At 41.9% G+C, this 144179-nt stretch overlaps 3 long non-coding RNA genes across 3 annotated transcripts; 2 read left to right on the forward strand and 1 right to left on the reverse strand.

Annotated features, from left to right (window-relative positions):
- Nucleotides 1–10852: 10852 nt before the first annotated feature.
- Nucleotides 10853–109968, reverse strand: LOC109286496 (uncharacterized). Its single transcript, XR_002094564.2, has 3 exons — nt 109885–109968; nt 13365–13508; nt 10853–11115 (listed from the first exon to the last, which is right to left on the reverse strand). It is a non-coding gene; the product is annotated as an uncharacterized LOC109286496 (long non-coding RNA).
- On the forward strand, nt 61551–63315 carry LOC109286493 (uncharacterized). Its single transcript, XR_002094560.2, has 2 exons — nt 61551–61663; nt 62712–63315. It is a non-coding gene; the product is annotated as an uncharacterized LOC109286493 (long non-coding RNA).
- On the forward strand, nt 90950–92609 carry LOC109286495 (uncharacterized). The gene is made up of 3 exons (XR_009461664.1): nt 90950–91111; nt 91312–91399; nt 92384–92609. It is a non-coding gene; the product is annotated as an uncharacterized LOC109286495 (long non-coding RNA).
- Nucleotides 109969–144179: the final 34211 nt, after the last annotated feature.

The raw sequence follows: 144179 nt of genomic DNA on the forward strand, positions 1-144179 counted from the left end.
TAATAATTTTGTCTAATGGGCTGGCACCTTGTTTGTAAACATTGTTTGGCTCTCTAATAATAATAATTGTTTCCAAAATGCTGTATGATTCTGATACCCTTGTCATGTAAAACAAATACTGGGTTTCCTGTGTTTAGTTCCTGTGTTTGAATTGTAGATGTTTGGGACCTCATAAGCACTATGCTTTCCATTACCCAATTCCATTGGGGCAAAGGTTTTTCCCTTCCAGAGGGGTCAATACAAAAGTCAAGACCAGGAAAAAATGCTTGAGAATGGCCACATCTAAGTTCTCAATACTGTGTTCTATACCTATCCATAGGAGCCTGACTGTGCCTTTAGACTGTGTACAGCGTTAAGCAAGGGATGGTACCTGAGCTTCACCACAACAGAGTAGTCCTGGAAAGCATTCAACACCTCTGAGTCATGAATCCCTCTCTGCTATGTCCATATGCACCATGTGCTAATAATTACTGATGCTCTCTGCCTGCTCTTTGCAGTGACTCAGCCTATGACCTATCCTGGTCACTGAAAAAGGGAATGAAATCGCAGTTTTACTAGTTCCCTGGTGCTACCTACAACCTTCTCTGGGGAAGGAATAAATAGGTATGCTGTTCCACTTATCTTCTACATAAATTAATGCTACCAGGAAAAAGATGTAGCTGGGAGGCCAGGGATAGGAAGCAACCATACTCTCCCCATGGGTTCTTTCAGGGGGCTGTCACACCTCTGCAAAGCTGATTCCAGTAACTTTTTGGAACTAGGTTCACCTTCTTATTCCAGGTTTGTGGAATGTCAGTATAATGCAGTGCTAGCCTGTGAATAAGGCTCCTAGATGGAAGATGGTGATGATGATGATGATGATAACTCCTTTTTCGCAAGGGTGTGGATTCATGAGGAAATGGAATATTTATGGGAAAAAACTTCTGTTTCAGTGTGTATTGGTGCTTTGAGCATGTCTAAAATCTTCCTTGTTCATAGGGATGCAAAGTGCATAAGTCACAGTTCTAACACGTGGCATGTTGTCAGTGAGAATTTTGACATCACATAGATCATCTTTCTCTATACTATGGAAGATCCTTATGTAATATATTTAAAGACTGGATAGTATGAGAGGATCCTTAGAAATGAACATAACCAATAGATTTGCCTGAAATCAGTGATGGTTATTCTACCGAACGCTCATAGGTTTGGATTTTAAGAGGAGTTGTTAGACCAATGGCTTCTTTCAGAACCCAACTTTAAACTATTATTAGTTTCAGTGAGGAAGTCGGAAGTAATGCCTGATAATGCATGACAGTAGGGCTGTGCAAAGCTTCAGCTGGTGATTCAATTCAGAGGAGATTCGGCCCGATTCGGCTGCCAAATCTCAAATCCAAATCAAATTGGGGGACCAATTTAAAGGTCCAAATTGATTGAAAGCTCTCCGAATCTTCAGAAAAGGTTTGGAGAGCTTCAATGATTTGGGCAGTCCCTGGTGGCTGCAGCAGGGAGCTGCACCTGACTCCAAATTGGTAAATAGGGGACAAGGGAGAGGGGTGGGGACCACAGGGGGACCCCTGTCAACCCCCTGGCTCCCCCCTGCTGCCTTGGCCCCCCCCACAGGTGCCCCGCCTGAGCCAGCTCCGGCCCTTTAAGAAAAAAAAAAACCCAAGAAAAGCCCAGGGGGACTCACCATTCCTGGTGCAGCCTCAGGGCTTCAGAGGCTCATACAGAGCCACCCCTGACGCAGCATGGGACAGCGGGGGCTAGTCGGGATTGCCCCTGCTGGCAGGAGCAGTGAGTCTGGGGGGTTTTGCGGGCGATTTTTTTCTTAAATGACCGGAGCTGGCCCAAGCAGGACACCTGTGGTGGGGCTGGAGGAGCAAGGCGGGTCAGGGGGCTCATGCAGAGCCCCCCACACAGCATGGGGCAGTGGGGGGCAGTGAGTATCGCTCCCGCCTGGCAGCACCCACTGAGTCAGAGCTTTTTTTTTTTTTTTAACAAGTGCCAGGAGCTGGGGCAGGCAGGGCAGCCATTGCTGGGCTGGGGGGGGGGGGGGCCTGGCTGATTCAGAGATTCAGCAGCAGCTGAATCTCTGAATCAGATTTGGCCAAATCGAATCGGGACAGTGATCTGAATCACCGAATTGTATCTCTGTCCCCCGAATCAGCCAAATCCAAATCTGAAGCAAATACTAGCCACTTTGCACAGCCCTACATGACAGATCTCATCAATGTGAAGAAGCAGGCTTGCAGAGAAATTAATCACAGTATATCATCTAAGGAGGAACCATCCTGAAATGTAGTAAAGGAATGCTGGTGAATGAGGAGCACCTTCATCTTCACCTTCCACACTTAAATCAATGGGAGTTGTGGGCTCTTATAGGACCAGACCTGAGATTTGGAGCATAATAGATAAGGATCAGATTAGATATTCAAGTTGCAATATGTGGGGAAGGAAAGAGACAGCTTCTAAATCTTTATCTTGTGCCAGTTGTAACACACATCTAAAACAAACTGACGACTAATGCAACCACATAAAATATTTGGGTAGAATTTATGCCTATTAAAATATACTGCTTCATTTATCCAATAAAATTTAATTATAAAAACAACAAATTTACCCAACGTATGAAATCTTTACGTCTCATTTAGGATGAAACCCAAATATCATTAATAACTATAAAAACACAGGGAAGGAAACCACCAGTGCTTTGCCAAAATTTAGTTTGTTGACAGTGGTTTTGCTTAATTTGGACATATGTCATATTTGGAAGAGTGGGTTCTTTTTAGATTACAGATAGGAATGGTGGAAATAGTTCACAGTAACCAACACAAGAATCCCCTCCACCTTCCAGACCTAAACCTATTTTGATTGGAAATGGGAAAAGGAAGTAGCACTTAGATTCAGATTCAAATTAGGGTTAGGCAGTGGTTTGGGGTTTCAGTTCAAGGTTGAATCAGAGCTAGGTTTCTGGTACCGATTTGATGACACTGAAGTCTTACAACTGGTTGCCCTGAGATTTGATGGGATTCTGATAGTAAAGATTCTTGTCAGAAAAATGTAGACATCTTCAAGATAGATGTAGACCAAGTGGAAAGAGTCCAGCAGAGAGCAACACATGTTATTAAAATCTGGTAAACATGATTTATAAGGAAAGGTGGTAAGAACTGGAATTATTTAGTCTGGAGAAAGAAAGACTAAGGGGATTTGATAACAGTCTTCAGATACCTGACGGATGCTTATAAAGAGGAGATAGATAATCCCTTGTGGCCTTAAAGGACAGCACTAGGAACAATGGTATCATATTGAAGTAAGGGAAATTTAGGTTGGAAGAACTTTCTAACTTAGAGGGTGCTTAAACATTGGAACAGACTACCCAGAAAGTTTGTGAGATTTCCATCCTTCAAACTTTCTTACACCAATTAGACAGCCGCTTGGATGGGATGATTTAGACAGAGGCAAGGATTTCTTAGGGTGATATCTTTTTTTGGACCAACTATGTAATTGGGATAAAGTTAGACAAGCTTTTGAATGCAAAACATTCTGCATCTGGTCTCTGATCATGGGAACAAGGCACAGCATAGTGAAAAACACCAGGGGAGAAGGGATAAGAGAATTCTCTGGGGTAGCAGACACAATTAGCAGAAGAAAAGAAGTTGATTACTGGGATGATATCAAGACCTAACAAATGGGTGGAGGTTTATTCTCACTTCTTATGTATGGAAAGAATTCAGAAGTTGAGTAAAATATAACATGCCATGAAGCTGATATCAATGTTTAGTCTCTGTGTTTTTATCCAGACTATGAATTTTTGTTCCCAAATTTGCTTTTTAAAGGTGTTAGGTAGATTTCCCTTGAGCATAAGGATAATGAGGCCACAGAGGGAAAAGCTGTTTAAAAACCATGCTCCTAATGGTATTTTTATGCCTCTGTCCTTTTTTTTCCCCTGAGAGTTCATTCTGGTGCTCAGTTGCTATTTAGTTTTGCCCACATAGTTGCCATGAGGACACTTGATGCATTGAAATGGGTAAATCATATTTTGGGAAATGCAGGTATAGGAACCATGGATTTAGACAGGATTGATTCTGTCTTGAGCAGAGGGTTAGACTAGATGGCGTTCTGGGATCCCTTCCAGCCCTATTTTCTATGAGTCTGTGATTATTTTCTATCTTCCAACTGATCTAAATTCTTGACATCGGTTACAGGTGTCATAACCCAATGATTTTTAGTGCCTCGGCACATTGTAATTTTCCCGCCACATGGAGATTTCTTTGCACGGTGGATTTCTCAGCTGCAGAGAGAAAACCCCGGTGCAAAGAGTTCCCGCCACACATATGCAAATTAGTGTCCCACTATTGGTCAATTCTAAATTATTCCTACGTGGAGACTAGCAATTGGCTCGCTAGCCGTATAAAAGGTTAGAGCAGTTTCCGCCCAAGGTGGAGGACTCCACAACCATCTCGTGGGGAACTCTAAGCATGTTGTGGAGCCTAGCAAACTCCGCATGTGTCTTGGAGGAGGATATAGGGGCCTGACCAGCTTCTAACCACTCCCCGTCATAGTGGAAAATTTGACGTATCCCCCGTGTTGAGCGTGCGGAGTCATACATCGATGACTCATCTCGGTTCGGTGCGAGAAGAGATCTCACTTCTGTTTGTTTGTGTGCAACTGTAACTCAAGCAAGTTTCCTTCCTGCACTGCGACTATCGGCAGTGTAAGAAAAGCTTTCTTTATACAACCAATACGCTTCCGTGCATAACTCTACTCCGTCGTGGAAAAAACCCCACCTGACGGGCCGGGCTACTGGCCATAGCCTTAGACCACCCTCAGCTCCTACATGGCGTCACGAACAGGATACGGGGAAGACACGATGGAGTTAGAGTTAGTGAAAAACTGCCCTTGGCGCAGTGGAAAACGGCACGTAACAGACGCTGAAGAACTAGAGGCGAATATTGCTTATCATCAGGCGGGCGGAACGGGTGAAAGGCTCATCAGCGGCTACTTTTTGCTGAAGGGAGAAGAGAAGGAAGCACATCTTCACCCCGGAGCTTTCGGGTGTGTGACGGGTGGAGAGCAGGTCCTATTTAGATCCCGAGAGGAAGGGGGCACCGTATCCTCAGTCCGAGTGAAACCGGTGGGCGCAGTAGACCCGACCCTCGACCCAAAGTATACCCACTGCCTGCGATAAGTGCAGGAGACGAAGGACCAATTCAGTTCCCAAGCAGTGTTGTCTAGATTGAGGAGCCGCGAGCTCCCGTCCGATCTCCGTGAGAGTTTGGAGACAGAGGGACGTGCCGCAGCTGAAGGGGCAGCCCCAAAGTGCGACAGGGGGAAAATGTTAAGTGCAATATTCCATACTATGACAACTCTAATGCGGGAAAATGCAAGTTTAAAAGCCCAGCTGCTTGCAGCCGTTCAGGCAGCTAAAGTTGCGGCTGTGAGAAAGGATCCTGAGACGCCATTTCAAGATGGCGCCGAGCAAGAAGGGAGCCACACGGAGGAGCCGGAAAAGACGGGCGGAGCTTCAAAAGAACGAGCGAGAATCCGTCCAGCGGTCCCGCCCACTGAAGTGACGTCGCCTCTGGCGGCCCCGCCTTCTTGCCACGGAGAGGGAGTATCGAGCAGACGAGAGCATCTGCCCCTCCTACCAGAATCAATAATGGCTCTAGCAGCAGTTCGCCCTGTGACAACGACCTCCCAGGCAACTGATCCATCGAGTGCAGCTTGTACTACCACCTATCGTGCTCGTACTCGAACTGAGTTGCAGGAACTGTACGAGGAGTCAAAGATCAAGCCTGAAGAGACCCTAGCCGTGTGGATGGGACGCCTAGTTGTGGAGTTTGGGTCCAGCTTGCTGGACTTGGAAGAAGCAAGTTTCCTGATCCGGCGGGCCTCGCAGAGTAGAGGGCATGCTATCGACATCAACACAGTGACATTCAATGTTCATTGGCCCATTCTGCTTCCGGCACTTGCCGCAGGACAAATCGGTCAGGAATCTCACGTATGGCATGACGGCCGGCTGGAAAGAGCCAGCGCGGAGCAACTTTTGCTGGCCATAGATGGGATCTCATACTGCTCCTGGAACCCCAGAGCATGTGTACTGGGACTAACATCATCCCAGCAGAGAGGGCCATGGCCTCACTGCTATCTGCAAAATCCTGGAACGGTTTCAATAAAGCTGGACAGCGTAAGAGCCTGTGTTGAGGTCTATGGAGGAAAGAACATCGTCGTCCTCCGGGTTTTCCTCAACCCAATGGTTGGTCAACCTACAAGCAACCTTTTGCGTCAGCTTTCGCGACTGCGCATCCTTATGAAGTTGAGAACACCTAGCGACTGGGAGCATCGATCTACTATATACCCGATCGAAGCTCAGGGGGCAAGCCATAGCGAATCTGATTATCAACTGTTGCCGCAGAGAACACCCGAAGAGCGAATCATGTTTGGATTCCTCATAAACCATTGTGGGCTCACTAAACGACAACTCCTAGTCCTGGGAGACGCAGGCCAATGGCAACTGGCTTATGAACTAGGTTTTCAGTATCCAGATAAGCTAGACGACGACTCCTCGACGTTGTCATCGACGTTTTCATCTTGCTGAACGTCGATAAAACCCCGACGTGTTTGCCATCTACTTCCATGTCGGTTGTGTCCATGAGCGTGCGAGGGAAAAATCGTCCAGAGCGGAGCCGTGCCTGAGCACCTCTATTGTGTGCTGTGGGAAAAGCGGGAAGCAGCGACAAATCTCGCTGACTGCCCTACCGCGTGCGGTTCCACGTAAATATTGTAATATAGGTTAATTTATCATTTTCAGGATTTTTCTTTTCACAGGTTCAGGACTCAAAGTGCGTGGTGGAGGGAAGTCCTGAGAGAGAGAAAGAGAACATCATTGAAGAAACGAGGGCTTGACCTGTGACTTCGCCATGACGCCTACTGAAGTCCTGATAATTGAGTTTCTTGTTTTGAATATAATTATGTGTCTGTGTGTTAGTGCTGGCTATTATTTGATTCGATCCTTAGAGGACGAACTTATTTTGTTGTCTGAATTTGTGTTTAATCGTTTAACTTATGAACCAGCTGAGAGAGCTTGTAACGACCCAAACGACGCGCATGTGGTTTAAATTCCAGCTGTGCCATCGGCAAGGGGGCATGTCATAACCCAATGATTTTTAGTGCCTTGGCACATTGGAATTTTCCCGCCACATAGAGCTTTCTTTGCACGGTGGATTTCTCAGCAGCAGAGAGAAAACCCCGGTGCAAAGAGTTCCCGCCACACACATGCAAATTAGTGTCCCACTATTGGTCAATTCTAAATTATTCCTACGTGGAGACTAGCAATTGGCTCGCTAGCCGTATAAAAGGTTAGAGCAGTTTCCGCCCAAGGTGGAGGACTCCGCAACCATCTCGTGGGGAACTCTAAGCACGCTGTGGAGCCTAGCAAACTCCACGTGTGTCTTGGAGGAGGATATAGGGGCCTGACCAGCTTCTAACCACTCCCCGTCATAGTGGAAAATTTGACGTATCCCCCGTGTTGAGCGTGCGGAGTCATACATCGATGACTCATCTTGGTTCGGTGCAAGAAGAGATCTCACTTCTGTTTGTTTGTGTGCAACTGTAACTCAAGCAAGTTTCCTTCCTGCACTGCGACCATCGGCAGTGTAAGTAAAGCTTTCTTTATACAACCAATACGCTTCCGTGCCTAACTCTACTCCGTCGTGGAAAAAACCCCACCTGACGGTCCGGGCTGCTGGCCATAGCCTTAGACCACCCTCGGCTCCTACACCAGGGAAAGACATACATTTAAAATCCAAGTGTTCTGTCTTATTTCACTCACAGAAACTGTTTTTTATTGAATTTTACCCATGCCATTCCCCCAAAAAAACAAACCAAAACAACACTTCAAATGTATTTTGTTTCAAACACAATTCTTCAGTCCATCCTTATACAGCAAACCACTTAGATTTCAGTTCAGGAAGATGCACAAATACATGCTTGAATACAACACTATTGAGGAAAGCACTGGTGTTTTACTTTGTTTGTGCATGAATACTGTTGAAATTATTGGGTCTCAAGCCCTGTTTTATGTAAGAACCTGCTTCAGTAGTTTGCTTATTTGCAATCTGTGAACTGACTGAACTGGTGTAAGGCCTACAAATTTGGAAATGGAGGTTATCAGAATTCAGTTCTACTTATCAGATTTTATCCAAGATCATTTCTGTAAATTAAATGAACCTGTAGAAGACAAGGAACAGAACTATGATTAGGGAAAGGGCTGCAGTATCAGTTCTCCTACTCCATGAAGAAAATCACCATACAAAGAGACATGGATACAAACAGATGTCTCATTTCACCCAAGACTGATTGTTCTGGAGCTTTACCCAGATCAAAACAGGAGCAGCACTATCATTTACCCATGTCACCCTTAGAAGTTGCATTGCTGCTCCAGTGCCAGTAGGTGGCCAGCAAGAGCACACAGGTTGATCAGCTTGTGTCTAGAAGAACGATCCTCAGTAACTGCACAGGCCTACAATTGGATGTCTGGGGAGAAAGTGTTACTGTATTTCATTTGGCAGAGGGACTTGAAACAGGACAGTGGATGTGGACAGCTGTACAATCCCAGGACAAAAGGCTTTCTTTCTGGACAAACATGATGTCTCTTCATAGCCATAAAGACTACCAGTCTGAATCATCCCAGTCATCCAGCAATCCAGTATCCTGTCTTCCTCTTTGGCCAGTACCAGCTACTTCAGAGGAAAGTACAAGATACTCTACAGATGTGGAATCATCTGCCTCCTATGAAAGTCTCATTCTAACCTTAGATGACTGGAGATAGGCTTAACTCCTCAAACACAAGAAGAGCTGCATCCTTTAGCAAAACTATTCATACTTATAATTTTACTTTTCTCTCCTCCATTCTGCAGGTCTCTCCTAGAGGCATAGATTAATAACAGCGGAAATTCCACAGTTAAAATGGATGTAGAAAGTGCAAGAAAAGCCAACAGTGTGGATGAAGGAAAAGAATTTGCTCCATATTAGGAGAAATGAGATCAAACTATGTCTTCAACTATGCATGAGCTACTCCCATTGGCTTGTCTTTGTGTTCTCATACCCCAGGATCCAGTTTATTCCAGAGATCTATATTGCTGCTTTAGAATTACAAATGTAGGCAGTCATTTGGGCATTTTCTGTCATTGGGTCAAAACTAATATGCGAAAAAATGTGCCTAATGTACATTTTTCCTCTTGATAAAAGAAGTTCCCATTTGCAATGAATCCACCCCTTTTTCCCCTGTGTGCACACAGTGCTTCGCCATATAAGGTGTGGGTAAATATGAAGTGGGTTCAAGTTGGAAGAGAAAGAGACAGTTTAATTTTAATAGGCAAAACACACATATTAGTAGACAAAATGAATGACATTAAAAAAATATGTCCCAAACTAAGACCATGTAAGGTATGTATCAACCAGTACATAAAAAGGTTCCCACTGGAATTATTCCAGACTAAAACAATGAGTCATTGCCTCAGGAATCTTGTCCTCCCATGAAATATATAAATCATTGTCCAGTCTGAAATATCACGCTAATAGCACATATCATTCAAATGTATTTCTCTAAAAAGTGCTAAAGAAAACTCAGCTTTTCACTCTATTAGGTCCTGAAGTCAATCAGAGCTTTACTATTGAACTGAACGTGAACAGGAAAGGGGGCCTTGTCTTTTACAAACTAAGTAAGAGGAAACACTCTGTGTGAGACAGTAGTTAGCTGTGGTAGAAAGAAATAAGATCTTATTTGTTAGTGTCCTCTAGGACTCATTAATCTCATTGTTCCAAATCTTCGCAGAATTCATTAATCACATGGGTGCCAATAAAGATTAGATTTTTGGGGGTGGGGAGGGGTTGTAACATTTTTTGTTTTAATTAAACCCTTTCTGGAAATTAATCTGTTCTCCAATGTTCACCACCTATTTGTGGAGGATGGCAACTTGCAAACTAAGGGCTTCCATACCCTCTCATTAACAGGGAGAGGATTTACGAGCAAGAGTAGTCACAGGATCAACTCTTTCATGTTGTTTTCCCAAATGATAACTTGCACTTTTCAGTTATATTTTCCACCATCAGTAGGTCTAGAAATGACTGTTGTCATTTTACATTTTTTTTTTTAATTTGAACTAGATTCATAGTTGACACAATGGGAATTTTCAGATCAAAGGACTGAACATTTTACTTACAATTTTTTTTATGAAAAAGTCTGAAGCACTCAGTGAAGACAAAGGTTTGCAATGCAAGGCACTCTACATAAACATAATAAGGGATAATCTCTCTTTTGGAGACCTTGCACTGTAAATAGACACATCAGACACAGGATGGGGGAGAAGAAGCACTCTTATCCCCACCTTACAGGAGGGGCTCAGGCAGGAAAAATGCAGGCTATGTCTACACCACATCCCCAATGTGCTCTGGGCTAGCACATGCTATTCACCCACTCCCACATGCTAAACCTAAAAATAAGTCAGTGAAACAACATCCAAGACATTTCCCCAGCATCATTGTCAAGACCTTTGGCTTCAGCATGTTTAGTTTTGGCTATAGTGACACCCCCAGCATGGCTTCACTATTCCATTTCCAGACTTGATGCATGCAAGTGGGATTTTGCTGGTGGAGTGTGTTCAGGACCATCCCTCTCAAGGCTCATTGGGCATACACCATGGATGCACCCTCAGTGGTGCACTGAGGAACATAAGAGAAGGCTGACCACAGAAAAGAACTAACTCCAGTGGCTAAATGGTAAGACCCTCCTTCACCTACTAAATAAAATGGATCTCTCTTTCTTTTACATTTCTAAAGACAGTGAGGCAGATGTTGTGGAATAAAAAAGTATTCTCCAAACACCAAGGAAAGAATTATTAATAATGTATATGACCAATTTAGAGCTGTTGTAACAATAGAAGAGTATAATAATTATTCCTTGACATCCTTTGGGATTAATAATTTTTACAATGAATTATTTTAACAGCAGTTTCTCAGTACTGCACTATAACAGCTGTTCTTCCTTCTGCTGGGAAAAGGAAGTGTCAGTGAGTATCTCCTTGAAGACCCACAGCTGCGTTGATATGCTTCATGTCTCTTAGCATACCAGTTCTGTGTATGAAAAGAAGAGAATAAAAATAAGAAGATAGTTCAGTGCCTGGTTTTTTCAATCAGCACAGGCCTAAGGCAGTAAAATATTTGAATGACGGTACTTGGGGGAAGCCAACAACAGTGCTTCAGACTGTCATCTCTAAGAGATAAATGCCTTTCCAAACCTCCCATGGTACAGGTGTCTCTGAACAACACTTGCCCTCTGAGCCTTGTGGTGACTCAAATTGGGGGCAGGTGGTCCATAGCTTATTTTTCAAGTATTTACCGTAGGGCACATCCATCATGACTGAGGACTGAAAACAGTACTCTCAGTGTCCCAAACCCTGAAAATGAAGATGGACTACCCTGCATATTTCCTCCCTAAAGCGGGCATTGCTAAAGTTTCGTACTTCAAGATTTTTTTCTTTGAAATACTTTCTTTTACAAGCTTCCCAGATTCTTATTTCATTTGTCAGGATACAATCACAAAGGACTTCTTATCTCATTGCACATTAGTCAGAGTCAGAAACAGGTCTCTACAGTTTGTAGGCATCTAAAATATGAGGGAAAGGAATTGAGCAATAAAAATGAGAGGAAACTAGAAAACAATTAGATACAGAACTTCACTCATGCACAATATTGCCTAGTCACTGTTCTGACCTACTCTTACTCAGATATAATATTTTGACATGCATGTCTTTATAATACAGAAGTCACTGAATTAGAAAGGTCCTACCATTTTCAATAAAAAGCAAAAGTATCTAACATTCTCCTTTCAAAATGTTACTGCATAATGCTAAATGTACATCCCTCAATATTGCAATGCAGTGGAGGACTTCATCCTTTTCTTATAAGTAAGCACAAATGAAAGACAGTAAAAGTAAACGTGATGTAAGCATGATATGTATATACTAGAGCACATAAAGAATTATTTCTACCTCGTAAATTCATTTTACTATCCAAAGTTAAGTACTTAATCTGTGGCGTGCCAGTAATATTATACAAACCATAGAAGCTAGAGAAGGAAGAGATTTAGTGATTAGATCATCAAATATACCACTTCTGCCCTCCCCCACCTTGCCAACAGCAGAGCTAGCTCCCTACAGTGTACTCCTGAGTACTTTCCTTAGCTTGGTTTTAAATAACTTAATACATAGGTCTCCTACCACTTTCCTGGGGAGAATATACCACAGTCTACTCTAATAATTCTCACCATTAAGAAGTTTTTCCTGATGTACAGCCTAAATATGTCCTTTTGCTCAATTTCATCCCATTCATTCTTAGTTATACCCTTTTGTATCACAGTAACTACTTCCTCTCCCTCTGTGGGATTTACACCCTTCCATTACTTGTAGACAGCTCTCCTATCCACCACTTAATAGTATTTGCATTATGGTCATTTCTTGGCAATAGTTCCGAGACGCTGTAAAATTTAGTAATACAGGCAAAATGTTTAATTGTTACAGCCTAGGTTGAGAGACTGCAATTTGGCCTTCTGTTTGCAGTGTAAATAGTATCAAAAGCATAACATTTTGTAAAGTAAACTATTTCAGTTTCCACCCTTGGCAAAAAAATATCTTCTTGCATCATATTCATATTCATGTCTCCATGGACTATTTACTGTTATGAAACTACCATAGCAAATCCACTGCATTGAAAGTCAGTCAAGTACTGCCAAAAACATTCAAAATGTAAGTGCTTTTTTTTATTATTTTACCAAGGGATACCTCAATACAGACTGGTTAAATGCACAAAAAAATCTTTATAGACTATTGTGATAAAGTTCATCAAAACTTTCCAGCATTTTTATTGAGCATCTGTACCATAGCTCACTGTGAAATAATGTTGCATGTTAACATCTCATTGTATAGTGATGGCTAAAGTAGATGCAACATGACTTTTTTCTTAATATGTACATTTAAATCATGGTGTATGCATATATAATAAAATGGTGGGAAATACTTTTAGACTGAATATAGGCCAGATTATCAGCTCTACTGGGCGTGTCACTTTGGGATATGATTCAATTACCACTGAAATAAAAGGAAAGATTCTTACTGATGTCATAGAGCTACAGATGAAGGTTTGGATTCTCAGAAATAGCAGTGTAACAAGAACAAATTAATCAGAGACTATGAGGTGCTCAAGCATTGCAGTAATAGATGCCTTTTACCTAACAGATTAGACAAACATACTATTGAAAATCATACTTAACTTAGTTCCAGCTTAAAGAGGCGCTACCAATCCAAAGGTGAGTTGTGATGACTTACACTGATCTCCAGGGGAGAGGCATGTATTTGTGTCTCATTTCACATCATATCTGGATTCTGCACTTTTGACTTGCTTCCATCTTATGTTCTTAAGCTAACTTTTTTTTTTCTTAACAAGGAACATTGGCAAGAGATGAGGTGCATCTGGAATAGAAATGACAGCTGGTGGGTGAGACAAATAATCAAGTTCTTTACTGGCCTCTTCTCTTGCCTTTTGGGAATGAACCATAATGAGACTGCTTCCTAATATCCTCCTGATCTTTGCTCTTTGAATAAATTCCAGAAGCGATCAGGAGCCAAGTCTTCTATGGGCAATCAGAGGAGGTTTTTCATTGCTCATTAGTCGGGCTGATTTGAAAACAGGATTTCTGCCCCGCGGGAAATTCTGACATTCCAAAATGTATTATTGTTCTGAATCAGAACAAAACGTCAAACTTCAAAAAATTCCTGCAGAACAGAAATTCCAAGAAAAATTTGATTTGGAAACCTTAAACCCCAAAACAGAATTTCACTTGGCAATGTTGTAATATATTAAGTATAAATATTAAATATAACATAATATAGCATGTCAAACCAAATAAGAAAGTCAAAATAAAACAAAATTTCCTTACCAGAAAAAGTCCAAACAAATTATTTTCCCATTTAAAAAGTTGTCAAAAAATCATGGACTAAATATAGACTAAAAAATTGGATTTATGACATATTACAACCAGCCTGCCATCTGATAACCCCAGGTAACCATCCTGTAGCTAACCACTTGCATTCCTTCACATATTTTGCTCCCTTTCCCTCCCCTCCCCTCCTATCTCTACCTATTGTCATTCAAACTACCATTTATTTGCATTTTCACAGGCCTGCATGTTATAAATTAGCTCCTTTTCTACCTTGGAGAACACATAACACCAGCAGATACAAATCGTGCTTTTGAAACAGCCATCCAGGTAGCACATGAATAATTGCTGCAGTACAGAAAGAAATCCCCCACTGGTTGCACACCACAAAAGAAAATCCCCCGCTGGTTGCATACCACTGGTTATGACATATCATTCCTCCCTGGAACCTGTATGGAAAATCCTCAAACAATTGCAACCCATACTAGAAAACCCAATTCTTAAAGAGATCTTCCCAGAACCACCCATTGTAGCCTTCAAACAGGCACCGAACCTCGCTAACCTTATCACCAGAAGCAAACTTCCTACAGCCCAAAACACACTGAATGGATCCAGACCATGCCAGGACAAGAAATGTAAAACCTGCCAACATTTCTCCACCGCCCCCACAATTACTACACCCCACAACAGAGCCATCAGCATTCCTGGATTCCTGGAACAGCTGCACCTCCAGAAATGTAATATATCTCATCCAATGCACTAAATGCCCTGACGGAAAATATGTAGAAGAGACCAAACAACAACTGCGCACCAGAATGAAAACGCACCGGAAATCTATTAAAAACAAAAATACCTGATTACCTGTGGGAGCACATCTCTCACAAGAAAGCCACCCTCTCTCCAATCTCTCAGTTCCAATCCTCAAAGGGAATTTACAAAACACCTTTCACAGTCAAGTCCATGAACTTCACTTCATCAACCTACTGGATACAAAAATCCATGGACTAAATATAGACATTGGATTTGTGACACATTATAGCCTGCCTAACATCTGATTCCCCAGGTACCTCTCCACTATTTAACAGCTACATTCATCCCACCCCCACCCCCCACCTGTCTCTCACCCACTGACCCCTCAATTGACATTTTCACTGACTGCTTTTCTTGCATGCATACCAGCCTCTGGCTTCTTTACTATTCATTCCACCCAGGAAGAGCACACCAACTGCAGATGCTTCCTCAGCCTGACAAAAGGTATTTATACCTGAAAGCTTGCGAAGACTATTTTTCCAGCTATTTAGTTGGTCTAATAAAAGATACCAAGTCTACCCAAAGAACCTAGCCTGCCTTGTCAAAATTGACACGTTTACATAAATCATATCAAATTTGATAAAAATAATGGAAAATTGTTCTATCAAAAATATTTTGACCAGTGCTATTCATTACTAAGTCCCTTCAGAGAAGTACTTTATTACATACACTTTGCTTCACTGCTCCAAAGTCTTGCGGATTTCCAATATTTGCATTTAGGCATATGTACATCATGCAAGTTGTGATCTAAATATGCACCAAGCACATCAGAAAATCATGCAAGTACTGCACATAAATCTGTGTGCATGCATATACTAGTAGAGTTAGGATACGTCTACACTACATAGTGAGATACTCTGTAGAGCTATCCTAGTGAGCTTGATTACAAGAAGCAGAACAGCTGTCAGCACAGTGCTCCACCAGGACTAATTTACCCTGCTGAACTAACAAGCCTGTACCATTTTATGTACCCAAACTAGTGTGCTTAGAGCTAGCTTGAGTATCTGTAAAGTGCTGTGTCACATGTCCTTAGGGTCACTGTGCTGTGGTCACATGTCCTTAGGGTCATTGAACAACCTTGCTCTCTCAGCTAGTATAAATCCATGTAGCTCCATTTATAGTAGCGAGGGGTCAGGAGGGACCTGAACAGATCATCTAGCCTGACCCCCTGACACTAGATTTTAGTTTGCATTCTGGTAGTAAAATTAATCAATGTATTGCTACTGTAAGTAAACAGTACTGTGTGGGAGATTTGCTTTATTATATTGATGGGAAATACCTCCCACACCTGTATTAAAACTCCACACCTTGTTCCTTTGTTGTTGTCAATCTAAAGACAATGAGTTCTCCATTGTGAGAAATTTGCATAATCTCCAGTTTGGTCAACCTTTCTGGTGCAACCATAAAAATGTCAAAGACAAGCAAGAAACAACTGAAGCTGTAGAAACCAAATCCCTTTCAAAGACACTGGACTAATCTGATGATGATTCCATCATGCTATGCACACCAGAACAATGAACTTGCCTATACAAGCAGTAACCTTTTGCCTGTTGCTAGGATTTATCTAAAGGGAAGGTAAAATCATCAGTTTTGCATAAGAGTGTTTCACACTGAAGATAAACATCCTCTAAAGGCAAACCATGTGGATCCCCGTGTAAAAGGAGAGAGAGAGAGAGATTTGCATACGCAAAGGACCTGATTGTCTTGTCTCACATGCAGTGTTGGAGGGAGGAGAAAATAAAAGATAGACCCAAACACTTTAGAAGCAGTACACTATAAACATATTGGAGGGATAACGCTAGTACACTCCTGACCTGGTCAGTGCAGCAGGGTCCCTACTGTGCAGGTGCTACATACCAGCAAGCATCAACCACTGAAAAACAAATTTAATGAATAGAAAGTGAGGGCTGGACACAGTGAGTGAGAAGAAACATGCACATTAAAGCTACCGGAGGAGCAAAGTGCTCCTTCAGGCTCTTGCAAGAATGCTGGCAGGCTGAAATGTATGATGGACAAGTTCTCTGAGCATTTTGAGGTCAATGAAATAGCTCCCTCTGAAGTCAAAAGATTTTGGATTGAGTCCTATGGGAAATATAAATATTTTTTCTTGTGCTGGTTTGAGACAAGAACAACAGCTTTGCTGCCAGACTGTCTGCGGGATCTATGATAGTGCATCAACACTTACTGTTGCAACCTGGGTCGGTGTCATGCATATTCTTTCTGCTGGATGAAGGGCAGATATTTTGGGGGGGAGGGGGGTTGGAGGCTCTTTACTCTGTGTCCCATTAATTCCGTCTCCTAAGGTCCTCTCTGGCACTTGAGCTGCTAGGTGACTGCAGTTGCTTTCTCATACTATCCAAAAATGATTTGAATTATTTGCTGCACTATATACATACTTATTTCCCCACCCTCTGCCATGCTTTGCAGCTTCTCTGTATCTCAAATACTTATCCTATAACAATAAAGCGTATGATCCAGGGACTGAGCTGTGGAAACCATGAGCATGTCAAGCCTTACAGCTGTTTACTATTATTATTACTTTCCAGGCATTTCAGCCAATGGTTTTGTTTGCTGTTCAACTCTTTGCTGGGACATTAGATAACAGCAGCCTATGTCCCTGAAATTGCTGTTGCTTGCCCTTTAAGTTCACAGTACACTTTACCCTTTGCCAGGATGTAAAGTATTTCGATTGTGAACTAACAAACTGATTTCACTGCTTTGCTAGTGCTGAAGGGGAGCATATAGGCAGTGGAAACAAGGAGAGATTACCAAAGAGGAGTATACCTCCCCAGCTCGTAATTGTAGGGAGGCAGCTAGAAAGGCCAAAGCTACCATGGAGCTGAGAATGGCATCCCAAGTTAAGGATAACAAAAAATTGTTTTTCAGATATATAGGGAGTAAAAGGAAGGCCCAGGGCAGTATAGGACCACTACTGAACGGGCAAAAGCAATTGGTGACAGACAGGGGGGACAAGGCTGAACTCCTCAATGAGTTCTTTGCCTCAGTGTTCCTTAACAAGGGGCAAGACAAGTCTCACAATGGGATTGTAGAGAGGCAACAGCAAAGTGCCAGACCACCAAGCATTGACCCTGAGATGTTGCAGAGTCACTTGGAAGGACTGGATGCATTTAAGTCGGCAGGCCCGGATGAGCTCCATCCAAGGGTACTGAAGGCACTGGCTGATGTCATTGCACAGCCACTGGCAAGAATATTTGAGCACTCATAGCACGCAGGCCACGCCCCGGAGGACTGGAAAAGTCCCTGTTTTCAAGAAGGGGAGAAAGGAAGATCCAGGCAACTATAGGCCAGTCAGTCTCACCTCCATCCTTGGCAAAGTCTTTGAAAAGATTATTAAGGCTCATATATGTGAGAGCCCAGCAGGAAAAATTATGCTGAAGGGAAACCAGCATGGGTTCATAGCAGGTAGATCATGCCTGACTAATCTACTCTCTTTTTATGACCAGGTTACAAAACACCTGGACGCAGAAGTAGTGGTTGATGTTGTTTACCTAGACTTCAGGAAGGCTTTCGATACGGTATCCCACCCCATACTAGTGAACAAGTTAAGAGGCTGTGACTTGGATGATTACATAGTCCGGTGGATGACAAATTGGCTAGAGGGTCATACCCAGAGAGTGATGGTAGATGGGTTGGTATCGACCTGGAAGGACGTGGGCAGCAGGGTCCTGCAAGGCTCGGTCCTTGGACTGATACTTTTCAATGTCTTCATCAGTGACTTGGACGAGGGAGTGAAGTGTACTCTGTTCAAGTTTGCGGATGATACAAAACTGTGGGGAGAAGTGGACACACCGGCAGGCAGGGAACAACTACAGGCATACCTGGACAGGTTGGACAAATGGGCAGAAAACAATAGAATGCGATTTAACAAGGAGAAATGCAAAGTGTTGCACCTAGGGAGGAGAAATGTCCATCACACCTGCTGCCTAAGAAATTACCTGCTCAGTAGCACGGAAGCAGAAAGGGATCTTGGAGTCCTAGTGGACACCAAGATGAACATGAGTCGTCAGTGTGACAAAGTCATCAGCAAAGCTAACTGCACTTTATCATGAATCAGCAGATGCATGACAAACAGATCCAAGGAGGTGATACTTCCCCTCTATTGGGCGCTGGTCAGACTGCAGTTGGAGTACTGCATGTAATTTTAGGCGCCGCACTTCAAGAGGGATGTGGATAACCTGGAGAGGGTCCAGAGAAGGGCCACTCATATGGTTAAGGGCTTGCAGGCCAAGCCCTACAAGGAGAGACTGGGACACCTGGACCTCTTCAGCCTCCGCAAGAGAAGGTTGAGAGGCAACCTTGTGGCTGCCTATAAATTCATCATGGGGGCGCAGAAGGGAATTGGTGAGGCTCTACTCACCAAGGCACCCCTGGGGGGGTCACAAGAAATAATGGACATGAGCTAGCAGAGAGCAGATTTAGACTGGACATTAGGAGGAGCTTCTTCACAGGGAGGTGGTGCTCTCCCCTACCCTGGGGGTCTTCAAGAGAAGGCTAGATGGGCATCTGGCTGGGGTCATCTGAACCCAGCACTCTTTCCTGCCTATGCAGGGGGTCAGACTCGATGATCTATTGAGGTCCCTTCTAAACCTAACATCTATGAATCTATGAATCTATGAAATGTTAGTTTTCCTGCCAATGGGACACTGCAGGCTTTACAAATTAATCACAAACATGTCCTGATTATCAAATGACAACACTTCAGCACTGAGGCCTATTGGCATGAAGCATGCTTTTACAGCATAGGTTGTTTCTATCCTTCATGACCAGAGGTGCTTTTTACCATGGGATGGGCAGGTAGATTTGGTTCCATTGCTACTTGATTCCACATCTTAGCATAATTTTTGTCCAGGCATGATTTCCTGTAGACTGTAAACTGAAGCTACAGCTTAGACCTTCATGTTGTCAAGACAGAAGAAAGGCCCACCTCAGGCTAACAGGCAAAACTTTAGCCTTACAGTATGTGCATATAACTTCCATGGAAGTCAGTGGACTCTGACCCAAACCACTGTCCTGCAGCCCAAAGAGGCAGAGTTTAGTTCATAGATTCATAGATGATAGGTTTGGAAGGGACCTCAAACGATCGAGTCTGACCCCTTGCTAGTGGCAGGAAAAAGTGCTGGGATCAAGTGGCCCCAGCCAGGTGCTTGTCCAGTCTCCTCTTGAAGACCCCCAAGTTAGGGGATAGCACCACCACCCTTGGAAGCCCATTCCAGATTCTGGTGACCCTTACCATGAAGAAGTTCTTTCTGATGTCCAACCTGAATTTATTCTCCATCAGCTTGTAGCTGTTTTTTCTGGTTATTCCAAGGGGTGCTCTGGTAAACAGAGCATCTCCTATTCCCTGCTGCCCCCCCCCCCCCGATAAATTTGTATACTGCCACAAGATTCCCCCCTTAGCCTTCTCTTGCAGAGGCTGAAAAGGTCCGGGTCCCTCAGCCTTTCCTTATAAGGCCTTCCTTGCAGGCCTCTAACCATATGAGTGGTCTTCTTCTGGACCTTCTCAAGGTTTTCCACATCCTTTTTGAATTGCGGCACCCAGAATTGGACACAGTACTCTAGCTGTGGCCTGACCAGTGCCACAAAGAGGGGGAGCATCACCTCCTTGGACCTGTTCATGATGCACCTACTAATGCATGACAAAGTGCGATTAGCTCTTCTTGCTTCATCACATTGACAACACATGTTCATCTTGGAGTTGACAGTGACTCTGAGATCTCTTTCTGCCACTGTGCTGCTGAGAAGGTCATCTCCCAGCCTATGGGTATGCTGATGATTCCCTCTCCCTAGGTGCAGCACCTTGCACTTGTCCTTGTTGAACTGCATCCTATTGTTCTCTACCCACTTCTCTAACCTGTCCAGGTCCACCTGGATTTGGTTTCTTCCCATCAGTGTGTTTGCTTTGCCCCATAGTTTGGTGTCATCTGTGAATTTGGACAGAGTGCTTTCCAGGTCCTCATCCAGGTGCTGATGAAGATGTTGAACAGCACTGGCCCAAGGACTGAGCCTTGGGGGACTCCACTGCCCACATCTTTCGAGCTCAATACTGACCCATCCACCACCACTCTCTGGGTGTGACCCCTAAGCCAATTTGCCACCCACATGGCTGTGTAGTCGTCTGTGGCACACCTGTTCAATTTGTTTATAAAAATTGGATGGGATATTGTGTCGAAGGCCTTCTTAAAGTCCAAGTAAATTACATCTACCATGACTCCTGCATCTAAGCTCTTAGTGACCTGGTCATAGAAAGAAACAAGGTTAGTCAGGCAGGATCAACCTGCTATGAACCTGTGCTGATTGCCCTTCAGCATATTAGCCGCAGGACGCCTACAAATGTGATCCTTGATAATTTTTTCAAGAATATCTCAAGGATAGAGGTGAGACTAACCGGCCTATAGTTACCCAGATCCTCCTTCCTCCCCTTCTTGAAAATAGGGACCACATTGGCCCTTTTCCAGTCCTCTGGGACTATCTGAGCACCATGAGTGCTCAAACAAACATGCCAGTGGCTCTGCTAAGACATTGGCCAACTCTTTCAGCACCCTTGGATGAAGCTCATCCAGTCCCACTGATTTAAACACATCCAGTGTGTCTCTTAACTAGGTCAGCACTGACAGCTGGTGGGCTGGTGTTTCTCCTGCTTCTGTCAGTAATGCATTTGGGAGATTTGTCAAGTTTGATCCAAGTTAAAGAATACAGAGGCAAAGAATTCATTGAAGAGCTCTGCTTTGTCCCCGCTATCCGTCACCAACTGTCCTTGTCTATCCTGTAGGGGTCCTATGCTGCCCTGAGCCTTCTTTTTACTCCCTAATGTACCTGAAGGACTTTTTGTTGGGCTTAATTTTTGTTGCTAGCCTGAGTTCTAATACTGCTTTGGCCTTCCTAATTGATTCCCTGCAAGTGCGAGCCAGGGAGGTATACTCCTCCTTGGTAGCTATCCCCTGCTTCCACAGTTTTTTGCCTATAGGCTTTCCTGAATTTCCCTGTTTAGCCAGGAGGGTTTCTTGGCCCCTTTACCTCCTTTTCTATGCAGTGGGATTGCCTCCTTCTGCACCCAAAGGATCACTTCCTTGTGGAATTACCACCCTTCCTGTACCCCCATTTTGTCAATGCTCTTGAGCTTTAATGCCCCACTAACTAATATCCTAAGCACAATGAAGTCAGCCTTTCTGAAGTCTAACACTTCAGCCCTGCTCGTTATTTTTCCCCACCTTTTGTCAGATAGTGATTTCAATCAATTGATGGTCACTATCCCCTAAGTTGCTTTGTACCTGCAGATCCCCCACCAGGTTGTCCCCCGTAGCCAGTACCAAGTCCAGCAAGGCATTCCCCCTAGTGGTATCATATACTTCTTGTGTTAGATGGAGGTCCTGTATGCAGATTAAGAACCTACATGAGTGATTAATTCTTGACTAATCCTACCAGCAGATGTCAAGGTAGTTTAGGTCACCCATGACAACCGTATCTCTTGACCAGATGGCCTCTGAGAGCTACCTGAAGAATTCCAGGTCAAGCTCTTTCTCCTGGTGTGGCAGTCTATAGTAGATCCCCCTCTACCAAGTCCCTTTCCCCTCTACCTCCTTGTATCCTAATCCACAATACCTCAGTTTGGTCTTACTTTGATCCTATCTTGATTATAGAAGATATATATTGCTCCTTAACAGAGTTCTTTCTTCCTAGTTCTTTCTTTCTGGAAATGCCTCAAGAACAGGAAGCCCTCAGTGAGCAAAAAATTGGCATAACTACCATATTTCATAGTGTATAGGCTGATATGGTGTATAAGTCAACCCCATTTTTCTCATCCAAAAAGTTAGGATTTTCGTAGATCTGGTCTATAAGTCGACCTAACCTTTTGGATAAAAAATATGTGGTCAACTTATATTGGCCCCTGCATGCCCTCAATTCAGGCAGAGCACCCCGGGGGGGGGGGGGGCAGATATGTGTGAAACCAGCACTGCCAGAGGAGCCAGGGCTGGGCTCAGCAATCAGCTGGCATGGTCCAGCAGAGTTTCAGGAACCTGCTCCCAATTCTTCTGAGCCACTGTCAGTGGAAGACAAGAACAGATGAAACTTTAGCTCAGTAACAGTAATGTGCCATTGGTAGGATTTGTATCAGGATCCTGCAATATTTCTATAGGTTCAAGCAAGGATCCACATTTGTTTGACTCTCCTAACGCCTCATAAAGGAAGAGCAGAATGTTGACCTATAAAACAGCCTAAAAGAGTTAGGAAGGAAACACATGTTTCATTTTAAATATTGTTTTTATGGAAGAAACACCGTTTTATTTTGTTTTTACTGTGGGAAAATTCCTGTTGTAATCATAACTTTTATTTTTATGGATCCCTCATGCTTAACAAATTGACAGCCTATTTATTTAGGGATCTCTTCACCACGGAAATGGAACCACCAGTGGTGTAAAATGCAATATCTGCCATATTGCACTCCTTAAAAACTAAACAAAAGAAGCAAAGGTCTACTTATAAACCAAAAGAAAAAGTGGCTGTATTTTCTTAGGTGTGTAGGCACACCTATGGTTGAAGATAATTGTGTAAATGGATTTTCACAAGCTTGTAAGCAGGGTAGGCCAGATCCATATTGATCCCAGAAATGCCCAGTTGGGTGGAATTTAGTTGCCTAAATTCTAAAGAACAGTCCAGATTTGTTCTGCTCCAGCAGTCGGTTCAAGGCCCCACTTTGAACCGCAAAGTTCTTTAAGGTGCCTACAGGTTGGGAATCTGAGAATTCTCAGTAGTGATCCAGTTTGATCACCAGATACCTAATTTGCCTAAGGTCTATTGTGATCCAGATTGTTGCAGAAGAGGTGTTTAAACTCCACATAAGTCCCCAGAGGGCTCCACATCTAACTAATGGGGACAACACTGAGCTCAGATGAAAAGCCTGTCTGCTGTTGCCGCTGGTGCGTAGGCACCTAACCCTATTTGGATTGTCCTCATGGCACCAAATGTCTACTTTTTTAGGTGTTTCAATCCCTATGACAAGGCACCTCTGGGACCAAACTGGATCTGACCCTTAATTCCTGCTAATACGAGGGGCACTTTTGAAAAATGTATAGGGGCCTATATGCATCTTTAGGGCACTAATGGTTAACTTAGTTGTAGAGAGGCAGTAACCATCAGCAACATTTGGAAAGCCTAACAATGCCAGCATTCCTATTTTTTGAAAAGGTGCTTGGGAGACTTTATTTCCCTCAAAAAATCAGCTCTTTTCTCCACAGCTCAGCAAAAATACAGAACCTCCATCATCAAGATATACCCAATATTATTGTATTGCTGCTTTGCTTTCCCTGCAGGAAGAGTGGCACCTGTTAAAATGCTACCATTCCCTGCCATACCTGAGAGACATGGTGCCACAACAGAGGTGCTCATCCTGACTTCTATTGGTATTATTAGTAAAAGGCTTCTGGCAGGGTAATGTCTGCAAGGGTAATCACATATTTGGAATTTGTTCCCTTATGTAGCCCAAATATGATGAGCCATTTTGCAAGACGGATTTTTTTTCCTCTTGCATTTGGAAGTAGGTTGGGGCAGGGGGGTTGAGTAAAGGGATTTGAGTCTGCAAGTTGCAGAGGCATAACTATCAATTTTGGAGCCCAGGGAAAATCTTTGATGGTGGTGGCAGAGGGTCAGGGGAGGGTGCTCTTTGGTTGCATCTGGAGCATCCCCGAGCCTCCCAGCCATAGAAGCCAAGTTAGAGAATCCCCATGGTGCCTGGCTGTAGGAGCTGTGGGGGCAAGACACAGCAGGAGCAGTGCTGTACCACCCACCTATAGTAGAGTCTTACCATCCCCACTGCTTCTGCCATGTTCCCACACCCATCTCCTGTGACTGGATGGCACAGGGCAGCTCCAGCTGGGCTTCTATAGCCTGGCAGTGAAGGGCTCTTCTTGTGTCCTGGCACCCAGCTCTAGAAACATAATTTTTCTTTAATGAAAGCTGAGAGTCTTACATGATCACATGACTCCAGGAACTGGAGTCTTAAGAGCAACTTTCAATATTGTGAGAGTCAATAAAACTATGAACATTTGGAATGTCATTGTACTGCTGCACTTGGGTATTATTTGTGATATATTTCCAAGATATATCACAGGGCCAAAAATGCACAGCTAAATCCCTTTCTTAAGTGTGTCTACAAATGGAAATAAAATATAAGACAGAAAATATAATGATAGAATAATTGGAACAACTTCTCTAACTTATACTTTTGCAATCCTCTGGCATAAGAGAATCACAGAGCATAGAGTGAGCACTGAGGCTGCCTATACATGTGCTGATTTACGTTCTAATTAGAATGCATCAGATTAATCAAGTCTGCTCTGCATTCTAATTAAAATGCTCTAGCTTGGCCTCATCATCACATGTATATGCCCCCACAGGTTTAAAAATGGCCGCTGGGGTACTTTATCTAAACCTTGTTAAATGAAGTTTAGATAAGGCATCCTGTGGCCATTTTTAAACCCACAGGGGCTTAATACACATGTCAGTGAAGCGTTTTAAGAGTGGCTCTCCGAGAACCACTCTAATTAAAATGCATCCCCCTCCACCACCATGTATAGGCAGCCTCTAATTACAAAATGAATTGTCTGCAGGATCTCTCACAGGTTGGATGCAGTCTGACACGATGTGACACGTCAAGTACAAGTGATAGTCAGACCCTGAATCCCTAACCTATCCAGGCTTGTGCATTGTTTTGAAACAGCTCTGAAATATTTATTATAAGATGAAAAGTATGAAAAACAGAGTCAAATGCTTTGATTTCCAAATGAAACACAGAGCATACCCCACCCTTCATTTCTATATTGGAAAGCAAATCTCAGCCCAAGTCCAGCATGTAATTTTCCATCTCCTAGACAAGTGAATGTAAGAGCAACCTCAAGGGGTACCACTGAGAGGGGTGGGAGATTTCCAGGGACAAATCTCCTGATGTATATTATTGGATCCTGCTGAGAAGAGAAAGGATCCAGCCAACTCAAACTGAAACTGAAGTTTTCCAACAGCCAACTTTAAGTTCACGAGGGCCTAGCTCACTACTATCATGTGTTCCATTACTGGAGAAGACAACCAAAGTTGGAAAATAAATGAACTATCTTGGTTTTCCAAAGTTTTCTGTGTGGGAGAGGGACCTGTTTTGGAGAAAAGGCTGCAGACAGCTGGCTGTCTGGCAAAAGAGTGTCTGAGCTAGAGGAAAAAGTAATAAAAAATTCTGAGATGGATAGATCTGGTGGGGTTTTCTGGCTGTGTTAATGCTAATTCACATACAATAAAACCCCAGCAGCGATTGCAGTCTTGTATCTGTACTTTTGTTAAATAAGAGAACCAAATTGTTTATAAACTTGCTCCATCAATGCAGTAGTCAGCTGCCTCAATAAGAAAAGTCATTCTATGTAGCTTTTTAAAGGTCCAGAATCAGTATTATACAAGCAATTCTAAAAAAATAAAGACATTCACAGAGTTTTAAAAAATGTAAGTTCAGAGGTGTTTAGTTTTGTTGTTCTAGTTCAAGGACATCTCTACCCCCAAATAATGGAATGATTCTTATTTATGAATCATAAACAGTGTCTGAATAACCATCACACACGGTTCAATATCAACTGAACTGATTTATACTGCGTTAAATCTAACTATACTAGTACTAGTGTTTTCATAGCAAGTGAAGAAGGGGAAGGAAAATGAGAACAGAAAAGGCCCCAAAGAAAACAAAATAAGATATTGGAAACACGAGGCACAAGCAAAATATGTGACAAGATATTTGTTTTTATGGACACTCATTGAGGAAAACTTGTTTTACTTTATGTAGTCATAGCTGTGCCATTCATGAACAATATGTTCATCATTGACATGTGACAATATAATTTGTTGCCAAACATTCATATTCCTGATTTAGATTTGTTATGGCCTAAGCTCATGGCATGTGCCTATGGTGTATGCAAAACATAAAATGGCAAGCCTTGAACAGACAAACAGACATGCCTACTTGCTCAAAGAAAGAGAACTTAATAGGTAATCTTCATTGCCTATAAAAGTGTGACTGTTGAATGAGTGTCAGGGTTCAGTCCACTTCCAGTGTTCTTAAGGCCTTCACAACAAACTTTATTATACAGCAAAAGCTGTGTTGTCTTAACCGGCACTTTATTAGCCAGAAAACTCTATTAACTGGCATCCAAGGGACACGGCAAAAGTGAAACCGGAAGTACCACTTCCGGGTTTCACCGCCGCGAGCAGAATTTTTCTTTGATACTTCTTTGGCCCATGGCCCAGGGCAAAGCAGCCTACATGGGGAAAAGCAGCCTGCTCAGGGCCCTGCTCCCTATCCCCTGGCACACTGATGCTGGGGAGTGCACCAGACGGTGCACATTTCATTAACCAGAATATTTGATTAACTGGCACCCCCTATTCCTGGGGGATGCCAGATAACAGAGCTTTTACTGTAACTCCATTCAGGACAAGATTACTAGTACTAAGGTCACCTTTTCTAGATGCTTTCACATCTGTGAACAGATTGTGGTACCTTCTCACTTTCTCTCTGGTGGTGCAGCGCACATTGCTGTCCAGAGGGAGAGCAATGGTGATTATGAAGGAGAACTGACATCCTTATCTACAACTACAATATGTGGTAAAAAGTATGGCACAGTCCATTCAATCCATTTTAGTTTGTTCATCTTCTGGCACTACTGGCAGCCAGTATTTGTACTGATGGGTGATGGCACTGTTTAGCTCTTTATCACCTTTACATCAGTAATAACTGATGAACCACCTTGGCCATGGCAATATGCTGCTTGGTATACCCTCAACTAGCAGAGATCTATCACTAACCCATGATATGCTGTGTCTATTACTTTATTGTTGAGGCTGCATAGCCTGAAAATGTCTCACATGTTTTCTTTCACAATACATGGCCTGTTGTTATTATAGTGGTTCTTCCAAGAATATTGTGAGGCATGAGTGAGGCAGTTTGAGAAGCTTGCGCTGCTAGTACCTTTTCTACCTGTTCTGTGGACAAAGAAAAGAACTCACTAGTGTGCTCTCAATACATTTAATGAACACTGGGCACATCTACCCAAGATGCTTAAATGTGCAGTAGCATAGTTTACTGGACAGTAAGCATGTGCATCTACACATGCTTATGCTTACTACACGGTAAACCACACTAATCATAAGTAAAGTAGTAAATTTACTTTCAATTAGTAATGGCACGGTAAGGATCTCCTAGTGCTGGCCTGCTGGGAGATAAGTGTCTTCAAGTACTGGCCCAGTGACTGGGGAGCTGGCACTGGGAGATAAGGATCTCCCAGAGCTGGCCCTGCAGTGCAGAGCTGGCACTGGGAGCTCCCTTGTGGCAGAGGCTGAGGTGGCCCAGGGGCTGGCAAGGAGCATTGGGCCAGGAGCCAGCTATTTCCTACAGATCTTTCCAAGTCCTCAGCCCCTGATCAAGGAGTCAAGGCCAGAAGCTCCCTGCTGCTGGGGTGGGGGGACATTGTCCCCACATGGCTGCCCCTGGGGGCAGGGTGCCATGTCCCAGCCCCAGCCAGGGGACAGGCTGCCAGGAGACAGTGCTCCCTGCTAGCCCCTGCTCTAGTACTCAGGGGAAGCCTAGAACTCCCCCTGGTGGTGGCAGGGGCCCAATGCAAGGCCCGAGGAAATGGGACCAGTTTGCTGCCGTTAGCAGCAAATATGGTTCCCCTTCCCTGCATGGGTAGACACCTGTCTGGGAGCACTTAGTCATGAGTACATGCATAGATGTGCCCACTAAGGACTAAGATTCTTTTCAAAAGAAGTTTATGTGATTGCATTGTGAATGTCCTCTTGAGTAATCATAATTATCCAGATTGCAGATAGTGATAAATCAAAGAAACAATGCAGTTATACATACGTTGACCTAAACAAAGCTCCGGTAGCAGCTAGTTGAGATACATTTCAAGAGTCTTAACAGGTAATTATTTTAGTCAAGACAAAAGGGGTGGATCAGTGACAAATCAGTTTGTCACCTTGCTAGCTTTTGAAAATGTTGCTCAAAAGTCATGTTACACCCCTGTGAACAATTTTATTTTACTTTGGGTTCGTGATGTAAAATAGCTTTTGTCTAAATAGAAATCAGGTTGAAATCTTGGTTTTATTGAACTCAATGTGCATTTTTCCAATTCATTTTTGCCAGTGGGGCCCGATTTCACCGCATGCCCTTAATATTTAGTTATCAGTGGAAAGAAAGCACCTGGATTCATGTGCTGTGCTGGCAATGGAACTGGGTCTTGAAGCAAGCCCTATATTACATTTAGACATTACCAAAGCAACGTAACAAGCCTTGATGTAAATGAAAAGCTTAAAAGCCAAAGAATTTTGTGGCCCGATTTCTCATTTTTCCTCACTCTTTACATTATAAATGTAATATCTATTAACTTCATGAGTACTTTACATTACCAAACTAGCCATAGCGAAAATAAGGTTCTATGTTCACATTTCTTATGCTAATATATCGCCTTTCTGATTAAAGAAGAGAGGCCCTTTCATAAAACTGGCAACTATGGCAATGCTGTGGGAATGTTTCCAGTTTTATTTTATTAAAGCCCTTCTGTGAACATTTTCTTAGTTGGGGGGGGGTAGGAAGAGGGGAAATCCTTGACTATGCACATATTTCTTTTTCTCTATGAAATCTAGCATATGTGTAGAAAGATGAGTGTCTGAAAACATAACACAAGCAGGTAAATTGTTTCAAATGTGTCTCCCTCTTTTTTTCTCTAGTTCATTGCATAGTTAATAAAAAATGTAATGTTAATGCCTATTAGAAGGCAACAGATCTGTGTAACATTACAGCCTTGTAACACACATCTGAAGGGCTGGAGTTGTAGCATAAAAGAGAAGCACATGCAAACTTCACTGGCAAAGCATGCATTTTAAATAAAGCTTCAGTACTCAAAAACAGACAGTCTCCGTTCTCATTCTGAGTAATGTCTGTCTTCTATTCAGCAGAACAGCCCACGATGAAAGTAACAGACAAAGACATGCCAGATGAAAAACATCACACTACAAAATCCTTGTATGCTAGAGAAAATCCTGTAATTGCTTACTGGGGATATTTGCCTCTGAAAATATGTGGTGGGGGAAGAGGGGACATTTCTTGAAAAAAACAAAAAGAAAAAGTAAGAAAGAAAGGAAAATACTTTATATCTGGATCGTTCCCTTTCAAAGTTTTATTCTGATCAAAATCTGATTTCTGTGGTTTTGGCTGTGGAGCTAGAATGGGGCTTCCCTAAATAGTCTCCTGTAGAGCTTAATCCAGGCTCACACAACAAAATTTGCTTGGCACTAGTCCTGCTACACTCAGACTAGGGGCCTTGCCAGAACCCCCTGACTAGGAGTAAAACTTGTCCACATGTCGTGGATGGAACGTGGCCCACAGTGATGATGTCAGACTGACTCAAGCCTTCTGTGCTCAGACAGACTGGGGATGCTGATTTATACAGCTAATCAAGTGGCACACTAAAAGATATGCAAACATGTCAGTTAAAGGGGTGGTTAATCGTTCGTGAGTACTCTAAAGGAACAGACAGATAGCAGCTACCCATTTTAACTCATGGCACTTCACAGGAAGCACCATCAGTTACAATGAGTCCCCGGACCCAGCAGATGTTCACTGTTGGGTCCCAGGGGTTGGGGAATCCAGATGCTGTTTAGAGTGGCTATAAGTATGAAGCCACTATCCCCTAGCAATGGCCCCTCCCAGCCCCAGTGTTGTTTTCAGAATGGAAGGGAAGAAAGGGAGTGGAGAGAGTTCATTCTGGTGGTTCCCCAGTCAGCACTATGGAGTGGGGTGGATGGAGTGGAGGCCCCCCTGAGATGGGGGCCTCCAATCCACCCATCCCACTCTCCAGTGCCAGCTGAGAAAACCCCAAACCAAACTCCCTCCACTCCCTTTCTCCCTTCCCATTTTGAAAACAGTGCTGGGGCTGGGAAGCAGCACAGAGAAAAGTTACTGAGGATGCTCCGTTTTGGAGCATCTTCATCTTATTTGGGGTTTAGAATGAAAGTAGTAGACAAAAAGATGGGATATTGTGGCTTTCTTTAGCCTCTTGCTGGGCAGAAGATCCTCATGCAAGGCACTTTGCTGGTATTTGTGCTGGGGCAAATGCACACCCCTGCATGTGGGAATGCACTCAAAGTGTGCAAAGTACTTGGTAGCCTCACAGGGCCCTAGACCTGCTACTTTCCTGCCAACTAGGACACTCTCAGGTACCATTAGATGGTGTTTTACCAAGAGCCACAGCTCCAGGTGAGATCCTTATAACTAAAGGTGATGTTTGTGATGCCAAATGTAATTTTTTTTAAATGGGGTTGTTTAATGGAAGCATAAGACTTTTTATGACCTTGACGTGGCTATTCATTAGAAATCAACAAAGTAAACCAGCAGGCTCTTTATGAGTATAAATAGCAAGGAGACAATATTGAACCTATACATCTAATCTTGTCACAGAGGACTTCACTTCAGCAAAGAATACAAGGACATTAATTATTACTCTGATGTTTTGTCTTATGGCTGCACCTTCAAGCACTCTCTGAGATCAGAGCCCCATTGTGCTGACCACAGGACAGACACACAGAGGCAGTCCCTGCCCAGAATTCCTGTCTAATGTAAATCTATAAGGCAGAAAAAGAAGGACACAAAGTGAATTGCCCAAAGCCATAGAAGAAACAGTTAAAGAGTCAGAAACAGACTCTACACCCAGGACTGATGTCCTATTCTGTTCACCATATCATCTGTCCACACACAGTTGCTTGTCCTAAACTTAGCCACCTGTAGCTAATGGGTATATGCAATTGCTCATCCCTGCCAGCTGTAGAATGGATTTACTCTTAAGAATGAAAAGTTACTGTGAAATGGAAGTTGGATAAGGTAAAGTAATGGGTAGAAAGAAAGATTATATAATGGGATCTTGTGGGACACCTCCATGGTGCAAGATCAGAGACTGGTGGTGGATGGGTCGGTTTCTACCTGGAGAGATGTGGGCAGTAGTGTCCAAGGACAGAACCCCAAGGTTCTGTCCTTGGACCAGTATTGTTCAATATCTTCATTGGTGATTTGGATGAGTGTGTAGAAAGCACTCTGTCCAAATTCACAGACGACACCAAACTATGGGGTATAGTAAACAGAGTAGAGGGTAGGGAGTAAATTCAGGTGGATTTAGATAGACTGCAGAAGTGGGCAGATTAGAATAGGATGCACCTTAAAAAAGATAAGTGCAAAGTGCTGCACCTGGGGAGAAAGAATCACCAATACACCTATAGACTGGGAAGCACCATTCTAAGTAGCACAGCAGCAGAAAGGGATCTCGGAGTCATAGTCAACACAAAAATGAACATGAGTCGCCAAAGTGACAAGGTAATAAGTAAAGCTAACCACACTCTTTCCTGCAATAGTAGGTGCACCATGAGCAGGTCTAGGGAGGTGATACTTCCCTTTTATGTGGCATTGGTGAGGCTGCAGCTGGAGTACTGCATCCAGTTTTGGGCACCGCACTCCAAGGAGGATGTAGATATCCTGGAAAGGGTTCAGAGGGGGGATACACGTATGGTTGAGGGCCTGCAGGTAAGATCCTATGAAGACAGATTGAGGGACCTGAATCTGTTCAGCATCAGCAAGAGAAGGCTGAGAGGTGACCTTGTGGCTGTCTACAAATTCTTGGGGGGGGGGGGGGGGGGGGTCAACAGGGAATAGGGGATACTCTGTTTACTAGGGCGCCCCTAGGGGTTACTAGAAACAATGGTCATAAACTGAAGGAGAGTAGACTTAGATTGGACATCAGGAAGACTTTTTTTATGGTGAGGGTTGCCAAAATATGGAGCAGGCTCCCAAGGGAGGTGGTGCTTTCCCCTACGTTGGAAGTGTTCAAAAGGAGATTAGACAAGCAGCTGGCTGGGGTTACTTGATCCCAGCACTTTTTCATGCCCAGACCAGGGGGTCAGACTCAAGTGATTTAATAGGTCCCTTCCAACCCTAGAAATCTGTGAAATCTATTAAATCAATACCACCTCTTTTACATTCCTGGCTGAGTTTTTATTGATATTATTATGGTGGAATTTAAGAATCCATCATAGATCAGTGGCCCATTGTGCAAGGTGCCATTGCTGTACAAACACCTGGCACAGATGTAGACCTTGCCTGGTATGAAAAAGAAGTATGGCATTTAACCATTCCAATATGTGATGATTAACTGCATTTAACTATAAATCCAGAATGCACAGGTAGATAAAATATTTGTTCCAGATTAGCACCATGGTCCTCAAGATTCTTCTGGAGGGGTGAGAAGAGGCACACACATATGGGAAATCCTTTATGTTGTTTTTAATACAGAGAGCTGAGATGCAGAACAAAAAAATGGCTGCCTATATATAGCTTGTGCTTTAGCTGTGTGAAAAAGAAATAAACCTGCATGTAGCAATCAAAGGACAGAAGATAAATATCTCTGTCCTAAGTCTTCAGTTTAAAAAGAAATAAATAACACAAATCCTTTGAAGATAAAAAATTGCTGTACATGAAGTGCTAAGTACAGTCTGAAAGAGTAACTTCTTTGGGGTAGTAACTGTCTCTTACTTTATGTTGGTTCAACAGGAGCCCTTAGACATAATAATAATATTAATACTGCTAATGATTATGATGATGTTGAAACTTTTTGGAACTGCGACAGCATTAAAAAAAAAAAAGCAATACACTCCTTGCTTCAAGTTTCAATACAAACCTGATGCCAAGGCCAAGTTTTCATGAGATTTACAAATGCATTATTGGATGTTAGCCAAGATTTTAAGCACACCAAGAATTAGTTCTGAGCAAATACAAAATACGTACTGCTTTATGGTTACAGGTAGAAACCAGGCAACATTTATCTCATTTTATTTTATTTCAATTCAAACTGAAAGTAAATGAAAGAGGGTGAAGCCATACACAAGCTATAACTGAGGGGAACTTAGCGCAATCCTTGACTAAGCAGAAATGTTTCTTTTCAGATAAATATGACTGCCTGCCCCTTCCAATATACTTCATCCATAGTCCTCTGAAAACAAAAGGAAGACATCCATTGACTGTTGTGGGCTTTGGATCAGGCTCAATATGAAGCAAGATCTGGAGGTACAACCTCCAACTATTTAATATCACCTTTCTGGACACATGACCATATTAAAAAACATTTTATCACTGGCAGTCAGTCACATTGTAAGTGCAAACAGATGTTTTAACGTGTTTCTGACATTTGGCTTCAGGCAGAGTAAATTGAACATATTCAATTTTCATACAGTTTAGTTTCTGTGAAGTTAAAGTAAACCCAGTGACTTCTCCCACAGAGTTTTTATTCAGTGTCACCACTCTGATGTTTACTTTGTTACACATGATAAAAGGCGAGTTTACATGATGCCACCAGACCTGAGCAGACTGAAAAATGAAGAGGAAAGGGGGTGTGCAGGGAGAAGAGTCACTTTTAATTCTCCCTCTTTGCAAGCTGAGGTTTTTTAGGGTTGCGCCCACCCATATGACTGTGTTATAACTGGAGCCCAACTGTCAAAAACACAGTCAATATGTTGTGCTGTCTTGGGCTGCTTCCACTTTGCATGATAACAGTGTTATGCTAAGTCATTTTAAAATGCACTTTGATATACTATACACATGAGCTAATGCACATATGTATTTATACACTGCAAGCTTTGGAATGAAAAGGACAAGAGGCAGTGTGGGAAAAAAATAGGCTAAAGGTGGGGGGAAAGGACTCTACAATTCCCATAACTCAATAGAGCATATTGTTAGGTTAACACACAGCCCAGTGCCTCTCAGGACCCAATCACTGGTTGACAGAATTAGACTCTGATTCATGCTTTGTAACTCACTCTTATGCCAGCCAGGGATGAGAACATACCCTGGGAACATTTTAGCTGGTCCCTTTCTTATCAGTTCCAAACCAGCTGCCAGACTTTAAGGTTGTTTGATACAGAATTTAATTCTCAAGATTATAGCTTAATTTCTAATTTTTTCTTATCCATGTGCTGTGATTTAAGGCTGCATTTACTGCAGCTCAGCACAGGATAGCTTTTCCATCCACACCCCTCCTTCCTGTCTGCAGACTTCCTTCCTATAGATTTACCCAGACATCTTCGTGCTAAATTAACTCCCTGTGTATTTTTTTGGACACAGTATTAATAAGCAGGAGACCTGAGTCTGATCATATTATTTACCCCAGTTTTAATCAGGCATTAAGGATTTTATAAATGATTCTGCCTGTACAAAAACCTTACTGTATTTGCTTTGTCTTCACACACAGAATAATAACTTTAGGTAGTGAACAGTCACCTGAAGATATTCTCCTTTACAACAGTGCTTCACCGCCAAATAGAGGTGTTGTAAAGCGTTACTCATTAAGACTTGTAAAATGGGTTGAGATCACTGAATGTCAGGTGCTGTTATGACTCACACAGTCCTATGATTTTGTATTTTTATATTTTTTAAAGTTCATCCTGGTTATCACAAGGAGCCCCATGGAATGGGTATACTCAGTCTATGGGCTGGTGACTGAGGATTCTGGTGTGTAGAACTGGAATTATTTTACAGTGGAAAATACAAGTAGCCAAGCTTAATGTGACTAGATCTCCTAGTTCGCCCAGGACGGTTCCAGTTTCCACAACCATTTCCTGGATCAATGAAGAGAATTTATCCAGTAAAATGAGCTTCATACAGCAAAGAGAAAGTAGAAACCCTCCCTTCCCCCATTCTCTTGGCCTGCTTGCTATAATATGAAGCTATATAAGAAGATCCTATGAAGAAAGGTTGGTCAGCTTGGGTCTTGCCTTTTTCCTCTCCCTAGAACTCCCTAATGAGCATCAGTTATGAACAAGCCCAATAGATTAATATAGATTAGACAGACAGAGCAGATTAAATTACTTGCAATCCTTATTCTGAAACCAAAGAAATAAGCTTTGCAATAAACTGTTTAAATTAAAGCTAAAACTGTATGGTGGTTCTTGTGGATGGAGATAGAGGGATAGAGGAATCAGGTTGGACCAATGCTTTGTAGAACATAGCACCCGGTGTCCAACAGTGGCTGGCACATATTCTTCAGAGGAAAGTGCAAGAAATCCCACAATGGACAGCCATTGAATAAGATTATATAAAAGACCATTTCTTCCTCACCTATGCCAATAAATGTTTTGGTTATGTCCCTTCTCAACCCACCATTTGTTTTACCCTGTCTGTTGGCTAAGGGGCAACATCTTCCTTTGAAGCTATGGATGTTCTCTTTATTCAGAGGTGATGACCACACTTAACATCAGAAAAATAAAGCAGAGCTTCACAACTGGCTTAGTTAGACAGGGAGGTTTAAGGAGTGGGATATGATTATGGAGAGGATCCAGAAAGGGGAGTGTTTCTCCCCTGTAAGAGGGTGTGATATACACAGTTATGTTTGCTGTCTCCAGGTTGCAGAGTGGAATGGAAGATGTTTAGCATTTCCTATGCCTCTGGGCTTCCTATTTGCCAGATGGAGCCAGGAAGAGATCCTCCCCACCTCCCGTTGCTACATGTGTTGGATAGGAAGGCAGAGTAGGGAAGCACAGGAGGCTTGCCTTTCTCAGATGCATTGGGTGTTGGTTGCAACCAAAGCTGGGGCTTTTGACTAGGGTGTGCCAATGCTCCTGATGGGACTAAAATCCATAGGCTCCTAGCTAGAAGGTCATATCCCTCCACTCAAGTCTGACTGATAGCTATGTTTAGGGTCAGGAACAAATTTTACCCCATGGTCAGATCGCCAGAGTTTTTGCCTTTCTCTGTAGCAGGCAGTACTGTATAAAAATCATTTCTCTTTTTTCCGGCTGTCAGTTGGGTGCTGTCAATTACACTGGGTGTCTCCTTATTCTTGTATCACATGATAGTGTAGGTAGATTTTCTTTCTCTGTAGCATTCATTATTCTTGGGGCAAAAGCAGCCAACAGACAATCAAGAGGTAGTTTAGCAGACAGAAGAGGGAGAACGAAGGCCAAGAATGGTGGAATGAACTCTAATTCTGGGAGGGTTGGCTCCTGCATTGATTGAAGTCACCTGTAGATCACAAAATGGGGGTCAGGAGGAGCTTGCTAGGGCTGTGGTCTTGGGGAGCACAAGGCTGAACACACCACATCTACCCAAATCTTTAGGCGAGCTCCAGAACCAGGTATTCATTAATGAGCCCTTGGTCTCCAGGAGGCCTGAGAGCAGCTTCAGAGGTCAAGTCTGGAGCAGCCATGCTGGTAAACTGCAGAGACTACAGCATGTCAGGAAACTGGGCAGGGATGTGCTCAGACTTGTGTTCTTCAAGATTCACCATGAATGCAGTATAAACAAACTTGAGGAGTGTCCTAGGATTGTTAATATCTAGGCTTGGGAGGTAAGATCTCAGGGGGAGAGAAGTTGGTGTTTCCAGTAAAGGTCTCCCAATAGATACCTGCACAGAGTTCACCTTCTCCATTTTCAAAGGATAAAGGGCTGACAGAAACCTTCATCCTATCTAAGCCACCTTCTGCTCCTCATATTAAGACCTACCTACAGGAGCTATGGGCCAGCAAGTGGTAGTCCCACCATTCCCCTCCTTTCAGCATTATTTTATGGCTGGAGTTTTTGGAGACCTGCTATACTCAGTCCCCTGACTGGCTTGCTCCCACCTGTACTTAAATTTGTTGTCTACTTCTGATAACTCTTGGACCCTTGATGTAGTACCCCACAGCACGTCCACTCCTGTAGCCAGTGGAGACCCTGTATCTAGATCCTGTTGGTTTTTACTAAAACAACCTAAGGAAGAAACTAGATGAAAAAATATTGGCATTTCCTTAGTTATCAGAAGGAAGAGTTTTATTCACATATTCTGGGCTAAAACACAGCCAGTTACATTTAAGAGGAATGGTTTATGCTGGTCTCTCGCAATGTTTTCCATGTTCCTACAGAAATGCCATGCTTTGTGTTACATGCTGAAGTAACAAAAGGTTATGACTTAGAGTCCCCATCAACAGCTTTGGTGTTATTAGCCACAGAACTAAATATGCTTAGTAAAGGCTGTGTCAGGAATCAGAGTTAGCTTTAGAAGCCATTTCCTCTCAAGCTGCCACTCCCAGCTATGTTTTCTTTTTGGCAAGACATGCAAAATTTGGAATGCTTTCCTTTTTTTTTTTTTTTTTTCCAATTCTGTTTGACCATTTGAAATTTATAGGGAAGCAATAAAAACTGACCAGGCCCCAAACATTTCACTTCACACTAGCACACAAAAATATGACTGTGTCACTATAATGAGAGGTGATTTTTTTTAATTGTTAAATTTTGCTTGTTAACAATTGAAAACTGGTTGCAGTGGGTCTGATTCTTATCTGCATTAACAAAAGAGACAAAGGAGAGGTACAGTATAGTAGGTGTAACCTACTTTTGCATTCAGCCAAACAGACACCAAAGGGAATATATTCCAATTTGGTATAAACATATTACTATAATTACTAGATTTAGAAGATCTTATCCTGGGTATGAACCCAAACACTGCATCTGACACTGAATATTCCTCTAGGATGGCCTATGGAACTGACCACTGATGCTGTTGTGAATGGGACAGCATAGATACTGATGGCAATGTCCCAAAGAGACTGCATGCATAATCAAAGGATAGAGCTAAGGATGTGAGAGTGGCCAGGGATCAACTTGGTAGCATTTTATTCAAAGAATGGAAGCAGTGGTTGGAAAGAGTTGGCTCACAATATCAGCGTGTTGCCACCTGCTGCTGTTATAAAGGTTCTCTAGTATTTGCGTCTCTTAGGTGCTTCTTCAGGGCCCCATGGTCACTGGCAAGTAATATTATATAACTAACCTGTTCTGATATGCACACAGTGGAGATTATACTAGGTTACAGCCAGAGACACAGGGCCAGAATTTGATCTCAGTTCTACCATATTGATCTCAATTTGATCTCAATTCTATTGCAAAATGACTCTGCTGTAATTTATGCCAGTGTAGCCCAAGTCACAATCTGGTCCATCAAGTCTAACATATTAGAGAGCTCCTTTTTGCCAGACTCCTGCCATACCCTAAATCTTTAGCACAACAGGACTCCTCCCTGACACCTGGCTAATAAAGACTATCCCTCCACTCAAACTATCATCTTGATCCTTTTTACCACAAAGCTACCATAGCCTGTACTCGGGCTTTGGTAACTGTAGTGCAAAAGAGCCACAGATTGAATGTGCTTGTTTAGTGAAACCAAAGAAATATCCCAGGCCTGTGAGGCACTAGGACATGTTGATGCATATCCCTTAATCTTTGCTAGTTCTCAGGACTTGGTGCTGTAAGAATGCTAAGACTTTTTCTTTCCGCAAATAGATGTTGCAGGAATATTTGTTTAAACCCTTGAGGTTGATAATCAGCCATCACTCTTCCCAGCTCCACAACTGCTTGGGAACTGCCAAAGATTGGAAACAGAGTCCTTGAACCATCTCACAAAGATTATGTGCACTGCTATGTTGAGAAGTGGGTATTGAATCACCAGTACTGAACTGGCTGTCCCTGATCTTTCCCAATTAGGGAAGTACAACACAAGGGAGTTAGGTTCTGAAAAATCTTGGCATAGCCTGCCTTAGTTGTTTGGGAAAACCCAAGTGTTTTCTCAATTTTGCCTCTGGCAGAGTTTAACAAGGCTGCTTACAATCAAGGAGGAAGTGTAAGTAGCAAGGTAAAGCTAGCTCCTTGAAAAGGGCTAAAGACTAAATTCTAGTCCTTTGTCCTTTTCACTAGAGAAGACCAAGGGTCTTTCTGGATTCAAGGCTGAGTTCATAGGGACATCCTTCCTTCTATTTTAAATTGCTATGAGGAGTTCAGTATAGAAACAACTTCTTCCCAGAGGCAGCCTGAGAGAATGGGGATTTCCATGATGTTGTCATGTCCTACCAGTAGCTTTCCAGGCCCATAAACAAACATGGCAGCTAGCCATGGTGGGTGAAGCCAAGGAATACACGGCTGGTTTTTACGCTGTCAAATGTCATGACACAGAAATTCATGAGAAAATGCCTTACAGTTCCCAGGAAGCCTAAGAGAAGGAAAGCTTCTCTGTTGCTGCAGACATCTGCTCTAGGGCACAGTAGAGCGCTCGAGACATAAAACAGAAACAAGTGTCTTTGGAAAACCAAGGAGGCGTCACAGTGTTTAAAAAGGAAGGGAAAGAAAATACTCTTTCTACACACTGTGTAATTATACAACATGTATTTAAGCAACTTATACTTAGCCTGTGGGACTCTGCCACAAATTATGGCAGTGGCAAATAGTCTAATAAGATTCATAGCTCTATCAGAATAAAGGTCAGATCTTCAGCTGCAGTTCAGGAACAGTTGGCTCAGCTGAAGGAAAAGAACAAACATGTCTTTACGCTCCTGGAACCTGAGGCCACTCAATACATAAGGTCATGGCTCAGTCAGAGGAGCCTTGAGCTTGTTCTCACCACTGCCTACTGTCAGTGGCTCTAGCATGCTGCCTCAGCAGTCTTCAATTACTGGGAAGGAAGAGAGCTGCAGCTCCCACCTTATGCTCTAGCTGCCCCATGATATTCAGTGAGTCACTTTGCGGGGAGACCCATCAAAGGCCAGCAGTTTACAACTGCTCCACACCAGTAGGGCAGGGCAAAGTGGACAAGTGTCAGTCGTTCCAGAACCCCACCTTTCCTCCCAGAATGCAATGCTGCCAAATAAGTCTGGTACATTAGGTGCGTACGCAGGATGGGAGGGAATGAGGTCCACTGCCTTCTGAAGCTGCTATATATGCCACTGACTGAGTCATGCTAGACTAGATTGAGGAAAATGGTGGGCTTTTCCATACAGGAACTACTCCCATAGAGAAAACAGCAATCTCTCCTTGTTCCTGCCGACTGGAACCAAGTTGCCAACCTGGAAGATTTGCTCTGTCCCGGATGAGCTAAAAATGGATGTACAAAAAGTTCTAGTTTTCCCACTTTGCTCAGAAATGCACTTCCTTGTGGGGAGTAATATATTTTCCACTTGTTTGGAAACCTATTACCTTGTCCCCTTCTCATCTGAATTTCTTAGGAACCCTGAAAAGTGGGAATATAAACCTTCAGCACTGGATGAGTATTTGCTTCTAGTAAGGTACATACTTTTAATTTTTTTTTTTCTGAGCTCAACTGAGATCAATTTAAATGAAAATCTTGTATTTTAAGAGGGACTTTAAATTGTATAAGCAAGATTACCCTGACTTCCCATCCAGTAGCAGAAAGGCTAGTTCTAGTAGGGCAAGTTCAGAAAAGCCTGTTCAATAAGGAAAAACAGAATTTATTATACTATTAGGAACATACAACTGCAATATCATATTGCAAACTAACTTCTGGCTAACACTGCAGAGAACTGACAATGGAACTAATCTCTATCAGACATTAACTGATAGGGGCATTTAAAATTAGATTTAAAATTGAAGTCCTGACTTGAACAAGTGAGTGACACAGAAGATGTCTGATAAGGAACTTGAAGAAAAATCACAGCTCAGTAAAGTCTCCTTTAAAGTCAAATCCTATTGACTTCTAAAGGATTTAATCTCTCGTCTTTACTTCTGGTCACCAATAACATGTCTGGGAGATCCAAATAAGGATCACTACCTCTGTCACTTGACAAAAGTTTGTAATGACTGATTCCAACTTCTATTATCACACTGGTCACTCATGTTCACTGCAAATCTTGAAGCACTTTTGGCAATGGAAGGGACTGGTAGGTAATGTGTGCTATCTAATTCTGGGCCAAATTTCTAAATTCTTCTTCCTAAATTTCCTTTATATTTCACTTAGAAAATCTGCCTGAAATTCAGCTGAGCTAACAGTCACTTAGAGTTGGAATGTTGTGGACTTGAGGAAGGCACTTTATGCCTAGAAACTCATCTAACATCTCTTCCAACTATACAGTCGGTCCAATACAATATATCACCAAAAACCTCTCACTATTCACTTACAAGGCACTCATGAGGTGAGGAATGTCAGATTCCAGAAAAGGCCACATGGAGCTACTGAAATAAAATGACCCTCTTCTCCCATCCCAGAAGTAACTGAATTTCCAATAACAACTGCTATCGTACTTACATGCTTAGCGCCGAACTTGGCCCTTGGTAGCATGTTCATAATTGGCACTGTACTAAATATGAGACTAATGCATTGATGAATAGATCTTAGTCCATTATCTGCAAAGATTAGAATTCAAAATCTGGAACTATTGCAAATATGAAAGTGTATTATGCAGAACTGGCCTTTATCCTATATTTGTTACTGCACCGTCTTCTCTCTTGCTCTGTATAGAGATAATTCGGTGGGCTTAACTACTATTATAGTTAATAGAGATATTCCAAGGATCTCTGAGCCATTAATGATTCCACATAATTAATAACCCCAGAACAAGGACTTAGCAGTGCTGTCTGTCTGTTTTCAGTTTTCTAATTGGGTCTGTGGATCATTTCTGATACATGAAACATCTGGAAAATACCTGTCAAAATGTTTAAATCTTCAGGGGACTTTTGGCAAATGCAGGCCAACAACATATTGTTTGTTACATTCATCAAAGAGAAAACCATGCCTTTCTGAATGTGTAAACAACATGCCTATTTTGACCTTCAACCCTGCATAGTCATTTTCATCAGTACAAACTTAGTGTAAAAAAGCTACCAAACCAAAACTCTCCACTCCTACTGAGGCAGCCATTGTCCAAGACTGTCCTTTTTTGAAGTTCGAAGCTTTTTAATTTTGAAATCTCTCTTTCCACATCCTCTCTCTTTTCGGGACCCATTTGAACTTAATGCATGGCCATAAACGAATTATGTGCAACTGCTAAAAGCTAGTCTTAAAAACTCACAATCATGAAAATAAACCCATACCAACTGCAGTTATCTGGAAACAAAAAAAAAAAATCACTTGATTCTTGTTTTTCCTCTTGAGAGACCTATTTAGGTCGAGAGGATTGTATTGCAGCATTGTTAAAAATTAGACTGAAGGTCTTTCTACAATATAGGTTATAGCTCAACCACAGTCTGTTGGGCCCCACGTAGGAATTGCTAGGTGAAATTCTATGGCCTTTGGGAGGTCAGACTGCAAGATTGTAATGGCCCTTCTGACCTTAAAATCTGTGAATCTGTGAAAGTTCCTTGGCTTTCTTACTGTGGGTTATTCATCAGCATGAAAAGCAATTAATTTGTCTCTGCATCATTTCCAGGGCATTACTCACACACTCACTAGCAGGCTGCATGCAGATCCAGTATGTCAAAGATTGTGAAGCTGCAATATCTAGTCTGTTCCCACAAGGGAAGAAGCAGAATTGAGCTACAGTGTCAAAAACAGATTCACTTTACATGAGAAATAAGCAAGAACCATTGCAAAAAAGCCTAATTTTAACCAGTTTCTAGAGGATTTACAGGATATTTGATATCCCCAAAACAATCTATTTTACAGGTAGAGTTCTTCCAGCAAAAAGGCTGGAAGGCATGTAGGACTTCTTTAAAAGGTAGCACTAGAGCAAAGGGGAGCTTATTTTTGTGGTCATTCATGCAATAAGGGAGTTGTGAAACACCTTTCTTGCCACAGCAAAGTGCTGTAGAGATTTTATTAAATGATTATGCTGTTCTGCAAATAGAAAGTGCTTACTTTTGTCTGTCAAACACCACCGGAGCTATTTGGTATGCACTGTAAGTACATGATAAGCTAATAATCATGCTACCTGGTATGGTTTTATTGGTCCCTTGAACTCCCCTCTGTATTTGCTGTGTCCACCTGTCATGCATAGCTTTATACTAAGAGGATAAGCTCTGATGCATGGGAGCTATATCTTGGTTCTATGTTTGTGCAGTGCCTAATGCAGTGGAGCCATCACCCATGACAGTGACTCTTAGGACCTATCATAATCTAAATAATAATTAGTTTATCATTACTAATCCATGAGCATAGTTAATTGTCTTTGTGGCAAGTTGTCCTTGTCTGGAAGTTCTAATTCCTCTTAATGTTCTGCTAAAGTAATTATTATTATTCTAGCAGATGATCCAAAACCAATAAGTCATAATTGAATGTATCACATTTTGGATGTAGACTTTTGGTATCTCTACATTAGGGCTGTGCGAAGCTTCGGGAGGTCATTTGATTCAGAGGCGATTCGACCCGATTTGGTGGTCGAATCTCCGAATCAAACCAGGGGACCAATTTAAAGGTCCAATCGATTCAAAGCTCTCCAAATCTTCAGAAAATATTCAGAGAGCTTTAATGATTCAGGCAGTCCCTGGTGGCTGCAGAAAGGAACTGCAGACACTCTAAGCTGGTAAGTACTAGGAGCAGGGACAGGGGAGGGGGAGCTGGGAGAGGGGACCATGGAGGGACCCCTGCCAGCCCCCTTGACCCCGGCCCACTCCCCCAGCCCCTGCGGGGCTGCTCCCGCCCACCCCAGCTAGGTACTTTTAAAAAAAGCCCTGGTGCTCACTGGGTGCTTGCAGGTGAAGGGGGCGATCCCTGCTGCCCCCACTGCCCCACACTTCATGGGGGGCTCTGCATGAGCCCCCTTGATCCCCCCTCCCCCCACAGCTGCCCCACCTGCTGGGGCTCTGGTCCCTTAAGAAAAAACAAAGCCAAGAAAAGACCCAGGACTCACCACTCCTGATGCAACCTTGGGGCTTCAGGGGCTCCTGCAGAGCCCCCATGTGATGGGGGGAAGCAGGGATCACCCCCCACTGGCAGGAGCAGTGCACCCTGGGGTTTCTCCAGGATTTGTTTTTTTCTTAAAGGGCCGGAGCTAGCCTGTGCAGGGAACCCCATGAGGGGACTGGAGGAGCGGGGTTGGGGGGGCTCGGGCTCATGCAGAGGTCCCCATGCAGCATTGGGTAGTGGGGATTTCCCCCCACCCAGGAGCACCTGCTGAGCTGGGGCTCTTTTTCCCCCCAAGTCCTGGGAGCTGGGGCAGGCAGGGCAGCCATTGCTGGACTGGCAGAGGGATGGGGGATGGGCCTGGCCTAGCTGATTCCAAGATTCAGAGATTCAGCTGCTGCCGAATCTCCAAATCAGATTTGGCTGAATCAAATCAAGACAGTGCTTCAAATCACTGAATTGAATCACTGTCCCCCAATCAGCTGAATCCAAAGCAAATACTAGCCAATTCACACAGGCCTAGTCTACATTGCATCTCCTGCAAGCCCTGGTACAGATTCTCCTGAACATACTCAGTATGCCTCGCCTGTCCACTCACAGCAAACTCGGAAATGTGCTCGTGAAGTCACTCAAGGGACATTCCCCCTCAGTGACCAGAATGCCTGGGAGTGGTCACTAGGAACACCCAGAAAGTGACATCACTAGTACATTGCCAGGTTTGAAGCATAAAAAGAAGGGGTGTTCAAAGTAGGCTGTATTCGATTCAGATTTGGCCCAATTCGGGGGACAGTGATTCGATTCACTGATTCAGCTCACTGTACCGATTCAATTCAGCCAAATCTGAAGATTTGATTCTGATTTGGAGAATCAGTGATTTGGCCATAGACACAGCTTTATATGTTTTTTCTACATGCCTCAAGGTACCAGGTGTGGCTTGTGAATGCTGAGATGTTGGGGTGGATGGCACATTTCACAGGAGCATGGGGGGGCCTCTGCATGCTCAGCGGTGGACCCAGAAGTGGACCAGAATTACTTCTGGTCCACTTCTGGGTCCACCGCTGAGCATGCAAGGGACCCCCCCCACCATGTCCCCCTGGCTCAGCAATCGGCCGTGGGGGCACCCCAGGTACCCTGCCCCCACAGACCCAGGAGGCACCAGGAGGCTCCGCAGCAGACCCGGAAGTGGGCCAGAAGTGCTTCTGATCCACTTCTGGGTCCATCGTTGAGCATGCTTGAGTGGAGTGGAGACCGTTGAGTGGAGACCACACACATACACACACACACACACACACACACACACACTTCCGTGGGTCTCTCCATCTGCCCCACCATCTCAGCCTTCATGAGTCACCTAGTACCTTGAGGTATGTAGAAAAGACTTATAAAGCTGTGTCTATGGTCAAATTGTCAAATCTCTGAATTGATTCAGGGGTTTCCGATTTGATTCAGATAAATTAATGGGTCTCCTGATTCAATTTGGATTCGGAGATTTGGCCACCAAATCAGGCCAAATCTCCAAATTGAATCAGTGACTGATGCTTTGCACAGCCCTAATAAATAGATGTGGGGTCTGCTTAGGAGCGTTCCTGCTGAAATGCAGTGGAGACGCAGCGTAGACATGCCCTGCACTTATGCCATGCCTTTGGGATGAGGGCTGCAGCTTCAGATATTCATCCCCTGCAGTCTTCCACACAATCCAAAGAAGGATCCATACCATGGGAGCTCCTTGAACCCACTGAAATGGATCTCTACCCTCTGGTGGCTTAGGAGTCTCAAAATAGCATAGGTTCTCATCTGCTCCTGCTACTTTCTCTCTAATTCTCCCATATTGATGCTCATGCCCTGCTGACTTTGATTTCCTCTTGGCTCTCCTGGTTAGGAGATGTGCAAAAATGGAAGGCAGATGCCTTGCAAAGTTCCCCAGCTCAAAAGAACTGCTGTATAATTCAGAAGGTCCCTGCTGTGCAAAGGAGGCTGTGAGCAGTGCCACAGGTATGACTGGTGCCGGCTCTTAGGATTAGAAAGCTTGACCTTCAATGTGTCCCGCTAACCAGAACAGACCCTCCTTTCTCCTGCCATACCTTGTTCTTGGATATTGTTGGGCGGGTTCCTGGTGGTCAGGAGGAGTTGCTCTGGTCACATGCAAGGGCGCTCTGTGGGGTTCCACCTCCCCTAACACCCCTTCCACATGCAAACTGAGTACAACAATGCTGTCCAACTCCCCACCCACAAAGGGATGCAACCATGGCATTGCCTCACTAGATGTTATCAGTAGGGTTTTAGAGGGAATGTCATCAATGTGAACCAACATTCAGCCTACCAAAGTTTCCATCTAATGATCCAGACAACTATAAATAAATGATGATCAGGAAAATCAAAACTGTGAGCAATTCATTGGTCATTAAGGAAATTCAACCATCCAATTAATTCCACTAGATGATCACAGTACAATAATCAACAAAATCACAAACTATCTATGATTAATTAATCCATAAGAAAATCAATCTGTCCAATTAATTCTACTAGATGATTCAATAACAAAAATTAATTAACTCAAAAACTGTATAAAATTCATTAGTCCTTAAGGGAATCAGTCCATCCAATTATTTCCATTGACTTAGCAAGTTGCTTTTAATTCATTATGCACCAGGTCCACTCGCCAAGCAAAGTTCTTGCTCTTCTAAAGGTTCAAGGTGCATGACCTAATACTTTCTCAATGTCCAACCAGTTGTTCTCTGCTCATCTGACTTTATGCACTGGAACTACAAGCTTCCCACTCCTTGTCCACTCTTTCTTATGGCAAACACATGCTCATTTCCTCAGGCCCTGATCAGGAATGAGAGATCCTCCACTCTCAACCCAGCTCAGCAGGGGCTTTCCAGGGCCTTCTCTCCCCACCAATTCTCCCAGGGCTCAGGTACCTGCTGCTGCTGGGTGTTCCTCTGAACTCCTGGGTCAAAGAGACTCTCCCCTCATCAATTTCAGCAGTGTCTGCATTACACTCATGGATGTGTGGCTCCGTGCACCGTCCTCCTGTCACTTTTTCCTTCTTCCACTCACACTGGACATCCAATTATATGGCCACTTCACAGGTGTCCTCCAATATGGAAGGAGCAGGAGCTTACAAATCAGGGCCCCTACTTCCCCTGCCATTAAGCCACTGCTACCACACCTATAAGAACATAGAACTCTCCAGCCCTTACCAGGCTATCATGCTCCATCCAGGTATCAAAAGGAGGATTTCTAGGGGCCCCTATTCTCAGGTTCCCCTTTGGGGGGTACCTCCTGCTTCCACACAGGCCATTGCTGAATAAACTAGCTTGTATAACTTTGCAACTCTTAATTGCTTTAGCAGTGAAGGAGTTAATGGCTTGATTCTGCACCTGTTGAAGCCAAAGGGTGTTTTGCTTTTGACTTTAATGAAACCTGGGCTGGGCCTGAAAAGTCTGATTCAAAGCTGGCTGAGATCAATAGAAAAACTGCCATTTGGATGAGGCTCAAAGTGAGCATCCTTGTCAAAGCTGTCCAAGTTTCCTGTGAGGATCCTAGATATAGTTCAAACAATCAGGGAAGTTGATCGGAATTTTGCATGAACAAAGACAAAAGAATTCATGATTTGGCTTCTTCAAAGAACAGGTCTGTAAGCACTCCCAGGAGTATAATAAAAAATCAGAGATACAATGATTACATGTATTCTTTCTTTCCCCTGCAGCACATATAATATGAATGAGTTCTATTTTGTTACAGGCAAAGAATGCTGATAAACTTAAGGGCATTGATTTTGCAAAATGTAAAAAAAAGATAGTAAAAGCACTGATGTTCTGAAATTTAGGGGAAAGGATGCAACTTTTGGAATACATATGTAGCACAATCCAAAGGATTTCAGCACAAGTGCCAAGAGAGATCTGGACCAAAATTGGAACCATATAAGTATTCAAGTCTATGTGGTAGATCTCCATCCAAGAAATATGATCAAATATTCTCTATTGTTTTTCTGTCTGGAAAGAGAGTTTCTAGATATGTCAAGCTAATACATTTTACACTAAAGAAAAAATAATAATAAAAAAATTCAGCACAAAATGTGTTGAGGTATTGCTTTAGTTCCTTGTGCATAATACAACATTATTTTATGTTTTGAAATGAACTTAACATAAGGTAAGCCTCTGCTGAAATAGTTAAAAAATAAGATGTGTCACTGTTGCTACATGCCTTCTGATGTACATGGAAAATGCAGGGAAACATCCTATTTCCATGTAGTTCAGCCCTAATGTCATGCTGGTCAGGGGAAGTTGTTTTTGGGTTGGTGGTTTGTTTGTTTTTTGGGTTGGTTTTGTTTTTTGGTTGGGGGGGGCTTGAGGGGGGGGAGGGAGCTGCAGGTTGGATCTGAATATGCAACTTGATGTGCCAGTCTGACAAGGTTGGTCTGCAACATTCTACCTTTTTCAACAAAGATTGATATGACTAGGAAAATGTGAAGAGGATTTATTGACTCAGAGATCCATCTTGGCTCATGTGGGCACAAAAACAAGTGGCTCTTCTGTGATGAGTATGTAAGAGGATGCCTGAGTCATGTTGAGGGAGAAGCTGAAGATGGCTAGGAGCAACCAAACCAGTAAGGGGGGGGGGGTTGAGCTGATTTTTCTACTTTGTATATGTCCAGTAAGTCAAACACCAGAAGCAATGTGAATTTGGACTTTGTGCAATTTAGTTGAGTAGATCTGGCTGAAAAATAAACCACACCATGGACCTTCAGTTTTAAACTGGCACTGACCCTGCTGTTTATTCTGAACCTGAGCTCAAAATGATCTGTAACAAGACAACAGTGTCTAAGAAGATATTTATTATGGCCTCAACTTGCACATGATAATGTTGATAGAAATATCTGTCCTCAGTCCAGGATGTTTCATCACGAAGAATCAGTCTTTATAAAGCATGTCTTATGCATATGGCAGGACAAAGTGCAGCTTTCACTAGCACATATCCTCAGAAAAGGCAACCAGCATGTGAAGAAAAAGTTCCCCACAGCACAAAAAAAGAGGGGAAAATTGCCAATCTAAAAGGGACTTAAAGAAACTGCTAGAAGTGACACAGAGAACTCTTGCTTTTTTTCTGAAAAGAAGTAAGCAAGCTATGGAAGAAAGCAACATATAAAGAGAAATTATTACACAGCATATTTTTCAGTGGCTTTTGGTTTGACAGGCGCACCTCAATGCTCCCATTTGGAATGTGTGAGGGAAAGGGTCTCCAGCTAATGTGGGCAAAGGTACTTGGAGATGTGCAGTCAGGTTAAGTTGGCTCAGCAAAAATGAAGTGCAAAGAAGTTTCCAATTGAACCCAATTTTTCTTGGTCTGCAAGAGTGATATGACTTGTCCTATTCTTTAAGGAGCTGGTCTCCACTCCAAATGCACCTCAAACCTCAGCTAATATGTGAAGAGACAACTATAGCAATGCTTCTCACATAACTCCCTACTAAGAAACACAGCGAAGGAAACAAGTGATGAATTTGGCAAGTGGGAGCTGCCGCATCCTCCCCTCTAGACAAACAGCCCTATCACGTTGCGTCAAGCAAAAGAAACAGGAAAGGAGAGATCATGCAGCTCAAGTTCCTTGGCTCCAATGGGGCAGGAGCACTGCCTCTGAGGAGGATGGAAATCCTCCCTTCTTCCTGTGGGGCAGGAAGTACCTGTAAACATCTCGGAATATTGAGCTTTGATACACTGTAAACAAGCCTACATCACATCCACTCCCTCAAGCCATGTAGGGGAAAGAAAGGCAGCAACCTTGGACTCAGTATAGGGAAGGCAATGGCAAGGGAACTGAGTCATAGCTAGAAAAAGAAAATTAAAAATTACATTTGGGAAGGGACAGGAATTGCAGTCATTAAGTAGGGTCATTTCTAAGGAAGGAAGGACACCTACTACCTAGCCCAATAATGTTTTGCACTTAACCTAACTATAGCAGCTGCCATCCAAGGCAAATCTGAAAGAAGTGTGGAGACTCCATGGGGATGGGATGCAGATTTTCTTCCAAAGCTCAGAAAGGTTGTGTGCACCAGGTTTCATAAAAAAATCCTTACACAATGCACAAGCCTCGACACCATCCTTTTCTAATGGCATATCCAACTGTGATCCAGAAGAGGCGCCCATGCCCATTATCTCTGAGTATACATCAGCTACCCAAGAATAGTTTTGTCCTACCTCAGTGCTTTACAGCTACAGGTAGGAGGATAGTACTGCAGTGCTACACATGGCCAGATGGATTTTGGCACTTCGCATATCAAAGCTTCAGCTTTTAAAGAAACATGTTGCACACAGGGCTATGTTGCAACCTGCCCCAAGGCTGGGATAGGGAGCAGTGTGCTCATATGCAAAGGATAAGCCTGGGATACCTCTTACCTCAAAGAGTCACTACTTGCCTCTCAGTTCTTCCATTGTTGGACATACCCTATGCCAGTTATATGCCTGTTTCGGAGTGCATGCATCGTGTCCATATCCACCCACCTATCTGGGAGAGGAAGCAGTGGTTCTGCAAAGCCTGGACCTGCCTCCAGGAATGCAGGTAGCCAGTGCAAGGCAGGAAAGGGGGAATTTGCAAACCTTGGGCGCTCTATGTGGACATTCAAGATAAACCATCATTTTCTGGCCCATCACATGACCCCTCAGATTGGCCCTGGACAAGTCATTTAATTACTTTATCTTCAATTTCCATAAATGTACATTGGAGATAATGCCTGCCCTGTGAGGAACAGTAGGAGAGTTAAACAGCACTTGCACATTTACAATATTAGTTATTGTCAACCAGTATCTTAGTGTCTGCTAATTGTAGTATGAAATAAAAGCTGTTCTTATATTCACAAAACTATCCCCTACCGGAAAGCAGTGACACATGACTGCTACAGATAATCCTGCGTAATCTGAACTAGGTTTTTTTAAATCTGAAAATAGACTGAAATATAAATTATAAAAAATGTTTTCAGTTCTAACATCAGTGCACTGAAGTATAAAGTTCAGATATCGAGGTAACTGATAAATTCTGAGTTAAGAATTAAAGGAAACCATGTGAGGTATTTCTCCCCTCTCACCTCATTTTTTTTTTTATTGAAAGAACCTGCTTATATGTGTACCTGTATATATTTTACATATGTAAGATCAAGACAAAGACATACTTGTTACAATTTAAGAACTTTGGGTCTCTGCAAATAGGACACTTACTGTCATAGAGAATAAGAAAATTAACTCTGTCAAGATACCACAGATAAGCCCGTCTGAAACAACCCAGCCTCCAGGGTATCTTAAAAGCAGACCCTGGATCTATAAAGGAATTTTGCAAATCTCGTCTCTATAAAGGATGGACCCACGAATCCACACACCACAAATTGTAAAACCAAAATTTTCAGGAATTCATCTTTCTCAAGTCCATACAGTTATACCATTACATGTTATATTTGTGCACTGAGCATTAGCAGATAAGTATACCTTTACAAAATTCCTGAATTTCTCATGGGATTTGAAATGAAAATATAAATGTTAATGCTAATAGACTAAAAGGGTGAGTTTCCTTTATTCAGTGGTGTTCAGAGGGATGAGGAAATAGAGTATTTATTATTATTAACCTAATACAATTAAATAACATATCTTTATTATGCTTGCATGAAAATACTAATGTCTGGCCAATGCATAAAAAAAGAGAACATTAATAGAATTCCCTGTAAAATGACTGAAAGGCAAGCAGCCCAATTTGCCTGTGCCATCAATCAACCAAACAGACATTATTTTAGCTGTGGAGCCACTGGATTTCTGACAAATGTAACAATCAAATCAGAAGAGTGATAAATTGCTTAGAAAGTAAGAATATTCTTTAAAGATACAGGATCTAATTCTCATTTTCAGTAAGACTCTTTACACTGCTCTCAGGATTTAAAGGGGCCTTCAATTAAGTGTAATTTTCTACCGGATTGATTTAAAGGAGCTTTAGTATAACGCTCACTGGAGAATTAACCCAGGTTCAGCAGCATTCAGGTCCAAACACCTTGGTTATGATAACTCAGGTATAAGCATCCCATTTTTTGTGTCCTCAGAAATGATGCATTCACTTTTGTGTGTTGCTAGGACTTTTGAGGTATACCCCAGAGTTCCTTGCAGGAAGATATGTCTCTTTATGATTATTTTTCAGTGGACTGGGGAGGCATTTGTCTGTCTTCTGGATGTAAAAATGTGATGGGTAGGGGGGGAATTTTGGGAAAGCACTACCAACTTTTGAATGGTTTAGCCATTATCTTCACTGTAAAGCAAGGCTGGACATGTTTTGGGCTGGAAACCACAACACCTAACTGAGACTAAATCTGAAAACATATTCTGAGAATCCAGCCTATCCATAACCACCATAACGTTATCCCTATCCCACATTATACTAAACATGTGGATGGGAAAATGAACTACTGTCTTTAGAAAAGAAAAGCAAGCTGCAATTTAATCAGAGAAACATGACATGTTAATGGATGATTTCAGATTTATTAAAACCATTGCTAACAAAAAGTTATGGGCTTACGTGGTAATATCATCCAAAAGGTTTCAAAATATTTGTGATAATTAAGCATCAGAGTAATGTGACATGTACTGAATATTCAGATTTCTAGACACGTCACTTGACTGACACTTCAGAAAAGCCTGTATTGGGGAAAACTCAGTTGAGCTCAGCAGTCAAGCAATCAGCTTGTAGACCATGACACTGTGTATTTCTCACCATTTGGAAAAGATAATTTCTTGCTGACTGACAATCCCCTGCACCAGAAGAAATTGAAATAAATATCTCCAAAGGTGATTAAAAGGAGTTTATTTTTTCATGTCTGTCACGGCGGAGTCCTCACGGAGGGCCGTGATCTCCTTGAGGTCCCTCGCTCCGTGTCAGGCCAGCCCAAGACACCCTCTAACTCTCGCCCGCCACGTCTTTGATGGTAAATATAATGATGGGAGGCTGCCTTGTGTTTTCCCTGGGCACGGCTACTCGGGACCTCTGTCCCCACGGTTCTTCCGGACCCCCTGGGGGTCTCCCGATATGGTGGGTGTTCCTCGGACACCCTAGCCTTGTGGGCTATGCGTGGCTCCTACCAACCCCTAATACCACGCCCCAAGCCTCGCAGATGTAATAGACGTTGTCCGGTCTGTACGCCTGCTTCCCGGGCCTCCTCTCTAATGTGGCCCACTCTGGGCTCCCTCTCTTATGCCCAGCCTCTTGCTGGAACTCTCGTCTGGCCCACTCTGGGCCTCCCCTGCTGGTGTGGTTCTGCTCAGGGACTCTCTAGCGGGCCTCCGGTCCTATGGGCCAACCGCACGGGCACCCTCTCTGACCCTGGCTCACCGCGCTGCTACTCCCTGTCTTCTCGGGGCAACCGCAGCGCCCTGCCTCAGTCTGAGGGGTGTTGCCGCACTAGCCTACGGCCAGGCTCGCTATGCCCGTCTCGGGCTCCTCGATATGGCCCCTCTAGGGCTCCTCAGTAATGGCGCTCCCCCCTCTTCGGGGTTCACCATGCCCACACTGGGCTACTCAATAACGTACAATAGCGCTCCCCCTCTTTGGGGTTCACCATGCCCACAATGGGCTACTCAATAATACTGCCCCTTTCCTGGGGCCGGGGTCTATGTTCCCCCACACGCAATCCGGGGTCTAGGTCCCCGTCCGCAACCTACGGGTTGCGCCCGCGACCCACTGGCCGCGCTCCTCGCCGCCTGTTGCTCACACACTGGCATGCGAGCTGCGCCTTCCCTGGCGCTATGAAAATAATGCGCCCTCTTGGCGCTAGGGCACCCCACACTCTCTGGGGGCCCTGTGATTGAGGCCTCCTCCAACCCCTACAGCCTCACCCAAGCCTCCGGGTGTAATAACACAAACACAAAGCAAAACCACAAGCCCCTAGGCTGTAACATAACCACAAGCCGCATGGCTAAACTCTAGTGCCCATCCTCTCAGGGCTATCATGAGCTGTACTTGCACATCCTGCTCCTTTCCACATCCTCACTCCCAGAGCTCCTGCCTCCCAGGCTACTGGCAGAGACCTGCCAGCCTAGCCTCAGCCCTGAGCTTTATAAGGGCCAGGCCCTGCCTCCTACAGGCAGCTGGCTCGGCTTGGTTGCTCCGGCAACCCACAGCTACGCTCATTACCTGAGCAAGCCTCAGCTGGGCTCGTTATGTCAGGCCAGGGCGCGCTCACTCGCTCCCTGGCAGTTTCTCCACTCTAGGAGCAGGGGCACCGAGGTGCCCTGGGACAATGTCATTATGCACATTTGGGAAAGCAAATTGCACCTGATGACCCATAATACTGGTGGGGAGGTGAAGGGAAGATTCCTTCCAATAAAAGTACCTATGTAGGCACATAAAAGTTTTAAAAATTGAGCATTTGGCTATATGTCCATATTGTTCTAGTTATAAGTTAACTCTATGCATAAGTTTACCCACATTTTCAGATTCAATTTTAGGAAAAACTACATATTCCCTGAATAAAAGGTGATAATGGGAGATAAATACCTTGAACTGTTATTACTCTTACAAAATCCCACCAGAGACTCATATTGCTAAGGAAAGGACCCAAAGGGGTAAATTTGCCAAAAATACTAAAATAAAAATAAGCACTGAAAAAAATTCTGCTTGGGTACTTTTACTGTATGTATAACATTTCTTCTAGTACAAAATTAAAGGCTGTAGGGGGCCTGATAACATGTCAATCCTGTGTATTAGTTGCATTCAATTTTGGTGGTTCTTCTGAAGGAAAAAAAGGTAGACTTATAACCAGAACAATACAGTATTTACCTGATCGTATTAAAACCATACCAAAAAAAGATCTGTCTGCATATTCTGTAGTGTAGACAACAACTAAGCCAATTTTTCCATTAGACTATCTAGACTACCCATGTAGCCAACCAGCCAGCCAGCCAGCTGTCACTACTGTACTGTGTGAATATTTCTTACAATAAAAAAGAAACTACAACAGATTTTGCTTCTCTCCCTGTGCTGTTGATACAGGTCAAAGTGTAACAGCTTTGCTCTGAAAGAGAAGGAAAAAGGAAACACACTAATATATCAAATCTGACCATTCCTAAATTCAAATCTGACCACACCCAGCTGAATAACTATTCTTAAACAAGTACTAGTGAGCAGAAAATTTGAAGAAGGTGTAGGGTTCATGTTTCCCTCAGATCTGTGTGCCTACACAGAAGAAGTAAAATATCCCTGTATACCCATATTTGGGTAACTGGACCTTGAGTCTGCTGGGAGAGATCAGAGGGTGCTACCTATCATTCTCTCTTACCACAGCAGCCTTGTGCTGAGGTGTAGGGTAAAGATATGAGCCTTGGCACTGCCCTACAACACACCCACAGACAGAATTAAGCTGGCAGGGAAGCATACAAAAGTGTTACTGGTACTGGTCACCAAAAATATAATACCCTTTGGTACAAGCACAAAGCTATTATTCCTTCTCTGCACTTCTAATTGAGTGGCACTGCTATCTATTTCCCTCAGAGATAGCTTAGGACAATTCTGAGATATTCAGGATAATGGGAGAGATTAGGGATCTGTTTGCAAAGTGTTTACTCAGTCAAAGCACTGAGAGAGTGCCCCATCTCTAGATTCTTGCTCTTTTAGTACGTATGGGAAAACATGTCTCCTGCCAATAGATGCAATCTGACAGCACAATTTAGATCTGCAGGCAAAGGCTATTCTATGAATCCAGTAGCTGAAGCTAAGAAGTACTGTTCTTACTCCTGGTGTATTTTTCATGCAAGAGTATTGGAGAGGAGTCAGAAGACATTGTTCAATGCCATTGCAAATGGAATCCAGAATTCTTTTACTCGGCCTGGCTTCTAAGATGCGGTGTCACGATCATCTTTGAAAGCTGAGTTGCTGGAAGAAAGTGATGAGTAGAAGTAGTAGTTGAACCTAAGAAAAAGTTGAAGAAGGAGAGAAAGGGGATTGCCTTCTAGCCAAGGCATTTTGGCAGCCCTCTAAGTTGGAATGCCCAGACCCACATAACTATTCTGTAATTACCTGGTGTTCTTACAAAACCTGATGTTTTGTAAGCCTCTGGGGAATAGCAGAGCTCTCAAATGCAATTAGAGCTGGTTGAAAATTATCCATCTGGCCTCTTTTCTTTCATGAAAAGACATTTTTTTTTTTTATTATTTTTTTTGCAAATTTTTTGAGTTTGGGCTATTGGCTTGTTAGTTGCTTAAAGCAGTTTCCACCTAAAAAAAATTATGGTATTTGGCATTTTTCACCTGAAACGTTTTGGTTGCTGAAAACTAGAAAATGTTCTGGTTTTGGTTTTTTCCAGTTACTTTCTTTTTCATTTCTCTTGACATTTTACACAGTAAATACAATGCTGAGCATCTATAACTGTAATGCATTTGGTCTTCAGAAGATTCCAAATACAACAGAAAATCTACTTAGCTTACAAAAACATATCACAGTTTAGAGTGGATCTAGACTGAAGACACATGCACACCTATGTAGCAAAGTGTATCTATATATCACACCACTGGTGGGAACAGACACACAGGAATCAGCTGCAGCCAATGGATGTGAGGACTTGTGGGCAGTACAAGCATTTTTCATGTGTACGCTCACCCCACTGCTGCCACCTTGAGCCTACACCTGACATCTTAGAGTTGAGTCCTATTTAGATTCTCTGAGATTAACTACACCCATTCTACTTTTAAACACGCGGTGCACTGAAGAGGTCTCTATGGCTCAAAAGAAGCATCTTCTGTACTCCAGAGCAAAAGCCGACACTATGCCACTTTTATAATCTTCCAGAAGCTTTGGCATAGGCCTCAAACCTCCTTGCATGCTTGGTGCAGGGTCAGCCCTGTGGAGCAGTACACTGCTTTGTCTAGGAGTTGCAGACCTATTAGATAAACTTCCACAAGTGGGACTGCACTGATTCTTCTGCTGACTGTCCCCCCAAGTGGAGCAGGGCAGCATTCAACCCCTTAGAAAGATGAGTCAATCCCATAGCATGGATTCTGGCACCTTTACTCATACTGAGTAGTGTGTACTAGACTGCAGAGACCTCATGGTGAGCACTGACTCATAAAGGCAATCCCACTGATGTTAACGGGATTGCTCAGGCAAGTACCCACTGAGCAAAGGAAGCAGAGGCATACAGTGTACAACCACTGGAACTGCTTGTAGACTGATGTAAAGTTGGAGTAAGGTAAGGGTGGTAGAATCTGGCCATATGCTCTCTAGCAGCAACTGTATCTCTCAGAATTGACAATAAATCCTAGCAGCTTATTACAATGCATGCATCACTTGGTGCTGGGCACCAATATAGCAGAAGGAAAATTCATATCAACTGGCTTGCTTTAGAATCACGTGTTACTGACCGCTGATTGAAATGAACTTGTTGCTAAAAAGGTTATGGATGGTGTCATTTTTATACCATTACAGGCAAGGCATGACTCCTGTGTGTTTTACATTCCAAATCCCATTACAGTGATCTAAGAGGCTGGCCTTCTATCTCGACCTTATTCCTGTGTGCGGTCCAAAAAGAAATGGATATTCCTATAAATTACATTGTTCCCATGGGGTAGTGTTATCTGATCCCTCTGTGGGTATTCCTACATCTAGTCCAAAACCACAAAATATGCTGGCTGTTAATAGGAATGACTAAGGTATGAATCCAATATGATATTTAAGCACATGCCTAACTTTAAGCACATGCATAGTCCCATTAAGTCAATCGAGTTATTCATATGCTTGAAGTTAGGCTTATGAATTCTGATTCAAGTGTTTTCATGGTACAGGTTTATATGCAGACAAAGACACATGCACACACTGAATTGAATTTTGCTTACATGTTTCAAGGCAAAATGGAATTTGATCACTCAATATTTCATTAAAAATTATGTGTGTGAATCCGTGCTGTATGCCTGCCTCTTTCCCACTAATTTGGCATACTGACTTGCATCATGTAATTGGGATGGGCAGTGCTAGATAGGATAGTCTGCTCATTTCCTAGAGCACACTTGTCAAGCAAATGGTTGAAAATTCATATTAAATTATTGTATAAAGTAAGAGAATACTCGCTCTAAGCTAGATCCTCAAGTACGCTATTACTGTTTTGTCCCATACCTGCTACATCTGGCTAATTGAGCTTTCCCCCTATGTAAGACCTGTATGATTCCCAGGCCATAAGACAAAGGGGATGAGCTGGATAAATAGGTGCAGCCAAGACAACCTGGTGTCTGGGGACACCTTGGAGAATAGTTGTGTCCAGCACAATTTATACTAGTCTGTAGGCTATTTAATTTATCAGGGGTCAGTCCTTATACTAGTGCAATAGAAGATTAGAGTGGAGGGCAATGAAGTCCACAGAGTACTTTAGGTCAGGATTTGGTTTCTAGCTTTGGAATGTATTTGATACCTTGTAGGAAGTTTAAGTAACCCCCTACATCCAGTTTCTCAGAGACTGTCTTGGACTACTTGGGGGACTGACAGAGTGACTGTATTGTTTCCTGGCTGAAAATGAAAATAAAATATACTTTAGAACATAAATGAAGCTGATAAGATTTAAAACTAATACTAGTGTTTCATAATGTCAAAGTCTAAAGTCTATAAGGTACTCAGGTCACTGCTTCAATTGTTTTTGAAAGATATATATATATATGTGTATATATATATATATATATATACACATATATATATATATATATATATATATCTCAAATATTAGATCACTTGTAGGCTTGAACCAAGGCCAGTGAATTGAATCTATGCCTGCTTGAAGGACTTTTTCCCATGCCAGAATTTGGGAAAAAAAGGTCTTAGCATATATGAAAACAGGGTTGTAAGATTCATTAACCTCTTATCAAGCTCCTGAACAAAGCGTACAAAAATTGATCCGTCCCTGAGACACGGAGATTGTTGGCTCTAAGGAGGAATGAGAAAAGTCCAGTTTTCTGGAGTTAAAAAAAAACAATAAACATTTTCAGTGAGTTCCCGCTGTCTGTGCTATATTCACACTACAGTGGGAAAAAAACTATTAAAAAGTATGCTTATCTCTGCAATCTCCCTGTGCTGTATCAGCCACATGTATTTCTAGGAATTACTGTCATCAGTCTGAGTTTCATGTGTTACAAAGGAGAAATTTCTAAGAAGTCAGAAGCCTAGGGGGTCAATGGAGTGTGTGAGAATCTCACATTCAATTTACATGCTGCACTCTGTTGTGTAAATAGGGGCCATTGTTTGGAATAGAATGCAGTCAGCATTCATTATATTTTGACTCTACATTCTTCATAGGGAATACAGGAAATGGTTCAGACTAAAATATTCCCTTATGTTATTTGACCTGTAAAAACTTGGCTAAAGGCCAGATCCTGCAGCCCTGAGACAGACAACGTTTCCATTGAGTGAAGGCCTGGACAGTAAGGTTGAATTGTCCACACAACTCCTGGCTAATTTTGTTTGAGATTGGTCATCTGCCAATTAGGAGCTGAGAGTGTTCAGGGTGGCATGTGTAGCAGTTTGCCAGCAAAGGTTTCTGCACCTTTATGTACCTGCCTGGACAGACAAACACCTTTTTTTGAAAGAGTTATACAAGAGAGATGCAGTCTCTCATGATTGACTCTCGTTGCTTTTTATTTTGCTCTAAAATAAAAACTGATGAACCTGAAAGCATCTGATTGCCCTTTGTGCAGAAAAAAAATAACAGTTTGCTTCTCAAAGGAGATAGTTGGGCCCAGATCCTCATATTATTCATATAATTCTTGTTGGTTTTAGTTGGAGAGCAGTGTTTAAACAGTTTGGGAAATACGGTCCCCATGTCTTGTAGGGACTATACCATTAAATGTTCAAAAACCAAGGGTGAAATCCCAGCCCCATTCAAGTTAATGGAATGTTGCCTCAGTGTGGACCCAGGATTCCTAAATTCTTGCTTATTGTTGAAAATTAGCTTAAAACTTCACAGTGAGTGAAAAAAATAGCATTACCATCCAATTGTATTCAGGCTGACTTCAGGTTTATGGCCATTTCTATATTCTATTTGTACCAATAACAGGAATAAAAGTGGAAAAAAAAATATGGCTTTGTCTGCATGGACAGATATGCACATTCAGGCCACTCCCCATGGTAACCTTCGCTATCCCCTCCTTGTCTCTTCTGCTAGAAGAACTGCAATGAACCTCTTCACAGGAATTTGGATGGGGGTTGGACAGGGTAAGCTTTTTCTGGCATACGCCAACAAGTAACCTGAATATAGGAACATAAGACTGGAAGGAACCACTTCACTCAATAGATCCAATGCCTTGCAATCACAGACAACTATGTAATCATATAATACACAGTCAGGTCCAAAAGGTACACAAAGCTGTCCATTCCAGCCCCTCTCAGACACCAAAGCCATAAAGCATCCCCTAACTGTTTACAAGTTAAGATCTTTAGTGCAGAAAACCCAAAGGCCTCAAAAACTAAAGGACAATGGAAATCCTCCCATGGCTGAACACCCCTGAAAGACTATTCACTCAAATATATCTCACTGATAGGAGCAAGGATCCAGCAAGCTGGCCTTGTACCGCTCTCTCTGCTCTCACATATATATGCTGTACATCATGTGCATATAAGTAAATACTGAATTCTGTGTGTGCACAAACCTCCCCTGTGGGAGGGATTTTCAGAGGCAGTGGGACTTGTATTTCTAAATCACTGAGATGCTTTTGAAAATCCCCCTATGTAGTTAAGAAATAAATAGAAGAAATGGGTATTTAATTTTGGTACAGCACATGACATTTTTTTAGTCTGATATGTACAGGTGATATTAATATTTAACATTTATCTCTGTAAACATGACTCACTCCCAGACAGTACATGCTAAGTAGGGAATAGGTGATAGAGTTACTTAGTGTTGTCTCATTAGTCACATTGCCACATACTTTCAAATATATTTAGTTTGTCATTTATTATATTTGACACTTTTTCAAGGCAAGTTTATCTATTAAGGGGTTTTTGCATCATTGTACAGATAGGCACAGGCACTCAGGTAAGAGATATTGAGTTTTTGTAGGATTCTTTCCTTGGCAACCAATGCTGCTCATTCTTTGTCTCTTATCCAGCACAGGGCTTGCCTTCTGGAGTGCTGTGAGTCATAACAAGTTCCTGTACTGGGAAAGTGGAATTCCCTTCTTTGGTGTCAACAGAAAGTTTGGCAAGAGACAGGTTGGGGTTTTTCCATTTCTTTATATTAAGCGCTGAATGATCTTGTCGAATTCTGTAAAGAATTTATTGCATTTTTTATGGGTTGTGCATTTTATACGTTATAGTCTTTTTGGAAGTGTAGTCGTTTTAGTTTTATCTTGCCCCATGGCTCACCTGTAACTGATTCCATCTGTCTAAATGCATGTACAGTTTGTTAATTACTGAGGCCTTGTTTAGACATTGTTATTGTTTTAGGTTTATTGTTAATCATTACATTCAGATAAAATAAACATGTTTGAAATTACTGAGAACAGTCCCAAGAACCCAAGAACCTATAGAAAGGGTTTTTATCCTTAAATAGGTGTCACAATTTCTAACAAAAAATTCTCCAGAAAGCAACTAGGAAATGGTTATCAGCTGGGCTAGTCAAGATTTTCCATCAAAATACTTTCTCTATAAAAAATAGGAAATTTGACTACAGGGATTTCATTTGAGGGGGCAGGAGTTCTGCTCATTATGGAGAATTTATAGTTTTCATCACAAGCTTGCTGGCCAAAAATGGAGGGGGACATTTTGGCCCAAACTGAGAGACTTTCAGTTCTTCAATGAAAAGTCAGTAACTATTAAAAGAAACATTTTCTTATAAGCTCTGGTTGTTTGCTTTTGTAGCTTTCTTATGATGATACATGTTGTAGATTTCTCATAATTAAACATTTCATGACATAAACCATGTTTCTTTCAGAACAAATCATGTTCTGTTGAGAACACCTTTTTAAAAATTGACTTTATATAGACCTAGTATAATGGAGCAAAGGTGAAAAACCTGGACTTTTAATGGTTTTTTTAAAAGGTTTAAACCCATTGTGATTGCAAAATAAGGACTATTTTGTTAAGAATAATGAACCTTGTGTGACCTAGTTTTCTGGAAAATTGTTTTCCTATTACAGACCTAGGAGTTTTCCCCTTTTTTGCCATGACAAATACTAACTGTAGGTCCCATTGTGAATTAGTCTGCAGTACACACTAATAAAAAAGGAATAATTCAAAAACATCAATCTTTCTTTCATAGATCATGAGAGGAAATCTTCTGCAAGCAGTGGCACAAACAAATTTGCAAAGAGAACTTCAAGGGGAAAAAATGAAATTTCAGGAAAGGAAAAATCATTATCAAGAGCAGGTTCTTCCTCCTCTCTTCATTGTAACTGGAAATAGGCCATCTTTATTAATCACTATGTGAATGTGATTTCTGTAAATGGGGATCAGGAAACATATCATTGTGATCATCATCATTACAAAAGGTTTATTTATCTATTTCATCTACAACATATATAGATTTATTGGTATAAAAACAGATACAGTGCACATTTCTTATTCATTGTTCCTTAACCAATACATGCCTACCGGTCATCTTTTCAAGTGTCTGTAGAATGTACAACTTCTACAGCCAGTATTTCATAAGTAGCATGATTTATGGCATTTGAAATGTTTTCATTTCAAGGCTTTTCCGTAAATCAGGTCTTTGCAAAGTCAAGAAATGTCATCTTCTTTATCTCTTAACTCAGGTTCTGTCTGACATTAGTAAAAGAAACATTGGACATTCTACTAGAGTGGTGATGTGAAAATGGTATAGCAAACAGATGGCATAAAAAGGGTAGGACCCGAGTGTAATATAACACAAACCAGATTGCAAGAAGAGGAGGAATACGACGAACGATGAAGTTTCAAATAGAAGAAGGGACAAATCTCTACATTTTACCTTCATGTAACAGATAAGTAGCATTACTGCCTGAGATTGACATCATACAAGCACAAAAGACATCTCAAATGTAAATATTTCTCCTTTTTATATATTATAATGACCACGCTATTTTAAAGAACAATTTTAACAGTATTCCCTAGTCTGAAATTGCCCATGCTAAGATTCAGCCTGAATAAAGGTTTTACAGCCAAGACATAAACTCAAGTTTTCTTCTCTCATCTGGTTTGTATTTTATATAGCAATAGAGTAAAGACTTGTTTAAACTATGTGGAGATATTTGAACTATATCCTTATCAGGTAAAATATAGGTGTTATCTTATACTCACAAAGGAAAATGGTTGTAAAATATGCCCTGACCTAAATCTTTCTCAAATGTCATATGCTGACTACATCTCTCACATAATGAAAAGGCAACATACCAGACAACTGTGAGTGAGTGAGTGAGTGAGTGAGTGAGTGAGTGAGTGAGTAGATAGGTATTTTCAGACATGTACAAAACCTGCAGAAGAAGAGAAAATATATGAGTGAAAAGACCACTTCTAAAAACGGGAGGTGGGGGTCTGCTTTTCTAAAAATATATATTTAATATTTTCAATGAAAGTCTTCAGTTGGTATTTATAAAAAGAACATAAGTCATCTAGGTAACTTCCAGTGGAACTTTCAGTGAAAGTTTTGTGCATGATTTTGCTAGGCAACTTTAAAACTGTGATCCTTGATGTTAGGTAGTTTTTACCATGATACAGGTCAAATGAAGGTGCCAGGCAGACCTAGATGGCTAATTGATATTTTATATATTCGGTATATTTTCTTCTTTTAGCAAACTGCTTGTGAAAAGATCATAATACCCATGATAGACATTAAAGGACCAAGCTCTTAGTTTGATCTTTCTTACTTGGAAGCCAAAAAGCAGTGTACACTGATAACATGTTTGATTCCTACTTGATGTGTATATTTTCAATATATTTACATAGCTTTCTATGCAACTGGCTGTGTTCCTTCCTGGAGTTTTGTAACTGGCCATAACAGCTTTGCCAAATCTGTCTTCCCACTGTGCTTACTATTGGGATTCAATTTGCCAGGGACTGTTGTGCACAATGAGTTCCTTCAAAGATTTTGTGTGAGGCTTGATGGCACTGACTCACCAACTATTGGCCTGACCTTGCTCCCATTGCTTTTAATGAGAACAGGATTGGCCCCCCAAATGAGGTAGCGTCTTTGAACTGAGTCAGACTATGCCACTAAAATTCATGTTAATAAAATGCAATCCTTCCAGACTCTTGCACACAATACCCAGGACTTTTCAATAGAGGCAACTGAGAACAATCCAATATAAGGCCAAAACATTTTTCTTTATTGATCTAAATAAAATCCCATGGACATTCTAAAAATACGTTTTTTTCTCCTTTGCCCTCTGATTATTTTTATATTTAATGTGGAACTGAGGGGGAAGCAATGGGTGACATCTGGTTCCAGGAAGAGATGTATCAAAGGAGAAAATAACCAAAACTATGAAACGGAAAGGCACCTTAGTGGATAAGACACTAAGATAAGATTCAGGAAACTGGGCCCAAGTCCTAATTCAGATATGCACTTCTGGTGTGTCCCTCATGCCACAACCATGGGCCTCGGTGGTTTTTCACTGCTTTACATGAATGTTCTTAGGTTAAGAAGATGAGTGACTCTGAAATACTTGGCAGCTACTATGATGAAGGCTGTATCAGTATTTAAAGTACATACACAGTGAAAAAGGTGAAGTACACATGAGCAACCAGGATTAATTAGGCTTGTAGAAAAATGCAGATCATTTTGCCTTAGACTCAGGCTTCACCCGCACTATATTTTAAAGGTTCCCTGCATGACACTATGCACTTAAGCTATTGGGCAGTCACAAGAAAACTCCACTTTCTGTTCCTCTGAAGGAACATATTAAATGCAAACCTGACCTATTTTTAGAGGCTTAGGAAAAAAATAGGGCATATGGGATTGTGTGTACCTATCAGCAGGACTGGATTTTCCCACTCTCTGATTCCCAGGCACCTGACAGAAGGAGAGAGAGGGGGAGAAAAGAAAACAAACTTGCTACCAATAATCACAAGCGACTCACTTAAAAAGCTGAAATGACAGGCTATAGCCAATCTGTTTTAACTGCCAAACCCTATCAGCAGGGTGTGATTACAGGCCAGACCACCTTCTAAGGGTCTTCTCCACACATGTTGTGAATTCACAGCTACCAATAGCCAATTCGGTGATTGCAAGGAATAATTTCCTGCCCTTACTTTGCAGTTGAATCCCCACCCTAGAATTTGACAGGACAATGCATTAGGGTATTCTGCACCCAAGTCTGAATGATCTTTAATACAGCAAAGTTTCCTCTTTTGGAGAGGCTGCTGAAACACTGGCTCCATTAGGTATACAAACTACCACGAAGGCAAGGGAAATCCCAGTATGTAACCCAGAGTTTTCTGCTCTTAGTTTACAGAAATTCTTCCTTTGTTTTAAACGAGAGACTGTAAGAAAGTAGGGCCCCCAGGAGTGCATTTTACATGACTTCCTTCAGCTCAGAGCAAGTTCCCATAAAATATTTTTGAATGAATAAACCATCTTGCTCCCTACATTAAAATTCCTCCCCTTATGGTAAATGAGGCTGTGCTTTTAAGGCTAAGCAGGGTGACAATTAACCAAGATCACAGAGGGCCTAATAAACTATTACGAATATATACCTGGAGGATTTAGGGAAAGCTATCAGTTTTTTTGTGGGGTTTTTTTTAAGGCATCCTAATGGAAAACTTCAAACAAGCCGCAAAATATTTTAAAATGAAAATGAAAACAAAAATAAAACAAATGTACATCCTACCCATAATGCTGGAGGGATGGAGACTTTATTACCATACTAGTCAGGCTGTGGGTCCAATTCTGACTTTGGTGGAATTATTCCTTGTGTATATCTGGATCAGGAGATCAGAGTCAAGGCCTAAGGATATATAACATGGAAATGTTCTCCTAATAATGTAATCCTAATAATGCACTGGCCTCACAGGCAAAGTTAGGTATTTTGGCACCTTGGACAAAGTCGGAGGCAGGAGAGAGCAAAGAGAGATGCTGGTGGCAGCATGGATGTAAGCTTGGATTGCCACAGCTTTGATATAGGCTCCTTACACATCAGCTGCAGTTGCTGCCACAGAACAGGCTCCCCAGGAGCTGCCATTCTGGCACCCCCACTACATCAGCCCCAGGACTAGTGCCTCCTTTGCCCATCCCTGGTTACGCTACTGATGGACCTATTACTTCTCCTTCTGGCAAAGCTCCCATGAGGGTGATTGGGAACGTTGCCTGTATAAGGAATATGGGATTGGGCCCTCTAACCTGTTTTATCCCAGTTCATTAACACATCAGTCAGTAGCTCTTCAGATTTCCAGGTGCAAGCTGGGAAGGCAAAAAGAGGATTAAATTAAATTTCACTGCAGAAATAGCCAGGAGGGAGGGCACTGCGGAGAAACCCAACCCTCCTTCCTTCCACTTCCCCACAAAAGTCATTCTGAGTGGCTTCTGCCTTTCTCACTCTATAAACTCATTGTGAATCGTATGATGCCTGAATAGCCCCTCTCCCCCACACTTCTATGAACCCCGCCATAAACCAGGCCCTGCAGCAAACCCTTCACAAAGGAAAGATAGTGCTGAGAAGGCAATTGACCCACCTGTGATGGAGGCTGAAAGAGATTCTTATGCAGAAATAATTTTCCACTGCTCCTGAAGCAATGGAAGATACAAAATTGGGCTGGCAGCCAGCCCCCTGCTACAACTTCAGCAGTCACAGCCAGACTTTCAAATGATCTCTGCTCTTAAAAGAACACCAACTTTTCAATGAGCTTCTCATCCAGTGTGCTGAGCTTGCATGAAAACCTGACCATTCATTTGAGTACTCTTCATCTGTACATGAGAAACCCACTGCCTGTCCTTATTTCTAGAATGGAAAGCTTTCATGCTGTGCCAGATGTATACCACTTTGAGCCCAAGACTAGTTTTCTCTAAATAATGTTTTCATATTCATGTTCCAAGAAGACTGTACTCTTAAGCTCAAGGTTTTATTATTTGAATGCTACATATAGTTAGGAAACCATAACTTTTAAATTCTAAACATAAAAAGGTAAGATTCGGGGGGGGGGAGTGAATACAAATACCAAGGCTCGAAAATTCCCAGGCATAAATCGCGTAATTTAATTCTCTTAAATCTGTGAGTCAGGCCACACTTTATGTTTACAGCTGTTGTTCTGAGTGGGGAAATCTCTTGGCCCATGATAGAACAGCATCCTATTTCTTTAGTCCTGCCTAAATATATTATCCATGGACCATAGTGGTTCCTCCCTGAAGGATACTCAAATGGAAAGCTCTGCATTCCATACATCACTCTTGCCTGGTTTAACAAAGAAAATACTTAAAGTTTAAAATGGTTTCCATACAGAATGATGAACAGGAAACTCTTTGACTGACAGTGTTGATTAAGTAGATCAGGCTAACGTTATATTTTTTCATCTGAAAAAATAATGAGAATAAAATTGTATGTGAATCATCAAAAAACAGTAAGGGGAAACTACAGCATATCCTATGACTTTATGTGTTTTCTTCCCCACCTTTTATTTTATTTATTTTTTTGGTCCATATTGAACAGCTGGTCATTGTTTAAAATAGCATCTCCTTTTTAAGTCTTTTTCACGTCAAAAGGAAGCCATCTTATCCGTCCAGTTTTCTAACATTAGAGAGGAGTAAACATTCATTTCCTAGCTATAGCCTTTATAAATTTCAGAGCTGTGAACCTTGGCATCGACAGGCTAGAACAAACTCTTCAGATGATCTTTTCCACTTTCTTTACAAATACCATAGTAGTCTGGAATTCACCTTCTCCTTTAAGTTCATTTTATGAACCATTCTTTTTTACATTCTCCCATGTCTGGCTAAGCCAGAGCTGCTGATGTAAAGGGTGGAGATGGCAGTTATTTTTGATACCTTATCACTGGGCTGATACCAATGTCTCAAAAGAAACTTCTTAATGGCGGAGAGATCTTTGCAACTTTCTCATGTTACCAGGATTTCACATTAGCTGTTCATCCAATATGGCACCAGTACCTGCCAACATTTTTTTTTCCCCCTTAAAGCCACATTTAGCCCTCAGAGAATGTTTTATGATTGCCAGTCCTCAAGCTGCTTAATCCATGCAGCATGATACATTGCCACAGCTTCACCATGCTGGAACTGGAGAAAAGAAAAATCCCTATTCAAAATGCAATGTCATCTGTTTTAATTTGCTTTTTAAATGAGCTTTAGAAACCTGTCAAATTTTAAACCCAAATGGCACACTTGGTCTCAAGCCAAGACCTTTTCCTGATAAAATGGAACAGGGAAACTTCTGTAAAAGTGGAAGTGTCTAAAAAGAATTCAGCAACAATTTTCTGTGATAACGGAGTATTAAAGCACAATAACTGAATCAGCCTTCTGAACAAAACCAGTTGCAATGCATTCTTTGCCTCTGATGAAACACAACTTTGATTCCCTTCCCACCACATGATTTAACTACACCAACAGTGTAGGCTTGATTTAGTATAAATTCTAGGGAACTCTGTTAAACGAATGGATTTTTACTCAATGTGGATAGCAGCACTACTCAAAGGAGAATAAAGACCAGTTATACTCAGATACATACAGTTCACAGAGACTAATTTGCACCCAGCTGATTGGGGGTCAAAAATCCTGCAAAACTCCTATTCCCACTGAGTAGTCCTACCCCATGCAAGTGTTCCTATGAACTTTATAGGACTGTGGGTGCTACACAAGACACTAACTGTACAGTAGCCAAAAAATACTGCACAGTATTGTATCACCTAAAAGACATTTGCCAGCACTACTGCACAGCTCTGGTTACTGCACATTTATTTAGTACTTCCTAATATAAATACTAAATAAATGCGTCATAATGACTGTGCAGTAGCATCTTGCGTAGATGCGTCCTGTTTGTGCAAATGCTGATTCTCCTGGGCCAGATTCTGATCACCTCACCCCATCTGCCTGTTTACCCCACTAGTGATCCACTGACTTGAATGAGACTACCTGGGAGAGGATGTGACTATTGCAGGTACATCCTGAAAATATGAGTTCACTTCGCAGGATCAGACTGTACCTGAATGTCATTTCCTGACATTGGGGCATGATTCCCATGGCACATCTATATGGCTGCAGCTCATATAGGCATACCTGAGCCATCTCTTCCCTTTTGAACTCTGACAGCAGTAGTAGTTTAGTGGCTGCATACCCAAATGCAGGGCAGGATAGCTGCTTGACATTTTGCCCAGTTTCTCAGGCAGTTTCACCTTGCACTGAGTTCTATTCTAGCGTGGTTACACTACCGCAGTACCCAGACAGGTGAGTTTAAAGCTAACTTGGGTACCCTTACATGAACTGCAGTCAGTGGTCTTGACTATAAACACACCCTGAGGTATGCTAAGGGCTCTTTCCACTGGTCTGGTAGTGTACATCAGCCGCAATTGCATCAGTACTCACTTTAAGGCCTCTCTGCTTTGAGTGATCTAGTTAAAATGGCCTTAGGATAGATGAGAATTAGGCCATTGGTGTTATAGCCCTCCTTTTAACATACTACTCTCCTTTGCTCAGGGCTCAAGACACAGCTATAAAGTAATCCTAAGCTTTTACATTTCATGCTGAGACTGAACTACAAGTAGTAGAAAATACTTTTTGATGACTGAGGTGGATTTAGATGGTATGGTTGAGCATATATATTCCTTTCTTTAAAGAAAACATTGAACACATCCTTGGAATAGATTTTGCCACCCTTTTCAATGACAGATAGCACCATGTTTCAGTGACTGAGCTTGATTTCCACTTGCAGAGTAACATTACCACACTTTGCATGGGTGAAATCTTGGCTCCAACAGAGTCCACAGGAGTGTTGCCATTGACTTTCAAGAGCCAGAATTTCATTCATTATAAAAATAAAGGTGGCAACTTCTGATCAAGTGACAGGTTGGCAGATCGTTTGCCTGGCTATTGTTCTCATGAATCAGAGAGGGATGTAGGTCATAGTAATGAGTCATAAAACAAAGACTTCTCAAACTCTTGGAAAATGTAGAGCAAAAGAGTTTTGTAGTTCAGCCTTTATCATGCAGTTGGTATGGAGCTGCATAAATGTAACCACTTAGACATCAAGCTTCATGTAATAACATGCATTCAAAATGTCATTTTATGTAGCATTTCCAACACAATTGCTAGTTTCACATCCCGGACTTGTGATGTAAAGCCTTTTTTTCTCGATAGACATTTTCTTTTCCTTCTATTTTCCACAGACTGTCTACTTTCACTTGCTTCTTCCTAACTCTAGGAGTCTACTTGGCCAAACAGATTTTCTTCATGGCAGTTGTCCCATTTTCCAGTGAGTAATGACAATAACTTAAAATCTTGACTTCCAAGTTGCTTTCTGTATCATTAAAAAAATGAAGTTACCTTTTTTCAGTGTAAGCAAAATTAACATTCTCACTCTGCACATGTATTTATTTTACATCTCTAGACATTGAGCAGAATTGTGTCCAGCACATGAGGAAGAAAGATGCCACCTACAGTATTCCCCAAACCATATTTTCCATTGAGGTGTTTGATTGAGGTGAGAGTTTTTTCCATTGATGTCAATGGGATTCAGCCTAGAACTCCAATAGAATCATATATAAATTGTTCCAAAAGGGAGGAATACCTGTAAATATTGGTTTTCCACAGAAATCTGAATGAGACAAACTCTCTTGGGACTCAAACTCCAGATCCGCTTAAATGTCTCAGGATTTTTCTTAGCTTTTGTGAGCATTATTTTTTTCTCAAATACCATATATGTATATCTAAAACAGCACAAGACCTGGTATTCCAGTGAAATTCATGCCATCCAGGAACCAAATTACCACAAGAAGACCATATCTTTTGTTAATGTAGGGTCATTAAAGGCTACAAAAGTATGCAAAATCAAGTGCAGTACACAAAAGTTGTCAGTATTTCATACACAACTAATAGAATCTGCTTGTATCCATATTAAAAGTTATACTGTTATCAGCGATTTCTTCCAGAAGGTCCAATAAAGAAAAGAGAACCCAAAGTTTCTGCTGCTGAAAATGAATACAGCTCTACTGAGATTACTCATTTATACCATATAGAACTTAGGCCTAGATGTTCAAGTCTAATGGAACTCCTCTTCTAATGAACCTGCCCAGCCTGTCTGGGAACAGGAAAAACTGGATGCACAAATACAGACTGGGGAATGACTGACTAGGCTGCAATACTGCAGGGAAGGACCATAGGCTGAATCTTAGTCAGCTGTGTGCTCTTCTTGCAAAAAAAAGTCCAGTAGCATTCTGGGCTGTATTAATAGGTGTGTCACTTGCAAATCCAAAGAAGCAATCACACCCTGTTCAGAATTGGTGAGGCCCTACTGTGTCCAGTTTTGGGCCCTTCAACTCAAGAAAAATGTGTATAAATTAGAGTCCAGCAGAGGGTGACAAAAATGATTTAGAGGCCTGGGAAACATGATTTATGAGGAAAGGCTGGAAGAACTATGATTACTTAGTGTGGAGAAGAAAAGACTGAGGGAGATCTGATAACAGTCTTCAGATGCCTGAAGGGTAGTTAGATGAAGGATGGAGATAGACTATTATCTGTGGCTACAGGGGGCAGGACAAGAGGCAACAGTCTCAAATTGCAGCAGAGGAAATTAAGCTTGGATATGAGTGTGGTTAAGCATTGGAATAGGCTACCCAGAGAGGCTGTGGAATCTCCATCATGGTAAGTTTTTAAAAGCAGGTTAGATAGACACTTAACTGGGATGATTTACTTTGGGATGACTGCTTTGAACAGGGAGTTGGTAGATGGCCTTCTGAGCACCCTTGCAGCTCTACTTTACTATGATTTTATGAAAAGCTATAACAGAAAAATAGTCTTGACCAATAATGGCAATAATTATAAGAATGAAAATATATATACAGGTTCCAAATACTTTGCAAATATTAATTTGAAGTCATGGGCACCTGGTGCCATCTTAGTCAGGGGGGACACATGCCCCCTCCTGCGACCAGTCCTACCAACCGGGGACAGGGGGTCCTGCCACAGCCAATCTTGCCAACTGGGGGGGGAGGGCAATCTCACTGCCTGAGCAGGGGCGACCAGTCAGGGGGTGCACCAGCGCTCTCAGGGGTGTGTGCACCCCCTACACGTCACCACTGTCTGAAGTGATGTAATATGTAGTATTCATCTTGTTAATGACCTCCATCAGCTAGGATAATACTTTCCTAAGCATGGCCCACTTGATACTTCTTTTAGTGCCTGTGCAGATACACAGGTTGTAGCTATATTGGTCTACAGGCAAAAGGAATTGGAACTCATGGCAGAGGTGATATTTTTTTTTATTAGACCAACTAGAAATTTGCAACAACAACAAAATTATTTGCAAGCTTTCAGGCACACTCACCCTTCTTCAGGCATAGAAGATTGCAAAGATTGCAAAATTTCTCCTAGATGGAAATGAGAATTCATATTTCACAGAAGAGCTGAAGGTATGGTAAGATCTCCTGGATGGAATTGTTCATTTTGTTCATTTCATTAGACTCACATGAAAGTTGGAAAAGTCCTTTTAATTCAAAACTGTCTGGTGGCAAGCAGAATGAAGAATTATGTTTTCTTCTGGTTATGATGTTTCATATTTCACAAGAGAGTGGGGAAATGGAATGTCCTCTTTGCATGTGTTTGTGTTTATGGGTAAAGGGATGGTATTCGAGGGATGATAGTATCTTCCTAGATATGAAAGGTGAGCTTGAGCTTTGCTTTGGACTTGTTCCAAGATTATTCCTAGTTGACCCAGCTGTAAATGGGACAAGGTCATTTGAGCAAGGAAATCAAATGGTGCTACATGCATTCCTCTCTCTTGTGTCACTGACTACAGAAATGGTCATATCTTAACTATGGTAGCTCAATGGGCCATGAAGGCTCAAGTGGAGCTTCGACCTATATCAGGGATGCCAAACTCATCAGGCGTATGAGGTGGATGAGTAGTGTGGGACCTGTCTGTAGGGCAGACTGGGCTCTCAGACTGACAGTGTGAACCAAGTCTAGCATGTGGGGTGGTCCAGCACAGACACTTTGTGCAGTGCATGCTCTGAGCCTGTGTACCACGTGCAGTATGCAGGTCCGGTTGGAGATCCATGGACTCACTGAGGGCTAAGTGATAGGGCACCCCTGACCTATATAAATAATTTTAATAACAACTTTGGTAATTATATGTTAACTTTTGGTTTTATTTCTGCAATAATTGATCCAGGAAACCTAGGTGAAAATATAAGCATATGTGTAATGTCACAGAGGTTAACAGAACCCCTCACATACTTAAAATTCAGTAGGCACTTAAGTCTTTTGCTGATTAGGAGCCATCATTACAGACAATGAGTCTGATCCTCATTAAATTTGATATAAGTTTTCCTTGACTGAGTGCTGCAAGCTGAGATTTTTCCTCCTAATTTCAGATACAGCATTTTTCTCTCTTACTATCTTGTGAGGCAGAGCCAGGATTGGACTAGCTGTTACTGCTGCTGTTACTCTTTCCCTTCTCATATTCACATAATGAGGACAAATTGGAGCAACAGCATTTGGGCTGAAATAAATGCTGCAAAACAACATCAGACCTTCCTTGAAGCCCGTTTTGGCCCACTGTGGTTATAGGATATATCCGCGAAATTTGGCACTGGTCACAAACTACCCCAGTAATGGTATTTTGATCCAGGTGCTTCACCTGGGTCCCTTTCTATTGCCCAGGCATCTGAATTACTGAAAAATACTACACCAAAATAATTATTTCTGACCCCTTGTAAGGTGCAAGGATGATTAATTGCACACTGTCCTTCTGGAGTGAGTCAGCACTGCTCTTACTCAATTTGTTTTCATACATGTTTTTCTTCTTTTAGGTAATGGGAATCTCATGTTTTCTCCCTTCTCACACTTAGCCTCAAACTCTACAGCCAGGCAGTATTTGGAAACTTAATCATTTCTCTAATGCTGAGGAAATTTATTGGAAGGAAGGAAGGAAGAAAGAAAGGAAGAGGGAAAGAGAAAGAGAGAGAGAGAAAATGAAGTCTAAACATAAGCAAAGCAAAATGTGCCAACAAAACAAGAGCAAGTGAGTTGTTATGGACCAGATCCTCAGCTACCGTGGTTCTATTCACTTCAATTTAAATCCTCGTTGAACCCACCTTTACAAACCTAGAACTATAACAGTAAATATTATTCTGCAACATTTGGATTTAATTTGTACCTGAGCAATAGATAAATGCTACTTTTTAAATAGATTTCTATGTCTTGTCATAATTCCTCAACAATGTTTTATCTTCTCTGTATGAGAATGACATCTTACTCAGGTAGCAAATCTATTTCCTAGTCTAGGGCCCTGTGGAACTCCATGACACCAGTAATCCACATCATCTGTGTAAAAGAAGCAAGATGTCCTTCAGACTGTTCAGCACAGCGGGTCCAAGGCCCTAGGAGTCTTTTGAGATGGCTCGGGCTTCCCCCCACAGGACCCCCCTCTGGAGCTGTGAGTTACCTAGGGAAAAGGGGCTTTTCCACAGGGGAGGGAACGTCCCAGCCAGGCCTTCCTGGGTAGGTTATTTTGGATGTGTGTCCCTGCCAGGGCCCCAGTATCTGCCTGCAGCACTGGGGGCTTAAGGAATTAAGTTTAGTTTGAGGATGATTCACCTTATATTTTGTGAGAGAGCGCTTTACATTTTGTAATATTGTGCCTTATATTTTGTGTACTTCTATATTTGTGTATTGGTAGTTTAATAGAGTCCATTACCCTGCCTGGGACATCCGTTGGGATCCCTTGTTATCACTTACCTGTGTTTACCTGTCATTTACCTGAAACCCTGGTGGTGGTGACCCATTGCAGAGAATAAGGTTTATAATATATATTATACTGTTATACATATATATCTGTACATATGTTTATATTTATGTTTATTTGTATCCATTTATGTAAATAATAATACATTTCTATATAGTTAAGTTCCAGTGCTCCTTTGGGACAGGGGGAGACAGAGTAGTCTGCAGTTTCGTCCACAGCTCACCTGCCAGCCAACAATCCCCTTCAAATGGCGAAGGGAGCACTTACCCATGTACACCCAGGCTACAGAGTGAACTTTTGTTTGAAAGGAGAAATAAGCTTTAGCTATTGCTCTGTTTCATTTGAATTTTGAAGAGGGAGAAGGGGGTTCCTCCAAGAAAAATAGACATAACTATAGGAAGTCCATCATTACCTTGGTATACAGTATAGTGAGAGGAGTATACCAGAAAACTCAAACATTTCTTGAGACTAGTGATGGCCACAATAAATATGTTTGTTTAAAAAAAAGAGAGGCAAGGAAGACACGCATGCCTGACAATGAAGTACAGCCAGTTTGTGCCTAACACACTAGCAAAATTGTTTCAGAACAGCTCATCCATGGGAAAATATGACCCTTATAATATTGGCAAGGTCAGTGAAATCTCCAGTGATGTGCTGAGTAAGGGGTTGGCTGGTTCAATTAAAGATGTTTGTGGTGGGCTGCTTTCCCAGTACTTAGCTTATTTAAGATTTCAAAATAAAAATATGGGATGGAGGATATTGTAGGTAATGTCCTTCTTCGTTATGTTCTCGACACAATTCTGCTCACTATCTAGAGCTATGAAATAAATACACATGCAGAGTGAAAATATTGATTTTGCATACACTGAAAAAGGTAACTTTACTTCTTTAATGCTAGAGAAAGCAACTTGGAAGTTAAGATTTTAAAAGTTATTGTCATTACTCACTGCAAAGTGGGACAATAGCCATAAAGAAACGTGGTTTGGCCAAGTAGACTCCTTGAGTTAGGAAGAAGCAAGTAGACAGGCTGTGGAAAATAAAAGGGAAAGCTTTAGATTGGGACCTAAAACTACCCATATTGCCCTCAAAATATGCACATAACTTCTTGTGACCTTAACTGGAAACAATGTACAGGACAAGCCTGCTGATGAATTATGCCCAGCCATTGTTTCCCTACATTGTTTCCCACCAGGCAAGCTTGAGAAGACAGGATCAGGGAGGTAGCAAGGTCCACTAAGCAGAAATCTGGGGAGTCAGAAATATCCTGAGTTCTATTCCCAGCTGACCCACTGATTCATCATGTGACCTTGGGCAAGTCTTTTGACCTCCTGGTGCCTCAGTCCCCCAGCTGGAAACTGGATGAAAAACAGCAGGACACCACTGAACACCAGATGCTGCATCTGAGCTGAGCTTTCTTGGGTAAATAAATTACCCTAAAAAATAACACGCTCTTTGGAAAAGAACAATGACTGTCATAAGGTCATGCCTCTAATTATAAGATGAATCTATCTAAGCTCGTTTCCTCCCCCACACACCCCTGCCTTCATCCACACACACGTGTATTAGCACTGCTCTAATCAATAAGCAACCCAAATCTGCTTTCTTCCAGATATTTATAAATGTCTCTCCTGCTGTGACTCCTGCATCTGCTTCCTCCAACACAGCAGTCTGCTGAGATGAACCCAGTCATGACTCACTACATTTTCCCAGGCTCAGCCAAAGCAAATGACTGAGGCTAAGTACAGACAGTCAAACAGCCTGAGGCGGAATCGATCCAATCTTTGCAGGTTCCTGTAGCTGCGCAGACTGAACTGATAATGAACTGAACTTGCACTCAGTTTTCACTTGGAGCCCAGCCAAGCTAAGCAGGGGCCACCCCTGATTGGTTGCCCAGTGCACTCCCCCAACTCCCTGCTATCACCCTGCAGGAGGGGATGGAGCCTCTGTCCAGCCCCTAGTAGTGGCTCAAGCTAGGCCCATGGTGAGGGGAGGAACAGGGGCACAACCAGAAGTGCCAGGAGCATATCTCCTGGCACCCCTACTCCCCAGGCAGTGGTCTCAGGGAGGGCATCAGCACTCCTGCCTGCCCCACCTTCCCATTGCCTAAGCAGGGAATGCTGGCTGTCAGAGCTCTCAGGGGTTGCATGTGCACCCCCATACACCCCTACATGTCTCCACTGAAGAGGACCCCCATGCCTCAGGGAGCTTCCCCTGGCCCTTGGTCCCACAGCTTAGGACTGCCCTGCCCGAGGGAGCCTAGGGGAATCCCTCCTCCCACATGCAGCTGGGTGGCTTGGCTATACCATTGCCACAGGAGGGAGGAGGAGGAATCCTCTGGGTAAGTCCCACACCCATGCAGCCAGGTGTGGAGGTACAGGGGGGAGCCCCAAGCCTCAGGGGGATTCCCTCAGCCTGCCAGGAAAGCCGAGGGGAATACACCCCCCACCACCTCTGGCGGTGGTAGAGCCAAGCCACCCAGCCACACAGGGGAGAGGGAGATTTCCACTTGGATCTCCATGGCAAGGCAGCCCTGGGCTGGGGGAAGCCCCCCAAGGCATGGGGCTCCCCCTATACCCCATGCCTGGTTGCACGGACAGGCACCTGGCCTGGGGTAATGCTCTCCCTCTCCCACCTGCAGCAGCAATGGAGCCAAACCACCCGGCTATGCCAGGGGAGAGGGAGGGTGTGATTCCCCTTGGCTCCTCAAGTAAGGTCAACCCCAGGCTAAGGGAATCCCCCTAAGATGTGGGGCTCTCCCTGTGCCCAACACCTGGCTGCGCAGACTGGCATCTGGTCCAGATGAATCCTCCCTCCCTCCCACCTGCCACAGTGGTGCAGCCAAGCCACCCAGCCACATGACAGAGGAGGAGGGGGCAAGGATCCCCTCAGCTCCCCGTGGCAGCACAGTCCTGAGCTCAGTGACTGGGGCTGAGGCAGGGGTGCCCTGTTCCCCTGCCTCCCCACTCCCACTGCCCCACAGGGCTGACAGGTGCAGGTAGGACACCAGCTGGGGAGTAGAGGCAGAGGCTTTGCTGCCTCGGCTCTGCGACATCCCAATGGTGAGGCCAGCTAGGCACTGGGCTGGAGCAGCAGAGTGTGAGCTGTGTTTTATCAGTCCATCCTGTGATGTGGGGGTTTCCAGCAGTGGGGAACTGTAAAGCATCCTGGGATGCTGGAGGACTGCAAGGAAACTTGAGTTGGGAAGGGATCTGGGACACAAGTTCATAGATTTCATAGACATTAGGGCTGGAAGGGACCTCGGAAGATCATCGAGTCCAGCCCCCCGCCCAAAGGGCAGGACGTCAGCTGGGGTCATAGGATCCCAGCAAGATAAGCATCCAGTTTCATCTTGAAGGTGTTCAATGAAGGCGCTTGAACAACCTCCGGTGGCAGGCTGTTCCAGACCTTGGGGGCTCGGACAGTAAAGAAATTCTTCCTTATGTCCAGCCTGAAACGATCTTGTAGTAGTTTGTGACCATTAGACCTCGTCATCCCTTGGGGCGCTCTGGTGAACAAACATTCCCCTAGATACTGGTGGTCACCCCTGATAAACTTGTAGGTGGCCATCAGATCACCCCTGAGCCTGCGCTTTTCCAGGCTAAAAAGCCCCAGGGCTCTCAGCCTGTCATCGTAGGGTCTGCTTCCCTGACCCCTGATCATGCGCGTGGCTCTTCTCTGGACTCTCTCAAGCTTGTCCACATCCTTTTTGAATTGTGGAGCCCAAAACTGGACTCAGTACTCCAGCTGCGGCCTCACTAAGGCCAAGTACAGGGGGAGAATGACGTCCCAAGTTCAATAGATCAGTTTAACCTAAATCAGTTAAATCTAATACTACACCCATCCAGGTCTATTTTAAACTGGGTATGGCTATTTTGAAGATGCTCTATGTACACTGAACTTCTGAACTGTTGCAAGTATAAACCAGGTTCCAATCACTTATGCCAGTTTATGTGTAATTTCTGTCCCTAGCCAGAGACATATGACAAGGGCAAAAGCAAAGGATTTCATAATTGGAAAAGCTATGTTTTGAGAAAACACAACATGATTTAGTGACAATTCATGACATTTCCTTCAAGCTAGGACTGTTTTTTACTTTGCAGAATTCCCTGACTAAGCCCAAGCCTTATAAAAACAAATAAAACCACACAATATATAAGATACCTTTTTGCACCTCTCCAGTTATGTGATCTGAGCCTCCCTTCAGGCCAATTGCCTGTTGTTATTAGTAAGGTGATTTATAAGTCACCCTCCCCAGGTATCTGACAGCTGTATAAACAACACACTGACCAACGTAACAAAGCATCATCTTAGATTGAAAATATTTTAAGAAGCAGTAGCTTTTTAAATAAATATTCTAAGGACGACTTCAAGAATACTCAGAAGAATCCATGAAGGGCCCCCATCAGGTTCTAGCTGAATGAGAAAGCCAACCTTATGTAAGAAAAATCAACTTTATTGTTATTTGTTTTATACTTATTTGTTCGCACATTTTGAAGCCCATAAGGTCTGTAGTGATCAGCTACTCTAACTTGCATGGTTCTGACCTTAGAATTACTCCCATAATTCTTGCATCGAGCACAGTGGATGGGTGTTAGATTGTTAAATGGGACAGCCAATCTTAATCATACTGTAAACATTTGCATTAATCATATTTTCCAAGGACTTGATCCAGAGCTATATGAAGTTGACTGAGAGACTCCCATGGACTTCAAGGGACCTTTAATTCAGCTCTGTGTGCAGTACAAGGTCACAAAAGACCACACAGTTTGAGTCCAGAGGATTCATAGATTCATAGACGTTAGGGTCGGAAGGGACCTCAATAGATCATCGAGTCCGACCCCCTGCATAGGCAGGAAAGAGTGCTGGGTCTAGATGACCCCAGCTAGATGCCTATCTAACCTCCTCTTGAAGACCCCCAGGGTAGGGGAGAGCACTACCTCCCTTGGGAGCCCGTTCCAGACCCTAGCCACTCGAACTGTGAAGAAGTTCTTCCTAATGTCCAGTCTAAATCTGCTCTCTGCTAGCTTGTGGCCATTTCTTGTAACCCTCAGGGGCGCCTTGGTGAGTAAAACCTCACCAATTCCCTTCTGTGCCCCTGTGATGAACTTATAGGCAGCCACAAGGTCACCTCTCAACCTTCTCTTGCGGAGGCTGAAGAGGTCCAGGTGCCCCAGTCTCTCCTCATAGGGCTTGGTCTGCAAGTCCTTAACCATACGACTGGCCCTTCTCTGGACCCTCTCCAGGTTATCCGCATCCCTCTTGAAGTACGGTGCCCAGAATTGCACGCAGTACTCCAACTGCGGTCTGACCAGCGCCCGATAGAGGGGAAGTATCCCCTCTTTGGATCTATTCGTCATGCAACTGCTGATGCACGATAAAGTGCCATTGGCTTTTCTGATGGCTTTGTCACACTGCCGACTCATGTTCATCTTGGAGTCCACTAGGACTCCAAGATCCCTTTCGACTTCCATGCCACCCAGCAGGTCATTTCCTAGGCAGTAGGTATGCTGGACATTTTTCCTCCCTAGGTGCAGCACTTTGCATTTCTCCTCAAGGAGGAGGATCAAGGAGGAAAATGAATTTCTAAGCCAATAATGCCCTGTCACGAGCTAATACAAGGAAGGGGCTTTATCTCTAAAGATCCTCAGACAATTGCAATTGTTGCAATAACATTTAGTTAGGTCTCTCAGACAGCACTCACCTAAACCTGTACAATACACGTGAAAATGCCTACCTGCTGATTTCCTAGTTGTATATAATGCAATTTCAGTCCATAAAAGAAAAAAGGAGAAGGAAAAAAGCAGTGGAAAAAAACTGAAGAAAAAAAATCCATACGACAAAAGTAATATATGCATGCATATGTGCATCCAGTGCATAGAACCTGTATTGCCTGGTCTTGTGTCATATATCTTCATAAATAAGAGAGAGAGATGGGGTAATTCATTCATGGCAGTACACCATTCTTTTTGGTTACCCTGACTCATCCCACTCATATAAAAGAAATGTCAGAATGCAGTTCAGCCATCATATATTAAGATTTGTGTGTGCATGTATGCACACAGACATACAAACATACCAGAGTAAGTTACATATTCATACAATATTCAATAGACACAGAATAGACCTTCAACTGGTGTAAATCAGTGTAGCTGAATTGAAGTCAGTGGAGTTATTATCAGTGTATAGTAGCTAGAAATCTAAACTTATACTTTTAGCACCCCCAGACAAATCTATTGGTTTCTGTGGCCTTTCTTCAGAATAAGTGTCAAGACCCCTTGGTCAGTGGTACATGAGGAATCTAGCAATTCTTTTGTTGCAGTAGTTAAAGAAACCTAATGTTTTCCATTTGGCATGTCTGCACGCTTCTGGTATTTAGCTGTGAGCAAATAACATTTTAACAATATAAAAAGAGTTTGATGAGGTAATATAAAGTATAACTGCGGCGCCCAATATAGTCCCCCAGGTCCATAATATGTATTTTAAAGTGTTCCAAAATAGTAAATGGGTTTTTTACACAATAGATTATAATGGCTCTGAAAAAATCCACATCATTTCCTGAGTTAATTTTGAGGATTTCATTAATAATAGAGGGGGAGTTTTTTAAAGTCCCAGAAATATTTTTCCCCCTAAATTTACAGCTGAATATAATGGATGCTGGATGCTTCTCCAAGATCATTTTTTCGGTAATATTCTGAGAATATAAATAAAAGGCAACTAAACCATAACAAGTAAACAGCTGGCATCACATGAGGAGTCAAGTGGTTAGACGCAGCTACCATAGAGCACCCATTTACAGAACATGGAGGCTATGGGTTTCCTTTCCATTGCTTCTCTTCAGTCCACCCCCTCATAGCAAACACAGTATATCTGCTGTAATTTAGATCTGTCATGACAAGCTGACATGAAGATTTCTCTCAATGAAATCTGCACCAGGACAAGACTGTCAATGGGGTCATAATTAGGCCAACAACCTCTATAGAGATTCTGCCCTGATGTAAAATAGGGCTTGTATTTCATGCTTCACTGCATTTTTTTTTTATTTTGCCTGTGTTATTAAACTAAGCTAAAACTGCCTGAGATGTGGTTTAAAACACTGGAGTCTCTGCACAAAGGATATGTAACAATATGATGATGCTAAAAAGGATGCAGACATATCATTCCAACACCATGAGTTAGGCCCCCAAAATCATCATATTCTTCCAAATAGAAAACATTCTGGGTTCTGTTTTTTTGCTTTCTGGGTTTTGTGCCTTTGTTTCTAGCTTTCCTCTGTAGCTATGAAGGTTGGAAACCAATTTCTTTTTTAAAATGAAAGCTAAGATTCTCAAGACTCCAGATGCTGGAGCTTGAAACAAATCTAAAGCGTGTCTACATCACCTCTGGACCACAGAGAGTGCCACAGAAAAGTACACCATTGCACCATTTCCATTGTCTTTGTCTTAGTCCCCCAAACCTATGCAACATGGCTTTACTAGAGTGAGACCCTCCCAGAAAAGCAAGCTTATTGATGAATACCCACCATACATCTGCTTTGGCAGGTGGAGCATGCAGAGTGTGGGCGGCATGCTTCATTACACTGTCTGGCAGTAGTAACAGACAAATGTCATGGGGCCACAATAAATACACCCATTTCAATTAACAATGTTGCAATACATGTCCTATTTCCTGCTTTCCAACATGCAGTGAAAATGTATGTTGCCCTGATCTTCAATTGCCCCGATCTTCATTATCCCAAGTCATTCAGTGCCTGCCATGGGTAATCAAGCTATACTATGCCATATCAAGTATAGTTTTTTATTTCACTGCTATTGCTAAATTTACTTTGATGATCATTAAAGTATGCATATACATATAAGCGGATACATATTTTGGGCGCTGCTTAGTCAAGGTTTTGTCCCTGGAGCAATGATTCACATGGAGAGTAAAGCTAAGCTGTAATTTTAAACTAATGGAATATCCCTTGTATAGTGCTGAAAGAATGGGGTGCTGGTCCTCCTGTAGCCTTTTAACCATGAAACACGCACCACAAAATGTTACTTGTGGCAAACAAAGAAAGAAGAATTCCTTTCATAAAATTTAATGAGTGTAATGTTTCTACTTTTTATAGGCCATAGGGTGTGAAAAACAGCTCAGTTTTAGCCCTGATGACATTTTCATATAGGTGGAAGTAAAAATACAAGGATTTGACATCTTGACATGAAAGGGGAACAGTATTATGTTGCAAGGGTACTATATACAATTTTGCAATGAAAGCATAACATCTGATTCTAGCCCTAGACGCATGTGGCTACACGTAGAAAAATTTGGATGCAATTTTCCCTTTTAGCTGCTAGCACAAAACACAGTGATTTGAACATGAGGAGGATTCTGGGCTGCAATTATAGTGTGTAAAAATTTAAATTATTGTAAAAGCATGAAAATCATACACTCTTTCTACATGACGCTGAATCATGCTAGTGAAAAAATTAGTGGTCTGATTAATCTCTGCCTTCTTTCAGTTTAATGTCAGCCCATTTGCATTGTAATTAGACATAAGTGATAGAAATCACAGCTGAGAAACACTGGTTATCAATGCTAAAAAGGAAACAGAATTTTGGTTCTGCATACGATTCTGCCATTTCAAAACTGATTTTCATTCTAATTAAAACAAAAGAATGACATTTTGAAATGTATCTCAGAACAGAAATGATAAAAAAAAATCAATTCATGAATATTGAAATAGTAAATGAATAGTTTCATTTACATAGTAAAGAAACACTGTATTTCACTAATTTTGAAACATTTTGATGTAGAATATGTGTGTGTGTGTGTGTATGAAATAACAGATGTAAATGTAACATGATATTACAATAAGTAATATAATTTAAGCATTGAAACAAACTGAATGGCTATAATGAGGTTGAAATAAATATCAAAATGAAATTAGAATATTCCCTTTAATACTTTGCCATTAAAAATTTCACCAAAATCAACTTTCCCACAAAACAGTTTTAAATCAAAATCATACTGCCATAGAAAACTGGTCTGTTGAAAGTGATTTGACTAGCTCTACACTGAATTAATACGGTGGTGAATCAGGCCTCCTGATTTTGCCTCTTATTTGTGCTTCCTTTTCCCCAGTTAAGGCTCTGATTCAGCAAAGTTCTTAAGCATATTCTTAAACTTAACTATATGGCTTATCCCATGCCTATTTGGCAAAGCTTTGCAGCAAATACTTAAAGTAAGGCACATGCTTGACTGTTGTTCTGAACTAATGTCACTGTGTATGTTACAGGACTCAAACTTGAAGTGCTTTCCCAGACAAAAGTCTCTAGGGAAGTCAGATAGAGTTTTGCCAGAAAAAAAAGACTGAAGAACTGAGGCCATACAGTGTTTTAAACAGATTTGAAGAGGCAGGCTGAAATTCTGACTCCATTAGAGTCAAAGGCAAAATTTGCTGACTTCAGTGGGGCAGGATTTCACTCCCAGTGCATACAGCAATGTGTAACTTCTTATCTCCATGGGCACATAACAAGGTAGCAGTAAAGCGTGGAGCGCCTGTTCCATAGAAACAGTTGGTAGTTATGCTGGGTACTGCTACCCTACTTTTATCCCTTCTCTGGGCTCCACTTACATTCTTTCTACCACTCCCAGCATCTGCAATGAAATTCCCCAGCTATGGTATTAGTGTAGACTACCCTCAATGTCTTTCCTAAGCTCCAGTGAGGATGGGTAGGCATGGCAGTCTACCTCCCCAAGGGCCATTTTGATGTTCTTGTTGAAATACTTACTTAACGCACCAGAGGGAATATTTTTTTAACCACTGTGGAGCTTAATGTCTATGACCACAGGAAAAAAAAAAAAAGGAATCTCTCTCACAGTTGAATGACAAGGCAGTTTCTGATACTTGCCAAGAACAGACATAAATCTTGGTGTGAAGCCAGCTGCTCTATCTCAAGAATACACTGTCCTCCTTGTCTGATGTCAGAAACTAAGCTATCACTCTTCTAGAAAAATACACCAGCCCAAATCAGGACCTTAGGGATAACCTAAAGCCAATCTTACTAGGATTCCTCTGATGTCATTGGCTGTTGCCTGATTGCTTTATTTAGGCATCAAGCTGGGGACTTGGGACTGAGGTACTGGAAAGGGGCCAGGGAAGCAGACAGCACAGAAGGTCTGGGCCTGATGTGAAACCTATAGAAGTAAGTAGGAGTCTTTTAGAAAAATTTGGATCAGACCCTGAATGTGTTGTTCCAGTAGAGACCTCTGAAAGATATATAGAGTCTATTTATGTAGAGTCATTGGAGGCAGAAGGTAAACAGCACGGGATCTGAGGCATTTTGCAATCATGCAACATTAGCCATCATGTCTTTGCACTTGAACCATAAAGCTTTATTACCAACATTTTTCCCAGATTGGAAGAATGTAGAGCATGAGATAATATCCATTCTCAGATTTTGCAGTGTCTGCATTTTACCATTGTGGTTAAAACTTTACATGTCGTTCACTGCAATAGAACGAATCCTAGATTTTTTTTACACTGTTTTTGGAAGACAGGACCTTTAAATGACTATTGCCACTTCGTAACATCCCACTGCAGACACTTCCTTAGCCTGACAAAGGGTATCTGTATCCAAAAGCTTGCAAAGAGGAATGTTTCCAATTGAGTTGGTCTAATAAAAGATATCAGCTTTACCCAAAGAACCTTGTCTGCCTATTGCCACTTCAGCACTTTAGACAAGTCTTTCTCCTCTGTTCTGGTCCTGTTCACATAGATCCTTATACCACCCTGAGCACCTTCCAGTAATGCATTAAGTGCCATCACATAGCTAACATCTTCTCTCTCTCCCTTTCCCTCCCTCCTCTACCCAGGGAGTAAATTGGATGTCCAAGGTAGTGCTTTGTTTTGAGTTCTGCTTCTGGACTGGTTTTTATACATATGTGCTGCTCTGTGCTTCTGGTAAAGAATATAAAGTTGAAGGGGGTTCACACCTGCACTTGGCTCAGAAGGGATTTTGGGATGGCCCTTCATTTTGGTGGAAGTTTATTCCAGGCTTATGGGACAGCTTGTTTGTTCAAAAGTAATGATGTTTATGTTCTCAAAGAGCTTTGTCTCTAGTCAGGTATATGGTAAGTTGTTCACTCCCTTTAAGAGTAGGGCTGGGTCAGCAATTCTCTGTTCTAACACGTTTCTAAGGGAATTATGACTTTGCTTCCTTCACACCCATGCTTACATTATATTTCCATTTCTATAATTATGCCTAAAAATGAAGGCTTGATCCTATGCCGATACTAGGCAATTGCTAAGCTCCTATTGACTTCAGTGATGCAGGATTTGGCTCACATGTTTTAAAAATATGACAACAGAATTGTATCCAGCTCCTAATTCTCTCACTGTTCCAATTTCTTGCCACAAATTGGCCAGTTTTCAGTTTGACCTTATTTTCTACATCAAAAACAAGGCTGCATTCTTGGCGTTCCATTTTCAGGTTGTGAAATCCTGATACAAAAGACAAAAGGATACTTATGTGTGTTTGGTTCTGGCTCCTTTCTTTCATCTGTCTTGCCAGATACCCACCCTGTTCTTTCCTAGTACCTTTCTTCCCCAAAGGGTGAGACCTGGGGTTTTGCACTGACTAGACTGTGTCATCAGCTCTATTAGATTGTTGTCACCTAGCTTGTTATGACAAGCTTTGGCCTTGAACAATGGCTGGCATGAAGCACACTGGCTATATGACCAGACTGAAGCAAGGCTGCATAAATGATTACATATCAAGGCACCAATGAGTCTAGGAAACTATATTTAAATACTTATATTTTATATTTAAATACATTTAAATAATAAATATTTTCAGTAACCTGAAAGGAGATCTCAGGACACCAGTCCACCAAAAATAATTCCAATAAACCTTTCTATCAGTGAAAACACATTCTAATAAAAAAAAGGATTTTATCAAAATTGTTTACCTAGCTCAGAAAAATACATGTATTTGGGGGTTTGCGACTAAAAAAAAGTTTTGGTTTGGAGTTTTTACATGAAAAGTCAAAATTTGCCACAGGGAAAACAAGAAACCATTTTCAATCCAGCTCTGTTACTGTCATATACTATAATACTGAGATGCAGAGGGAAGTCATTAGACTAGAATCTGGGACTGTCCCCCCACAAGTGCAGACATTTGTTACCCCAGGGTCAAGAAGCAGCAGCACACCTTGTGCCGCTGCTACTTCTCCCCAGGGAACACTTGTGCCACGTGTGCTTTGGTACATGGCAGATTACCCGAGGTGGGGCAGGGGATGCTGGGGCCAGCAACTGCGCTGGTCCCAGCAGCCTTACCTGGGGTCCTGGGGGCTGGAGAAGCTGCAGCCGGGGTGCTCCTGCAGCTGGGAACCTGGCCAGCTGCCAGAGTGTGGGTCTGGCCATATGCACCACCCGCAATTTCTCCGCACCAGTTATTTTGACCCTGGGATCTCCCAGGGTCAAAAAACACCCCTACACTGCAAGGTAGTGGCATGGAGAATGCCTGAATGTACAGTGTGTGGTGCTGCAGACAGGGCTGCACCACATATCGCACAGCTTCACTCATCTGGATGCGGCCTGGGAGATACAGATTAAGACCCTGCTTCATCATACATTTCCTCTGAGACTTTAAGCAATGGGAGTTAGGCACCTACATGTTTTTAAACCTCTGGTTCTCAGTCACTCTATGCCAGTTTCCCCACTCTGTAAAATAGAGATGATAGTGCTTCCTTACCTCCCAAGACTGCTGCAAGGACAAAAACATCACAAGTTGTCAGAAACTTGGATATTTTCTCTCGTTTTCATGATTCAGATACTTAGAGCATTAGGAATCATATGAATACATAAGATAGCTGGTTAGCACAATACAAAGAGATAAGTTAGTCATGTCAATCACTTTTTCATGAAAAAGAAGCAAGTGCAGGCCCCAATGCCCAAAAACCAATCATAGTTGATACTTGAAACTACAGAGATTTCCCATGTGATTATTCTAGCTACTTTCAGGTTTATTATTTGTTCTAATTAGATTTTATTATGTGCGTGTGGCTTTGTGTCATTTTTACTGTTGTATTTTAAAGCACCTTGAAAAGTGTGAAAGGTGCTCTATAATTCAATTAATAGCAGTGGTAGTCATAATAATAGCATCATTATTTTGGTGGAACTGGTGATTAATCTGTAAATATATTAGAAAGAGATTAGCCTTTAAATGCTTAATGTTTGTTCTTACTAACCACATTTGGTCATGTTGGTCCTTGTTCAATAATACATTTTGTGAAGAGAATGTTCAAACCTACACCTAAGGAGGTTATATCCTTAAGAACATTCATGAGTCAGAATTTTCTGGAACTATAGTACATGGGCTTTTTTTTTCCTTTTTGAAAAACATATAACATAAGCATTACAAGAATAAAAAAAAATTATATTAATTGAAGGAAGACTCCAGAAGGTGGCTACAAAAAGGAGAAACCGTTTATTAAAAATACTATGCATGAATCTGTTTACAGAGCCACCGTGTCCCCACATCTGAAATATGTTCCAGATTTCTTAAAGTACTGAAGTAATTCTCTGGTAATCACCTGGCATGTTCGGCCATTCTCAGACTGTGGAGAACTTCATAGGAAAAATTGATAATGAACATATATAATTTCTCTCCTTGTGGAATATTCTGTTGGAGAATTACTTGGAAGGGCATTTTGTCAAATTAAAAATAAAATAAAATAGAATAAAATAAAATAAAATAATATATTCTTTTTGCATCTATTGCACATGCTTCATGGAAAAAAAGTTAGCAACCAGTGAATAGTTAGTATCATGTGCAACCATATTAGCATGTTAATATGCATAATTATGTTCCAGAACTACATAATTTTACTAAATAGTTCACCAAAGCTGGAGATGCTGCTAAGATGATGTTCATACCAAGTGAAGTGATGCCTAAGGAATTCTCTTTTTCTCTGAGAACTCAGCGGAGCAATTCCGTCACTCGTGGGACAACATTCCTAATGGATTTGTGCTTGTCTGAGCCACAAAGTAAGTTCTCATTCCTTCCTTTCCTTCATCTTAATGGCAAAACATGGTTCTCTTATTTGAATAATGCTTTATACACAGCGAGGCCTGCTCCCTCAGTGGGGACAAAGACGGTAATTCAGTCTTGAAGTTCTGCTGATGTCATAAACATTTGTGACATCATTGAGACCTTCTCTGAATGTGGCTTTGTGTTCTAGCCGCTGTCATGGATTATTATAGATGTGCAAACTATATCTAGGAAGTAATAATTAACCTTTTTCTTTCCCAACACATCAGGTGGAAGTTTCCAGATGGAGAGATGAGGAGGATAAACCAGACTGATGTAAAATTTCCAACACATTGATTTTAAAATTACTCAGATTATCAGATTTTATGGAAGTATTCATGTTCCAGTGACTTAGGCTTTAACAATGTCATGGCATAGCTTCTTTAAATCTGCTTGTAGAAATTAAAGCAGTTTTTTTGACAAGAAAGATTTCCCAGGCTATAAATACCTGGCACATTATCACCAACTCAGACAAAGTTTACTTGAGATAACTGCTACAAGTGAAGGAAAGAAAATAGGCAAAGCTATAAAAACAGATTAGTGCTCCAAACCACTCCATCTTACAGCTCACCTTATTGCTGATCCCTGAAATGTATGACATACTTACTATCTTAGATTGTCAAATTCTTTCATAGCAGGGATCTAGCCAATATTTATTTTTTCAATGTATCAAGCTAAAAACCTGGTTCTCGACCTACCCAACACTAGGCAAAATTCTAATCTTATATAGATGCTGGAGGAAATATGGAGAGTTGGTAAAAAATTTTGATCAACATCTTTAAATAAGTTTAAAACATAGCCTACTGACTGAAACAAAGATGATTCAAAATTTACTCATGATATATTCTAAATTGAATGCTTTGTTTCACTTCACTACACAGACTTTTTAAGGTTCTTAATCAGGAAAACCATTGTGTTACATTTCTTAATGATTTTGTCTCCTTTTCAGTGGGAGAAATTACAAAAAGAGAAAAAAATATTCACTGACCCACCTACCTCCCTCCCAAAACTGTTAACAAATAGAAAGGAAAAATTATAGTGAAATATTTTCATTACTTATAAAAACAAAATTCTGCAGGTTTGAGTTGATCCCCCCAAAAGTCATTTTTTTCAAACAAAACAAAATTAATTTTGATCTTCAAACACATACTTAATATTTGGCTTTGCATGTTTGCATTTCCCCGATTTTTAGTCGCCCTTCATAACCTGAATTAAGTTCCTTCAGATCTATTCTGTTCTTCAGAAATCTGATATCTGATTTGTGTTATAATGTGTTTCACCATTAAGTAGGGACCAGACATTTATAATGAAAATAAAATTGTCATAGTTTGTTTTCTTTTATTCTGATAGCAAGTAGATTAGGATGATCTCAAATGTATTCATCATTCCAAAAAGGTTGGCTGAACAGTTTCTGCAAATAACATAGGGTGTGAAGTTTATTGCAAGCATTCAATGCCTGAAATTTGAGCTTTGTCAGTTAGTTTCCATTAGACACAGAGGCCAGGCGCTGTTTTTCTATTCCCTGCTTGCAGAGGAATAATTCTTGGGAGTCAGACTACATGAGCATCTACTCATAGTTTCACATTCAAAATTAACCTTTTTCTAAATATTCTTTGCTGCTTGCTCACTCTCTCTCTGAATAGTTGGGCCAGTAAACTCATTTTCCATGATAGTTACAGAGAGTAGATATAGAAGAAATGCAAGCATTCAAAGTGAGTTCACTTCCAATGTGGAATTCATGAAAAAATATAAATTTTGCACAATTTGCTATTCAGCATGAAGAACCCAACTCTTTCCCAATCTTCTACTCCAGCAGCAGCCAAGTCAGATGAAATGCATTCCAAACCTTTCAGGATTTGGCCCTAACCTCTGGACATGTGTACTTTTTTTTTTTTGTTTTGTTTTGTTTTAGGAGTTACAGTAGTATTCCAGTGATAACGTCTCCTCCCAGGCTCCAGTGAGGATGTCTCTAAAAACAGCAGTGGTCTCTGAACTGCACGGTGAGTATCTTATTGCAGTATCTGAAGTGCCTCGTAAGTGAATGCAGTTGCCTTATTTGTTAAAGGCAGTGCCAGAAATATTAATAGATTTCAGATACTTTCCCTGGATGGTGGCAGAAAATTCTGTTTCAAATCTATCCAACAAAGCAGTCAGACACAGGAATGTCCGGATTTTTTTTTTAATTTCAACCCTAGAGTTTCCTTGCTTTCACCTCTGCCTTTTTTGTCTGTGTAAATCAAAATCATGCGACTACTAGACTATCTCCACTCATAGTTATATCTATATCTATATAGATATAGATATAGATATAAAATCTCAGAACCTATTTATATATAATCCACACAGTCACTAAAAGATATCTATATTATATATGTTTAAAAACATATATATTTATATATATTTAAAAACATATATATAAGCCTGGTGAGTATTGTACACTAATACCACAGCAGGATATGCCAACAGGCACCAAAAAGGGATATAAGGTATTTACCATTATGAAGTTTCTAACAGCTAAATGCCTAAAAGATAAAAACATGAACGTGGATGGGGGTGAAATCAGGATAACCTCACAGAGGATGCCTGTAAATCTCTGAGGAGTAAAGCAGAGCAGCAGAGCAAAAGCAGCAAATAGGTGACTTTCTCTGAACAGGAATGAGAGTCAGCTGGAGCACTGTGTGCAGGGCTAACACAGTGCCAATCCATGTAGCGTGTTAGCCAGGAAGAGACTTTAGTCTGAGCCCCACAGCTTCAGGAATGTGCCCTTTCTTCTTCTTTGAAAAGCCTTACTCTTTCAGACATTCACCCTCTTTTTTTTGGCTCTTGACTCCAAAGAAGTTGGTTAACCAAACCATGTTTTCTCTAATGATGTTTGTTTATTTGCTAACTGATCTTTCTATGGAAGACAGGAGAGACAATCAGGGCATTTTACATAATCAACTCACTCAATATGCTATTAATAATACTCAGAACTGTTACTACAGGTCCAGGACGCATCAGATTTTTCTTCCATTTGAAGCCACAAGATAATAAGAGGAGGCTCCAAGAGAGGTGTGGATCGCCCGCAAGAGGTCTGAACAGCAACATGTATTTTTACTGGAAGTCTGCTAACTAGCCAAAACCTTTGGAAAGTCATGACACCAATTTGGCAAAGTACTATCTCTGTCTGCTTTATTGAAAACATCTTAGACAGCATAATAAATAAAATGCACTTCATTTTCATGGTTTTAAAACTTGACTTTCTGTTGGCCTGCAGTCTGTCAAAATGCAAAGATTAGGAAACTCAATGGAGCTTAACAAGTTTGGTTCAACAAAAGTAAAAGAGAGACAGAGAGAGACAGAGGAAAAAGGGAGAAATCTAGCCAAAGGGATGGGATTCCCCCCACCCCACTTATGTATTATTGCCAAATACAGACCTGATCCAAAGTCAGCTGAAGACAGTGGAAGACTTTCTATTGACTTCAGTGAGCATTGGATCAGCCCTCAAAAGCAAAACCTTCGAAAGTCTAGGAAATATTTTCTGGGTTCATGTCTTTCAAATCACTGTCATGGCCACCAAAGAGGAAGAACAGCTAAGAACCCCAAATTGTGATTTCTGAATGGTGACTGATATAGATATAGCTATTTCCCAGCAAATCATCTCTAACTAAACTTTGTGGGGCAAAGTTTGGACTAATGCAAATGTTCACAAGACAGGCCTAGTTTTAATGGTGTTCTTCCATCTCTCCAGCTTACAAGATATCAAATATCCATGGGAGCAATAGAGCTCTGTTGAGTGTTGTGTTTCCTTCTACTTGGACACACTTACATGAGATGCTTACTGTGCATTTGCCTAATAACACTGCACAGTAGAGTGTCACAACACAAACTGTACTAATAGCCTACTGCACAATGTTATTAGGCTAATGTGCAGTAAGTTTCACTAAATAACCATGCACCAGCACTGCTGCGCAGTAACTCTAGGTACTGCACATTTAGTTAGTACTTTAATAAGTATTAAAGTAAATGTACAGTATCTAAGGTGCATTAATGAACATGTAGACGTGCTCTGTGTTTGCCAACATAAAGTGGCAATGCCTTTTTTAAATGCATCCAAATGTCTTTGCTTTGTGATACAGTAGTCAAAGACAAAATTCAGTAAGGGGTTACTTTCAGATGTTCAAATGACACAGGCAATAAAACACATTACGGTCTTACTTTGGAATCTATATTGCAATCCACAGACTCCCAGAAAGGTCAGCAGAGAGAAGCAGCAAATGCAGGGGCCAAAAAGCAAAATGGCCACAAAGGTAATGAATGGAATAAGAAGAAATGAAATGGGTTTATGGAGCTTTGGAATAATCTAAGTAAAGAACACTCAGCTGAATTTCCCTGTGAGGATTCCTACAAGAATTCATTTATCTAAATGTCCTGATTTTCAGGGGAGCTTAGCATTAGCAGTTTTCACTGCAGTCAATGGTTACTGTGATTACTCAACACCTCTGAGGATTAAGAGACTTCCTGAAGTCTTAAGAATGGATTTAAGTGGCTCACTGTTGGTACTCAACTTCAAATACTTTGTCCTCAGTCTTTAAGGAAGGCAGTTGTCACAACATATTGTGATAGTGCTGACTGTAAGACATCCTTATTATCAAGAGTCAGAATCCTCACTTCATATCAGGTGACTGATATCTTCCTAGATAGTTAGGAAGAAGGCTTGCTTATCTAGCTTTATCCCAGCCATGAAGCTGGTCCAATAAAAAACATTACCCAAAAATATCCTTGCCTCATGCATAGGTAGTTTACCCCACAGTCCTGCAAAAGGTACCTGGTTTTCTTTGGAAAGTGACCAGTCAGAGACCAGAGATACATATTCACTCTTACATGAAAGTGAGTACACACTCCTTCAGCTACTACTTAAGTGCAACCATCATATCTTTTTTGATATTGTCTAATTTCTCTATACAAAACTCTAGGACAGTTTAGAATACTGCAGTCAGAGGAATACACGGGAGGAATCTAGTTAAGGAAAACAGGAGGTGAATACCTCATTCACACCCATTGAAATTCTGGCTCAATTTTATTTAACCAATTGGAATCTGCCCAGGATTGGGCACGTGAAATCAAGTATTTTGCAAATCAATAAACCAGTAATGGAGCTGTGACAAGGACTAGCCAAATGCTTTTGGCCTTAACCATGAGCCCTGATGCTATACAAGTCATCCTGCTGCCTGGTTTGAGTAGGTCTGTGGTTGAAGCTTCTATCATTTCACTAATGAGGCTGATAGGAATATGAACAGATGAGTGGTGCAGGGGATGGGGCAAGAAAAAGAAAAAAGTGTTTGCTGTGCTGACAGACTTACACATTCATTTGTGGTTATCTCGTGCAGCAAGAATTTGTGGTTTATTTAAGCACTAGGGTATGTTTTTAACTAAAGTCACTATCAGTCGGATAATTTACTAGATTTCATAGATTTCATAGACATTAGGGCTGGAAGGGACCTCAGAAGATCTTTGAGTCCAGGCCCCTGCCCCAGGGGCAGGAAGTCAGCTGGGGTCATAGGATCCCAGCAACATAAGCATCCAAATGTCTCTTGAAGGCATTCGAAGTAGGTGCTTGAACTACCTCTGGCGGCAGTCTATTCCAGACCTTGGGGGCTCGGACAGTGAAGAAGTTCTTCCTTATGTCCAGCCTGAAACTGTCATGGAGGAGTTTGTGACTGTTCAATCTTGTCATTCCTTGGGGTGCTCTGGTGAACAGATGTTGCCCCAGATCCTGGTGAACACCCCTGATAAACTTACAGGCGGTCACCTGATCACCCTGAGCCTGCGCTTTTCCAGGCTGAAGAGTCCCATAGCTCTCAGTCTCTCATCATAAGGTCTGTTTTCCTGACCTCTGATCATACATATCTCTCTCCTCTGGACTCTCTCAAGCTTCTCCATGTCCTTTTTGAGAACGGGAGAATGATGTCCTGGGATTTGCTTGAGAAACATCCATGGATAGATGCAAGCCAGTGTTTTGCTCGCTTTACTAGCTGCAGCATGTGGTTTAGGTGAAAAGCTATTCTCTAACCAGTTATTATTAGGGGAGAAAGCTAGGTTTCTGCCCATTCCTTAGAACCATAGCTGAATCATTTCTGAGGTTTGAAAACAGTAGCCCTTTACAATATATTTTCACACCTCTGTATGTTTACTGACTGTAGCCCTGTACTTCACAAAAGGTTTTTCTCATGAATCTTATCCTCAAGCCATGTTAATTTAAATCAGTGGTCTGTGTATTTCCAATTAAAGGCCTGGACAAACACCACATTAACACAGGTGTAATTATACCATTTTTGTACACCTATCCAGAGAGGACAGACAGCCAGGTGTCCCAGAGAGCTGCTGAAGTAGAAACTATTACAGCCTCTTGGCAATAGGTTGTGGGGAACATGTTTGCATTGGGCAAATAGCTACCCAAAGATAACAGTAAAGACATGACACATATCTGTGTATTTTACTATTTCTTCCCCTAAGGTAACTTTACACCACATTCTAGTAGTTTATTCCAACATACAGATTCAGATCATGTGTCCACTTTCTTACACACACACACACACAGAGTGTAAAGGTGATTGCAACATTGTAAACATAATGCATTGTGTCCAGGAGGTGTTCTCTACATCTTCTCCATGTAGATGTAACAATTTTAATTATATCAAACTATACCATTACAAACTATTCTTCTATGTTATGTCTGCATGTTCCTAGTGGGTATAAGTGAGTAATACCTTTATAAACGTGAATCATGTTTCATTTGGGTTTAAAATGATGACAATTTAGCTTATTTTATCACAACAGGAGCCTGCAGACCAAGTATTATATCATACTATATATGTTTAAATGCAATGATGATTACCAGTGGGGGCAGGGGGAAACAACCAGGGCACTAGCCTCAAGTGGAGTGCAGGGGGACAAAAGTTTGGCAGGGGATGGAGGGGGACAAAAAAATAGAAGAGGGTTCACTGCTGAACTGGTTGCCACCATGTTTCCAATAGTGCAGCCAGCACCATTGACTTGCCCATATCTGCTGCACCCAAGACACTGAGGTATCATGTTATGCCTCTGGTTACCTTTAGATCACTGGATAAGGGGGCAGATAACTGAAATCTCTATAGAAAAGGAAAAACAAAATGAAATAACTTCATTTAAAGGGAAATAGATTTGATGGCAAATCCACCCCAGGATTCCCTTAGAGTCCAGCCAACACAGAGATAAAACCTACAACTTGCTAAAAGAGGACCATTTATTTCTACAGTCTACTACATGTTTATTACAGCTCTGCCTGTTCACTAGATTTAATAAAAAATTAGGAAAACAAGTTAATGGAAAATGTCATAATTTCTAAGTTATTGATTTAGCAGAGTTTGAAATGGATTCATAGATGTTAGGGTCAGAAGGGACCTCAGTAGATCATCAAGTCCGACCCCCTGCCCTGGGCAAGAAAGAGCGCTGAGGTCAGATGACCACAGTCAGGTGCTTGTCTAGTCTCCTTTTAAAGATCCCCAGTGTAGGGAAGAGCACCCCCTCCCTTGGGAGTCCATTTCAGATTCTGGCAACCCTCACCGTAAACAAATTCTTCCTGATGTCTAACCTAATTCTGCTCTCTGTCACTTTGTGGCTATTGTTCCTAGTTACCCCAAGGGGCACCTTGGTAAACAAAGCATCTCCTATTCCTTGCTGCACCCCTGCCCCCTAATGAATTCATAAACAGCGACAAGATCCCCTCTCAGCCTTCTCTTGCGGAGGCTGAAGAGATCCAGGTCCCTCAGTCTCTCCCCATAGGGCCTTGCCAATAACCAAATGAGTGGTCCTCCTCTGGACCCTCTTAAGGTTGTCCACATCCCTCTTGAAGTATGGCACCCAAAACTGGATGCATTACTCCAACTGCAGCCTGACCAATGCTGCATAAAAGGGAAGTATCACCTCCCTGGACCCGTTCCTCATGCACCTGCTAATGCATGATAAAGTACGGTTAACTTTACTGATCATTTTGTCACATTGACAACTCATGTTCATCTTGGTGTCAGTAATGACTCCCAGATTTCTTTCCGCTGCTGTACTGCTGAGAATGTCCTCTCCCAGCCTGTAAGGGTGTTGGTGATTCCTTTTTCCTAGGTGCAGCACTCTGCACTTGTCTTTGCTGAACTGCATCCTATTCTATTCTGCCCACTTTTCCAACCTATCCAGATCTGCCTGGATCCATTCCTTACCCTCCAGAGTGTTAACTTTACCCCATAATTTAGTATCATCCACAAATTTGGACAGAGTGCTCCTCATGCCCTCGCCCAAGTTACTGATGAAGACATTGAACAGCACAGGTCCACAGACCGAGCCTTGTGGGACTCCACTGCCCACGTCCTTTCAGGTCAATACCAACCTGTCCACTACCATTCTCTGAGTGCAACCCCTAAGCCAATTTGCCACCCACCTGACCATGTAGTCATCTACATCACAGCCACTCAGCTTATTTATGAGAATAAGATGAGAAACTGTATCAAAGGCCTTCTTAAAATCCAAGTAAATGACATCTACCTTGACTCCTTCATCTAAGCATTTTGTGACCTGGTCATAAAAATAAACGAGGTTAGTCAGGCAGGATGTACCTGCTATGAATCTGTGCTGGTTGCCCTTCAGCATTATTTCTCCTGCTGGACTCCCACAACTGTGATCCTTAATAATTTTTTCAAAGGTTTACCAAGGATAGAGGTGAGACTAACCGGTCTATAGTTACCCAGATTGTCCTTCCTCCCCTTCTTGAAAATAGGGACCACCATTGACCCTTTTCCAGTCCTCTGGGTCCTGACCTGAGCACCATGAGTGCTCAAACAGCCATCCCAGTGGCTCTGCTATGACACTGGCCAATTCCTTCAGCACCCTTGGATGTAGATCACCTGGCCCTGCTGACTTGAACACATCCAGTACTTCTATGCGTCTCTTCACTAAGTTGGCACTAACAGTTGGTGGGCTGGTGTCCCTCCTCTGTCTGTCTATGACCCAACTGGGAGATTTGAATTGATCCATGTTCAGGAATATAGAAGCAAAAAACTCATTGAAGAGCTCAGCCTTGTCCCCCCATCTGTCCTAGTTTGTCCTGTAGGGGTCCTATGTTACCCTATGCCTTCTTTTTACTCCCTATATACCTGAAGAAGGACCTTTTGTTGTCTTTAATTTTTGTTGCCAGCCTAAGTTCCATTGCTGCTTTGGCCTTTCTAACTGCCTCCCTGCAAGTACAGGCCGAGTAGGTATACTCCTCCCTGGAAGCTACCCCCTGCTTCCACAGCCTATATGCCTCTTTTTTGCCCCTAGGCTTTCCTGGATTTCCCTGTTCAGCCAAGAGGGTTTCTTGGCCCCTTTGCCCCCTTTCTTGTGCAATGCGATTGTCTCCTTCTGCACCTGAAGGATTGCTCCCTTTAGGAATGACCACCCTTCCTGGACTCCCATCTCACCAATGCTCTTGTCCTTCAGTGCCTCCCTAACTAATCTCCTAAGCACTTTGAAGCTAGCCTTTCTGAAGTCTAGCACTTCTGCTCTACCGGTTATCTTTCCCACCCTTCACCAGATTGTAAATTCAGTCAGTTGATGGTCACGGTCCCCTAGGTTACCCTGCATCCGCAGACCCCCCACCATGTCATCCCCTGTAGTCAACACCAAGTCCAGTAAGGCATTTCCCCTAATGGGACCATATACTTCCTGCATTAGGTGCAGGTCCTATATGCAGTTTAAGAACCTACATGAATAGTTAGATTTGGCTGACTGCTCCTCCCAGCAGATGTCAGGGTAGCTTAGGTCACCCATGACAACTATGTCCCTTGACCTCTGAGAGCTGCCCTGAGAAGTCCAGGTCTGGCTCATGCTCCTGTTGTGGTGATCTGTAGCAGACCTCCACTATCAAGTCCCTTTACTCCTGACCCCCTTGTATTCTTTTTCTTTGTTGCAACCTTTTTTACAAAAGCTCGTATTCAAATTTCACTCTGAATTTTTTGAATACCAAAGCCTCATTTTCTTTTTGAATGATATTTTTGGTAAAGATAAATATATTTTGAAACCAATTTCAATAACATTTCTCATACTGATTGTTTTGGTTTGGGGTTTTTTTTTTGTTTGTTTCTTTGTGTTTTAAATGTAGAGAAAACTTGAAAAATATCTACCAGCCCTAAGGATCTATTTAACAAAGTCATATATTCACTATTATAGTAGTAGATATGTGATAGAAGCATACAGGCCCAAAAAGATACGCAGAGAGAACTATCTTCTGCCAGTTCTCTATGGCTAAGTACAGACATTCAAAAGCCCATGGCAGAAGCACTCTATTGCACTTTACTTAAGGAGCTAAAAGTTAGACCGTGAGCAAACAGAACAGACATTCACTGTTCATTGCAGGGACTTGGAGCCTGCCTGTACTGGCTGTTTGGAGTGCTACCATATGCCTCCCAGGAGGCTGCCAGAGTGGTCCCTATCCCCAGTCCTGTCTCCCCTTCCTCAGCTGGCGACTGTCAGCAACAGCTGCAGAGGAGAGACACTGGACCACTTCCCCTGAATCACCTGCAGCCAAGCAGTGGCATGTCACAGGGCTGGGGCTGCTGCATGGAGAAAGAGCCCAGACCTCTTTTCCCCTGCACCTCTTTCCCCCAGCCAGGCAGCTGTGCATCGCAGAGCCAGAGGGGCTGTAGGAACAGAGACACCCCAGTCCTCTCCCCCAACCATGCTGCAACTCACAGCCCGCTGGAGGAAGGAGGCAGGGCTGGGATCAGAGCCTGCCACTGAGTTGGGTCAGTGACAGCCAAGGGGGAAGGGCCGGCCCAGTGCTCTGGCAGAGCAAATGAGCTCTGCCTGAGGCTAGAGCACAACCCTGCACTATTCCACTTGGGATGCTAGCAGAATGTGACCTAGCTTAACTCGCAATGGATGTGGCACATATGTTTAAAAAAGCAATCTAACAAAAAGCACTTTAGTCTAATACCACATCCACAGAGAGTTAACCTAGCGTGTGATCCACCATTTTTAAAGGACTCTAAGGGCCATAAAAGTCTGCTCAGTTATGGTTTTAGAGCCATTTCTGCATGTTTAAAGCGTGATAGGTGTAATGTCTGTACTTAGCCTAAATTTTTGTGATTTTCCAACTCTTATTCCAAATACAAAACACCAAGATATCAAATACATTCAAGGATGTATGGATGCACCCACACACTATGCATATGGCATAATGAAGACATAACAGTTGTCTTCATAAAGGTGTAAATATAGAACATGAATTATTTAGTTTACATTTACTCTTGGATTTTGCTTTTATCAGATGTCAGCTAGTGGGAAAAAATGACAAACACTTTCAGAAGTCTGTTTCTTATTTGCAACAGATTCAAGATTCTTTTAAACAGTGCACCTCTATCTGATTAAATCAAGGAAGTTAGAGGATGGGCACCAGCTGGAGACAAAATTGACGCAATTAAGAATAATAAAACAGTAGTACTTTCTTTTAATATGTTTATTTTGTTTCATTTCATGTACACTTATCAGTGCATTGTATGTCAGGCTTCTGGAAGAAATAGTCTAAACTTAAAGCAGTGCGCAGAGGAAATAAGAAAGATATACTGTTTTACAAAAATAGAGTGCAACCTATATATTTTATCTGACCAGATGTCAAGAATTAGGACACTTAAGATTAATTGGTTTGGGGGCGTGGTCTCACCTATCGCCCTTCCCAAAAGCTATTAAAGTCTAGGAAACTTTCCATTAGACACAATGGACTCCACCAGACACACCGTTGACCCTGCCTCATTCAAGTATCTGGACTCTCTTCCAGGACAGAAGGTCCTCCAATAACAAGGATTCATGGATCTGATGTCACTACTAGAAAGTCCTTTGTTTAGCAGGATGCCCCATGACAGCTATCAGCCCACAAACAGGATCTTAAAATCCAGTGCTGCTTGACATTGCATTCAGAAGTAATTAGTCTCATCTAGTCCTAGGGACTAATTCATACTCTATGGTTTGGGTTTTTATTTTTTCCATCAGTCTTGGGCTATTAGCATAGATGAGGCTTGACTGGAATGACATCGAGAACCTGTTTCTCCTGCCCACCATGCTGAAACTGTTCTGCTGAGCACAGCTGGAAAGCCAGGGATCACAAAGTAGAGAGGACAGACCCCCAAGGCATGAGTGTATCTTCTATGCATGGAGTCTAAGGTGACTTCTCAGGCTTGGCTGGGACATCTGTTATCTGTAACCTCTCCAGGTCTCTCTGAGGGGCTAGTTGGAAGGTAAATGGATTACCCACATGTATACATGCAGAAGTCCAAGTGGGGATCAAGCCCACACTGATCTGGACACAGTACCAACATATTTGGCTCACCATAACTTGGAGAAGAAGTCTGAAGGGGAATGCCTACCATACTAATAGTTTTGAAACCTTGGGAAACCAGCTAGCTTGTTGGGTAGGTAGCAACTGAAGGGAATGATCTAAATTTCCAGAGATTACTACACCATAGAGAGAGGGGAAATAGGGGATATGTTCTTTTCAATGGAATAGATGTAAACCAAGCCATCACCTCTACTGATGGAGTCTATGGTAAATACCTGAAAGGAAACAACTGCATAGTTAATTGGCGCTGGTTGGTATGCAGTACATACCAAGCCACTCAGACAACCAGTAAGATCAGTACCCATACTTTTATGACACCGGGTTACCAGCTGTCTCTCCACAAACCATTTTATTACTGTAAAATATAAAGGACAGCCAAGCCTTCCCCCTTACGGCTGCCAGAACTTCCACCCCTTGAGTTCAGATAAGTTTATTTGGGTTATAATTCAATAAAACTGCAGTCGTTTTCCAACCATTGCAAACAATGAGCTAGTGTCATGTTTCAGGCATGTCCTCAACAGCAAGGTCTTCACAGTATAAGCTGAGGTCACCCTTAACCGTGATGATAATAAATAAATGAATAATAAATATATTAACCAGCCTGACAGTTCATCCTCAGACAACATTTTTCAACCACGCAACTCCGTGTTTTATAAAGATGGGCCAATGTGATCAGTCCTGTTTTCACAGATGCAAAAACTGAACTGGGTGCCCTAAAAACTGGATGGCAGAGCAAGTTACATGCTCTGGAGCATTAAAAAAAGTAAAAACATACTGAACTTGGTTGGGCAATAAAGAACACAAATGTATTTGCATCCAATTGGTAAAATAACAATCCTGCCTGAAAAACAAACTGCATGCAGTGCAAACATTGCTGAGATTACTGGAAACCAGAAAGACAAAGGTAGCCAAATTATATTAAGAACATATATCCAGAGATATCAAGATAGATAACACATAACATTAACATTAGAAACAATGCGGGAATATATTATCTGTTCAGGTAGATGTTGTAGACCACCCATAGAAGACGTGGATTGGGAAGTTAACGATGACGGTTAAGAAGCAGAGTAGGTACATTCTTTTTTCTTAACATTTTTTTTGTTTTGGCATCTTCTTATACTAGCAAATGAAAAGAAATCTCCAATCGCACAAGCAGAGTTTATGGGAAATCAAAAAGACACTTCAGCAGAAACTGAAAAAATACGTAAGAAATAGTGCTTAAGAATCTCAAGGGCATCAGTAGGGGAAGAAATTCCTCTGCAGGTGTACAACACAGAGAAAAGAGAGAATATACAAAATGGTCTTAAAAGAGTAACCGATGCTGAAGACTAACATAAGACAACTCTAATATAAGACCTACCTTTAAAAATAGAGCTAAACAGGAGCTCAGAAATGACATCCCTTCTTATGAAAAAACTAGCCAGAAGCCTCACAAGGGCAGAACACTACAATGTCTAAACTGACAGGGTCAGAGCAGCTTCTGTAAGGAAACATCATGCACCTACTGTATTAGAGCTCTTTGAAAAAGTTAATAAGATAGTAAATAAAGATGACCTAGAGAGCATAATTTACTTGGATTTTCAAACAGGTTTGATAAGATCCCTCATAAAAAAACTATTAAGGAAAACAAATAGCTAAAGGCCAAGGGGCAGAGTCTTGTCACTGATTAAAAAAAGAGGTTAGGCAACAGGAGAGTTGCTGTGGTGGACTGCTGGTCTTCAGAGTGGAGAAAAGTTAACTGTGGGATAACGCAGGGGTCACTTTTGGGTAGGGAGAAGAAACCTTTTTACCTAATTTTGTAACCCAGTCTCAGTTCAAAAGTTCACCTCAAATAATTGGGTTTGTATCCTGAGTCCAAGAGGCCAAGATAAATCAATCAGAACAGACTGGAGTGGGAAGAGCTAAATGAAAGCAAGAGCACAAAAGGAAAGAAACGCGAAAGCAAAGACAAACAATTTTAATGAAAAATAAATGATGGGCCGGTAGGCACACATGCAGATGCATACATGAACATCATTTATGTGGCAGAATGACTACATGCATGTGTTTACAGTTCATTTCCAGCTTACATTTTGTGGGTGCTTTTCTAACCCTAGTAAAGTCTAGAAATCCATGTTTTTGTTTTCTAACTGAATCACCCTTGGAAGAAAAAACCCCAACAATCATGGGTTTAAGTTATAGGAAAAATAAGGTCTGTGAACTCAAACTGGTTTTACAGTCCTGATAAACAGTTTGAGTCATGCAGAAAACCTCAAAACTTGTAAGGTTAGTCCACCCCTCACATGGGATTGGTGTCAATGGATATATTTAGCCCCAGACTCTGCTTAGTTGCTGTGGAGCATGTGTGGGGGACCAGAGGTCCTCAAAACTTCTCCACCCCAGCATATTCTGTACACAGTGTTGCCTGGACACAGTCACAAACACTAAACTCAGCCAAGTAACGTGGCTGTTCCCTCCAAATGACCCCATGGACACTAGCTCCTCTCCCCTCCCCATCTTTGCTAGTACACAATGAATCATCTGCTACATGTACTGAAGGAATGTAGCACCAGCAACTGCTTCCGTGTTTGCCTGGAAGCTGAAGTTGACATATGTATATCATAGCTAATCAGCGTGTCTATATTGCATCTCACTTCCAACCATATCACTATGTTTGTTAATAGTCTAATTAAGGTCATCAACTGCTGGAAGGCAAGCAGTCTTTCATTAAACCATGGCAGTAGAATGTATAGCCCAGACCCAAGAAGAAACCATTTTGGAGCCAATGTGATAGAAAAGAGAATGAGGCAGGAAGAAAGCTTCAGATGCATGGGTTTGTAAAAAAGGCACTTCCCCCAGTCACAATGAATCACAAGACTGGTCCTCAAAAACCAGGGAGTAAAAGCTTGACAGACAGGAGAGAGAGAGAAAATAGGGACATCATTATGCTATGTAGCAATCTGCCCATGGGTCAGGAATGGTCACTGATGATGTGAAAAACAATGAATAAAACTCCAAATACAGTATAAAGGTCCAATCTGGCTGAGGCATTTACCTTAGGGCATGTACAAGCATTCAGATCAGCCAGTTGAAGCTTGGCAGTTTAGTTTAAGCCATGTGAGACTCGCATGCTTGTACAAGTTTCAACCAGGTAACAGGCTGCCTTCATGCTCTGCAGACAGCCTGCAACACTGAAGGCAACCAGCTGCACACATCCCAGCGTGCTTTGGCAGGATCCCCCCTCTGCCTGAAAGCAAATGACAGCAACCCAGGGCATAGGTCAGGGCTCACTGACTGGTGCCCGAGGGGACCACGCCGCCACCCCAAAACACCCTGTCCCTCCCTCCCAGCTGTCAAGCAACCAAACAGCAAGACCCAGAGCAAGTCTTCTGTGTCTGGTGTCTGATCTCACTGGGGAGATGTGTCTACAGGTGGCAGGGGGGCTCTGGCTACGGTGCAGCTCTGGCTGCGGGTAGAAATCGAACAGCTTCACAGCCCCAGGGTAGTAGAGGGGCAAGGCTTTCCCAGCTGTTCAGATGTCAGGGGAAGGTGTCTACTGTGACTCAGGCTGCAGCAGGAGACTGCAACCCAAGTCACGCCTGGGTCCAAAGCAATAGCAGGACATGCTGGGATACTGGAGGTCACTGCAGCAGGTCTAATCAATTGGGGTGCTATGCAAACATTCATTCAAATGCTTGCACCCGAATTGAGTAACTCTTTGACCATGACTGATGTGGTAAAGATTTCATCCACATCAGCCAGTTGAGGTGAAGGGAACACTTACACACAGAGCATTTCAACTAGTGGAGCGGTGATTCCACCGGTTGAAATGAAGTGTTTGTATGTGCCCTTAAAGAGATAGTCAAGTTTGGCAACTCTTATAAAATCTTGTCATATCAGTCCAGGATTATTAAACTGAACAGAGAGAGAGCAGTGGGAGCTTTTGAAAGATGAGAGTCAGGCTCCTGTGCATCCAGATCCTGCCATATGGCTGGGGAACCTCTGTGAACCACAGTAGGATTCTTATCTTTTTCCTGATGCTCGTCTTCCTCTCATTTTATTTGCAGAATCAACTCCTCTGTTGCAATATAGGCACTGACTTCAGTCCAGCTACAGGGATTAACATCAGCTCAAGAACTCAAGAGCAAGGATTGATCATTTTAAACTGCACAGTAGGACCACAGAAATGTTTTTGACAAGTGACTGGTCAGTGTCAAATATAAAAGGAAACATGGAAAAAGTAATTATTTTTAACAGGAAGTATGTGTGGGCTAAGGTGGGGGAGGGAGAGAATTTTATTTGATATGTTTATTTAAGAGAAATAACTAGTTAGGGTCCTCCAGTTTTTCCTTGTTTTCATTTTATGCTTTCCCTTAACCCACTTAATCAGGACGCTTAGGCAGTGTTTGTTTGCTGGGTTCTCTTTCAGCTAAGATCGTGTTTACTGGAAGAGAGTTTCTCTGCATGAAGTACTTTGCCTGTTGGTAAGGGATTTTCTTACCTTCAGTGCCCTGTGCATTTCTTTTTTTTCACAGGGATGTTTGATCTCCTTATCTCTAGTTTTACCTGGTTTGTTTATTGAATTTTTAGACTCCTTACTCAGGTTTAAGGATCCTCTGTTTATGACTCTATTTATGTGTTTCTCTTCAGGATGGCAGGATTGCTGTGCTGTTATACGTTTCTGGGAGAGGAGGATATTGGTCAGAGGTTAATGGTTACACTTGCAAAAGAGAAACGTTTGTTACGAGAATATGTTTACTTTCCAGCTCATTGCTCAAAGTGGCAGGTGAGAAGGCCTTTTGATCACAGGTAGGAATATTCATTCAAAGAGTATGGGAATCTCAATCCAGATCTCAACCCGACCAAAGTCTTTCAGGCTCAGAAACCTTTAGTAATTGTATTTTATGTTATTCAAGATAAACAAAGAGAAACAGTTACTTGGGAATCGGGGAACACTGAAAATTATACGATAAAAAAAACGTTGTACTCTACGTTAATTCAGTACACATGAATGCTTAGTTTTGTCTTTTCTTCATAACTTAACTGGCTTTATTCATAAACTTCATTTCCATGTTGGCTATGTATCAGAAGGAGGTGATCTTCCTATTTCTATTTTAAAAGAGAGGTCAAGCTACAAGAGAGCCATTGTGGGGGACAGCTGCTCTTCAGAGTGGGCAAAATTTAGCCATGAAATAGGATACAGGAAGGGAAGGGAAACCTCCTTTTTGCCTAATTTTGTGATTGTTGCAGGGAAGGGAAACCAAAATGGTGGCTCAGATGCAACATGTGGGAGACCTTAAAATGTATCATTTTATGCTATGGATTCATCACGCTCTTAAGGTGAGAACATTGTGTACCAATCAGGTAAGATGGATGTAATTCTGCTCTCGACACTGCTTATTTTAAGACACAGATATAGGCCTTGGGCATGGAATAAAATACCAGAATCCCAAGAGTCTTGCAAGCCTATCTAAAGCTCCCATTACCTTAGTGCCTGAGCACCTCACAATATGCCTCCTAGGTAAAGAAGTGTATTATCTCTACTTACAGAAGGGAAGCAACAGCAGAGGAAAGTTAAGTGATCTCTCTTTACCTAGTATCACAGAGGGAAGTCCATAATATTGTACAGATAAGAACCCAGATGTGTGTAAGGCCTAGGTTAGCAGCTTAGCCACTGGCTTATGCATCTTCTCTGCTTATCGCATCCTTTTATAAAGTGACATTTGAAAATTTAAGGTTAAATTCTGGTCTCAATTAAGCCCAAGTAAATCTAAAGCAATACTACTGACCTTATTTGAGTTACTATGGACACAGCAGAGCAGAATCTGGCTTTTAGTATGTTAAAAACAACAGAAAGCTAAGCTTCATATTTCTTACTCTGTTGCATACTTATTAAAAAAAGGGAGTGCACCAGTGTAAGAAGAAACTGCTATTTCCAAATTGCTGAGTTTTATCTTTTCCATATATTTGCCAGAATGTTAGTAGCCACTTGATTTAAATTTCAAAGGGCTACATTTCTTTATTGGTCCCCACATCTTGCTGAATACAAGCTCCACTAGGAGCATACTTCTAGTATTAGCTATATACTCATAAATATGGAATTGGCTTTATAACAAGAAAAAGCTTTTCCCTCACAGAGGACACTGGTATATCAAGTCAGAGGAAAGCGAATTATTACCTTGATTCAGATACAGGGAGTTAGTCTGTGTTTTCAACCATATCCCCATACCTTTTACATCTGGAGCAAGTTAGTAGGGAGTTGGCCAAAGATGGAACATAGGGAAAGAGCCAATCAGATATTTTTTAGCCGTTTTTTTAAGAAACATGCCTTTGTCTATCAAACCTGAAACATTTGAAAAATGTAGTTATTTTGATGAAATTGCATTTGGGGAGGAGGGGGGAAAAAAACCCCTAACTGAAGTATTTCCAAAGGTCAAAAATATCCCATTTTGGCATTTATGTATTGGAGCATTTTGATATTTTTGTTCTGAACCAACTTTTCAAAATGAAACTATTCTATATCAAACTACTTTCAGAATTTTAAAAATCTTTTAGCCAGAACAAAATATTTTCATCTTGTCAAAACAAACCTTTTTTTTTTTTTTTTTAACCTAAATTAATTTTGGAGGGATTTTTTTTTCCATGGGAAATTTCAAGGTGTTTCATTTTCATTGAAAATGAAAAAAAAAAAAAAAAAAAAGAATTCAAAACCATGAACTTCCTTATGAAGCAAAAAATTGAATTCCCATCTCATTCTATACAGAAATTCCCAGATTGGATAAATCCAATATCCATCTAATTCATTGCTTCCAACAACAGCTAATACCAGATGCTTCAGCGGAAAGTATTGTTCTAGTTTTAAGTTGATCGTGCATATGAGCTTACCTCACTTTTTATGGATCGGGCTTAGGAAAGACATCTTTTCCCCAGAATATACACTGATAACAACAGTTTAAGGCCATGAACTGGTACAATAGCCTTCAAATCAAATAACCAAGAAAAGGGCCCAAAGGGTTAAATGCACTAAAAACATGAGTAAAACTTCACATAAAATAAAATCTGATTTGGTATTTTTATTGCACACACAAAAATATAAAAAAAGTACAAAAGTCAGGATGATGGGGTCCCAATTTTACATTGACCCTGACCATAATTCGAGGGTGATTTTTATGGTGTTAAGGTTTCAGGGTCAACACAAAATCAGAACAATATGTTGTTTCCTTATAATTAGATTCTCTTTAAGATATGAGGCAGGGAGGTTAATATAGTTTCCAAGATGCATGTTGGCATTAACTGTTATAACACCAGTTATTGTTATCTTTGTGAATCTTCATTCTTTTTTAACATTGTTGAGTTTTTTGGCCTCAGTGAAATCTTGCTGCAGTGAATTCCACAGACTAATTCCATATTGTGTGAAAAAATATTTCCGTCTATTAATTTTGAATTGCCACCTTTTAACTGGATATCACGTTGTTTTTTGTATTCAGAAATGATGGTGACGGTAAGGATAGGAAATGGCTGGTAGTAAGTTACTACAAATGACTACATATCCCAACCTCCAAACAGAAGCAGTGAGGAAATTGGACCATACAGAGTTGAGAGTTTGCTTTGGTTGCTGAATTCAAACACTCTTTAAAGAAGTTTGGTTCTTAAAGACAGGTGCTCTGTACTTTCTGAAAATCAGGCCACTTAAAATGTCTCCAGGCAGCCAGCCGAAAACCCAAGCTCACTATTGACTTTTGATGGTTTGGGCTCAACTCATATTCAGGCTAATGCCTGAAGGCAAAACCAAGGCCTAGATTTGATATATCAAGATCAGGAACTCGCATGCCTCTTCTCCGTGTAAATAATGACACACTATTGAAAATAGTGCAAATGGTTGGACTAGACAGACAGACAGACAAGTAGCATGGAACAAACACTGGTGCCACAGTCATCAGTACGTTCTCACCTAAGGATGTGAGCAACTTAAGTCAATCTTGATGCAAAGAGACGGTACTATAGAGTTTACCAATGAGGCAAAAATGGCCGTGCAACTAAGAATCAGAAATACCACCTCTCATTCAAAACAAATAAGGCATTACTAAACTCAAAAATCAAAGAAGGATAGGGCTGTTTTTTTACCTTGAAACAAGTGCTAATTCAATTAATTTTTCCCTTCACTTTGGCCCGGATCTTGACCTGCGTCTTGCTCTCCCACCTACTAGTCCTATTTATACTTGGCCTTGATAAAAAACAGACCTATTCTTAAGCACAATGTACAAACTAATCATTTATACTAGGAGAGCTAAGTGGATGGTACAGAACCCTTTTGAACCTATGTTACATTTTAACTACTTTAACCACATCCAGCTGTGCAAAGTTCAGTCATTTACTGCTGAACGCAAGTCTACTGTGAGATCATTTGTAGGCATGTTGCACATGATTCAAGAAAAAGGAGAAAATTATCAATGTGTGAGGCATAGGTGCCTGAGTATGTGGAGGCCTGAGGGCCCTGGCCCCTCTCAGGGCCCAAACCTGAGGAAATGATGTAATATTTCTTAGGAATGATGACTGAGGTCAGCAATCTGGGCTTTCTGTTCACTGCAGAAAAGTGCAGATTTTCTCCTTCAACGGAGAAAAAAACTGGGAAACTGCCAGCCTGCAAGGGGAAGCCAGCAGAGTCCCAGCCTGCAAGGACTGGGGGGAGCAGGGAGGGCGATCAGAGGCAGGGGGAACCACATACATGTGCACACGCACGTGCATGTGGCAGCCAACCAGCGGTGGAAAGCAGCTCCCTTCAGGTAAGTCTATGGGGTCATGGCAGAGGGAGCACAGATGATGCGGTGGGGGGGCACAATCAACATGGCAGAGAGGGGCAGGGAGGGTCAAGGTGATGCAGCGGGGGGGGGAGGGGGGGCCATATGCCCTCTAAGATATCTGCGCCCACAGTGGGGCGCGAGGCACGGGGTTGCAGCTGGGCCAGCTCAGCTCCAAGCAGGAGCCACCTCTACAGCCCAGCAGGTGGGACCCAGTGTGGGCGAGAGCATTGTGCAACCATGGGCAAGGTGAGGTGTGGCAGTGGTGGCAGCAGCAGCAGCAGCGCAGAGTTGTGCCCCCGCTGCTGCCAGGCAGGGGTACCTTACCTTGGCAGCCATGGCAGCATAGCATTCCTTTCCACATCAAATCCTGCCCACTGGGCTGCAGAGATAGCTCCTGCCCAGAGCTGGTCCAGCCCAACTTCAACTCCACATCCTGTTGCGGGAGCAAAAATCTTGGGGGGGGGCATGCTTCCTCATCCCAGTGGCCCTCTCCTGCCACCCCTATGCATTGCTTGTGCCCATACCCATCCTTTCCCCACATCTACCCTGTTCCCCGCACACTGGGGGGCTGGGGGCAGGGGACACATGGCCATCATCTTTGGCTCCCCCAGTCCCAACAAAAATAAAAGTTGGCACCTATGGTGTGAGAAAGACAGTTGAAACAGTTGATCAAATATTTGTAATTTCTCAGAAAAATTGCCTTCCTACCTTCATGTCACCAGGTTTTAGGTGCAGACATATCAGTAGCTCTGGAAAATGATGAGACCTAAGCTTTCAAATATGACTTCTGATTTGGGGTACCTCAGTTTCTAGGTGCCTAAATGAAAAGACTTTAAAGAGGCCTGACTGTTAGAAAATGTTGAGCACCTGCCCTCTGATAATCAAGATCATCAAAGGCATCTCAGATTGGGTACCCAAAAGTGAAAGCATTCAAAATCAGTATCTATTGATCAATCATTCTAAGTAGTCTTTACTCACCACTGAACATTTAGGCCATGTATATAACACTCTATTTTTGATGGAGTTTTGGGGTTTTTTTGTTGAGGACTGAATCGGGAAATATATACAGTAGTAGGAAAGGACAATTTTCATGAGAATTTTTAAAAAATCTCTAGATGTTTATTTCTGAAAACTAAAATATAAAAATAGTTATCAATTCCTAGATGGAATTTTCACAAAAAGCCTAGGTTTTCATTAAAAAGAAAACACAGAAAATGTAAACCAAAATGAATTTTAATGCATTTTTTTTCATTTTAATCAGAAAGCCTTTTTTCACCAAAAATCATCTTGGAGAAAAGATTTTGACCAGCTTTAGCAGAAGTCTGATCCTGCAACACATGAGCAATGTGCCCTTGTGCAAGTAGTTGAAGGATTGGTGTCTAAAGAGACTAGAGCTGTTATATGATACAAGTTTTTACATGTGGGATTAAGAGAATGTCAATTATATGGGCAAGTAAGGGTGCAGTTACACATTACACTTAGACAATACTAAGTGGTGTTAAAGTTAAACTGTGTTGTAAGCGGTCCTACATTAAGGCTTAATAACATTTACTGTTTGCACAGCTTGGACTTGCTACTAGAGGGCTGATGAGCAGAGGTGTGGCTAGGAGCTAGGACATCTCTGCAGTATCCCTGCTTGGTGTGGTGGGAGGAGAGGGGGAGGGAAGCACGAGGGTGGGAAGGGGAGGAAAGGGGAAGCTGAGAGCAATCATATCATGGGATGCTGGAGGACTGCAGATTGCTCATTATATCTCTGGTACAGAGTGAAGTTACCAAAAAATAAGCTAGACAGCACAGCCCAGAGTTAACCCTTGCCTTAAGTGGCATAACGTTGAGACACCCAGAGGCAAAATGAGTTAACGAGCTTTAATGTGTGGACATTCACATTTTAAGTGCCCTTAGTACCATCAAGTGTCATGTGTAGCTTCACTCTATAGCACTGCTAAAATGAAGTTAATAAACATGCTTTGTCACAGACTATTTTCTGTCTATCTTGAATCTTCACTGTGGTCCTGCCAATGGAATTCTACACGGGCCCATATAGGTTTTGCATTAACAGGTCGTTCAGTTGAACCAGTACAATGGTTAAGATGACAGTCACCGCACTGTTTTACTGAAGACACAACTCAAAGACAGCAATGAGTTCTCAAAAGGTCTGCATGCAGAAAGATGCCCAGGCACTCGTGGACAACTCTAAGGGTTTGCACACTGATTTTTGCGTCAAAATTATAGCTGTTCAAAAAAAAAATTAATTTTTGGTTTGCTTGCAGTATTGAAAAATCAAAAACATGAAACACTCTGTGGGAAAGGGTTCTTTTTAAAAATAAAATTGAAGGTTATGTTAAAACGAAGCATGTTTCATTTTTTACAGAATCAATTGTTTTGTTTTTAAGTAGGGACAATGAAGTGAATTTGGCACAAATTTCTGGAAAGCTTCAACTGACCCAAATCTGCATTTTTTGGTGAAAGAAAAATGTTGGCCAAAAAATTTGCCCATCTCTAGCCAGGATGTGATTTTACCCAGTATATATTTTTTTCTTTTTTACTTTATGAAAATGACAGAATTACATCCGAGTCTAGGACTGATAGGTCAGATCTTGAGAATGAAAAGGGTTTTTGCATGACTCACACGAGCTCTTTGACTTAAGCTGTGTGAATAAAATAATTCTGGTAATTAAAGGTGGAAAAGACCTGTTAGGTTATTCAGTCCCCTTGCCAGGGAAGAATATGGTTTTTAGAGTTTTTTAGAGAAGGCTTGAATTTTATACACCTGCTGTGGGTATGAAATCTGCATACAAAAGGGTGACAGGCATCTGATCAGACAGACATGCCCAGGAGTTGGGAGATGAGAATCCTCAACAGCAGGGAGAAGTACTCCAATGATGTAATGCCCTCAGGGCACAAGAAAGTCAGAGGCTGATGGTCACATACATTAAAAGGAGTGAACTTGTGGCATTGAGTCAGGAAGGGGTTGAGACCTCCACTACTCTTCTGTGGCCTTCTGCTGAGGAAAGTTAGTCCAAAGAAGACACAAACTCTGAAGAAAGGAAAATCTGTGTTCACTTTCTCTGACTCACATCAGTTCGGTAGTAAAGACATCAGCTTCTCAAAAACAAAGGCTGGATAAGTTTTCTAGGCAAAAATATTAAGGAGATCCCTCATGCTCATGCTACATTCTGCCATAAGCAGGGTTTGAATTAAGGGGGAGCCTGAGCCCTGCCGTAAGAGATGAAAGCACCCCTGTAATATTTGAAAATCATAACCTGGGGGGTCTCCGAGCAGATTGCTCCTTCACTTAGGTGGATTTGTTGATCAATGAACCAGTTTTTGTTTGGGTTTTTTTGCAGACCCCCCTAAGAATTAAAGTATAATTTGAACCCAGGTCATAAGATATGTACATACATCCCAAAACCTTCAACTGGCATGAATAATCTCTGCAGGGTAACTGTGCTAAGGTATTGGGACAAACTCTTGCCCCTCCTGGGGTAGGACTGTCCAGCAGGCAAACTGCTAAACAAAAAGGGCCTGCACTTATTCTAAAAAGGGTCCAAAACTAGGGGGAGTAAGGGTAGAGGGCACACCAAATTATGCTCCACGGGGACTCTGGGTGCAAAAGGAGATCTGACACTTCATACATTGTCTTCTGTTCACTATCTTGGGGAAGTACACTGGTGAAACAGTATGCTACTTCCACTGTTGAATTATAGCTCCCAGCAGTGCAGCCTCAAAGTTGTTCAGCATCTAGGGTGGTAGAGCTGGAAGGACAAGGTTCCTGCTATTTGGCTCGACAGCTAAGCGGAGGATTTTTCCCAAGATACTTCATCTTTCCCTATTACTACTTCTGTATACCTTTGGCCTTATACAGAGTGTGGGTAAAGGCTATAACTATTTCTCCTTGACTACAACATGTTTGAAGAGGTGTACTCTCAGAGGCATATTACCTAAGAGAAATCTAGTCCAGTGACTGTCTGCTACACAAATGAATTAACATTGGATATATCACAATGCACTGAGAGGGGAGCCTGATTTTGTGCCCCTTACACTGTGGAGCACATACTGTCCGCATGGTTCCATGAGAAAATTCTTCTCCGAATAATGAACTTCACCAGTGAAAAGTAGTAGAAGAAGATTGTTTTAATGTACAGTACAAGGTCTCCAGCCTAAATGAGAACCATAATAACCACCTAGTGAACTTAAATATAAGGAGTAATGTGCCTGCAAACACTTTCATTGTTAAACATTTTGAGGTTAAAGGCCAGATCCTCAGCTGATATAAACTGATGTAGCCCCAATGATTCCCTAGGGGTCCAATAGGAAAGCACATATTTCATATCCTAAATAATCATGCTTCCTTTTAGGGGAATTTCTTTTTGACATCAACTGGAGCCTGAAGTCAATGCAAAATTGTAGGAGGCTGCTCTAGAGGACATGTGGTGTTGATTATCATAATAATGAAATGGGGCAGTAGTCTAAATCTTTAACAGCTCCCACATCCAAATTAATAAATGCTGATAAGTCACTGTACTTTTTCTTCTGGTCACTATGTTAAATAACAAATCAGCCTGATGTTTTATGAAGCCAGCTTTCTTCGCCATTATTTACATCACAGTAGATTCATTACTTTCTAGTTGCTACAGTATATCATATAAAATGTGTAATTATAGAAAATGGCCTGCTCCTGAACCATACTTTTCCATTTCACTTCTTTTTGGATTTCTTCTTTTGCTGTGTATTCAGGAGAGAAGCAAGGATTAGGCAGAAAGAAGGACTGGTCTGGAGCAAGAATTAAAAAATAGAATGACCCAAGGGATATAGTATGTTTTCTCAGAGAAAAAAAATCCACCTATTTTTCTAATCAACCTTGTGATAGGCTAAAACTAAAGAAATTGAAGTTAGAGTTTTACTTGCGGGACAAAGGGAAATAACAAAGCTTTTTAAAAGAGGCCTTGGAAAGGCAGCAGTACTCAGGAATACATCTCTGAGGTACTATCCCTTCCCAAATTCCTCATTCACAGCAGGAACAGAAACTGGTGCAGTTCTATAAAAGCTAATAATGGCAGCCTCATGTACAAACTCAGCTCTTCCAGATTGCACTTGTGGGGTAGGTTCAAGCTTCTGTCTCCTTGTTCTTCCTCTCTGGCCCTCCTCATCCAGTGGCAAGGTGACAGTATTTTCAAAAGAAAAATCTAAGGCAGCTTTGCAACAACATTAATTAGCATCACACATTAATGCAATTAAAGATGGAATTCTCTTCTGCATGGTCATTCTTCTCAAATATTTTAATTTACCATAAAAAAATGGGAAACTGCTTTCAGTTTTCATGTTGGGCTAAATATATTTTGATAAGGTGTATGCTCATTTGACTTTTTACTCCAAAATCTGGTCATCACACTGAACACTCATTCCACCAGATATTTTGTTCCTCATAAAAGCAGAAAAAAAATGGAACATCTTGTAGTTACCAAAAAATCAAAAATGTTTCAGTTGCTGACATAAAAACAGAGAAAAACGTTGGGTGTTCCCAGAAAGCAACACCTAATTGTAAACTGTGAGCACTCCAGTAAAACCAGAATAGAAGTCTGAACTCAGAAAAACCAGTTTATTTTCAAGTAATTGTGTAAGTGGGCAAACGGTGCATTCTTATCCTGTGTGCTTGGATTCAAACGATAGGTAGCCCACACAAGTGTATAAGAAAAGACATTTATCTCCCTTTAGCTATGCTGCTGAACAAAGGAGTAAGTCATACTCAGTATTAACAAGCAAAGAAGAATCATCTTTCAGACAAAAATAGATCATTTTCATTATTTTAAAATACACTACATACTAATATTACACTAATATTATAATATTATTTCAGTATATATTATATTATAATAATGTTTCAGTATATATCATATCATACCATATTATATCAGTATCTTCACAATAGCATGCTGTAACAGAGAACTCCTGCCCCTGTTAATAGGATGGTGGGAGAGTGCAGGAAACTCAGGGCTAAAATTAGCTATGCAGGTAGACTGAGCCAAGGACTGAAAAAAGGCCAGGCTGTTAATGATGCAATTAGCCTGGGTGCAAGAGATCCCATCACTTCACCTGAAGATGGCTAGGCTTAGGCATATAAACCCAGTCTCTGACCATGTAAGGAGCAGTCTGGCCCTTGCTGTGGGAGGACAGGGATCTCCCAGGAGAGAGCTGGATGCATCCAGAAGCCAAGCCAGCTTGAGAGAGGTGCTCGGGGGCTGGAGGGATGGAAAAGCTAGCAGCCAGCCCAAGAAGCATGCCTCAAGCCCCAGAGTCCCAGAGGGGTTTGTGTTTAAATTAGGACCAGTTAGATCACTGTTTTATGCTGGAGTTTTCTATCGGAGGACCAGGTTGTGGCTACGGGGGCAGAGGAGGCGCCTGGGTAGTGCTCCCATAATCGGAGACAGCAGCTAGCCCCAAGCTAGAGAGGGTTGAGGCTGATGGGATGAAATTGGAGCCCCAGGGGGATGCTGCCAAGTCAGAGCTGATGCCCAGGAGCTGAGGTTTTAGACACTGGACCAAGGGCAAGGGTGCAACCAGAGAAAAAGGGGGCCAAGGCTGGGATGGCTGAAGCCCTGATAGGAGCTCAGAAGCCTGAAGGGGCACTCCCTTAAAGGGGAAGCACTCAAGGAGTGGGGAGTATAGACCCCAGGTGTGGTGGACCTAAGCACAAAGGCAAAGCCAACCATCAAGGGAACCAGCGAGGCTACTCCTAGCCCCCAGAGACTGCCTCCCCAACAACAAAAAAGATAACGTTAAAGTTATGGCTGGTGAGAAACTGGAGGTGAGGAGAGGCCAGGAAAGGGCTGGCAGGCAGGTTGGACCGCTGGGAGCACCAGGTGCTGGGGTAGTAGACCCCCAAGTCCTGTTACACATGCCCCATTTTCCATAGGAGTAGGCAAATGAACGTGTTGCTGACAAAGAATGTGCTACCTTTCCATCCTGTGCAGCTTTTAAAAAATGTCTGTACAAGAACTCCTCCTACCAGGTCCTCCGAGTAAAGTGATACTTTTCTTCTTTCCCTAAAAGATGGCAGTAAACCCCCTTATTTTTAAAGGCTCATTTCTAAACAAAGCCTGGAGTCTGGGGCAGAAAAGGGGCTGCTGAACTAAATGGCCTGTACTGCCATTCAGGAGTGTTTCTTTCTCCTTGACACTGCTGCAATATCACTACTGGTGACTTCAGCTCCTGTAGGTTTGTGGACAGGAGTTTACATATTTCACCAGGCAAAACTCAAGGGAAGCTGGAATCCCTCAGTGCTGTGGCCTTGCACAAGATGGCCAAATGCTCATGAACTGGTGAAACAGGATGAAGACTAGCTGTTACACTCGCAGGACAGGCTCTGTCTCAATGGCTCATTGCCAGAAAAAATAACCCATTACAATCAAAACCCAGTTAAGTCAAACAGTCCGTGCTTAATTAAACCTACTCTAAGAGTTTTCTGTTCAACAAAGCTGATCTCTTCAGCAAGTGAGACTGAAGCTGTCCAGCTCATAGTACCAAATCTAAACCCTTAAACGTGGGTGTCCAGGCTTTGCATGTTGTTAACTCTGAATCAGAGACTCAGTCAGGATCTGTAGTACAGTGCAACGTTCAAGGAAAAATCTCAAGTCCTGAGAACACAATTTCTTTTCACTTTAGCCAAGGGGCACAGTCTTACGCAGTGACTTCAGCAGGCCTGTTCAATGCCCTTTGAAGTCAACAGGATTTCTTCCATGGACTTTAACTGCCTTTGGATAATGACCATTGTGCCAAATCCTACATCCCCCCAGACATCCTTGGCTCACATTGGAATCAATAGCAGTTGCACATCGAGCTTATGATCCCAGAGCCACAAAATTCAGCCTGACTCCAGTCATGCAGAATTGAACATGCAAAGCCCAGTCTACCTCCCACTGAAAATTAAGAGGGAGCTGATTTAAAGCAATTAATATGAAGACAGATTTTAGCCATTACTAACCACAGAAATGGGGATATTATAAGTCAATTGTATGCAATATACTGGAAAATACAGGGCCAACAAGAACTGGTAGCATATAAAAGTTTCTGGGTACTGCTTGTTTATAAAGATAGACACAGCCAAATACACAGCCCCACTGTATAAAAGGTTCTCTCTCTCATTTTCAGACAGAGGTGCACCGGCCAAGCCTTAACTTGTTTGGGGAGCGGGTGTTCATTGTGGTTTGGAGATCTGTCCAAGATTTTTTATTACTCAGAAACTTTGGTTCCTAGTGTGTTTTTTAAGGAGTCTGAGAATGAAATATGATTCATATTTACATCTGTTGGCATGTTGGGGAAAAAGGGATGAGCAAACTACTGCTGAAAGACAAATAAAAAAGCTGGTTCTGTTTCCCACAACACTTTCTAGGTTCGGATGGCAAACATTTATGTTACCAGAAACTTTGCAATCGAGGTGACAGCAGCAGACAATAGCTAAAGTCAGCAATGCTTTGGGCTGGGCATCTGCTCATCTTGTTATGTTGATGTGGATGGAATATAAAGTGTCACTGCTGTAAATAAGTTATGTCCATTTTTTTTTTAAAGAAATCCTTCAGGATTTTTGTACTAACCATCTCGTTCCATGATGTAATCTATTCTGACTATCCAGTACTCTTCCCCACAGAAAGAATACATTGTAATGTTTTTGTCTGTGTGAATGATGAGTACACATAGCCTTACAAATAAGATGTTATGTATAATGCTTAGAACACAAATCTGGGCTAGCTGAAGTATAAGGGAAGAAAAATGCCGTGCATTGCAAAGAATTTTTTCCCTGCATTAACCTCCATAAATGCCTTATGACACAGGGTACATCCAATGAAAGGACCTTTATGAGAGTACATAACATAATATTCCTTTCAGAAAGCCAGAAGAAAGGCAAAATGGTGTAGCTGTAAGATTCTGAGGAATGCAATATAGCAAAACATTAGAAGGCTTTTGAAAATTATTCAGTCCAAACCCGCTAAGATTTTCTTTAAATGCTAAATTCAAAAGCCTGGGCAATTTATAACACTGTGCTACCCTCTACAAGAATTGTTAGCCATTGAAATAAATATATATTGATACATTCTTTATATATTAATGTAGGTAATGTAAGTCCCAACCAATACCATAGATAAATTTTGTTAGGCATTACACATCTGCATAAAAAGAGACAGAGTCTGTCTTCACAGGGTACAGCCTAAACAGATATGGCAAATGGCTGGCAGAAAGGAAAAAGTATTGTCCCCATCTTTGCACATGGAGAATTTGAATGCAGAGATTTTACATGACTTACTCGAGGCCACACAAGAAGTCTAGCGTAGAGCTAGAAACTGAACTCAAATTTCTTGAGTCCTAGTCCAGATTGTTAAGTAACCACAAGAACATTGTTCCTCTACTATATACCTGTACTACACAAACAGCTAAAGCTTGGCATAGGTATAAACAACTCAATCAGCTATCAGGCCTGTAATGCAGTGGGCACAATGCCGTGTCCCAAAATGCTGTAAAATAACAGCTGCCTCTTTGGTGGAAGCGCAAAGTGGTGTCAAGAAACAGGGAAGGATTCTACCGGGGAAGAACTTTGGTGCAGAGGGCAGACAAGAAACAAAAAGTATGTCCACACCACACCTTCAGCATGTCCAGGCACCATACCCAATACCCTTCTCTGGCCAGGTACTCCCACTTGTACACCCCTAATGAAGAAACATTCTGGTCCCAGAAACATCCACCCCCACAGCCCAAGCGTACTTGAGAACAGCCAGAGGGGGATGAGCTCAGAGCAACTTTACCTGCACATTTCCAGATTTGGAGTGGGCAGGCAGGACATGTTCAGGATTGCTGGAAACAGAGGGTAGACTAACTCAGAGGAATAAAACAAATCCCAAGGTTTTCTCTACTGAGGAAAAGGAGAGCAAGAGACGTTGTCAGAAGTGGTATTCTTTCCACCCTGTGTGTGTTTCTTAGTCTGTTTCTTATTCTTATTTCTTTCTCTGTTTCAGGCAAAAGCCAGCACTAGTTCCACAGCCCTCTTTGCTTTAAGGTAAAAAAAAATCCTGAGTAGTTTAATTAAGACAGCATGCAAACCACGACACATGCACAAAATCCCCATCTCAGCAACATGCACCAGATTTGTCTCATTATCAGATGCGATAAACCCAGGGAGGGAAAGCAAGGGGTTAGCCACTTGATCTTGTCAGGCAGCTTCTCCAACACATTTGCTGCAGCGTGGGATTGTTTCTCTTTCCAAACCTGAGCATGGAGAGTGTCAGACCCTTTCCAGAGGGTGGGAATCTTTCCGCCACTTGTTTGGGAACCAGAAAGGCAAAGACACCCAGTGAGCACTTGTACACATGTAGTCAGTTGGTGGTCTGCCCACGGGTGTGCGCGTTGGGTTCATTCCAATGGGGATGCTAGCATGTGGTTTCCATCTCTGATCCTCTCAGAAGCATTTTCATGCTGCCATATGAGCTTGTTGTAACAATGCTGGGATCCTCTTTGTGGGAAGAACAGCTTCTTCCAGCACTTTGGTACCACTTGTTTTACAAGCTAGGTCCCTCAAAATAATAATAATAATACAAATAAAAAGGGTTGTGAGGCTCAGCAAGTATTTGAATTAGCTTGCGCAAGAAGCATGAAGTTGTCTGTTCTCCTTTAAGACATGTTTTGCATAACAGCACACAGCAGACAATTTGTCTATGTACCATCTGGGTTGAAGCACTCCTGAATGTACTTCTGCCTCCACCTGGACTTTGAGGTTAAATAGGCCAGTGAGATGAAGAATGGATGATAGGACTGGGCAGTGGACTTCCCAGGGCTGCCACACACATGCAGTGCTACCTTGGAAAAGTCACTTCATCTGTCTTTGCAGCTATCTCCTCTCCCACTCTCTGCAGATACAGATCGTAAGCAGTGCAGGACAGGGGCTGTTTCTCATTGCGCCTGGTTATGTCAGTCACAACAGGACCCCTATCTTGTTGAGGCCTGTACGTACTATCATCATTTTAACAACAGTAATCTTGTTTCTGAGCCTTTAATTGTTTTTTTCCTGCTGTTCTGCAGAAACAAGCAGTCCTGTTGAGTTCTATTTGCATACATGTATCCCCATTACCATTATCATTATTGATAGCATACCTTTTTACTGCTATTAGCAAGTCTTTCCTTTTCCTTTCTTCCTCAGTGACTCTGTTGTCTTGCCTCCCCAATTGCATATGAAAGATAATTTTTCCCCTTCTGTTTCATTACACAACTCTTCATTCCTTTCCCTCTTGTTTTCTTTCTGTTTCGTACTGCATGGTTTCACTCTGTAAAGCATGTGGGAATGAATATAGCTGTTCAAAATGCATTTATATGAAAAATAAAGCCCCATTCCTACAAGTCTTTTCTCCTGAAAGCAAAGGAACTACACACATTCACAAGAGTCTGACACTTGAGGCCCTTGGATTACATTCTGTTTGTTTGCTACATATTTTTAATGAAACCTGAATTGAAATACAATTGCTGAAACTGGTGCAAAAATGAGGACGGTTGAACTTTTGCATGAGGATCTGGGACCTCTGGCTGAAATTCCTGGCTCTATCACAGGTTTCTTGTGTGACTGCAGGTAAGCCATGAAAAATTTCTGATCCCTAGATCCTTAGTAATTTAGACTTATAAATACCTTTAGGATATCTGAATCTTATTTCCACAGATATGACTATTCCCACCCTGGACAGAGGGTGTCATGTTGACAAATCCATAGTCAAGAACCACTCGGATACTACAGAAATAGAGGTCATATAGGTAAAGTAAAAGTAAAAATTGCATGAGCAGTTTTATGCAACTATTGCAAGTATTTTCTTACACTGCCCATGACTCTGTTCTAAAATATGCTAAAGTAACATGTCAGATCAAGATAATGGTAGTTTGGTCTTTTAACTATCAATCAAATTTTATAACATTTCTGTACAAATGGTCCCATAATTCTGGTTTACCCAGTTCACAACATCATAACAGAGACCCCAAAAGGAACACAAGAGATCAAAAAATTATATAAATATACTTTCTACAACTATTTCTGCCTTGCTCAAAATTGTGTGGAAAAGCATTTTAGGAAGCAAAAAAATGTAAGGTTTTGGATGCAGGGTTCTGAAAAAATGTGGATATGAAGAAATTCCTACTGACCCCAAACATCCCACTATTCCAACAAACCCAAACACATCCAAATAACTCAATCTGCATAACCATTTTTATTAGTTTAAGATGTGTCAGAGAATTATTTCTGCCCTACTTTGATGTTGCAACAATATGTGATATAATCTTAGGCTCTGATCAACAAAATGCTGAAACACAGACTTTAATTCAAGTAGAAAATAGAGCCACTAAGGTGGTTAAGAAAATGGATGTCTTATGAATGAAGATTATGGGAGCTTGGCTTGGTTAGCTTAACAAAACAGAGACCAAGAGGAAATGTAATTATTATTTTATCAATGCATTCATGGAGAGAGAGAGACAGAGAGACAGAGAGAGAGAGAGAGAGTGTTTTAGAAGTAAATGCAATACCGGCATAAGATCATACGGCTACAAACTGGTTAGGAACAAATTTATTGCAAATTAAAAGAAGATACCCAAGTCTCAAAGTGATGTTTCAAGCAAAGCAATTGAAGGGCACAGAATCTGAATTGTTTTAAAATCTAACTGGATACATTTAGGGAAGGGGCTGTAGGGAGGTCTTGGTTCAACAGTCAGTGAGTACAACATGAAGAATAAAATATTTGCAGCCCTCTTGCTGGGATATAGCGCTAATGCTTTTGCTCTCTGGTGGTGCCTGGCAATCCCATGCTTTTGTTGTGTACCTGTAGCAATTCTGACTGTGGTGCCCTGATGCTCCTGCACTTCAGAAAACTCTGAAATTTTTGTACTCCTGCCCAGGATTATAGCAATCACCGAAATAGAGTCAAGAAGGATTTTTTCCCCTAGGTCAGATTAGTAAGAACTGTGGGGGCTTATGCTTTCCTCTGCAGCATATTGCACAGTTCTCTTCCTAGACTCTTGTGAGCATACATAACCAACTGCTTCTCTGTCATTGCAGTCATCAGGACACAGGTGACTGGTAGGGGTGGCATGGGGACGGGGGAGGGAGGCATGTGCCCCCCCTGACATTGGCCCTTGAAAGTGATGCAGTTTTTTGCGTATGGGCCAGCAGCATGTTGTGGAGTGGACACTAAGCCACGGCACAAAAGTATAGGAGTGGATATGGGGCTTTTGGCCCGCCCCCAGGCCTGCCCACATATTGTGCCCCCCCAGACTCAGAAAGTACCAGTCACCCCTGCATCAGGGTATTCACAGTGCCCTTATCTCTCCTGCTTTTAGCTATGGCATGGCATAGGGTGTTCCTGGGATTTCTAAATTTGTTTTTGTCATAGCATTATAAAGGTTTGAAGTGCTGATTTCAGACACTGATTCCAGTGCTGATTTCCATGGGATTCCTACCTTGGTTAAAAATAAACCTGTATATAAGAATTTTGCTAGACTGGAGCATTCCTGCAGTATTACCACCGTGAGAAACAAAATCTCCAATTGTTCTCAAAAGGGCCTTCCTTAAATTATTAAAATAGTCCCTGGAAAAACATGAGACGAGGTACAAGAAACAGAAATATTATATTATATGTACTCTCTACTGGGTTACAAACCTCAGTTTTTAATAATCCTGCTATAATTGGATTGGGGGAGGGAAGCAAAAGTTTTACAAATGGCCAAGATTAAAGGGGAAAAATTCACAAGAATGACAGTCAGATTTAGTCATTTTCTTAATATATTTGATGGATTCACATCTAGGTTAGCTTTACACTGATTGTGGGGCAGCTGTTTATTTGACTTTGTTTTGTTTTAACAGTTTTGCGACTATGTTGCTTAGCAAAAGTTTCCGGTTCTGATCCAGCAAAGCATATGGGTATGTCATTCTGAGCTATTGAATTGTTCCTATTTAGCCAGGTCTCAGCTGGTGTAAATTGGCATAGCTCCACTAAAGCTAATGGGGTTTCACTAAATTACACTGCTAAGTATTGGGCTAATTGACTTTGACAGGATTCCTCACGAGTTTAAAGTTATGCGGGTACTTAAAGCAGACAAGGTTCTTTGGGTAAATGTGATATCTTTTATTAGACCAACTAAATAGTTGGAAAAATTGTTCTTAGCAAGCTTTCAGCACAAACACTCTTCTTCAGGCATAGGGAGAGTCTGCTTGTGTTTTATTCTCCTAGCTGGAATAGAAGCCAATAAGCAAAATGCAGGTCTGTGAAAATGCAAATACGTGGAAGTGAGGTTGCCATCCTGGTGTGGGATGTTGGTATATAAGCTGTTAACATCCATGGTGACTAGGAGGATATTACTGGAAAGGTGGTCTATGTTTTTAAGTTTTTGTAGAAAATCCGTTGCGTCTTGGACGAAACTCGCTCCTTGGGTGACAACAGGTTTTATGATGGAGTCGATGAAACCTGATATTTCCTTAGTGAGGGTTCCATGGTTGGATATGATAGGTCTGTCTGCGTTCCCTTGTCTGTAGATTTTAGGGAGCATGTAAAAAGAAAAAACATAAAACAACAGGAGACTGTCCTTAAGCCTGAAGAAGGTTGTTTGTACCTGAAAGCTAGCAAAGAACCATTTCTCCAAATATTTAGTTGGTCTAATAAAAGTTATTACCCAAAGAACCTTGCCTGCCTTTGTTCTTAGACCAACACGGCTACAGCCAACACCTCAGATATTTAAATTAATTTTTGGATCATGCCCTAAAAATATTCTCCATGGCACCCAGCATAAAGCATGTGGATGCTGTGAACACTTGACAAATAACCCTGTCAGTATATTGCCTACAAAACCTCCAAATCTAGCCCCCTCTTACACTGAGCTGATTAAATTAGATGAAGTGGGGACAGGAATGGGGTCTGGGATGTGGACTCCTGTCTATTAGAATCTAGGATGAGACAGGCTCATTTTGACATACGACTTAAATCAGTATCAGGTCTCCAAGATGAAAGGCTATTTGCTCTAAACCACTGTACAGTAGTAGCTCTTTGTAGTTTTCTTTCCACTATAGAAAAAAATGTAATGCTGAGAACATGAAAAGCAGTCCCTGTTTTTCCACTTAGCACTGAAATGAAAATGAGCCCATTTTAAACTGCACACTTCAGAAAAGATAATCTGCTTCCTCCTTAGGGTGTTGATTATGCATTCATAAAAGTTTGGGCAATTATTGTTGCAGTAAAAGTGAATATAATAGCTGTCAGGATATGACTTAGTAATTGTTCCACAAGTTGAAAAATTTTATGTAACTGCTATAGAACTCTTAATGTAATTAAAACATATATAAATAGAGAGAGATGATTATGTAATAGCCATGCGCTACATAAACAAATGTAATTCTTGGAAATTAAACAAATAGTAAATCTCCCCTGCATGAAAAAAAAGACAACCCCCTTTTCACTGTGTACATAAGTGGCTAGAATATCAGCATTTCAATTTTGTCACCATGGATCCACCCCAATCCGAGGTTAATTTAGAATGATAATAGATCTGGTGGTCTCACTTTGGCCGTAAGTAGGTAGTAACGCACCCATGGCCACAGTAAGACAACCACTAGGGTCACCAACTGAACAACACAGATGTGGCACTGGGGATAGATTCCATGACCTTTAGCTCCAAAACTATGTGCACGGAGCTTAAATCAGGATCTAGAATGCCTTATTAGTTCCCATCAGGGCTGGACAAAGTTTGTTAAAGGAATATTTCAGGGGAGTTAAAAAATACAGTTGTTAAGGCGATTTTTTTTCTAGGAAATCTGTTTAACATTGACCTATTTCTTCATTTTTGGCCACAAAAAAAACACCCCCCAAAACAAAACTTTAACAACGTTCAATAATCAATTTTATCATCAATATTATTGAGAATTTTCACAGACATATTATTGAAAGAGGGTGACACTTTTTGCCTGACAAAACCCTCTTTTTGGGTAAGTGAAAATGTCTTGTATTCATTACCATTCTTAGTAAACAAAAAGGGGCGCTTATTCGCTTTGATTTCATTGTCAATATAAATCATCCCAAAAAAGAAAAGTAAAAGATAACATGAAACCTTTTTAGTCTTTTGCAATCAGAACATCTTCCAGATTGAGGTATGCATTTTACATTAATATCAGCAGTATCAGTATAAGAATACTACTGGGGTAACATCACAAATATTCGAGTGGCTACAAGTCCAACCATCAAGAATACTGTTGTGCATATGCACCACTTAAATGCTTATAATTGCTTGTCTAGGACAGAACCCAAAAAATCAGCCAGTCAAATTAAGCCTCTGAATCCTGCACCAATGAAATCAGTAGGAGTTTTGCTAGTGACTTGCTAAGTCCATAACAGAAGAGAGCTGCAGGTTGCTTCTTATTTCTGAAGAGAAGAAGCCTCTCTGGTCAATCACAGTGGGGAAGAAAACTGCCTGGGTGCACCAGAGTCTGTTTCCATCCCCAGCCCTTCCACCACACCGCAGTTCATTCACATTCAACACAGCAATTTTTTCTCATCCTCAAAACCTCTCAGGCCTCTCATGGCTTTACGGCACCAAATGAAGTATCTGTTCTGAACAACTGTCTTAGTTTTCTGGTTAATGCCAAGATTATCGTACAGTATTTCCTCCTCATTATCAAAGCCCAATTTTAATTCTGTCTTTCCATCCACTATACAAATTTCTTTCTAGATTGCCCTTTCAGTATAGTCTCCTAATCCCCGACTCACAAGAACAAGTATTTTGTCCAAGTTGCAACATCCAGTATTTATCTCCACGTTAGAGCTCATACAAAATGTTTTAAGATTTGCACAGAAATACTTACCCACTCACAAATCCCAGGCCCACACAACTATTACTATTCTGCCTTCTCTCTTCCACCAATGTGATATCTTCTTACCAACTAATAGCTGGGCGTTGGGAGTGGGCCGTGAAGAGCATTTTGCCTATCGCAGGGACTCAAAGGAGCAATCATTGATAAAAGAACCAAAAGTTTTAGGAACCTATGGCATGAATGGCACAAGTAGCACAGGCAGCTTCAGTGTGTTGCACATGGTAGATCAGGGAAGGGGCTACCAGTACAGAGGCAGATAAGGAAGGGAGCCACAAGCAGAGCAGAATATCTGCTAGTGGATGGAGGGGATCAGACTCCTCAGGGAGGGGTCCCCAGTGGTTTAGACCATGCAACTCTTATTCACTCCAAGAAGAACTTACTCATTTGAGAGGACTCCTTTTGATTCAAGTCAGTGCCATTGATTCAAAATTTATTTCAAAAGGACTAAGACATTCTGTCTGGTGCTCGGTCACTAAAGCTGGCCTTTGAGGTGGGGGGGGGGGGGAGGGAGCATTTTATTTGCTGAAAAATGCAGTTTTGGTCAACCCAAAGCCACTCACAAACATGGGTCAAATTAGCAAATAGCTTTGGCTGAAGACAAAAACTCTGGGAGGGCTGAAACAGTTTCACCATTTCTAAAACAATACATTTCTCATTTCCACATTCACAAGGGAAGTTATGTGCCTTGTGCAAAATCAGTAAAAGGGAAGGTCCAGATCCTTGCACCCCATAATCCAATGGTTAGACATCCCATAATCACTTGGGACATAGGAGGGGAGGCTCAAATAGCTTCTTTGTTAAGAGCAGAAGTTTAAACTGATGTCTTCCACCTCCCAGAAGAGTATCCTAACCACCGAGTTTTAATGGTGTTCCAGCCTGGGATGTTCTCAGTCTCCCTTGTTGATGCTCCACTTTGCATAAAACACTTAAATATTCATTAAAGTGGGGATTCCAACCTGGTCTCCCATATCCCTGATAAACAATACTATATGGTTAGGCTATATGCGAGCTACTAATCCCTGATTTTAAGACTGTTGCCTGAGACGCTGAAAAACATGCAAATATTTGAGAAGCAAGGACCAACATGGCTATAATGCCACCCCAATACTCAGCAAATATTTGGGATGGGGATTTGAATGCCTGAAAAATCAAGCTGAATATCCAATTCATCTCAAAAAGTAAAAAAAAGCCAAACCCAGTTTCAGATTGACCCAAAATAAATGTATTGTTAACCTTTATTTTTGTCCTTGTTTATCTGTTGAACAAATTAATCAGTGTTTGGTCCAGTCGTAGTCCTCACCAGTGCTAAGTAAGGGTTGTATAACCAAGAAATATAAGGTAGGAGTATAACCTCATCTCTACGGGGAAGCACACTACATGCCCTGAATGGGGGAAATTTACAGCTGTAAGGAAAATTCTTCTGCCAACCAAATTTCTTATGTTTGAACTAGAATCATCAAAATGATTTTGGCCTGTGGGGATTGGGTCTGGGTTTTTGTTCTGATTTATTTTTACATTGCACATTTCAGCATACCAGAAAAGTTCTGTAAACTAATAGTCAATATCAAAAGAGAATGCATTTGGTGAGTGCTGAGGACTGGATCCTGTTGATTAGCATAACACTACTGAAGTCTATACAGCTATGTCACTCTCCAGTAACTGAGAGTCTGGCCACAGGAACTTAGTGTAAGCATGTTTACGTCCTATTTACATTTGGCAGGGGAAGAAAGTGGCAAGGCACATTTTCATCTCTTGAGAATGAACTAAACTCCATCAAAGCCAATGGATTGGTGCCCATTTATGCCAGAATTGAGTTATGCTCAGGACATCCATAACATACTCTGAACATGGAAGATATACTGACACTGTGTGTATGTTTTATTCTTATAGCAAGCAAAGGAAATATAATCCTTGCTTTGAGTCTTGATTGCTCAGAAACATGAGATCTTCCTAGCAGGGGAAAGAGACTTGGGCGGAAAAGTTCTGACCTAGGCTTGTCTTATATCGCAGAAATACACCAGATATCCAACTCCTCCCCCCCCCCCCCCCGCTTTTTTTTTAATAAGAAAGACCATGAGAAGAAATTTGACTGCCAGCCCTTGTGTTATCAGAGTGATTTAACACTGAATTGCACTAGAAGAGCCTATAAATCTTTACTAACAGCTTAACATGTGAAGCATTTGATGTGTCTGGGAACCTGCTGTATGAAAGAAATTAGCTGTAAAAAAAAGAAGTGAAATGCTTATTCCCATGGGAAGAGTCTCTAAGACTGCTAATAGATCATTTGTTCATTTGGAAGACACTTGTTGCTCTGGTAAAACAGCAACTAATATTTTTGCTTTTCACTGCTTGGACAGGAAATATAGTGCTAAGGGCCAATAGACAAGGCAAATCATCATATTAATTACACGGTCGGTAAACATTTGCTCTCCCATGTTTCCTAAAGAGTCTGAATACTTCCTGGTTGGGATTCAGCAGTAGAGCTAGTCTGTGTTAGTTGCTTTACTCTATAAATATGGAGATGATGGATGATGCCTTAAAGCAATGAGGGCCAACCTTTTTGGCAGGCATGCTACCAATTAGCCAAGCACCCTCCTCAAGTGCCACACTGATCCCCTTTGCCTGCCCAGTTTGCTGCTCTGCTGCTTTTTCTTTCCAGCACTGTGCTCCCTGCTTAAACTGGTGCCATGCTTTCTGCTTCCTTCTCTGTGCTCCCTGCCCAATATGCTGCATTGCTTTCTGCTTCCTGCCCTATCTGCCAATGTTCTGCCTTTCCCCTCCCTGATCTCCTGTTTGCCATACACAGAAGCTTCCTGTGCCATAGATTAGCTACCCCTGGTTTAAGGGATACCTAGGTTTTAGTAATAGTAGATTCATAGATTCATAGATTGTAGAGTCAGAAAGGACCACAATAGATCATCGTGTCCAACCCCCTGCCCCTGGCAGGAAAGAGGACCGAGGTCAGATGACCCCAGCCAGGTGACTGTCTAGCCTCCTGTTGAAGATCTCCGAGCTAGGTGATAGCACCACCTCTCTCGGAAGCCTATTCCAGATCCTGGCCACCCTTACTGTGAAAAATTTCTTCCTAATATCTAACCTAAATCCACTCTCAACTCGTTTACACCCATTATTCCTAGTCACTCCCTGGGGCACCTTAGTAAACAGCGCTTCCCCTATTCCCCGTTGACCTCCCCTAATAAATTTATAGGTGGCCACAAGATCTCCCCTCAGCCGTCTCTTGTGAAGGCTGAAGAGATTCAGCTCTCTCAACCTCCCCCCATAGGGTCTATCACAAAGGCCACTAATCATGCAAGTCGCCGTCCTCTGGACCCTCTCAAGATTCCCCGCATCCCTCTTGAAGTGCGGCACCCAAAACTGGACACAGTACTCTAACTGCAGCCTGGCCAGTGCCGCATAGAGGGGGAGCATCACCTCCTTTGATCTATTAGTCATGCACCTGCTAATGCACAACAAGGTGCGATAGGCCTTGTTGATGGCCTCATGACACTGCCGGCTCATGTTCATCTTGGAGTCAATTATGACTCCAAGATCCCTCTCTGCCTCCGAGCTGCTGAGAAGGACACTCCCCAAACTATAGGTGTGCTGGGGATTCCTCCTTCCCAGGTGGAGTACCTTACATTTATCTTTATTAAATTGCATTCTATTTCTCTCTGCCCATTGATCCAACCTGTCCAGGTCAGCCTGAATCTGCTCCCTGCCCTCCGGTGTACTAACTTTGCCCCATAACTTGGTATCATCAGCGAACTTGGAGAGGGTGCTCTCCACGTCCTCGTCCAAATCACTGATGAAGATATCGAATAATATCGATCCAAGGACCGAACCCTGTGGGACCCCACTGCCCACCTCCCTCCAAGCCGAGAAGGAACCATCCACCACCACTCTCTAGGTGCGGTCCCTAAGCGAGTTGGCCACCCACCTGACCGTGTAGGCATCCACTCCGCAGTCTGCTAGCTTCCCAATGAGGATAGGATGCGAAACTGTGTCGAAGGCCTTCCTAAAGTCCAGGAAGATGACATCAGCCTCGGCTTCCGTATCCAGGCAGTGCGTGACCTGGTCATAGAAGGCTACAAGGTTTGTCAGGCAGGATCTACCTGTGACAAACCCATGCTGGTTTCCAGTAGGGAAGCATCAGTCAGAAAAGCTACCAAAGTCAGACTGAAAATTAGGTGGTTTCTAACTCTCAGAAGAACAAGGTTCTGGAACAGCTTTCAAAAAGGAAGCAAATAGCCTAACCCATTTCAAACATGAGTTTCATACATTTATAAACAGGATTTTCTCATGTTGTTGTTCACAATAGCAGGGGACTGGATTAGATGGCCAAGGAGCTCCTTTTCAGCCTTACATACCAGTATTTAAGACACCATTTTAAAATGCAGGCACCTAAGACTAGACATTGAGGCCCAGATGCCTGATCCTGCAAAGACAGCCCTATGGAAGAACCTTTGCCCCCTGTGTTGAGACCCAGTGGTCCACCCACTAACTCTAATTAACAGGATTAGGATTTACATGGTCTGACTATTACAGGTGTTGAACAGCCAAAACCTTTATATGTTGGTGCTGGATCTTCAGCTAATCTGACTTTACACCAGCTGAGGATCTGGCCTGTGCAAGTTTGGGTAGATGAAGGACTTCAGGGTCTGGCCCTATGTCAGAACTAGTTTGTATTAACACAATAAGAATGAGCTTCTACGGCATCTGTAGCACGAATGCCAATGGGACGAGTGCAATTTACCTCATTTCCTTTTCTCCAAAGCAAGGCGTCCCTGTGCACTACTTAAATTTCCTTACTGCCACTCTTCAAATTGGGATGTGCAAGTCATTAGGCTCAGTCAGGTCAACATCAAAGGGAAAAACAAATAGTGAGGCATTTTGAAAATGCTAGAGACGCAATCCTGTTTCTCATGTGTCTTAAGCATGCCTTCCCCCTAATAAATTTTAGCTAAAACAGCTCCCAGATTTTATCCTAAAGACAACTGCAAACAAATGGCTCAATTTGTTGGATTTTGCTCAACATGTGCCATTGATTAGCTGCATTGTGTGATGCATTTTTATGTAAAAAAAACAAAAACAAAAAACCCCACACAATTAAAATGCACTAAACATGAAGAGGAGATAGGTTAGATCCTTAGCTGATGTAAATAACTTCTATCAACAATTAGGGGAGCTATGAAAACCCATATCAGCAGAGAATCTGGTTCCATTTCTTTCTTTTATAATCACTCAAAATGACTGCAGTCATGTATTACAGCTAATGCTTTTGCTGTCCCTGCTGATTTTGGGTGCCTCAAGTCCCAGCTGCTCTATTTGCAACAACTTAGGTAGGATCAGCTCATCATAGGTGCAGAACATCTAACCTTTTGAATTGACATTGGTGGTGACTGTATATGCTTAGCACCTCTCAAAATCAGGCCCTGCTAGAGCAGTGCTTGGCCAAGGCATCTCTGTGTGGCACTGCATTGTGCCATAAAACACTTGGGTACTTATTGGCTGTTTATCCAAGGTAAAATTCAAGAGAAGTAGAGGAGAAGGTAAAAGAAAATTACATTCCCCTATACTTTTCTATTATGGAAATTTTGACTGCAAGCAACAGTAATTATTTTTTAAGTGATATTTTTTTAGCAAGATTGTGACACAAGGGATTTGATGCACTTTTCCCATTGCAACAGGTTGCTTCACTGGTCTTTCGCCAAACGTACTTTAATAGTTTTATTTTCACCTCCATTAATGCTTAAATGCTTCCATGAGGCATTACAGTCAGTTATTCTCCACCAAAATTGAAGAATAACACGAATGACAGTGCATTTATAAACACACAGAAAGCACCACAGTTTTCTCCATTACTCTGTCATCAAAGATATCAACTCTAGGTTGTGCTCAGAGCATTAGCCCATGTAGCCTGATATGAGTTCATGAGGCTGGAATTCAAAACACTAACCAGCTGTGGGAACCCGGGAAGAAGCCTGTCACACTAAATGGTATCCAGATTAGAGCTGTGAGAATTTGGGAAAGCCCGTCTAACAAGAAATCTCTGAGGGAAAAAACAGTGGTTCCCAAGTTTGCTAGTCACAAAGCTTAGAGGAAGCTAGGCCTGTATGAGATATAGAAATAACTATATTAGAGGAAAACTTCTCAAGAAAAAGCTCAAGAAGTTCAGTGGATTCTTTCTTAATTAAAATATGGTCCTTCTCTTGAATAAATCTCTCTCCAAAATGTCACCTTCAGACCATATTCTGCAGAATTTGGCCCTAAGAAATTAAAGGAATTGTGCACTTAGGGTTGGGCCCACCATACTACTGTACACACAGCGCTGTTCATATCTGGCATGCATTGACAGTCAAATTTCAGGGAGACCACCCACCGTGTAATATCTAAGAGAAAGAGTGAGAACGGGACTAATTTATGGGACCCACCCTATGACTGATTTCATGCTTGGGCCAGAGCAATTGCTCTCCCTGTCCCCTCCTAATCTCAAGACACTCATATTTCTGTGCATCATATCATATTTCTTCACAATCAGAGACTATGCCTCCTGCTAAAAGGTATTTATGGTCAAATCCTGCTACATGCAGCATGTTTGAAAATTGGGCCCATGACTCCCCCTTAATTTACAACATCCTGTAAATGGGTCCTTAAACAGTTCATTAGGAAATGAGCAGGAGATGGTATCATTGAAGATTTGTTCAGTACCACTGCAGTCACTCACTCAGGTGTGGCATTGCTAGCCCACTGCAGTGCATGAACTGGACACAGATAACACAGGAGGATGTGACAGCTTGAGTTTCAGGCTAGGGAAAGTTCAGTACTTTATTGCTGAAGAAGTAAAATTACCTTGGATAGCTCAATCAGTGCCAATACCAAAAGAGTACAGCACATCAGGTGTTGGCTGTTTGGAGTTTTTGTCATGAGGAAGAAGAGGGCAGTTCAAAGAGCTCCTTCAGGAAGTGATCTTTTCCTGCATACTTAGTTAGTGACCCTGAACACAGCAGCCACACAGATGGTGTCAGGTCCCTCTGAGCTTCCAAGGACATGGCCCACAATCTGATTGATGTTACACCTGTTAAGACTTGTGGGAGTAGCTAATGACATGTGTCTAATGAAATTCTCATTTGCAATTTCCCTCTTTCATAACATCCTGGTCTTTTTAGCCCCTAAACTTTGTTCAGACTCAGAAGAAAATTCACAAGCCACAAATCACAAGGCTTTTTTTTTTTAATCTTCTGATTTCCAGAAAAAAAGGATTTTTTTTTTTTTTAAGGAAAAATATTTGGTTAAAAATATCTTTTTCTAAAATGGAAATGTTCATTTAAAAAAAAAAATCAAAATTTTCCCTTAGGCAAACCAGTCTTCCCTCTCCATTCCCCTTCCCTCCCCCACCTCCTTATTTTTCTCTCTTTTTTCCAGTGGCAAAATAAGTTAAAGCGGGGCGGGGAGGAAAGAAAAGAGGGGAGCAATGAGTCTTTTGAAGAACAGATTCCGATGTATTGCTCTATTACCTTAGGTGGTTCATCATACAGCAATTAAGGAAATAAACCAATAACAGCCCACATGCTCCCTGCTATATCTTCACACAGAGGGAAACTTTGCAGTGAAGTGAAGAGAGGTGGAGTGAATTCCACATCTGTCATGCATTGCTCACCTATTTCTCCGACACTACAGAAGACTCCAGTTCCAGTTCCAAATTTGTAGAGGGAGAGAGTATGAAAATTGTACAACTGCAGGCCCTGTCAAGCTCTGCTGGCTTGCTGTTTGTGAAGGAGGCCTTCAATGAGCTGCTACCAACCAGCATGGGTCCAAAACCACTGACCTCCTTTCTGGCCTGCTGAGGATTATAGGAGCAGATCCTGTGGATTCTTCTTGAAAATGCTCTCTCACTGGGAAGCCTGCAGGTTTCTACAGAAATCCATCCCACAGTCTTTACTCAGACAAAACTTCTACTGATTCCAACATGGACTTTGACTGTGAAAGGATGTGCTGGATTAGGCTGGAAGAGATTTTAATTTGAGGCCAGTTCCTTTTAATAGATGACGCATGAATCCAGACCTCAATTACAGAGGCTGTAAAACAGATTAAGGAAGATGAGAAAACTTTATTTTCCATAACTCATTTGAACTGTGTTTGATTTAAGATGCCTTTAACAATAAATATGCTTAAGGATTTTAATATTTCAGCCATGCTAAGTAGCAATGGGATAAATGTGAAGGCCAATGCACTTTGCCCCCAAAACAATGAGCAGCCAAAAACAGTCAAGATACAAGTCTTGCCTAACACCTTTTCCTGTCTTTTTTATTATGCCATTATGGAGATCCTAGCTGTCAAGAGCAAAACTGCAATGATGTTATTGGCTTGTCTCATGGTTCTTCTGGATTATGCTTGCACAACTAACTTGCTGTTAATCATTACAACTAGTGTCTCAAACTGATACTACCAACCTGCACATATTCACTTTTTCGCTAGGATTTATACTCTGAGTTACTGGAAACTGAGATTACTTGAAACAAATCATAAATGATACCATTCTCCTGATCATTTCCTAATGAAGTGTTTATACATCATGGTGCAATACTGGCATGATAATTCTTAGTAACTTTCATGACAGAGGTGCAGACAAAAAGCACTAGTCACAGAAATGGTGCCAAGCATGCTCTATTCCTGTACATTTCCCTATTGTGACAGATTACTGCCTGGGAGTTATTGTTCAGAGGGTTAAGCCCAATGATTCTTTCCCATAGGCCAACACTGCTGGCTCAGTACATCCCCATAATCCAATGCAATCTCCCCTCTAACTGAGTGGCAGTAATGGAGTTTCAAGGAGTTATAACACTCAAAGAGTCATAGAGTTTCTTCAGATTCTACTTGCCCTTCAACAGCTCCATCTTGGATGTAATCTCTCCTCTAAGCCCTCTTTCCTTATTTCTGACTCACTATGCTGGTTTCAACATCCACTGGGGAAAAGGCCTAAATGGAGGACATAAATGCACCTCTTAGTAAATAGATGCTCTGTTGCTTAGCTATCAGAAGGATTTTGGTTTATGCCCCACCAGGGGCAGATTCCTCCTATAAATTCAACCTCCAGTGCTACCATCACAGGCTTCTATAGTGTTCACAATTCCACATGTAATTTTATTGATGCTAGTACTGCTACTTCAATACAACCATCTCTCAGAAGTACTTACTTGCAAGCTGCCATTTGATGGAGTGTTCCCCGGGTTAGTGAACTGTCACTAAAATGCTCTCACCTGAATGGCGTGGAACAATAAACTCACAAGATTGCATTTTACTGGGAAAATCCCAGGTCTCAAATATTTGAGAGGATTCATCATTGTGATGCAGTTCACATCCTTGCACTGAACATTGTTATTGTTGCAATGTAGATCTAATAGGAAATGAATACAGTAGTTATGCACTGTGAAAAAGAAAGATGCCTTCTTCTGAAAATATTTGCATACATCAAAGGATGGCCTACCCTGTGTTTAAACAATAAGTGTCTTGGATTTTTAGCAACTGTTACACAAGGTTTTTTGTTTTGGTTTTGTTTTAATTGTGCTTCTGTTTTTGATAGTTATTTTCTTATTAGCAAATAATGATCTTCATCTGCTAAACATTTATGTCCTATATTAAAAACATCAAAGCCCTTAGAACTTTGATGATATTCTTCTCCATGAACACAAACCAAGTCACAGGAACAAGAAGGAAAAACTAAGCAGAAAGCATTCAAAGAAAACCAGCCTGGAACACAGAAATATATCTTGCTTCAAGAAAATATATAATAATGAGTAAATATTGTTGTCTTCTGCTACCTCATGCTAAGAGATCCCCATCACTCAGTGAAGACAAAGCTAATTCATTCCATGCCTTTCTTTTCCTTAGAGCAATGCTGTTGCTTTTGTTATAGCTAAAGGACTGTAATTTTAACTTCAGCTCTGTGAGGATGGATGGCACTGATGGCATCAGTATGAACAAGGTTTGACCTTAGACACAATATGGGGAAAGAATCTTGAGTAGAGATGTGTGAATAATAGTTGCACTTAGTACTGCACATAGGTGCTGCTATACTGTAAAATAAATTATTCCATATGTTAACTGAAGAGTCCTATTCAAGAAACAGGCATATATCTGACTTCTCAAGAAAAAAATACAGAAGAAAAAGTGAAAATTTTGGGGGGAGATAAAATTTCCTCCACTCCCCCCTTTAGAATGTGAAAAGAAAATTGTCCTTTTTTTTTTTTTCAACTTGACTAGGTCTACTAGATATGTCAAGGAAACCAAACCATCACAAACTAAATCTAATATCAGACAACTGAAAATGCTCTGTGAACTCTGAATACAGCTTTTTTTGTTTGTTTCACAAAAGCAACCCTGTCCCTATGATAAGCGACCAAAATCAACAATCTGTTTTCATGCATAACTCAGCTTCCTGCCAACATGGAAAAAACTGGGGGACTGTGGCGTCAACACCTACACAGTCAAATGGGTCGCTGACTGGCTGGAGGGCCGCACCCAGAGAGTGGTTGTGGATGGGTCGTTTTTGACCTGGAGGGATGTGGGCAGTGAGGTCCCCCAGGGCTCGGTCCTTGGACCCGCGCTGTTCAACATCTTCATCAGCGACTTGGACGAGGGGATAAAAAGCACCCTATTCAAATTTGCTGATGACACCAAGATGTGGGGGGGATGTGAGCATGCTAGAAGGGAGGAATAGGCTGCAATTGGACCTAGACAGGTTATAGGGGTGGGCAGATGAGAACAGGATGGGTTTTAACACTGACAAGTGCAAGGTGCTGCACCCGGGGGGGAAGAGCCAGCAGCGTACATACAGGCTGGGGAACTCCCTTTTTGTCAGTGCAGACAGAAAAGGATCTTGGAGTCATTACTGATGCCAAGATGAACATGGGCCAACAGTGTGGGGACGCGGTCAGGAAGGCCAACCACACCTTGTCATGCATCCACAGATGCATCTCAAGCAGGTCCAAGGAGGTGATCCTCCCACTCTATGTAGCACTGGTCAGGCCGCAGTTGGAGTACTGCGTCCAGTTCTGGGCGCCGCACTTCAGGAGGGATATGGCCAGCATTGAGAGGGTTCAGAGGAGGGCCACCCGCATGATCAGGGGGCAGCAGGGCAGGCCCTACGAGGAGAGGCTAAGGGACCTGAACCTGTTTAGCCTCCACAAGAGAAGGCTGAGGGGGATCTAGTGGCCTGTTACAAACTAGTCAGAGGGGACCAGCAGGCATTGGGGGAGTCCCTGTTCCCCCGAGCACTACCAGGAGTGACTAGAAGTAATGGTCACAAGCTGGCAGAGGGTAGATTCAGACTAGACATCAGGAGACGCTACTTCACAGTCAGGGTGGCTAGGATCTGGAACCAACTTCCAAGAGAAGTGGTGCTGGCTCCTACCCTGGGGGTCTTTAAGAGGAGGTTAGACGAACACCTTGCTGGGGTCATTTGACCCCAGTACTTTTTCCTGCCATGGCAGGGGGTCAGACTTGATGATCTGCTCAGGTCCCTTCCGACTCTACCAACTATGAAACAATGTAACTTTGGTAGGTGTATTTCTAGAAACCACTGAGGTGGGGCTGGGAGCTTCTCCCTGGAGTTCCCCATGTGACTGTTACAAGCAGGAATGCATTAGCTAACAAGTCTGCATGCACCTGTGTCAGTCAGGGCAAGGGCTATACTTGTTTACTTGGAATAATTCCCTTCTCCAGTAACAGCCTCATAAAGTTGAGGCAGGACTTTTCTCCACACCTCCTACAATGCCCCAACAGCTTTGCCATTGTGCTGTTATGGAAATCCTACACCTTATACCAGTTGTGCCCCCCTCCCTTGATAACAGAGCATTTATCAGCTCTATTATCAGCAGTTATCACCTCATCAGAAAACAAACAGCCTCTCTCATTAGTTCAAGCTCTTCTTAAACAAAAAGAAGAAAGAAGGAACATTACCAGCTGATCTGTTGATTAGCTCCAAAAAGCCTTAAACCAACATTGCTATCTGCCACAGCACAGACTGTGGCCAGCATGTGATCTGCTAGCTAATCGTGAGGTGTCTGCGTAGGACAGAGGGGATGCGGATCAATGGGGCGGGGAGGGAAGGGGAGGGGGAAAGCAGAAGGAAACCAGGCAGATGCTGCTGTGCCTACAATTCTCTTCTGGAGCTCCAGCCAGGGACCAGAGGGGAGGGGCCAGCTCTGGGAACAGAGAGCCTGCCCAACCCAGAGAGCATGTTGGGATGCTGGGGGACTCTGATTTAACTTAAACCAGCAAGGGGTCTGGGACAGACATTGCATAAACCAGTTTGACCCAAATCAGTTAAGTCTGATACTACATTCAACCAGGTTTATCTCAAACTGGTTTGAGCCATTTTCAAACTGGTATATGTGCACTGAATGTATGTTCTGTCTGATCACTTAAACCGGTTTATGTGTAATGTCTGTTCCTAGCCAAATTGACAGTGTCAAATGAACCCTTTAAACTAGCTTAGAGTTATAGGATAGGATGGGGAATGACAGAATTTGGTTTCCCAACATTGTCTGAAAGTTCTAAGCTACAGAGCCCAATTCCGAGCAGGTAAAATGTAATGCCAATAGTTATTTTTGCATCATGGAAATCTGGCCCATAATCCCTATTTCATAGCTGCATGCATGGACAGTGGGAAAAGGTGCCCCTCAAATATTTCATAGCAGAGAATAGACAGAGCTTCAATGGAGACACTATTCCACTGCACACCTACAGGAGAGAATGGCAAAAGCAAAGCCAAGCATTGGCTCCACCCTTCAACATGCAACATGGAGGGTGCAGAGAGGAGTATCATCTATTAATAGTGGTTACTAGAGTACTCCCTATTTCCACCCTGTTTCTTGGGTCAGGACAGCTACATGCAGATTTGCTAACTGAGCAAATCATCAAGCTCAAATCTTACCCTAAAGTTAAACAAACAGATAAAACCATGTATAAGCTTAAATTCTCTCCAAAGCTTTTGTAAACCCTGTATGTAACTCATGTATTTATGCACAGTAGTTGAGCTGCAGGAACCTGGCATGGGCAGCTCCCATTGCAGTCAAGAGTTCTGTGTGCAGACAAATTGCAGGCTTGAGTCTGTGATTTGTATCAGCTTTTCTGGACCTAAATCCTTCAGCTGTTCCTCATCTAAAATACCCTTTAATGCACAGGGAAAGTTACAGACAAATCACAGGGAATATTGATATAGTAAAAGCTGCAGGATTAGGGCCTTCTTTCTGCATATTGTTATTTATATTATCAACAAAAACAATAACCATTATCTAAAATGATATTAAATATTAAACCACATTAACAAGGTAGAAACAGTATAATAACAGGGTGACTAGGGATACAGGAACCTGTGCTGAGTCAGGGGAAAACATACAGCTGTAGCTTATATGTGTGATCTCCTAATTGTGTATTTTAACCAGAGTTGTGCTAACCAAACTGAAAGACCTGCTATAAGGCAAAAATTTCAAGATCAGTGTTTTTAAAATACTCATATTGAAAAAATTATCCTGGAGATCAAATGTCCTTTTCGGTTGACAATTAACACAATGAGAGGAGGAGGAGGAGGAAATGTCAGTGCCAAGGGATGGGAAATGGGAGGCCTAATTTCTTTTCCAAGATTAGCTCTTGGGTCTGAAATAAAATTCAACCTGTTGGCTAAAATTTGGCTCTCTTCCTATTAAAATACCTCCCTAATCAGTTCAGCATGTTAGATATATATCAGACTGGACCAGACAGCAACGGGGGAAAGCAGAAGTTGATTTCTATTATGTGTGCTGCTATCTTGTGTGTATAGCCTCTTTACTTTTTCATAGAGCTTGTAGACTGTAGATTGAAAAAAGAAATAAAGCTAAAAAGTAGTGTCAAGATCTGATAAATAAAGGTCTAAATAACCTTCTGATAAGCAACTGGCATAAGAACACAAGACAAAAGAAGTTAGATGATCTAAGTCAGAAAGACCAAAAAGGTCTTACACTCCTGGAGATTTGAGTAGCCAAAATACTAAAAAACCAAAAATACTATAATAATAACTAAAACAAAATAGATGTTATTGGACCAGGCACAAACAGAAGGGAGTAAGTTTTCACCAGTCCATTTCTTCCTGGCAAAATTTTAAAGCATATGCTTATCCTTAGAAATGTGCCAAACTCCCATTACCTTTAAAAAGGACATAAGTATGACATAATTACAGCATGTCAGAGCAAACTTGATTAATCGAGTCTAATTAGCATGCTCCAGCAGCCTCAGCATCTCATGTATTCAGCATCCCTGCAATTCAAAATGTCAGTGGGGACACTTTAACTAAAGCTCACTGAATGAGCTTTAGTTAAATCACCCCTGCCACCATTTTGAAATGCAGGGTGCTGGATACATGAAACACTGCAGGTGCTTTAATTAGAGCAGTTCCCAAGACCTGCTCTAATTAAAGCTCTCCCTGTCCCCCAACCTTAAATCACGTTCTGAATTAGGCTGTAAGAGGGGCCATACTTTACACAGGTTACCCAGACTATGGGCTTGGACTCAGAAGTAAATAAGATGCCATGCCACTTAGTCCTTCCTTGCAGAAGGTGGACTAGAGCAGGACTATCCTTATGTCTACCTAGTTACTGGCCAGTATAGCTGAGCAGCCCAAGCATAAGTCACTAATTGAAAAAACCAGCAGCATCTCACTCACTGTCCCCCTGACTCTGGAAGGAAGAGAAAGCAGAGGGGGAATTCTGTCCCAGTAGCAGCATGTCTGTGATTCACATTGCTTCCTGGGGCTGCTCCTTGGGTGGTACACTGTACACACCACCCCTTGCTCAGGGATGTGCTTACAGTCAGTATCAGGCCCTTTGTGAAGGGAAACAAACAGCAATTACATACACTTGGTCACATGGTTCATGTAACAGTATCTAACATGTAATTAGCAAATGTGAATTTTCTAAGGACCCAACTGATTTCTTCCAAAGTAATCCCAGTGGAAAGCATTTCCACTTCCTTCCACACGGTCTTGTTTTGAATGTGCTTTCGCCTTGGTTTTTCAGAACCTCTTGCAACTTATACCACCTACTCAGCAAGTTTCAAGGCAGTCTATATAGCTTGACCACATCCATATAGCAACTCATATGCTCATACCAATTATTTTCAACAATATATGGATTAGATTACATACTTGCTGCCAGAAAAAACGATGTCTCTCAGATTTAAATCATTAAGAATGACCCTCTGGAGACAATAATCCCTCCTAAATTCGAAAGCTACAGACACTGTCAGAATGTTGTCTGGCTGCAGAACGTTTCCCCATAACAAGGCTGGTTTTTGCAATCAATGAGGCTGACAAAATCTTTAATATGCTCCCAAGGCCTGATCCCAGTCTATTGTAAAACTCCCATTGACCAGGGCTGCGTGGGAAACAGTTTTCCCATCCCCAGAGTATTTTTGAGATTTTGGAAGTTTTTCCTAGCCCAAATTGAAACAAAAGTCAAAATCTCAAAACTTTTGACAAACCCAAATTCCAAGGGGGTGGAAATATGGATCAGATCAAAAGAAAGTAGGCAAGATTGGCCCAGGCCACAATTTGCTTAAAGACCATCTGATGCCCCTCCTTCCCACTTTTAAATCTATAACTGTCTCCTGCAGAAGATCCTGTCCTAACATCTTTGTCTTAGAAAAGCACCTACCAGTCCCAACGTCACCTTGTTGCCCAATGTGCTAGGTGCTGTACATACTACCTTGGTGTAGTCACTAGATGGCATCATTACACATAGCTGGGTAAGTTCTTTCTTTTCTTTAAACATTAGGACTGTTTAATCTTCGAAGAAATGCTTCATGGCAGTTTTGTGATGAAGTTTCCTCTGAGATGAAGCTCTTGTAATCAGCAAAAAATGTTGCTCATTGCCTTAATCTTTTTTACTAGAATCATTTCTTGAGTTAGAGGGGTTCCCAGGGAACCAGTGTTTTGGCTGAGGGTAGGGATTGCCTGCATGATGATGTCTGACCACCTCTGATCAAGGACTGGTCTTTACCGTATAACACAATCAAGTTGCACAAACTTAACACCCAAAATCCATAAAATTCATTTTATCCCCATGCAGAAGCCAGCTCACAAAACCCCAGTATCTGTTAGAACTCAGAGAGGTGACAATACACATAGCAAGAAATTCCCTGCACCAAACTTACCATTTATATGCAGAACAGAGAAAGAAATGGTTATTATCCCCATTACTATACAGAGGGAGAAGTGAGAGACAGAGAGATCAAGTGACTTGGTGAAACAGATGGAAGAGCTAGGAGCTGAACAGGAAGGGATGGTCTGTACAGAGTTCTACCTCCACTTTACCCTGCTACCTTCAGCTTTTATGGCAATCTTCTAGTGTGGGCAATGCCTGCTAGAATTCAACACATGGTAATATATGATTTTTTTAAATACACTTGTTTGCCAGACAATGCGTCACTTATCCATTAATAACATACAGCAGAGGAGGGACACCATGAGGGATGATTATTCTTCCTGCACAAAGCATATAGAGAGGCCATGGCATTCTCTAGAAGTCAAGCATAGAAAGATTTCTTTTTCTGCAGCCTAATAGTGAATCTATACAAAGTAATAATAAACCTGGAAGGAACTGCTTATAACTAAATGGCTCCCTACTGAGACCTTTGATTGACATTTTTTATCCATAACTGAATTCGTACGACTCTAAGGGACTTGCGTACTGTTTCACCTCCAGATAATAAAGCGA

Source organism: Alligator mississippiensis, chromosome 1 (assembly GCF_030867095.1).
Source record: "Alligator mississippiensis isolate rAllMis1 chromosome 1, rAllMis1, whole genome shotgun sequence".
Taxonomy (NCBI): domain Eukaryota; kingdom Metazoa; phylum Chordata; order Crocodylia; family Alligatoridae; genus Alligator; species Alligator mississippiensis.